This window comes from Zophobas morio, unplaced genomic scaffold (genome assembly GCF_036711695.1).
Source record: "Zophobas morio isolate AGI-343-1 ecotype UQ-CSIRO unplaced genomic scaffold, CSIRO_AGI_Zmor_V1 ptg000027l, whole genome shotgun sequence".
NCBI classification, from domain to species: domain Eukaryota; kingdom Metazoa; phylum Arthropoda; class Insecta; order Coleoptera; family Tenebrionidae; genus Zophobas; species Zophobas morio.
The window spans coordinates 651,858-796,036 of record NW_026972132.1 but is presented as its reverse complement, the minus strand read 5'-3'; the positions used below and the strand labels follow the sequence as shown (position 1 = coordinate 796,036).

The 144,179-nt window shown below is 31.0% G+C and overlaps 1 protein-coding gene across 1 annotated transcript; it reads left to right on the top strand.

Annotated features, from left to right (window-relative positions):
• The first annotated feature begins 73,297 nt into the window (after nt 1-73,297).
• Nucleotides 73,298-130,740, top strand: LOC135136798 (protein gooseberry-like). Its single transcript, XM_064066215.1, has 6 exons — nt 73,298-73,540; nt 81,964-82,136; nt 92,145-92,367; nt 129,425-129,799; nt 129,856-130,191; nt 130,251-130,740. Exons 1-6 carry the CDS (start codon nt 73,480-73,482, stop codon nt 130,511-130,513), a joined length of 1,431 nt encoding a protein of 476 aa, XP_063922285.1. The 5' UTR covers nt 73,298-73,479; the 3' UTR covers nt 130,514-130,740.
• Nucleotides 130,741-144,179: the final 13,439 nt, after the last annotated feature.

Here is a 144,179-nt window from a genome sequence, read left to right as displayed (position 1 = left end):
TCTTCTTCTCTCTTTTAAAAAATATTACTACTATTATTTATTTAAATAAAGTTATTTTGCAAACGTGTCTTAATTTTAGCAACAGTTTCGGTATAACATTTATCTACAGTTGTTTTCCTGAGAGTGCTTTCGTCTGGAATGGTCTTTGAAAAGAAATGAAAAATTGAAAAATAAGAAAGTAAATATTGCAAAAATACAGAACTAAAAATGAAAGAGTAAGGAGTTAAAAAAAAAAAATTGAAAAATCGAAAAACAAAACCGAATCGTTGAAAAATCTAAAAAATCGAAAACTCAGAATATTGGAAAATCGAAAATCGGGGAATGTGAAAAACGAAAAATTAAATTTAAGTAAATATTGCAAAAACCAAAAATTGAAATTCGAAAGATGGAGAAATTGAAAAGCCTGAAATTCAAAAAAATTAAACACATATAACTCGAACATTGAAAGATCGAAATATTGATAAATTGGAAAATCGAGAAATCAAAATCATGGAAGATCGAAAACTTGGAAATCAAAAAATTAAAAATCGAAACATTGGAAAATCGAAAAATTGCAGAATTGAAAAGGACCGAAAAAGTGTAGAAACGAAAAATTGTAATATTGAAAAAGTGCAAATCGAAATGTTAAGAAATGAACAATTGAAAACTTAAGAAAGTAAATATTGCAAAAATACAGAACTGAAAATGAAAGAGTAAGGAGTTGAAAAAAAAAATTGAAAAATCGATAAAACAAAACCGAAACGTTGAAAAATCTAAAAAAATGGAGAAATTGAAAAATTAAATATAAGTATTACAAAAATCAAAAATTGAAATTCGAAATAGCGAAAAGTTGAAAAGTCAAAAATTATAAAAATTGAAAAAAACGAAACATTACAAAATCGAAAAAATGGAGAAATTGGAAAACCTGAAAATCAAAAAAATTAAACACATAACTCAACATTGAAAAATCGAAATATTGATAAATTGGAAAATCGAGAAATCAAAATATTGGAAAATCGAAAACTTGGAAATCAAAAAATTAAAAATCGAAAAATTGGAAAATCGAAAAATTGCAAAATTGAAAAGGAACAAAAAAGTGTAAAATCGAAAAATTGTAATATTGAAAAAGAGCAAATCGAAATGTTAAGAAATGAAAAATTGAAAAATTAAGAAAGTAAATATTGCAGAAACGTGTAACTAAAAAGAAAGAGTAAGGAGTTGAAAAAAAAATTGAAAAATCGAAAAAACAAAACTGAATCGTTGAAAAATCGAAAAAATGGAGAAATTGAAAAATCAAAAAATCGAGAAATTAAAATATTGGAAAATCGAAAATCAGGGAATTCGAAAAACGAAAAATTAAATGTAAATGAATATTGCAAGAACCAAAAATTGAAATTCGAAAGGGCGCAAAGTTGAAAAGTCAAAAATTATAAAAACTGAAAAAAACGAAACATTACAAAATCGAAAAAATGGAGAAATTGAAAAACCTGAAAATCAAAAAAATTAAACACATATGACTCAAACATTAAAAAATCGAAATATTGATAAATTGGAAAATCGAGAAATCAAAATCATGGAAAATCGAAAACTTGGAAATCAAAAAATTAAAAATCAAAAAATTGGAAAATCGAAAAATTGCAAAATCGAAAAATTGCAAAATCGAAGAGGAACAAAAAAGTGTAAAATCGAAAAATTGTAATATTGAAAAAGAGCAAATCGAAATGTTAAGAAATGAAAAATTGAAAAATTAAGAAAGTAAATATTGCAGAAACATGTAACTAAAAACGAAAGAGTAAGGAGTTGAAAAAAAAATTGAAAAATCGAAAAAACAAAACTGAATCGTTGAAAAATCGAAAAAATGGAGAAATTGAAGAATCAAAAAATCGAGAAATTAAAATATTGGAAAATCGGAAATCAGGGAATTCGAAAAACGAAAAATTAAATGTAAATGAATATTGCAAGAACCAAAAATTGAAATTCGAAAGGGCGCAAAGTTGAAAAATCAAAAATTATAGAAATTGAAAATCGAAAAAACAAAACCGAATCGTTGAAAAATCTAAACAATGGAGAAATTGAAAAATCAAAATATTGGAAAATCGAAAATCGGAGAATTCGAAAAACGAAAAATTAAATATAAGTAAATATTGAAAAATCGAAATATTGATAAATTGGAAAATCGAGAAATCAAAATATTGGAAAATCGAAAACTTGGAAATCAAAAAATTAGAAATCGAAAAATTGGAAAATCGAAAAATTGCAAAATTGAAAAGGAACAAAAAAGTGTAAAATCGAATCTCCATTTTTCAGTTTATCGATTCTTGAATTTTCCCATTTTTCAATTTTTAACTTCTCTATCTTTTGATGTTTCGATTTGTTTTAGTTTTTTAATTTTTCTATTTCTCGAATTTAATATTTTCCATTTCTTCAATTTCTCGATTTGCCTTTTTTCTAGTATTCAATTCATCATTTTCCAATTTCCAATTTTTTATTATTCCATTTTTCGGTTTTTAAGATGTTCTATTTTTTTGCAATTTTTTGATATTTTCTTCTTTTTCTCCTTTTTCTTTCGTATTTTTGGAGGAGTTTTGGTGTCCGACTTTTCTGTGATATATATTTGGTTTTTTCGCATTTTTGGTCGCCTTTTATGTATATTATTATTTTTATCAACTTTTTTGTGTCATTTTTATCAATTTTATTTGTCTCCTTTGGGGCTTCTTTTGTGTTTTTTCATCATTTTATCATTTTTTGTGCGTTATTTATCATTTATTGTTTCTATTTGTGGTGTTTCATTTGTCACTTTTTGTGGCGTTTTTGTGTCGATCTTTAAATGTTTCGATTTCTCCATGTTTTAGTTTTTCAATTTTTCGATTTCTGGTTTTTTCATTTCTCAATTTTTTGACATTTCAGTTTTGGAATTTTCCAATTTCTCCGTTCTTGAATTTTTCGATTTTCCAATTTTTTAAATTTTTAAATTAAGGACTTTTCAATTTGTTTATTTTCCGTACTTGATTTACCGAAATTTCGACGTTTGGATTTTTCGATTGTTGTATTTCAAGATTTTTCGATTTCCTTAAATTTTAAATTTTTCAATGTTCAACTTTTCGATTTTGAGCAATTTGGACTTCTCAGTTTTTCGATTTTTCGACTTCTCGATGTTTTAGTTTTTGAATTTTTCGATTTCTCGGTTTTTTGATTTCCCCATTTTTCGAAATTTCAGTTTTGAAATATTTCAATTTTTGGATATTTCAGATTTTCGATTCTTCAATTTTCCGATTTTTCGATTTTTTAAATTTTGGATTATTCTATTACATATTTAATTTTTCCCACTCGATTAATCGAAATTTAGACTTTCATCTTTTGATGTTTCGATTTCTCAATAGTCTTAGTTTTCAATTTTTCAATTTCTCGGATTTGCGCTTTTCCTTCTTGAATTTTCGATTTACATTTTTTCTAGCCTTCAATTTATGATTTTCCAATTTCTCGTTTTTTAATTTTTCGATTTTTAACTTTTTGATTTTAAGTTATTTGAACTTCCCAATTTTTCGATTTTCGACTTCTCTATCTTTTGATGTTTCGATTTGTTGATGTTTCAGTTTTTTAATTTTTCTATTTCTCGAATTTAATATTTTCCATTTCTTCAATTTTGCGATTTGCAATTTTTCTAGTTTTCAATTCATCATTTTCCAATTTCCCTATTTTTAAGCTTTCAATTTTTCATATATTTTTTTTATTCCATTTTTCGGTTTTTTAGACGTTCTATCTTTTTTGCAATTTTTTGATATTTTCTTCTTTTTCTCCTTTTTCTTTCGTGTTTTTGGAGGAGTTTTGGTGTCCGACTTTTCTGTGATATATATTTGGTTTTTTCGCATTTTTGGTCGCCTTTTATGTAGTGGCCATTTTTTGGTACTTCTTTTATTATTATTTTTATCAACTTTTTTGTGTAATTTTTATCAATTTTCTTTCTCTTCTTTGGGGCTTCTTTTGTGTTTTTTCATCATTTTATCATTTTTTGTCCGTTATTTATCATTCATTGTTTCTATTTCTGGTGTTTTATTTGTCACTTTTTGTGGCGTTTCTGTGTCGATCTTTTAATGTTTCGACTTCTCCATGTTTTAGTTTTTCAATGTTTCGATTTCTGGGTTTTTTCATTTCAGTTTTGGAATTTTTTAATTTCTCCATTCTTGAATTTTTCGATTTTTCAATTTTTTGAATTTTTAAATTTAAGATTTTTTTTCCGTACTTCATTTACCGAAATTTCGACGTTTGGATTTTTCGATTGTTGTATTTCAAGATTTTTCGATTTTCTTAAATTTTAAATTTTTCAATGTTCAACTTTTCGATTTTGAGCAATTTAGACTTCTCAGTTTTTCGATTTTTCGACTTCTCGATCTCTTGATGTTTCGACTTCTCGGTTTTTTGATTTTCCCATTTTTCGAAATTTCAGTTTTGAAATATTTCAATTTTTGGATATTTCAGATTTTCGATATTTCAATTTTCCGATTTTTCTATTTTTTAAATTTTGGATTATTCTATTATATATTTAATTTTTCCCACTCGATTTATGGAAATTTAGACGTTCATCTTCTGATGTTTCGATTTCTCAATAGTCTTAGTTTTCAATTTTTCAATTTCTCGGATTTGCGCTTTTCCTTCCTGAATTTTCGATTTACAATTTTTCTAGTCTTTAATTTATGATTTTCCAATTTCTCGCTTTTTAATTATTCGATTTTTAACTTTTTGATTTTAAGTTATTTGAACTTCTCAATTTTTCGATTTTAGACTTCTCTATCTTTTGATGTTTCGGTTTGTTGATGTTTTAGTTTTTTAATTTTTCTATTTCTCGAATTTAATATTTTCCATTTCTTCAATTTTGCGATTTGCAATTTTTCTAGTTTTCAATTCATCATTTTCCAATTTCCCTATTTTTAAGCTTTCAATTTTTCATATTTTTTTATTATTCCATTTTTCGGTTTTTTAGACGTTCTATCTTTTTTGCAATTTTTTGATATTTTCTTCTTTTTCTCCTTTTTCTTTCGTATTTTTGGAGGATTTTTGGTGTCCGACTTTTCTGTGATATATATATTTCGCATTTTTGGTCGCCTTTTATGTATATTATTATTTTTATCAACTTTTTTGTGTCATTTTTATCAATTTTATTTGTCTCCTTTGTGCTCTTTCATCATTTTATCATTTTTTGTCCGTTATTTATCATTTATTGTTTCTATTTGTGGTGTTTTATTTGTCACTTTTTGTGTCGATTTTTTAATATTTCAATTTCTCCATGTTTTAGTTTTTCAATTTTTCGATTTCTGGGTTTTTTCATTTCCCAATTTTTTGACATTTCAGTTTTGGAATTTTTCAATTTCTCCGTTCTTGAATTTTTCGATTTTTCAATTTTTTGAATTTTTAAATTTAGGATTTTTTTTTTCCGTACTTGATTTACCGAAATTTCGACGTTTGGATTTTTCGATTGTTGTATTTCAAGATTTTTCGATTTCCTTAAATTTAAAATTTTTCAATGTTCAACTTTTCGAATTTGACCAATTTAGACTTCTCAGTTTTTCGATTTTTCGACTTCTCGATCTCTTGATGTTTCGACTTCTCGGTTTTTTGATTTCCCCATTTTTCGAAATTTCAGTTTTGGAATTTTTCAATTTTTGGAAATTTCAGATTTTCGATACTTCAATTTTCCGATTTTTCGATTTTCTAAATTTTGGATTATTCTATTACATATTTAATTTTTCCCACTCGATTTATCGAAATTTAGACGTTCATCTTTTGAAGTTTCGATTTCTCAATAGTCTTAGTTTTAAATTTTTCAATTTCTCGGATTTGCTATTTTCCTTCTTGAATTTTCGATTTACAATTTTTGTAGTCTTCAATTTATGATTTTCCAATTTCTCGTTTTTTAATTTTTCGATTTTTAACTTTTTGATTTTAAGTTATTTGAACTTCTCAATTTTTCGATTTTAGACTTCTCTATCTTTTGATGTTTCGGTTTGTTGATGTTTTAGTTTTTTAATTTTTCTATTTCTCGAATTTAATATTTTCCATTTCTTCAATTTTGCGATTTGCAATTTTTCTAGTTTTCAATTCGTCATTTTCCATATTCCCTATTTTTAAGCTTTCAATTTTTCATATTTTTTTATTATTCCATTTTTCGGTTTTTTAGACGTTCTATCTTTTTTGCAATTTTTTGATATTTTCTTCTTTTTCTCCTTTTTCTTTCGTGTTTTTGGAGGAGTTTTGGTGTCCGACTTTTCTGTGATATATATTTGGTTTTTTCGCATTTTTGGTCGCCTTTTATGTAGTGGCCATTTTTTGGTACTTCTTTTATTATTATTTTTATCAACTTTTTTGTGTAATTTTTATCAATTTTATTTCTCTTCTTTGGGGCTTCTTTTGTGTTTTTTCATCATTTTATCATTTTTTGTCCGTTATTTATCATTCATTGTTTCTATTTCTGGTGTTTTATTTGTCACTTTTTGTGCCGTTTTTGTGTCGATCTTTTAATGTTTCGACTTCTCCATGTTTTAGTTTTTCAATGTTTCGATTTCTGGGTTTTTCATTTCAGTTTTGGAATTTTTCAATTTCTCCATTCTTGAATTTTTCGATTTTTCAATTTTTTGAATTTTTAAATTTAAGATTTTTTTTTCCGTACTTCATTTACCGAAATTTCGACGTTTGGATTTTTCGATTGTTGTATTTCAAGATTTTTCGATTTTCTTAAATTTTAAATTTTTCAATGTTCAACTTTTCGATTTTGAGCAATTTAGACTTCTCAGTTTTTCGATTTTTCGACTTCTCGATCTCTTGATGTTTCGACTTCTCGGTTTTTTGATTTCCCCATTTTTCGAAATTTCAGTTTTGAAATATTTCAATTTTTGGATATTTCAGATTTTCGATATTTCAATTTTCCGATTTTTCGATTTTTTAAATTTTGGATTATTCTATTACATATTTAATTTTTCCCACTCGATTTATCGAAATTTAGACGTTCATCTTTTTATGTTTCGATTTCTCAATAGTCTTAGTTTTCAATTTTTCAATTTCTCGGATTTGCGATTTTTCTTCTTGAATTTTCGATTTACAATTTTTCTAGTCTTCAATTTATGATTTTCCAATTTCTCGTTTTTTAATTTTTCGATTTTTAACTTTTTGATTTTAAGTTATTTGGACTTCTCAGTTTTTCGATTTTCGACTTCTCTATCTTTTGATGTTTCGATTTGTTGATGTTTTAGTTTTTTAATTTTTCTATTTCTCGAATTTAATATTTTCCATTTCTTCAATTTTGCGATTTGCAATTTTTCTAGTTTTCAATTCATCATTTTCCAATTTCCCTATTTTTAAGCTTTCAAATTTTCATATTTTTTTATTATTCCATTTTTCGGTTTTTTAGATGTTCTATCTTTTTTGCAATTTTTTGATATTGTCTCCTTTTTCTCCTTTTTCTTTCGTGTTTTTGGAGGAGTTTTGGTGTCCGACTTTTCTGTGATATATATTTGGTTTTTTCGCATTTTTGGTCGCCTTTTATGTAATTGCCATTTTTTGCGGCGTTTTTTGTTACATGTTTTGTGGTATTTCTTTTCTTATTTTTATCAACTTTTTGTGTCATTGTTATCAATTTTATTTGTGTCCTTTGGGGCTTCTTTTGTGTTTTTTCATCGTTTTATCATTTTTTGTCCGTTATTTATCATTTATTGTTTCTATCTGTGGTGTTTTATTTGTCACTTTTTGTGGCGTTTTTGTGTCGATCTTTAAATGTTTCGGTTTCTCCATGTTTTAGTTTTTCAATTTTTCGATTTCTGGTTTTTTCATTTCTCAATTTTTTGACATTTCAGTTTTGGAATTTTCCAATTTCTCCGTTCTTGAATTTTTCGATTTTCCAATTTTTTAAATTTTTAAATTAAGGATTTTTCAATTTGTTTATTTTCCGTACTTGATTTACCGAAATTTCGACGTTTGGATTTTTCGATTGTTGTATTTCAAGATTTTTCGATTTCCTTAAATTTTAAATTTTTCAATGTTCAACTTCTCGATTTTGAGCAATTTGGACTTCTGAGTTTTTCGATTTTTCGACTTCTCGATGTTTTAGTTTTTGAATTTTTCGATTTCTCGGTTTTTTGATTTCCCCATTTTTCGAAATTTCAGTTTTGGAATTTTTCAATTTTTGGATATTTCAGATTTTCGAGTCTTCAATTTTCCGATTTTTCGATTTTTTAAATTTTGGATTATTCTATTACATATTTAATTTTTCCCACTCGATTAATCGAAATTTAGACTTTCATCTTTTGATGTTTCGATTTCTCAGTAGTCTTAGTTTTCAATTTTTCAATTTCTCGGATTTGCGATTTTTCTTCTTGAATTTTCGATTTACAATTTTTCTAGTCTTCAATTTATGATTTTCCAATTTCTCGTTTTTTAATTTTTTTATTTTTAACTTTTTGATTTTAAGTTATTTGGACTTCTCAGTTTTTCGATTTTCGACTTCTCTATCTTTTGATGTTTCGATTTGTTGATGTTTTAGTTTTTTAATTTTTCTATTTCTCGAATTTAATATTTTCCATTTCTTCAATTTTGCGATTTGCAATTTTTCTAGTTTTCAATTCATCATTTTCCAATTTCCCTATTTTTAAGCTTTCAAATTTTCATATTTTTTTATTATTCCATTTTTCGGTTTTTTAGATGTTCTATCTTTTTTGCAATTTTTTGATATTGTCTTCTTTTTCTCCTTTTTCTTTAGTATTTTTGGAGGATTTTTGGTGTCCGACTTTTCTGTGATATATATATTTGGTTTTTTCGCATTTTTGGTCGCCTTTTATGTAATTGCCATTTTTTGTGGCGTTTTTTGTTACATGTTTTGTGGTATTTCTTTTATTATTTTTATCAACTTTTTGTGTCATTGTTATCAATTTTATTTGTGTCCTTTGGGGCTTCTTTTGTGTTTTTTCACCATTTTATCATTTTTTGTCCGTTATTTATCATTCATTGTTTCTATTTGTGGTGTTTTATTTGTCACTTTTTGTGGCGTTTTTGTGTCGATCTTTTAATGTTTCGATTTCTCCATGTTTTAGTTTTTCAATTTTTCGATTTCTGGTTTTTTCATTTCCCAATTTTTTGACACTTCAGTTTTGGAATCTTTCAATTTCTCCATTCTTGAATTTTTCGATTTTCGAATTATTTGAATTTTTAAATTTAGGATTTTTCAATTTTTTTATTTTCCGTACTTGATTTACCGAAATTTCGACGTTTGGATTTTTCGTTTGCTGTATTTCAAGATTTTTCGATTTCCTTAAACTTTAAATTTTTCAATGTACCACTTTTCGATTTTGAGCAATTTGGACTTCTCAGTTTTTCGATTTTTTGACTTCTCGATCTCTTGATGTTTGGACTTCTCGGTTTTTTTATTTTCCCATTTTTCGAAATTTCAGTTTTGGAATTTTTCAAGTTTTGGATATTTCAGATTTCCGATTCTTCAATTTTCCGATTTTTCGATTTTTTAAATTTTGGATCATTCTATTTAATTTTTCCTACTCGATTTATCGAAATTTAGACGTTCATCTTGTGATGTTTCGATTTCTCAATAGTCTTAGTTTTCCATTTTTCAATTTATCGGATTTGCGATTTTCCTTCTTGAATTTTCGATTTACAATTTTTCTAGTCTTCAATTTATGATTTTCCAATTTCTCGTTTTTTATTTTTTCGATTTTTAACTTTTTGATTTTAAGTTATTTGAACTTCTCAATTTTTCTATTTTCGACTTCTCTATCTTTTGATGTTTCGATTTGTTGATGTTTTAGTTTTTAATTTTTCTATTTCTCGAATTTAATATTTTCCATTTCTTCAATTTTGCGATTTGCAATTTTTCTAGTTTTCAATTCATCATTTTCCAATTTCCCTATTTTTAAGCTTCCAATTTTTCGTATTTTTTTATTATTCCATTTTTCGGTTTTTTAGATGTTCTATTTTTTTGCAATTTTTTGATATTTTCTTCTTTTTCTCCTTTTTCTTTCGTGTTTTTGGAGGAGTTTTGGTGTCCGACTTTTCTGTGATATATATTTGGTTTTTTCGCATTTTTGGTCGCCTTTTATGTAGTGGCCATTTTTTGGTACTTCTTTTATTATTATTTTTATCAACTTTTTTGCGTCATTTTTATCAATTTTATTTCTCTTCTTTGGGGCTTCTTTTGTGTTTTTTCATCATTTTATCATTTTTTGTCCGTTATTTATCATTCATTGTTTCTATTTCTGGTGTTTTATTTGTCACTTTTTGTGGCGTTTTTGTGTCGATCTTTTAATGTTTCGACTTCTCCATGTTTTAGTTTTTCAATGTTTCGATTTCTGGGTTTTTTCATTTCAGTTTTGGAATTTTTCAATTTCTCCATTCTTGAATTTTTCGATTTTCCAATTTTTTGAATTTTTAAATTTAAGATTTTTTTTTCCGTACTTCATTTACCGAAATTTCGACGTTTGGATTTTTCGATTGTTGTATTTCAAGATTTTTCGATTTTCTTAAATTTAAAATTTTTCAATGTTCAACTTTTCGATTTTGAGCAATTTAGACTTCTCAGTTTTTCGATTTTTCGACTTCTCGATCTCTTGATGTTTCGACTTCTCGGTTTTTTGATTTCCCCATTTTTCGAAATTTCAGTTTTGAAATATTTCAATTTTTGGATATTTCAGATTTTCGATATTTCAATTTTCCGATTTTTCGATTTTTTAAATTTTGGATTATTCTATGATATATTTAATTTTTCCCACTCGATTTATGGAAATTTAGACGTTCATCTTCTAATGTTTCGATTTCTCAATAGTCTTAGTTTTCAATTTTTCAATTTCTCGGATTTGCGCTTTTCCTTCTTGAATTTTCGATTTACAATTTTTCTAGTCTTTAATTTATGATTTTCCAATTTCTCGCTTTTTAATTATTCGATTTTTAACTTTTTGATTTTAAGTTATTTGAACTTCTCAATTTTTCGATTTTAGACTTCTCTATCTTTTGATGTTTCGGTTTGTTGATGTTTTAGTTTTTTAATTTTTCTATTTCTCGAATTTAATATTTTCCATTTCTTCAATATTGCGATTTGCAATTTTTCTAGTTTTCAATTCATCATTTTCCAATTTCCCTATTTTTAAGCTTTCATATTTCATATTTTTTTATTATTCCATTTTTCGGTTTTTTAGACGTTCTATCTTTTTTGCAATTTTTTGATATTTTCTTCTTTTTCTCCTTTTTCTTTCGTGTTTTTGGAGGAGTTTTGGTGTCCGACTTTTCTGTGATATATATTTGGTTTTTTCGCATTTTTGGTCGCCTTTTATGTAGTGGCCATTTTTGGTACTTCTTTTATTATTATTTTTATCAACTTTTTTGTGTCATTTTTATCAATTTTATTTCTCTTCTTTGGGGCTTCTTTTGTGTTTTTTCATCATTTTATCATTTTTTGTCCGTTATTTATCATTCATTGTTTCTATTTCTGGTGTTTTATTTGTCACTTTTTGTGGCGTTTTTGTGTCGATCTTTTAATGTTTCGACTTCTCCATGTTTTAGTTTTTCAATGTTTCGATTTCTGGGTTTTTTCATTTCAGTTTTGGAATTTTTCAATTTCTCCATTCTTGAATTTTTCGATTTTCCAATTTTTTGAATTTTTAAATTTAAGATTTTTTTTCCGTGCTTCATTTACCGAAATTTCGACGTTTGGATTTTTCGATTGTTGTACTTCAAGATTTTTCGATTTTCTTAAATTTTAAATTTTTCAATGTTCAACTTTTCGATTTTGAGCAATTTAGACTTCTCAGTTTTTCGATTTTTCGACTTCTCGATCTCTTGATGTTTCGACTTCTCGGTTTTTTGATTTCCCCATTTTTCGAAATTTCAGTTTTGAAATATTTCAATTTTTGGATATTTCAGATTTTCGATATTTCGATTTTCCGATTTTTCTATTTTTTAAATTTTGGATTATTCTATTATATATTTAATTTTTCCCACTCGATTTATGGAAATTTAGACGTTCATCTTTTGATGTTTCGATTTCTCAATAGTCTTAGTTTTCAATTTTTCAATTTCTCGGATTTGCGATTTTCCTTCTTGAATTTTCGATTTACAATTTTTGTAGTCTTCCATTTATGATTTTCCAATTTCTCGTTTTTTAATTTTTCGATTTTTAACTTTTTGATTTTAAGTTATTTGAACTTCTCAATTTTTCGGTTTTCGACTTCTCTATCTTTTAATGTTTCGATTTGTTGATGTTTTAGTTTTTTAATTTTTCTATTTCTCGAATTTAATATTTTCCATTTCTTCAATTTTGCGATTTGCAATTTTTCTAGTTTTCAATTCATCATTTTCCAATTTCCCTATTTTTAAGCTTTCAATTTTTCATATTTTTTTATTATTCCATTTTTCGGTTTTTTAGACGTTCTATCTTTTTTGCAATTTTTTGATATTTTCTCCTTTTTCTCCTTTTTCTTTCGTATTTTTGGAGGATTTTTGGTGTTCGACTTTTCTGTGATATATATATATATATATATTTGGTTTTTTCGCATTTTTGGTCGCCTTTTATGTATATTATTATTTTTATGAATTTTTTTGTGTAATTTTTATCAATTTTATTTGTCTCCTTTGTGTTTTTTCATCATTTTATCATTTTTTGTCCGTTATTTATCATTTATTGTTTCTATTTATGATGTTTTATTTGTCACTTTTTGTGTCGATCTTTTAATGTTTCGATTTCTCCATGTTTTAGGTTTTCAATTTTTCGATTTCTGGGTTTTTTCATTTCCCAATTTCTTGACATTTCAGTTTTGAAATTTTTCAATTTCTCCGTTCTTGAATTTTTCGATTCTCCAATTTTTTGAATTTTTAAATTTAGGATTATTCTATTATTTAATTTTTCCTCTCGGTTTATAGAAATTTAGACGTTTTAGATTTTCTATCTTCTTTGGAATTTTTGACATACATGTCATCAATATGGATAATACTAGTCATAGCACAAAAGAAAAGAGAAGGTGGGTGGGCGGTGCTAGTAGCTGCTAACATAACACTGAATTTGGTAAATGAGATACACTCTAAGAAAAGAGAAGGTGGGTGGGCGGGGCTAGTACCTGCTACGATAAGACTGATTTTGGTAAATGACATTTTTATTCAATTTATTAAAAAAAATTCTTAGTAATTACATGGTTAACTTCGAGTATTTATGTTTATACTTCGAAAGAATTTGGCTATAAACACGTACGACCATCAGCGGCCGCATAAAAGTAAATGAAATTTGATTGATTTATTCCCCAGGTCTTTTTGACACTTTTTTTTTTGACATTTCATTGTATTTCCTGAAGTATGGAATGACCTCTGACGCCTCAGAATTCCTGTTCAGAGCCTAACAATTAGCCGATTTTTCTAATTAATTACTCTGCTCTTCAGCTGCGCCTTCCCACGCCGCCGAATTCCCCAAACCCTGAGAAAACAGCCCAAACACGAAAATTAAAAGGTAACCAATTACGAAGAACAAAATTACATCCTCTCGGTTACAAAACTAGCGCGATGAAATCCTGCTATACACCACTGACGGACGAAAAATTTCAAAAGGCGGCTTCTGTGTAAAACGACCCGCGCGTTTTGTTTTTTTTTATTATTATTATTCTTCATTCTTCTTCATTCTAAAGTTGACTCAATGAAAAATGAAGTAGCCGAGCTCGCCACGCAACTCTGGCCCTTATCGGCGAGAATTTTACGGCCAATTGAGGCGTGTGGTCAACCGTCTTAGAAAAAATCCAATTTATTTTTTTGGGGCCTAGTCGGGCCGCGGCCGGCAGGGAGCGGCACGCGCGCGTCCGCCCGGCCCTTGTCGGAACTCCGGCCGCCTTCAAAGGTGCGGTGACTCGGCATGTGCCGCTCGCGCGAGATGGGGGCGTTTTCATACAATGAACATGATATAGCTATATTTTAATTTGATATTTTTTTGGGCTCCCGCCGTATACCCAGTAGCACTTTTAAATTGAAGCGTAAAGGAATTAGTCTATCTTCATATAATATTGCATCTGTGACGTCCTTGGGCCTGGATATATAGTACGCAGCACAAAGTCGTACCAATTCTCTTCTTGTCGAGCCATGACTTGGAATCGAAGCCTCATTGTTTAAAATATTCCGATTTTTTCTGGCGGCGTTCGATGATTCGGAGTTAGAAGAGTGGAAAAAATCGTGCTCGGTAACAATTAATTTCTTCCTGGAAAGTTATTTTTTTATGCAATTCATTTCCGTCTTATTCATTCTGTGTGTCGTTTTTTTGGTATCCCTCGAGTCCTTCCGTGACTAATCCGATTTAATCTAACTTTTTCCCTCGTTTTTAATGATCGAGTTTGGCCGAAATGGAACACTGGGTGTAACGAGGGCATTTGCTTTGTTAATTTGTTAATTGACTTTTTACGTTATTGCTCGCAGTAACAATTGGGGATTGTGAAGTGTCATCTGCATACTTAAAAACGATGACACAAGACTTCGAAGTTTTGAATCATGGTGCCAACGAAGATTAGGTTAACTCGGGTGAATGTTTTGATTATTCTGTTTACTTTTGGCTGGATAATTCACGAAATTATATTAAAAAACGAGGAGTGATCTAAGTAACCGAAACATTTTTCTGGATTTTTTTAAATGTTACTGCCTAACTATAACAAATTTTTCAAAATAGTTCTACTGGATTAAGTAATTTCAACGAATTCCGAAAATTGCGTAAAATGTGCATCAAATTTCGATTAATTCCAAGTAATTATACAATAAATCTAGGTAATTCTGGTGAACTCTTAATAATTCTATTCCTTCACCATCAAATTCACTATTTCCAAAGTAATATTTAAGAGCTCCAAAATTTTAATTTAAAAATGTATTTTACAAGGTTTATAACAAATATGGCAATATTGTATAAAATTTTTCTAAATAGCTCCACTAGATTCATTAATTCCGACGAATTCCGGGTAATTCCATTTCGTTTTGACAAATTTCACTAATTTTGCAATAGTTCTTAAAATTCTGAATAATTCAGTTCACATGTAAGTAATTTCGTAGTAATTTTCTCTACCAACGTAATAAAATGAAAAATGTAGCAATAATTCCGCTTTTGGCTGGATAATTCACGAAATTAAAATAAAAAACGACTAGTGATCTTAATTGTGGTTTTATGCAAAATCAGAAACATTTTTCTGGATTTTTTAAATGTTACTGTCTAACTATTACAGATTTTTCAAAATAGTTTTACTGGATTAAGTAATTTCAACGAATTCCGAAATTTGCGTAAAATGTGCATCAAATTCCGATTAATTTCAACTAATTGTACAATAAATCTAGGTAATTCCGGTGAACTCTTAATAATTCTATTCCTTCACCATCAAATTCACTATTTTCAAAGTAATATTTAAGAGTTCCCAAATTTTAATTTAAAAAATGTATTTTATAAGGTTTATAACAAATATGACAATTTTGTACAAAATTTTTCTAAATAGTTCCACTAGATTCATTAATTCCGACGAATTCCGAGTAATTCCACTTCGTTTTGACAAATTTCACTAATTTTGCAATAGTTCTTAAAATTCTGAATAATTCAGTTCACATGTAAGTAATTTCGTAGTAATTTTCTCTACCAACATAATAAAATGAAAAATGTAGCAATAATTCCGCTTTTGGCTGGATAATTCACGAAATTAAAATAAAAAACGACTAGTGATCTTAATTGTGGTTTTATGCAAAATCAGAAACATTTTTCTGGATTTTTTAAATGCTACTGTCTAACTATTACAGATTTTTCAAAATAGTTCTACTGGATTAAGAAATTTCAACGAATTCCGAAATTTGCGTAAAATGTGCATCAAATTCCGATTAATTTCAACTAATTGTACAATAAATCTAGGTAATTCCGGTGAACTCTTAATAATTCTATTCCTTCACCATCAAATTCACTATTTTCAAATTAATATTTAAGAGCTCCCAAATTTTAATTTAAAAAATGTATTTTATAAGGTTTATAACAAATATGACAATTTTGTACAAAATTTTTCTAAATAGTTCCACTAGATTCATTAATTCCGACGAATTCCGAGTAATTCCACTTCGTTTTGACAAATTTCACTAATTTTGCAATAGTTCTTAAAATTCTGAATAATTCAGTTCACATGTAAGTAATTTCGTAATAATTTTCTCTACCAACGTAATAAAATGAAAAATGTAGCAATAATTCCGCTTTTGGCTGGATAATTCACGAAATTAAAATAAAAAACGACTAGTGATCCTAATTGTGGTTTTATGCAAAATCAGAAACATTTTTCTGGATTTTTTAAATGTTACTGTCTAACTATTACAGATTTTTCAAAATAGTTCTACTGGATTAAGTAATTTCAACGAATTCCGACATTTGCGTAAAATGTGCATCAAATTCCGATTAATTCCAAGTAATTATACAATAAATCTAGGTAATTCCGGTGAACTCTTAATAATTCTATTCCTTCACCATCAAATTCACTATTTCCAAAGTAATATTTAAGAGCTCCAAAATTTTGATTTAAAAAATGTATTTTATAAGGTTTATAACAAATATGGCAATATTGTATAAAATTTTTCTAAATAGTTCCACTAGATTCATTAATTCCGGCGAATTCCGAGTAATTCCATTTCGTTTTGACAAATTTCGCTAATTTTACAATAGTTCTTAAAATTCTGAATAATTCAGTTCACATGTAAGTAATTTCGTAGTAATTTTCTCAACCAACATAATAAAATGAAAAATGTAGCAATAATTCCGCTTTTGGCTGGATAATTCACGAAATTAAAATAAAAAACGACTAGTGATCTTAATTGTGGTTTTATGCAAAATCAGAAACATTTTTCTGGATTTTTTAAATGTTACTGTCTAACTATTACAGATTTTTCAAAATAGTTCTACTGGATTAAGTAATTTCAACGAATTCCGAAAATTGCGTAAAATGTGCATCAAATTCCGATTAATTCCAAGTAATTGGACAATAAATCTAGGTAATTCCGGTGAACTCTTAATAATTATATTCCTTCACCATCAAATTCACTATTTCCAAAGTAATATTTAAGAGCTCCAAAATTTTAATTTAAAAAACGTATTTTAGAAGGTTTATAACAAATATGGCAATATTGTATAAAATTTCTCTAAATAGTTCCACTAGATTCATTAATTCCGGCGAATTCCGAGTAATTCCATTTCGTTTTGACAAATTTCACTAATTTTACAATAGTTCTGAAAATTCTGAATAATTCAGTTCACATGTAAGTAATTTCGCAGTAATTTTCTCAACCAACATAATAAAATGAAAAATGTAGCAATAATTCCGCTTTTGGCTGGATAATTCACGAAATTATAATAAAAAACGACTAGTGATCTTAATTGTGGTTTTATGCAAAATCAGAAACATTTTTCTGGATTTTTTAAATGTTACTGTCTAACTATTACAGATTTTTCAAAATAGTTTTACTGGATTAATTAATTTCATCGAATTCCGAAAATTGCGTAAAATGTGCATCAAATTCCGATTAATTTCAAGTAATTATACAATAAATCTGGGTAATTCCGGTGAACTCTTAATAATTCTATTCCTTCACAATCAAATTCACTATTTTCAAATTAATATTTAAGAGCTCCCAAATTTTAATTTAAAAAATGTATTTTATAAGGTTTATAACAAATATGACAATTTTCTACAAAATTTTTCTAAATAGGTCCACTAGATTCATTAATTCCGACGAATTCCGAGTAATTCCACTTCGTTTTGACAAATTTCACTAATTTTGCAATAGTTCTTAAAATTCTGAATAATTCAGTTCACATGTAAGTAATTTCGTAGTAATTTTCTCTACCAACGTAATAAAATGAAAGATGTAGCAATAATTCCGCTTTTGGCTGGATAATTCACGAAATTAAAATAAAAAACGACTAGTGATCTTAATTGTGGTTTTATGCAAAATCAGAAACATTTTTCTGGATTTTTTAAATGTTACTGTCTAACTATTACAGATTTTTCAAAATAGTTCTACTAGATTAAGTAATTTCAACGAATTCCGGAAATTGCGTAAAATGTGCATCAAATTCCGATTAATTCCAAGTAATTATACAATAAATCTGGGTAATTCCGGTGAACTCTTAATAATTCTATTCCTTCACCATCAAATTCACTATTTCCAAAGTAATATTTAAGAGCTCCAAAATTTTAATTTAAAAAATGTATTTTACAAGGTTTATAACAAATATGGCAATATTGTATAAAAATTTTCTAAATAGTTCCACTAGATTCATTAATTCCGGCGAATTCCGGGTAATTCTATTTCGTTTTGACAAATTTCACTAATTTTACAATAGTTCTTAAAATTCTGAATAATTCAGTTCACATGTAAGTAATTTCGTAGTAATTTTCTCAACCAACATAATAAAATGAAAAATGTAGCAATAATTCCGCTTTTGGCTGGATAATTCACGAAATTAAAATAAAAAACGACTAGTGATCTTAATTGTGGTTTTATGCAAAATCAGAAACATTTTTCTGGATTTTTTAAATGTTACTGTCTAACTATTACAGATTTTTCAAAATAGTTCTACTGGATTAAGTAATTTGAACGAATTCCGACATTTGCGTAAAATGTGCATCAAATTCCGATTAATTCCAAGTAATTATACAATAAATCTAGGTAATTCCGGTGAACTCTTAATAATTCTATTCCTTCACCATCAAATTCACTATTTCCAAAGTAATATTTAAGAGCTCCAAAATTTTAATTTAAAAAATGTATTTTATAAGGTTTATAACAAATATGGCAATATTGTATAAAATTTTTCTAAATAGTTCCACTGGATTCATTAATTCCGGCGAATTCCGAGTAATTCCACTTCGTTTTGACAAATTTCACTAATTTTGCAATAGTTCTTAAAATTCTGAATAATTCAGTTCACATGTAAGTAATTTCGTAGTAATTTTCTCTACCAACGTAATAAAATGAAAAATGCAGCAATAATTCCGCTTTTGGCTGGATAATTCACGAAATTAAAATAAAAAACGACTAGTGATCTTAATTGTGGTTTTATGCAAAATCAGAAACATTTTTCTGGATTTTTTAAATGTTACTGTCTAACTATTACAGATTTTTCAAAATAGTTTTACTGGATTAAGTAATTTCAACGAATTCCGAAAATTGCGTACAATGTGCATTAAATTCCGATTAATTCCAAGTAATTATACAATAAATCTAGGTAATTCCGGTGAACTCTTAATAATTCTATTCCTTCACCATCAAATTCACTATTTCCAAAGTAATATTTAAGAGCTCCAAAATTTTAATTTAAAAAATGTATTTTACAAGGTTTATAACAAATATGGCAATATTGTATAAAATTTTTCTAAATAGCTCCACTAGATTCATTAATTCCGGCGAATTCCGAGTAATTCCATTTCGTTTTGACAAATTTCACTAATTTTACAATAGTTCTTAAAATTCTGAATAATTCAGTTCACATGTAAGTAATTTCGTAGTAATTTTCTCAACCAACATAATAAAATGAAAAATGTAGCAATAATTCCGCTTTTGGCTGGATAATTCACGAAATGAAAATAAAAAACGATTAGTGATCTTAATTGTGGTTTTATGCAAAATCAGAAACATTTTTCTGGATTTTTTAAATATTACTGTCTAACTATAACAAAATTTTCAAAATAGTTCTACTGGATTAAGTAATTTCAACGAATTCCGACATTTGCGTAAACTGTGCATCAAATTCCGATTAATTCCAAGTAATTGTACAATAAATCTAGGTAATTCCGGTGAACTCTTAATAATTCTATTCCTTCACCATCAAATTCACTATTTCCAAAGTAATATTTAAGAGCTCCAAAATTTTAATTTAAAAAACGTATTTTATAAGGTTTATAACAAATATGGCAATATTGTATAAAATTTTTCTAAATAGTTCAACTAGATTCATTAATTCCGGCGAATTCCGAGTAATTCCATTTCGTTTTGACAAATTTCACTAATTTTACAATAGTTCTTAAAATTCTGAATAATTCAGTTCACATGTAAGTAATTTCGTAGCAATTTTCTCAACCAACATAATAAAATGAAAAATGTAGGAATAATTCCGCAATATTCCAAAGAATTCCAGTAATTAAAACTTACGCCAAATGTAATCATTTCAGTAAGCAAATCGGTAATTCGAAAAGTAGTCTTTCTAAATGCACGAAAATAAAGTAGTTAATAGTTTTCAAAATTACATAAAATTTAATTCAAATTCCGATTAATTCTGCAGTGATGCCATTAAATTCCACTAATTCCGGAAAACTCTCAATACTTCCATTTCTTCACAAAGAATTTTTACAGAAATTTTATCACAGAAAATGAGAAACGTGACATTTATTGCCTAGAATTTTTCAAAATAAATCCTATAAATCCAGTAATTCCGACAAATTCCATGTAATTCTGTTTCCTTTTAACAAACCCCACTAATTCTATAGTAGTTATCAACGTCCTTGACAATCCGATAAAAAAGTAAGTAGTTCAGTGACTGTAATTCGCAATGCGGTCCCCAAGTCTGATGATAATTTCATTAACTATAATTAGATAATTTCGAAATTAATTTTAGTAAATATATGGTGGAATGGTAAAGTAAATAGTCTAGATATGCTAACAATTTTCACAACAGCATAAGGTGTAATTCAAATTCCGATTAATTTCACAGTAATTCCACTTAATTCCGGTAATTCCTGTAAGCTCTCAATAGTTCCTCTGCTTCTAAAATGGTGTTTAATTATAACAACATTTTAAAACCAAAGAACAAACAGACAAACTGCAATTTACAATAGAAAAAAGAGAGGGTGGGTGGGCGGGGTTAGTATTTGATAACATAAGACCAATTTTGGCACTTTTGACATTTTCAACTATTTTCGAAAATTAGTTAAAGACATTTTCTTGTAGGTTTCGATATCCAAGAGTCATTTTAGGTTTTGTTTCGTCAGAATTTCTACCGTTTTTTCAAAATCGCCAATTGAAATATAGCAATTTTTACAGTTCCGTCAAAATAGCTCGGAGTAAAATTTTTGTAGATGAAGCAAATTATTAAATTTTGTTCCACAAAATACAATTGTTTTAAGGATGTACTTTCTGTTTTTATGTATTCATAGAAATATTTAAAATTTGTTTATTTGGCACAATAGAGAAGTTAGGACAGGTCAGGTCGCGTTAGGTCGTCAGATCAGGCGCATTGATTAAGAAATAAATTTTATGGCTAATAGTATAACAAAAAAGTTACGTTTAGCGTTTTTTTTACATTTTTTGCATCCTAGATTCTATTAGTTGCCACTTCCACTGATAAGATAAGACTGTTTTTGGCACTTTTGACGTTTTCGACCATTTTTCAACGACTTTGATATTTTCGGGGCATAATAAGAAAATAAAATGAACCCAACGAGAGATAAATAATATTTTATAGAAATCTCATCACAAGAAATAAAAAATGTTGTACATTTTGTCCAAGATTTTTCAAAATTAATTCTAACAAATTCAATAATTCTGCTTTCTTCTAACAAATTCCACTAATTCTCAGATAATTTTCAACATTCTAAATAATTCGGTAAATAGGTAAGAAGTTCAGTAAGTAATTCCTTCAAACAGCGTAACGAAATTGAACATATAACAAGAATTCCGCAGAAAACAGAAAAAATTATTAGCTTTAAAATTTATAACAAAAATAATGATAAAGAAAGACTGAAAAAAAATTAAAAAAATTATAACACCTATAGCAACGTATATGGTTGAAATATTTTGAACCTAATGCTTAAAATTACAAATTTTCTACATGAAAAGTAGAAACTGAATAATTTTAAATGGAAAAAAGGAAAATAAAAATATCTAAAAGTTAAAACATCTAAAATTTACAACAGAAAAATTGCAAATCGAAAAATTGAAAATTAAAAAATTGAAAAAAGAAAAAATCATAAAATCTGAACATTCAAAATCCGAAAAATTGAAAAAAAAAAAGAAAATAAAAACAGCGGAAAATCAAAAATTCGAATCGAAGAACTATGGAAACGAAAAATCGAAACATTGGAAAACTAAAAATCGGGAAACTTAAATATCGAAAAAAATAATGAATCGAAATATTGGAAAGAAAATGAGAAGATGAAAATTAAAAATCGAAAAACTAACAAGTCGAAATAATTAAAAAGTTTTAAAATTCTAAAATCGTAAAATTGAAAAAGTAAAAAACTTTACAAAAATAGGTGTACCTATCTAATTATTTATTATTACATATTTTCTTCATGAAAAGTAGAAACTGAAAAATTTTAAATGGAAAAAAGGAAAATAAAAATATCTAAAAGTTAAAAAATATAAAATTTAAAACCGAAAAATTGAAAATCAAAAATTGAAAAAAGAAAAAATCATAAAATCAGAACATTCAAAATCCGAAAAATTGAAAAAAAATAAAGAAAATAAAAACAGCGGAAAATCAAAAATTCGAATCGAAGAACTAAAGAAACGATAAATCGAAACATCGGAAAACCAAAAATCGGGAAACTTAAATATCGAAAAAAATAATGAATCGAAATATTGGAAAGAAAATGAGAAGATGAAAATTAAAAATCGAAAAACTAACAAATCGAAATAATTAAAAAGTTTTAAAATTCTAAAATTGTAAAATTAAAAAAGTGAAAAACTTCACAAAAATAGGTATACCTATCTCATTATTTATTATTACATATTTTCTTCATGAAAAGTAGAAACTGAAAAATTTTAAATGGAAAAACGGAAAATAAAAATATCTAAAAGTTAAAAAATCTAAAATTTAAAACAGAAAAATTGCAAATCGAAACATTGAAAATCAAAAAATTGAAAAAAGAAAAAATCAAAATCAGAACATTCAAAATCCGAAAATTTGAAAAAAATAAAAAAAATGAAAACAGTGGAAAATAAAAAATTCGAATCGAAGAACTAAAGAAACGAAAAATCGAAACAACGGAAAACTAAAAATCGGGAAACTTAAATATCGAAAAAAATAATGAATGGAAATATTGGAAAGAAAATGAGAAAATGAAAATTAAAAATCGAAAAACTAAGAAATCGAAATAATTAAAAAGTTTTAAAATCCTGAAATCGTAGAATTGAAAAAGTGAAAAACTTTAGAAAAATAGGTATACCTATCTAATTATTTATTATTGCATATTTTCCAGATGAAAAGGAGAAACTGAAAAATTTTCAATGGAAAAACGTAAAATAAAAATATACTACAGTACACGGAGCAACAATCTGCATGATGTAATATTTAAAATGTAAATAAATAAATAAAGCCTGTCCATTTGAACAAGATAAGAATGATTTTGGCAAATGACGTACCTTCTAAGAAAATAGAGGGTGGGTGGGTGGGGCTAGTATTTGATAAGATAAGACTGTTTTGGCACTTTTGTCGTTTTCGACCATTTTTCAACAACTTTGATATTTTCGGAGCATAATAAGAAAATAGAATGAACCCAACGAGAGATAAATAGGTAATATTTTATAGAAATCTCATCACAAGAAATAAAAGATGTTCTTCTAACAAATTCCACTAATTCTCAGATAATTTTCAGCATTCTAAATAATTCGGTAAATAGGTAAGAAGTTCAATAAGTAATTCCTTCAAAGAGCATAACGAAATTGAACATATTATAACAAGAATTCCGCAGAAAACAGAAAAAATCATTAGCTTTAAAATATATAATAAAAATAATGATAAAGAAAGACCGAAAAAAAATTAAAAAATTTATATATGCAATATAGCAACATATATGATTGAAATATGTGGAACCTAATGCTTAAAATGGTGTCCCAAAACTGGCGCTCCCCCCCTGAATCCGACAAAACAAAACCATCGACTATCGTGAGAAAATCCTATCCGTAATTGTGGCAGAGTTTAGAAATTTCGCGGTAAAAAATTTCACGAAACCTACAATGGCGTCGGCGGTTTTTTCGCTCCGTCTCTCTCCCGCGAATATGAAACTCGTATTATCTAAATATTTCATTACGCAACTGCAAATAGAGACCGTAAAACGACGAATTATAAAACCGAGAGATGACAAGTACAAAATTATTGTGAAGTGAAACACAATGCTGTCTATTTTTTCTCCAATCCTCTCAGACTTCCAAATAGAGCGAAAGTTCTCAAACTGTTAAACTAATTTAAATATTCACGCTTGACAAAATTTGACCAAATTGTGAAATTCTCCACGATTTTTCTTAATATCCGTTTAATTCCGATCCGGGTGGGAACTCGCGAAAAAGCGGCGGCTCAACATGTGGACCGCACCTTTGTTCCGGTATGTGCCGAAATCCTCACTTAATTTTCCGGGTAGTCGTCGACAATTAGTCGGCGCGACATTTGTGCCTAATTAAGATAATTAAGGACCTCACACGCTCCGAATCGCGGCCTTTTCGGATCTAAATCCGAGCCGTGACTAATCCGGGACGTTTTCTTATTATAATTATCCTTGTAAGGCGTTTAAATCATCGTTTTCCCGACGATAATGATGCGGCAGATATTGTTTTCCGAGAAACGATATTCCATTATAAAAATGTCTATTTAACGCTCAAGATCCAAACAATGTCGTTAATAAATTCGCATCGTTTAATTGGGAAAATGGGAAATTACACGTAGGTAGATGAACTCGGTAATCTGGCAATTCAATTAGACTGTGATGGATTAATTGCCATATACGGCAGGCCGAGTTACAGTCCGCGTTTTAATTGTGGGACGGTCGATAGGTTTTACGGCCAGGTCCCAAACAGCTGGAAATAAAAACGGGTAATTAGTACCCGACGCCAATGCTATATAGCTTGTTAAAACTGAGTGTGGGACAAGAAACAATGTGACAATGAATGTTCTATCAGAGGTGTCAAATTTAATTTGTTGCTATTCAATTTCAAATGTTCGATGAGTTTACGGCTCGCCTGCGCCTCGGAGATAATTATCCTTAAATAATTTAATGCGCGAAGCGCAAATTGTCCACAAAATTAATTGCTAAATTCTAATCAAGATTGTTATATCCCTTAATTTTATTATTGAATTCTAAATGTTTGCAATAGAGAAGTGGAGTACTTCAGAGAGGTCAATTTTCTTTTCCAATACTTTATTAATAGCTTTTTTAACTTGAATTTTTCAGTTGTTCAATTTTTAGTTTTTTTTTGTTTGTTCAGTTTTTCTGTTTGCAATTTTTCGAGTTTTCAATATTCCAACTTTTTAATTTTTTAATTTTTGGATTTTTCAATTTTTCATTTCTTCAAATTTTTCGTTGCAGTTTTTTGTTTTATTTATTATTACAATTTTTCGTTTTTTAATGTTCCGATTTTATAATTTATTATTTTACAATTTCAATTTTTTCTATTTTTCTATTTATCATATTTTAGATTTGTTAATTTTTCGTTTCTTCAATTTTAAATTTACAATTTTTCTAGTTTTCATTTTGAATATGTAATAATTACAGTTTTAAAAACTTTTCATTTTTTAATTTTAAAACATTTTCATTTATTCCGTTTTTCAGTTTTTCGATTTTTAATGCATGTCTCAATTCCCCGATAGGTACTTAGTTTTTCAATTTTTCGAACCTTCAAAATTTTTCGAATTTACAATTTTGACGATTCTATAATTTTTGATTTTACAATTTTTGGGTATTCCAATTTTTCGATTCATTAGTTTTATTCTGTTTTTAAGTTTCTCGATTTGAAATTTTTTAATATTCCAACATTTTCGACTTAGAATTTTTCCCATTTTTGATTTTTCAGTTTTTCAACTTTGGGAATCAAAAATATGGAAAAATTGTAAAATTGTCAAGTTGAAAAATGATTAATGAAAAGACGAAAAAATATAAAATGAAAACTTTGAAAATCTAAAAAATGGAAATCAAGAATTTGAAAAGTCGATGAAATGAAAAACTAAAAAATCCAAAGAATCAAAATTGAAAAACTAAGAAGTTGAAAGATTGCGAAATCTAAAAAACAAAATTAATTTTCGTTTTTTCATTCCCTTATTTTTTCGAGGTTTCTTTGGGTTTTATAATTTTCGGTTCGATTCTTCAAATTCTCAATCTTTGGATCTCTCGATTATCCGATTTCTTTAATTTTCAGTATTTCGATTTCATAATATTTTGTTTTTTAGATTTTCCACTTCTTCGATTTTTGAGTTTTTCAATTTTTGATCTTTCGATTTTTCAATTTTTTCCAATTTTTGGAGTAAAAAAAAAAGAAAAAATTGAAATACTGTTAAACTGAAAAATCAGAAATGTAAAAATATAAAACGAAAACTTTGAAAATCTGAAAAATGGAATGAAAGAATTTGAAACGAAAAATTAAAAAATTAAAAATTTTAAAACCGGAAAAGTGCAAAATCTAAAAATATATTAAATATCAAAGAAATTAGAAAATCGGATTATTGGAGACAATTTTTAAATATGTATTACAATTTTTCATTTTTTGATTTTTCAGTTTCACAATTTTTAATTTCTCGATTTTTATTTTTCATTTTCTCAATTTTTTATTTCTATTTTCTCGATTTGATATCACAGTTTTCCGTTTTTTCATTTCCTTATTTTTTCAATATTTCTTTCGGTTTTTGTAATTTTCGTTCATTTTTTGGATTTCTCGATTAACCGATTTTCCGATTTCTTTAATTTTTTATATTTCAATTTCACAATATATCGTTTTCAGATTTTCCACTTTTTGGATTTTTCAATTTTTTCCAATTTTTTCCAATTTTTGATTTTTGATTTTTCAACTTTTGGAATAAAAAAAGCAAAAATTGCAAAATTGTAAAACTGAAAAATCAAAAATGAAAACACGAAAAATATAAAGTGAAAATTTTGAAAATCTAACAAATGGAAATCAAGAATTTGAAAAATTAATGAAACGGAAAACTAAAAAATTGAAAAACTTGAAAACCGAAAAAGTGCAAAATCTAAAAAATGAAATACTGAATATCAAACAATTTTTCATGTTCTTGATTTTTATTTTTCTTTTTCCCGATTTTTTAATTTTAATTTTTTCGATTATAAAATCGTATACAAATCACAGTTTCTCGTTTTTCATTTCTTTATTTTTTCAATGTTTTTTTGGTTTTATAATTTTCGGTCATTCGATTCTTCAAATTCTCAACCTTTGGATTTTTAGATTGTTTCTTCATTTTTTCAAGTTCTTCATTTCCAATTTTTAGATTTTTCAAAGTTTTTCGTATATTCATTTTTGATTTTTAAATTCACTTTTACAGATTGCAATTTTTCCATTTTTTGTTTGGAAAAGTTGAAAAATCGAAAGACTAAAAATCGAAAAGAAAAAAATCGGAATAAATTGGAAAATCGAAAAACTAAAAAAACGAAAAATTGCAAAATCGAAATAGTGGAATGTCGAAAAATTGAAAATCGAAGAACTAAAGAAACGAAAAATCGTGACACTGAAAAACAAAAAATCGAAAAAATTAATGGATCGAAAAATTGGAAAGAAGAAAAAACGAATCGAATCGAAAAATTGGAAAACCCAAAAACTGTAAAACGGAAAATTATAGAATCGTCAAAATTGTAAAGTGGAAAACCTGTAACAATGAAAGATCGAAAAAGTGAAGAATTAAATATCGAAAAATTGAAAAATTAAAAATTCAAAAATTAAAAATCCAGTTATAAAATCCAATAATTGAAAAGGGGAAAAACCTAAAAGCGTAAAATTGAAAAAAATAAAAATTTTTAAAAATTAAAATTATTTTTACATATTTAAAATAAAAACTAGAAAAATTGCAAATCAAAAATTGAAAAATCGAAAGATTAAAAATTGTAAACTTAGAAATCGAAAAAGTGCAATATCTAAAAAACGAAATTGTATCAATATCAAAGAAATCGGAAAATTGGATAATAATTGGAGGTAATTTTAGATCTTACAGTTACTCATTTTTTGATTTTTTATTTTCCCAATTTTTTAATTTTCATTTTCTCGATTTTATATCACAGTTTTTCGTTTTGCCATTTAATTATTTTGTCAATGTTTCTTTTGGTTTTATAATTTTCGGTCGGTATCCGATTTTCCGGTTTCTTTAATTTTCTCAATTTTTGAATCTTTTGATTTTTGAAGTTTCAGTTTCTTCAATTTTTAAAGTTCTTGATTTCCAATTTTTAGATTTTTTAAAGTTTTTGAATTTTCAATTTTACAAATTTGCAGTTTTTTAATTTTTTTATTCAAAAAGTTGAAAAATCGAAAAATTAAAAACCGAAAAGCAAAAAAATCGGAAAAAGTTGGAAAATCTAAAAACTAGAAAGAAGAAAAAACGAATCGAAAAAGTGAAAAATTAAATATCGAGAAACTGAAAAATTAAAAATCGAAAGAGTGCGAAATCTAAAAAACAAAATATTGAATATCGAGGAAATTTGAAAATGTGTTAACTGGAAATAACTTTTAGATGTTACAATTTTTCATTTTTTGATTTTTCTTTTCCTCAATTTTTCAAGTTCTTAATTTTTCTTTTTCATTTTCCCGATTTTTAATTTTCGTTTTCTCATTCCCTTATTTTTTCGAGGTTTCTTCGGGTTTTATAATTTTCGGTTCGATTCTTCAAATTCTCAATCTTTGGATCTCTCGATTATCCGATTTTCCGATTTCTTTAATTTTCAGTATTTCGATTTCATATTTTGTTTTTTAGATTTTCCACTTCTTCGATTTTTGAGTTTTTCAATTTTTAATCTTTAGATTTTTCAGTTTTTTCCAATTTTTGGAATAAAAAAAAGAAAAAACTGCAAAACTGTTAAACTGAAAAATCAGAAATGTAAACACGAAAAAATATAAAATGAAAACTTTGAAAATCTAAAAAATGGAAATCAAGAATTTGAAAAATTAATGAAACGAAAAATTAAAAAAATGAAAACTTAAAAACTGGAAAAGTGCAAAATCTAAAAAACGAAATATTAAATATCAAAGAAATTAGAAAATCGGATTATTGGAGACAATTTTTAAATATTACAATTTTTCATTTTTTGATTTTTCAGTTTCACAATTTTTAATTTCTCGATTTTTCAATTTCTCCTTTCTTCAATTTTTCAAGTTCTTGATTTTTATTTTTCATTTTCTCAATTTTTTGTTTCTATTTTCTCGATTTTATATCACAGTTTTCCGTTTTTTCATTTCCTTATTTTTTCAATATTTCTTTCGGTTTTTATAATTTTCGTTCATTTTTTAGATTTCTCGATTCACCGATTTTCCGATTTCTTTAATTTTCAATATTTCAATTTCACAATATATCGTTTTCAGATTTTCCACTTTTTGGATTTTTCAATTTTTTCCAATTTTTGATTTTTGATTCTTCAACTTTTGAAATAAAAAAAGAAAAAATTGCAAAATTGTAAAACTGAAAAATGAAAAATGGAAACACGAAAAAATATAAAGTTAAAACTTTGAAAATCTAAAAAATGGAAATCAAGAATTTGGAAAATTAATGAAACGAAAAACTAAAAAATTGAAAAACTTAAAAACCGAAAAAGTGCAAAATCTAAAAAATTAAACATTGAATATCAAAGAAATCGGAAAATCGGATAATTGGAGATAATTTTTAGATATCACAATTTTTCATTTTTTGATTTTTTAGTTTCACAATTTTGAAGTTTTTGATTTTTATTTTTCATTTTCCCGATTGTTTAATTTTAATTTTTTCCATTATAAAATCGTATACAAATCATAGTTTTTCGTTTTTCATTTCCTTATTTTCTCAATGTTTTTTTTTGGGGTTTTATAATTTACGGTTTTCTTCAAGTTCTCAATTTTTGGATTTTTAGATTATTTCTTCATTTTTTCAAGTTCTTTCAAAGTTTTTCGTTTATTCATTTTTGATTTTTGAACTCAATTTTACAGATTGCAACTTTTCCATTTTTTGCTTGGAAAAGTTGAAAAATCGAAAGACTAAAACCAAAAAGAAAAAAATCGGAATAAATTGTAAAATCGAAAAACTAAAAAAACGAAAAATTGTAAAATCGAAGAACAAAAGAAACGAAAAATCGTGACATTGAAAAACTAAAAATCGAGAAACTTAAAAATCGAAAAATTGGAAAGAAGAAAAACGAATCGAATCGAAAAATTGGAAAACCCAAAAACTGTAAAATCGGAAAATTATAGAAACGTCAAAATTGTATAGTGGAAAAACTGTAACATTGAAAGATCGAAAAATTGAAAAATTAAAAATTCAAAAATTAAAAATCCAGTTTTAAAATCCAATAATTGAAAAATGGGAAAACCTAAAAGCGTAAAATTGAAAAAAATAAAAATTCTAAAAATTAAAATTATTTTTACATATTTAAAATCAAAACTAGAAAAATTGCAAATCAAAAATTGAAAAATCGAAAGATTAAAAATTGAAAAACTTAAAAATCGAAACAGTGCAATATCTAAAAAGCGAAATTGTATTCAATATCGAAGAAATCCTAGAATCGGATAATTGGATTTTTCAGTTTTCAATTTTTAACTTCTCGATTTTTCAGATTTTCGTTTCCTCAATTTTTCAAGTTCTTGATTATTTTTCATTTTCCCAATTTTCTAATTTTCATTTTCTCAATTTTATATCACACTTTTTCGCTTTGCCATTTAATTATTTTGTCAATGTTTCTTTCGGTAATATAATTTTCGGTCATTCGATTGTTCATATTCTCAATCTTTGGATTTCTCGATTATCCGATTTTCCGGTTTCTTTAATTTTTATTATTTCGTTTTTACATTATTCCTTTTTTCGATTTTCCACTTTTTAGATTTTTCAGTTTTTCGATTTTTTATTTTTGAAATTTCAATTTGACAAAGTTGTAATTTTTCCATTTTTTTTATTCGAAAAGTTCGAAAATGGGAGAAAATCAATGAATCGAAGAAAAAACGAATCGAATCGAAAAATTGGAAAATCCTATAACTGAAAAATGGAAAATTCAAAAATCGTAAAATTGAAAAAGTGAAAAAATTCTGAAAATTAAACGATCGAGAAACCGAAAAATTGAAATTGAAAAATGAAAAAATTTTAAAATCGGAACATTGAAAAATCGAAAAACTGTAAAAAAAGAAGATAAAAACCGAAAGAAAAAACTGCAAACCGAAAATTTGAAGAATTAAAAATTGAATGATAAAAGTGAAATATATCCAAAATTGCGAAATCGAATAATTTAGTAGACAAAAAAAAATTGGAAAATTGCAAATCGAAAAATTAATCGAGCCTAAAAATTCAAAAATCGAATAAATGAAAAAGTTTTAAAATCCCATAACTTTGAAATGAAAACTAGAAAAATTGGAAATGAAAAAATGTCAAATTAAAAAAACGAAAAATTAAAAAATCCAAGAACAATCGAAAAATTGAAAAAATTAACAAAACAAAAAACCGAAACGAAAAATAGAAGAAATGCAAATTGAAAAATCGAAGAGTTGCATACTGAAATTGAAAAATCAAAAAACTATAAAATCAGAACATGGAAAAATCGAAAAAGTGAAAAAAGAGAAAATAAAACCCCAAACGAAAAACTGCAAATCGAAAATTTCAAGAAATGAAAAATTAAAGAATCAATAAATTGAAAAATGAAATTGAAAACTCCAGAAATTTTAAATCGAAAAATTAATCGAGCCGAAAACTGAAAAGTCTATATCCAGATATTCGAAACTTCATTCGAATTCCACACGTTAGGGATTATTTTCGGCTGCGCTTCGCACAAATTTTTTACTTAGACCACTCATTAAAACATGACATATAGCGAATCTAAAATAAATCGTTAAAAGCACTCTTCAAGTGAATTAACAATATGTAGCGTTCGAGGCGTGGCCGAGCGTTACAAACTTATTCAAACGTTTGAAACTTAATAATTAAGGGATCCTAAATATAATACCAGGATTATTAACAATTGTGTGCTCCTATGTACCTTATTAACCAAAAACCAACATCGTTGACGAAAACACCGAAGATCAGCGACCATAAAGCGGATCCTTGAGTTACTCGTTACCAATTTTCCCGTTTTTGCGTACAGAGACAGCTCGAGGTGAGAACACAATAAACGAAGTTTGAGTCATCGTTCGAAAACACGGATAGAGAGAGCAAACTGGCTCCGATGACCTTAAAACTTTGGCCAGTTTTCGGCCACTTTGGCCCGCTTTGAAAATCCACACACACACGTCACACAAAGGAAGTAAAACCGAAGTCCCGCGTCCTTTCCAACGCCGCCGTTGCACAACCCAATCAATCAACGTCCTGAAAATCCATAAAGGCGTTCGTAATTTACCCGTTATGGTCGACTGAGATGTCTACTCAATAGCTTGTTTGTCATTTGTTTTCAATTTCCGGTGAATGAACTAATTGTCGGAGTCCTTCCGTTTTTTAGTTTTTATTTTGGCGTTGTGCTTTTTTTCTATTTTTTGCCCTCCCTCCTCTCGATGATTTGCGAAAATCGCGATATGCAATTTTTATTGTTTGTGTGGATGACGGATGTTACGTAACGCTTTTGGTAAAAGTCTACAAGTGCTCGATTAGAATGGGACCGCTGTTGGTATAACACTCAAGGATCCGCGTTGCGACACGTTCTAATCAATGGGAGTTATTAGGGACAGATTGGAGCGGAGCGGTTTGAATAAGGACCACAATGGCCGATGTTTACCAATAGGAGGCGACTTTGTTGGGTGGAAATTGAGACATGAGGCTTGCGAAAATTCACGTAACAAAGCTGGGATGATTGGAATTATTGGACGAAGCGAGGCTTGGAGTTATTTAATAGGAAAAAGCTGAGCGGTTAATGGAAAAGTGTGTTTGTTACGTTAGAGGTGCCGGTAAAAAACTTGGGTACTGGTCGGTTGGCAAAATTGTGGTGAACATTTACACAACGTCGTTTGTTTATTTTCAGCCACTGTGGAATTTTTTCTTTGCTCTGCAAAAAAACTACACGAGTTTACTAACAGTTCTTTGGTTACGCAACGGATTTAAAGTTGTCCCGGCTGCAAAATGTTATAAATCTATATTTGTTGTTATTTTTGCGTTATTGAGGTTCTTGTTTTATCGCCCTTTTGTCCACTTTTTGTTACATTTTATTTTTTGTTTTGACTCACTTTTAGCGGTATTTTTTTCATCTCTTTTCCATTTCATAGGTTTAACAGATTTCAGAGATTTTATAAATTGTATATTTCCTCTAGATACTAAAAATTCTTGAAATTCGATAAATTCGAAAGTTTCAAAAAGTTTCAAAACCTCCAAAGATTCTATATATCCCATAAATTACAAAATTTAACGAGATTCCAAATCGTAAAGATGCTAAAGATTCTAAGTGGTCCAATAAATATTTAAATCTTAAAGATGCTGAGGGTACTAAAGCTTGAAGATATTCTAGAGAGCCTTCAGATTCTGGAGATTCTAAAATGTACAAAATTTCCAAAATTCTAAAAATTCTAAACGTTTCAAACTGTCTAGAGATGCTGAAGAACGTAGAGGTACTGGAAACTTAAGAGTTCTGGAGAATTTAGAAATTCTATGGATTCTAAATACAATAAAATTTCGAAAATTTCGAAAGATTGATTTCAACGCGTTCAGACATTCCAAAGATTCCAAAATTGCCAGATGTTCTAAATCATATAAATTAGGAAAGTATTCAAAAAATATTAAAGATACTAGAGATTCGAGAAATTCTAGACATCCTAGAGATCTGAAGATTGTAGAAATTCTAAAGATTCTAGAACTCCTAGTGATTCTAATATGTCCAAAGTTTCCAAAGATTCGAAAGACTAGAAAAATACCAAGAACTTTAAGCACTCTAGGGACTGTAGAAACTGTAAACCCTAAAAAGACTCTAAACATTCTAAAATAATCAAAAGTTCTAAAAATTCTAAAAGTTTAAAATATTGCAAAAACTCTACAAATTCTACGGGACTCCAAACATTCCAGAGACTGTAGAAATTCTAAAGATTCCTGAACTCGAAATATCCTGAAAACTCTAAGGACTCTGAGTACTATGGGGACTGTAAAAACTGTAAAGACTGTAAAGACGGTAACATTCAAGACTCTTAAATGTAAAAATGCTAAAATTCCTAAAGATCCGTAAAGTTTTAAAAATTCTAAGGATCTTCTAGGTACTAAAACTTCTAAAGATTCAAAAAGTTTAAGGAGATGCCAAATTGTAAAGATGCTAAAGATTATAAATGATCCAACAAATCTTTAAATCTTACAGATCCTGAAGGTACTAAAGTTTCTAGATATCCTAGAAAGTCTTCAGATCCTGGAGATTCTAAAATGTCCAAAATTTTCAAAGATTCTAAAGGTTCTGAAGACTAAAGACATTAAAGACCTTAAGGACCCCAAAGACTCTAAACGTTCTAAAGATTTTAAAAATTCAAAACGATTCAATCTATGTAGAGCACTCGTAAAGTTGATAAAATTCCCTAAGATTACAAAAATCTTTAAAATTCTAGAGATACTCTAGCCAATAAAAATTTTAGGGATGCTGAAGAACATAGAGATGCGGGAAATTTAAAAGTTCTACAGATTCTAGAAATTCTAGGGATTTTAAATGCAAGAAAATTTCGAAAGATTCGAGAGGTTTCAAACATTCCAAAGATTCTAAAATTTACAGATATGCTAAAGATTTTAAAAAGCCTATAAATTAGAAAAAAATTTAAACACACGTATAAAAACGACTGAAACAATCTTAAAGATCCTGAAGATACTAGAAATTCCAGAAATTTTAGATATCTTAAAGATCTGAAGATTCTAGAAATTCTAAAAATTCTAAAATGGCCAAAAATTCGAAAGACTAGAAAAGTACTAAGAACTTTAAGCACTCTGGGCTGTAGAAACTGTAAAGACTGAAAGACTCTGAAGGTTCTAAATAATCAAAAGTTCTAAAATTTCTAAAAATTCTAAAAGTTTCAAATATTGCAAAAATTCTACAAATTGTATAGGAGTCTCAGCGATTGTAGAAATTTTAAAGATTCCTGAACTCCTGGTGATCCTGAAATGTAAAAAATTTCCAAATTTTCCAAAGAGTTGAAATATCCTAAGAACTCGAAGCAGTCTGAGGTCTCTGAATATTATGGGGACTGTAAAAATTGTAAAGACCCTAAAAATTGTAAAAATCCTCTAGGTACTAAAAATTCTAAAGATAATAAAGATTCAAACAGTTCGAAAGATTCAAAGCGTTTTAAAACCCTACAAAATTTCAAAGATTCAAAGGCCTTAGAAATTTCATAAATTAGAAAGCTTAGCGATATTCCACAAATGAAATATTATGCTGATGATGAATCTTTAAAATCTTAAAAATCCCGAAGATATTAGAGATTCCAGAAATTCTAAGACAGCTTAAAGATCTAGACTCTAGAACCTCTGGTAATTCTAAAATGTTCAAAATTTCTAAACAATCGAAAGACTAGAAGATTACTCAGAACTTTAAGCACTCTGGGGACCGTAAAAACTGTAAAGACTGAAAAAACTCTAAAAATTCTAAAGACTCTTAAGTGGAAAAATTCTAAAATTCCTAAAAATCCGCAAAGTTTTAAAAAATCTAAGAACCGTCTAGGTACTAAAAATTGTAAAGATATTAAAGATTCGAAAATTTCGAAATAATCAAAAGTTCTAGAATTTCTAAAAGTTCTAAAAGTTTCAAATATCCCAATAATTCTACAAATTCTACAGGGATTCCATAGATTCTAGAGACTGTAAAAATTCTGAAGATTCCTGAACTCCTGATAATTCTAAAATGTCCAAAATTTCCAAATATTTTAAAGACTCTAAAGACTCTAAGCTTTCTAAAGACTCTAAAAATTCTAAATGTTTCCAAGTCTCTAGCGATTATTAAAATTGTAGCTGTGATAAAATCCCCATAGATTAGAAAAATTTTAAAAATTCTAGAGATTTTCTAGGTAATAAAAATTCTAGAGATGCTGAAGAACATAGAGATACTGGAAATTTAAAGGTTCTAAAGATTCTAGAAATTCTATAGATTCTAAATATAACAAAATTTCGAAAGATTCGACAGTTTGCAAAGCGTCCAAACATTCCAAAAATTCTAAAATTTCCAGATATTGTAAAGATTTTAAAGAACCTATAAATTAGAAAATATTCAAAAAATCTTAAAGATCCTGAAAATATTAGAGATGCTAGATATTCTACGCCTTCTCAAGATCTGAAGATTCTAGAAATTCTAAAGATTCTAGAACTCCTGGTAATTCTAAAATGTCCAAAATTTTCAAAGATTGAAAAGATTAGGAAAATGCAAAAAACTTTAAACACTCTGGCGACTGTAGGAACTTTAAAGACCGAAAAAACCCCAAAAAGATTCTAATGACTTTTAGGATTCTAAATAATCAAAAGTTCTAAAATTTCTAAAAATTCTAGAAGTTTTAAATATTGCAAAAATTCTACTAATTCTAGAGGGATTCCACACATTCCAGAGACTGTAGAAATTCTAAAGATTTCTGAAATTGTAAAGACGCTAAAATTCTAGAATTCCTACATATTCTAAGGAGCCTTCAGATTCTGGAGATTCTAAAATGTCCAATATTTCCAAAGATTGTAAAGCTTCTGAAGACTAAAAACATTAAAGATCTTGAAAACTCTAAAGACTAAACGTTCTAAAGATTCAAAAATTCTAAACGTTTCAAAGTGTCTGGCGATTATTAAAATTGTAAAGGTGATAAAATCCCCAAAGATCAGAAGTCTTAAAAATTCTGGAGATGCTGAAGAACGCAGAGATACTGGAAATTTAAAAGTTCTAAAAATTATAGAAATTTTATGGATTCTAAATATAACAAAATTTCGAAAATTTTGGAAGATTCGACAGGTTTCAAAGTGTTCAAACATGCCAAAAATTTTAAAATTTCCAGAGACTAACGATTTTAAAGACCTTATAAATCAAATGGATTCTAAACATACGCATAAGAAAGATTCAAACAATTTTAAAAATCCTGAAGATTCTAGAAATTGTAAAGATTCTAGAACTCTTGGTGGTTTTAAAATGACCAAAATTTTCAAAGATTCGAAAGACTAGAAGAATACTAAGAACTTTAAGCACACTGGGGACTGTAAAAATAGTAAAGACTAAAAAAAATCTAAAGATTCTGAACACTGTTAGGATTCTAAATAAATAAAAGTTTCAAATATTGCAAAAACTACAAATTCTACAGGAATTCCACACATTCCAAAGACTGTAAAAATTTTAAAGATTCCTGAACTCCTGGTAATTCTAAAATGTCCAAAATTTCCAAAGATTCGAAGGACTCGAAATATCCTAAAAAACTCTGAGCAGTGTGAGGACTCTGAGTGCTATGAGGACTGTAAAAACTGTAAAGACTTTAACGACTGTAAAAATCTTAAAGACTCTTAAGTATTAAAATGCTAAAATTCCTAAAGATCCGTACTAAAAATTCTAAGGATCTTCTATGTACTAAAAATTCTAAAGACTCGAAAAGTTCGAAACATTCAAAGGGTTTCAAATCCATTAAAAAATTGAAAGATTCTAATGACTACAAATATTTTAGGACCTTAAAGATACCGAAGATACTAGAGATTCCAGAAATTCTAGACATCCCAAAGATCTGAAGATTCTAGAAATTCTAATGATTCTAAAATTCCAGAATTTCCAAAAATTCGAAAGACTAGAAAAATACTAAGAACTTTAAGCACTTTAAGAACTGTAGAAAATTTAAAGACTGAAAAGACTAAAAAGATTCTAAATACATTTAGGGTTCTAAAAAATCAAAAGTTCTAAAATTGCTAAAATGTCCAAAATTTCGAAAGATTCGAAAGACTCGAATTCGAGCAGTCTGAGGACTCCGAGTACTATGGGGACTGTAAAAAGTGTAAAGATTCTAAAGACTTTGAAGATTCTAAAGTGTAAAAATGCTAAAATTCCTAGAGATCCGTAAAGTTTTAAAAATTCTAAGAATAATAAAGATTCGAAAAGTTGGAGACTCAAAGGGTTTCAAGACCCTAAAAAATTTCAAAGATTCTAACGATTACCGACCTTAAAAATTACAAAAATTAGAAATTTTAGGGAGATTCCACTTGTAATGATTGCTAAAGATTCTAAGCTTCCAAATATAAAAAATATTAAACAAATCTTAAAAATTCCGAAGATACTAGAAATTCTGGAAATTCTAGACATCCCAAAGATCTGAAGATTCTAGAAATTCTAATGATTCTAAAATTCCAGAATTTCCAAAAATTCGAAAGACTAGAAAAATACTAAGAACTTTAAGCACTTTAAGAACTGTAGAAAATTTAAAGACTGAAAAGACTAAAAAGATTCTAAATACATTTAGGGTTCTAAAAAATCAAAAGTTCTAAAATTGCTAAAATGTCCAAAATTTCGAAAGATTCGAAAGACTCGAATTCGAGCAGTCTGAGGACTCCGAGTACTATGGGGACTGTAAAAAGTGTAAAGATTCTAAAGACTTTGAAGATTCTAAAGTGTAAAAATGCTAAAATTCCTAGAGATCCGTAAAGTTTTAAAAATTCTAAGAATAATAAAGATTCGAAAAGTTGGAGACTCAAAGGGTTTCAAGACCCTAAAAAATTTCAAAGATTCTAATGATTACCGACCATAAAAATTACAAAAATTAGAAATTTTAGGGAGATTCCACTTGTAATGATTGCTAAAGATTCTAAGCTTCCAAATATAAAAAATATTAAACAAATCTTAAAAATTCCGAAGATACTAGAAATTCTAGAAATTCTAGACATTCCAAAGATCTGAAGACTCTAGAAATTCTAAAGGTTCTAAAATTCCAGAATTTCCAAAGATTCGAAAGACTAGAAAAATACTAAGAACTTTAAGCACTTTAAGAACTGTAGAAAATTTAAAGACTGAAAAGACTAAAAAGATTCTAAATACATTTAGGGTTCTAAAAAATCAAAAGTTCTAAAATTGCTAAAATGTACAAAATTTCGAAAGATTCGAAAGACTCGAATTCGAGCAGTCTGAGGACTCCGAGTACTATGGGGACTGTAAAAAGTGTAAAGATTCTAAAGACTTTGAAGATTCTAAAGTGTAAAAATGCTAAAATTCCTAGAGATCCGTAAAGTTTTAAAAATTCTAAGAATAATAAAGATTCGAAAAGTTGGAGACTCAAAGGGTTTCAAGACCCTAAAAAATTTCAAAGATTCTAACGATTACCGACCTTAAAAATTACAAAAATTAGAAATTTTAGGGAGATTCCACTTGTAATGATTGCTAAAGATTCTAAGCTTCCAAATATAAAAAATATTAAACAAACCTTAAAAATTCCGAAGATACTAGAAATTCTAGAAATTCTAGACATCCCAAAGATCTGAAGACTCTAGAAATTCTAAAGGTTCTAAAATTCCAGAATTTCCAAAAATTCGAAAGACTAGAAAAATACTAAGGACTTTAAGCACTTTAGGGTCTGTAGAAAATTTAAAGACTGAAAAGGCTAAAAAGATTCTAAATACACTTAGGGTTCTAAGTAATTAAAAGTACTAAAACTTCTAAAATGTCCAAAATTTCGAAAGATTCGAAAGACTCGAAATATCTTAAGAATTCTGAACAGTTTGAATACTGTAGAGATTCTAAAGACTATAAAAATTGTAAAGTGTAAAAATGCTAAAATTCCTAGAGATCCGTAGTATCTTCTAGGTACTAAAAATTCTAAGAATAATTCGAAAAGTTTGAGATTCAAAGGGTTTCAAGACCCTAAAAAATTTCAAAGATTCTAACGATTACAGACCTTAAAAATCCCAGAAATTAGAAATTTTAGGGAGATTCCACTTGTAATGATTATTAAAGATTCTAAGCTTCCGAATATGAAAAAGATTAAAAAAATCTTATAAATTCCGAAGATACTAGAAATTCTAGAAATTGTAGAGAGCTTCAAAATCTGAAGATTCTAGGAATTCTCAATATTCTTGATATAAAATGTCCAAAATTTCGAAATACTCTAAAAATCCTAAGAACGTAAGCATTCTGAGGACTGAAAAAACTGTAAAGATTCTAAAGGCTAAGGATTCTAGGTAATCAAAAGTTCCAAAATTTTAAACATTCTAAAAATTCAACAAGTTCTGGAGAGATTCCACAGATATCAAGGATTTTTAAAATTGTAAAGAAGAAATATTAAATAAATAGCGAATCTGAAAGATTTATTTTAGAGTCGCTATATTTCATATTGTCATAAGTCACCCAAAGAAAAAATATTGTCTGAGGCGCAGTCGAGATTTGAAAAATATCCCAACATTTAATTTCTGGAACTTTAATTAATGTTCACCAAACGTTAAAAATGGATGGCGTACCTCAGGGATTTATGTTAAATTTTTCATATTTTCCGTTTTCATTAGTGATGTAAAAAACATATATTATTAATTCCTTTGTACTGTCATAAATGCAACTTAAAGAAATAGAAATGAACATATTTACTGAAACGCTTAAACTAATGAGGCAACAAGCGTCACATGATCCAACCATTAATCACAGGCAAAGCTAATTTGTGGTTATTTTCGAAGCCACATTTTTAAAATTACCACATGAACAATAATCCTAGCTACCTTATCTCAAAATCTTATTTTAAATCGTCCTAGATCCACCCGGGAATTGTTGCACTTAAAAGTAGGCAATCTGATTCGTTAATAAAATAAAATAAACGACCTATCGTAAAGGTTAGATTACATCTTTAATGTAGTGAAAATTATGCACTTTATACAATAACCAATAAAGAGAGTTTAAAAAACGTCCGTTCAATAAAAAACGTATAATAATGGAAATGCTCCATACAAAACATTCGTCGTAATTTATTACACACATGTTTACTACCTAATTACGTCTTTTATCTTAATATCACCAATCAGTCAAACAACCACAGAGGTAATAAACATAAACTTCTGTATCACAGCAACTCATGCGTGCTCGTAAATTATAAAGAAATAAATCAGAGGTGCTTTATTAATATTACCGAAACTAAACGAGAAAATAATAATAAAAAAAAAACATATAGTGGTTCTGCGAACCATAATGTCCCTAAATGGCGCATAATTGAGTCGTCACTGTCAACGCAACAAAGCAGAAGTTACTAGGAACAGCATCCTTACAAAAAGTTGCCAAATAATGGGCCCTTTATTACTTTATATGGGTGCAGTAAACCCGGACCTGTCAACATTGTCCCTACTGTATTCCACTAGATCGTTATTTATTACTTTTATTAGCCACCATAAACTTTCCTTGACCACTGTCGAAATCCGATTAGAAAGTTCCGAGCTTATACACGGAAATTAAATTAATTCAGAGTATCTCATGAATGAAATTTGATCAATGAATGATTTTTTTTATATCGGTAGCAGTAACGGTTAGGACGTATGTTAACAGTAATGGTATAATAAGACCCCCGTTGACATTCTAATAAAATATATCGGTTACGAATTCATAGCGAATCGGCGTTGTAGTGGAAACTTCATTGAGACGTCGGTGGCTAGGGGAGTGCGGACAAAGTATATTTTAGTATGAGAAACTATATAGAGTTTATACAATTAAAGTATGGGGAAATTATTTTTTTAAGTGCGACTTTTGCAGTGGTTTTTGATGTTGAATAACACATATTGCGCTAATTGGGGGTGTGCATTTTTTTGCGTCGGTGTGTCCACCTCGGCCCGCCTCCCCTGCCCCGTCGGCGGCATTTTTCGCCCGATCCGGGCTCAAAAATCCGAAATAGAGTTCTCATCAGCTCGTTCCGTGAAAAACATGAAATTCCCACGGCAATCGCTCCGTAAAAAGCGCTGTGCGCTCTTATAAAAATCCGAATAACTCGAATTATTCAAGGTGTTGATTTTATTTACATTGGACAGTTACAGCGCGCAAAAAATTCGTATTTCACTTCTTGAGATTTTTCCGAACGGTTCGCCGGTAACGGTTGGCCTACCAATGACCAAATCAAATTTTTCTCTTACAAAAGAAGAATTTCGCTTAGCATTTTTGTGATTTTATTGCTTTACGGCGTCATAAACGCGACGATTTATTGCCGACGACGGGTTTCTGGAAAGAGCCCGTAAAAGCATCAAGGGCCGTCGTAAAGCCATCATGTGAAAGGACGCGCATTCGCAAGATTGACTGTTTTTTCCGGTCGGGTTGCTCAGCGCGATTTGTAGATGACGTCACGCGTTTCGGCGGGGCGGATTGCGATTATGAAATTGCTCGGGAAAAAATCTTGTTGTTGCGTTCTAACCTTGATGAGTGGCGACCGCAAATATCGAGAGAATTCTCCATTTTAGCAAACACGTCAGTTCCGAGTTGATTATTTTGCTTTTTTCTGCGCTTTTGAGCGATTTGTTTGGTATTGTTGGTTTTTTGTATTTTGAAATGTCTTTATTGTGATGTTTGTTTGTGGTTGTGTGTTTAATCACAGCTGGTTGTTACAAAATCTCTGGGAACTGGAAGCCATTCGCGTCGGGTTAATTAAAAGCGAAAAAGTGAAGGTTCGAAGAAGGTTTGGGGAGTTTTTCTCGATTTTTATTTGGCGTTGTACTGGGTGGAGTTTTACTTGAGCGTGTTTTATGCGTTCGAGGTTGGATTAATGTCAGTTGCGATTGCGATTATTTCAGTTCAATAAAATTCAGGTACGGGCGATAAAGTTGCACACACATTTAAAAACATCGATAATAAAATTTGTCATCCGTTTAATTTTAATGTTGTTGATATCAACTATAAAACTGTTATTAGCGACGTTACTTGCGAGGTTTTTGAAAATCGGATGGGAGTAGACACAAAAAATGTTTTTATTCTAGCAAATGGCAAGCGTTAATAAATAACTAAAGTAATAGAAAATTAATTGCGATAAAAATCAAGGCAGACTCATCAACCACAAATATAGCAGTATGTTGTTATAAAGTGTAAATATGAGTTACTATGAAAAGAAAAGAGTTTACATTATTTAATTGTTCGTGGAGATGATAACGTTTTAAACTTATCGTAAGCATTTTAAAAAGAAAAATACCCCACCCACCCACCCTTTATTTTCTTAGAGACTGTGTGATTTACCACAGTCAGTCTCATCTTAAGAAGAACTAGCCCCGCCCACACACCCTTTATTTTCTTAGAGGATATGTCACTTACCAAAAACAGTCCCATCTTAGCAAGTAATAGCCCTGCCCACCCTCCCTGTTGTTATTCTAACGATTTTATTTAAGTATGTTCATTATGAGATCCAACTTTAATTCAAACTAGATAAAATGAATCGGCGAAATGAAAGCAGGTGGGTGGGCGTGGCTAACAGTCTTTTATAAAATAGTAATAGCCCCGCCTACCCACCCTTTATTTACTTAGAGGGTGTGTCATTTGCCACAGTTAGTCTCATCTTAACAAGGACTAGCCCCGCCCACCCTCCCTGTCCTTATTCTAACGATTTTATTTCTGCTCAATATAAAAACCAACTTTAATTCAAACTAGATAAAATGAAAGCGGGTGGGTGGCCGGGGCTAAGTTTAACTTCTTGCTACAAAGTCTCTTATAGAATAGTAATAGTCCCCCCCCACCCACCCTTTATTTTTTTTAATAGGTATGTGATTTGCCAGTTAGTCTCATCTTAACAAAAACTAGCCCCGCCCACCCACCCTTTATTTTCTTACAGGGTATGTCATTTCCAAAAACAGTCTTATCCTGACGAGTATTAGCCCCGCCCACCCTCCCTGGCCTTATTCTAACGATTTTATTTCGGCTCAGTATAAGAACCAACTTAAATTCAAACTACATAAAATGAATTGGTGAATTAAAAGCGGGTGGGTGGGCGGGGCTAAGTTTAACTTTTTGCTACAGAGTCTCTTATAGAATAGTAATAGCCCCGCCCACCCACCGTTTATTTTTTTACAGGGTATGTGATTTGCCAGTCAGTCTCATCTTAACAAAAACTAGCCCCGCCCACCCACCCTTTATTTTCTTACAGGGTATGTAATTTGCCAAAAACAGTCCTATCCTGACGAGTATTACCCCCACTCATCCTCCCTGTTCTTATTCTAACGATTGTATTTCTGCTCAGTACAAGAACCAACTTTAATTCAAACTACATAAAATGAATTGGTGAATTAAAAGCGGGTGGGTGGGCGGGGCCAACTTTAACTTTTTGCTACAGAGTCTCTTATAGAATAGTAATAGACCCGCCCACCCACCCTTTATTTTCTTACAGGATATGTCATTTACCAAAATCAGTACTATTTTAGCAAGTTCTAGCCCCGCCCACCCTCCCTGTTCTTATTCTAACGATTTTATTTCTGCTCAGTATAAGAACCAACTTTAATTCAAACTAGATTAAATGAATTGGTGAAATGAAAGCGGGTGGGTGGGCGAGGCTAAGTTTAACTTTTTACTCCAGAGTCTCTTATAGAATAGTAATAGCCCCGCCCACCCACCCTTTATTTTTTTTTAGAGGGTATGTGATTTGCCCGCCAGTCTCATCTTCACAAAAACTAGCCCCGCCCACCCACTATTTATTTTCTTACAGGGTATGTCATTTGCCAAAAACAGTCCTATCCTGAAGAGTATTAACCCCGCCCACCCTCCCTGTTCTTATTCTAACGACTTTATTTCTGCTCAGTATAAGATCCAACTTTAATTCAAACTAGATTAAATGAATTGGTGAAATGAAAGCGGGTGGGTGGGCGGGGCAGAGTTTAACTTTTTGCTACAGAGTCTCTTATAGAATAGTAATAGCCCCGCCCACCCACCCTTTATTTTTTTAGAGGGTATGTGATTTGCCGGTCAGTCTCATCTTAACAAAAACTAGCCCCACCCACCCACCCTTTATTTTCTTACAGGATATGTAATTTGCCAAAAACAGTCCTATCCTGACGAGTATTAGCTCCGCCCACCCTCCCTGTCCTTATTCTAACGATTTTATTTCTGCTCAGTAGAAGAACCAACTTTAATTCAAACTAGATAAAATGAATTGGTGAAATGAAAGCGGGTGGGTGGGCGGGGCTAAGTTTAAATTTTTGCTACAGAGTCTCTTATAGAACAGTAATAGCCCCGCCCACTCACCCTTTATTTTTTTAGAGGGTATGTGATTTGCCAGTCAGCCTCATCTTAACAAAAACTAGCCCCGCCCACCCACTCTTTATTTTTTTACAGGTTATGTCATTTGCCAAAAACAGTCCTATCCTGAAGAGTATTAGCCCCGCCCACCCTCCCTGTTCTTATTGTAACGACTTTATTTCTGCTCAGTATAAGAACCAACTTTAATTCACATTAGATAAAATGAATTGGTGAAATGAAAGCGGGTGGGTGGGCGGGGCTAAGTTTAAATTTTTGCTACAGAGTCTCTTATAGAATAGTAATAGCCCCGCCCACCCACCCTTTATTTTTTTAGAGGATATGTGATTTGCCAGTCAGTCTCATCTTAACAGAAACTAGCCCCGCCCACCCACACTTTATTTTCCTATAGGGTATGTCATTTACCGAAAACAGTCCTATCTTGGCAAGTACTAGCCCCGCCCACCCTCCCTGTTGTTATTGTAACGATTTTATTTCTGCTCAGTATAAGAATCAACTTTAATTCAAACTAGATAAAATGAATTGGTGAAATGAAAGTGGGTCGGTGGGTGGGGCTAAGTTTAACTTTTTGCTACAGAGTCTCTTATAGAATAGTAATAGCCCCGCCCACCCACCCTTTATTTTTTAGAGGGTATGTGATTTGCCAGTCAGCCTCATCTTAACAAGAATTAGTACCGCCCACCCACCCTTTGTTTTTTTAGAGGATATGTCATTTACCAAAATCAGTACTATCTTAGCAAGTACTAGTCCTGCCCATCATCCCTGTTCTTATTCAAACGATTTTATTTCTCTTGAGTATAAATCCAACTTTAATTCGAACTAGATAAAATGAATTGGTGAAATGAAAGCGGGTGGGTGGCCGGGATTAATGATATGTTTTTTGGTAGAGTGGGAAGGAATAGAATGTAGGATGTTAAAAAACAAAGAAAACCTCTAATCGTAATAGTTTTGTTATATTATTTGCTATAAAATTTATTGCTTATTTCAGAAGAGAAAAAAATTGGAAAATGTGTGGGTGGGCGGGGCCAAGTTTAAGTTTTTGCTACAGGGTCTTTTATAAACAAGCAATAGCCCCGCCCACCCACCCTTTATTTTCTTTCCAGTCAGTCTCATCTTAAGAAGAACTTTGAAACTTTTTTTTAACATTTCGCCCCATTTTTAAAGAGTTGTGGATTTTTAAAAATTTTGGCCATGGTTCCTGCGGATCCATATAGAAACCGCTGACTTTGAGATTTTTACAAAAAAATTTAGAAAACCCTTCAACGTCAAAATTGACCTATTTTCTTTAAAAAAAAAATGATAAAGCACCATATAATAAATTAAAAAACAAAATGTGTTCTAACATTTGAGCTTGATTATAATTTAGCGAATCCCCTCATCTTCATTTTCGAACCCACTGCAACAAAAAACACATGCAATTTTTGTGTACACAAAAAAAATAATTTCCTAAAAAATTACGAAGAAGAGTTACTGTCGAGCATAATAAGCAAGTTATCTGGTAAAATTTATAAAATACTTAAATGGTAAACTAAAACCATTCCCCTAAAATTAAAAATACATTCTTTCTATTTTATGCAACGAGTTTTAAAATAGATCCATCTTGTTTTGTACTTTTAATTTTGAAATATTTATTTCTATGCCGTGTCTAAATAACAATCTGATCAGGAGTGTGATGTCACAAGCTTTTGTTTCTTTCCGTATGTCGTTTGCGATTTAAAGAGAAACATATTAAAAAGAAAGCAAAATATAAGCCCCGCCCACCCACCCTCGTCACAATTCCGACGAATTTTTCATTCCTTGTCACACCGAGGGGCGGAACGTAATTGCAAAATCCATATTTGCTTACAAAAATTTACCAATATGATAAAGTTTTAAGTCTTTGGTTGTGAAAAGCTCCGCCCACCCGCCTTATCTCAACTGTGATGATTTTTTATGCATACTACGTAGTTTTTCATTTTCATAACAAGAAACTGAAAACGAGTTCAAAATGGTAAAATTTTGTAAGGAAATACGGATTTTGCAATTAAGCTCCGCCCTCTGATTCACGACCAATAAAAAAAATCATCACAATTGAGACAGGGTGGGTGGGCGGGCTTATTTTTTGACTTTTGTTTCTGTCTAAACACCCATTTCATCGTCAGTTTCCCCCATCAACTCACACACTTCTCCGCCGACGGTAACCGCACTCGTCCTCTCTCAAATTAAAAACCCAATTTCCTCCAATAATAATCAATACTGCTAAATTACAACCATCGCTACCACCCATCTGGGAGTCAGACCCAAACCCCAAACAACATACTCTCTGACCGTGTCGCCGCATGTCCGCGTTTCGTCAAAGTCCTAATCTACCCATACCGTGTCCACCAGTGTCCACTAATGGCAATTCGAGCATCCATTTAGCACCCATCATTCCAAATATGGTCCCATCAAAGCGTCACCATTTCTGCGAAAGCGTCATTCTCCTCGCACAAAACCCGTAACAGCATATCGTAAATACATCTTTTCATAAAGTACACAACTGCTGACTACTTGAATTTTTCATTGCTGTCAACAGACACCGTACGGTTACAAATTTCTCGCTCTGCGTGGCTCCAGGCCCGTATTGTTGCGCCGTTTCGACGGGTCGAAATTGCGGCCGTAAAACTGTAAACCCCCCGGGAATGCGCCCCTGATTTGTTGCACAAGGAGACAACGCACTTAGCGGCCTGTTTATTGTTATTAAAGAGCGTATTTTAGGCTCTAAAATAATCTATATTTTTGTAAATTTTCGGCAGAACAATTTTTCTTTTTGTATGTTGGGACATTTTTATACCTAGAGAAGGGTCTCTCAATATCACACGATGGTAAAGGAGAATTATACAAAGTGTTATACAAAGAAAACTAAATGTATTAATTAAAAAAGAGAAGCCCCACCCATCCGTCTCGATCTCAACTGATCAATTTTTCATTCGTTGTCAGACCGAGAGGCGGAGCGTAATTGCAAAATTGATATTTCCCTATACAAATTTACCATTTTAAGCATGTTTTAAGTTTCTTGCTGTGAAAAGACGGCTAAACATATTAAGAAAAAAAGGCAAAATGTAAACCCCACCCATTAATTACAAAATCCTTATATATCTCTACAAGAAATTACCATATAAGACATGCATTTGAGTATCGTGGTATTCAAAGAACACTATGTATATTAAGAAAAATTAATGCCGAAGGTTAAGCCCCAGCCATACTTGCCCTGATCTAAATAGTAATGAAGTTTGTATTCGTTGGCAGACCTAGGGGCGGAGAGTAATTACAAAATCCAGATTTACCATTTTGAATGTGTTTTAATTTTCTAAGAATAAAAAAATCACCATAATTGAGATGGGGTGGGTGGGTGGGGTTCATGTTATGCCTTTTTTTCTTAATAGACACAGTATTCTTTAAACAACACGACACTCAAAAACATGTTTTTCATTTCTTGTAAATGAAAAAGTACTTTGTAGTTAGGGTCCGCCCCCTTGCTTGACAGTGAATAAAAAAATATCATCACATTTGAAATAGGGCGGGTGGGCGGCCCTACATTTTGAAGCACATAGTACGAACATTATCTCTAGATACCTACAATAATGTTCAAAAGTTGTATGCAAAATTTTAGTTCAAATTCGCTGAAAACGTTTGATATTTTTTCTTCCAGTTGTCTACTAGTTAAGGGGGCTAAACTCTTCAATTTGATAGCAGTGAAGGTCATTTGTAAATGTTCTTATGAAACTGCATTATTTTAAAATAGAACGGTAAGAATGCGAGCGCAGCGAGCACGTTCAGGTGTTATTAAAAGTTATTCGTCAGTCTCCCTGAGAAGCTAAATTGGTAATAAAATTTCTTGTAAAGAAATAAGTATTTTGCAGTTAAGCTCCGCCCTCTTGGTTCACGGCGAATAAAAAAATCATCAGAATTGAGATAGGGCGGGTGGGCGGGCTTAGATTTTGCCTTTTTATGTTAATATGTGTAGACTTATTTTCACAACATGAAACTTAAAACATGTTTAAAATGGAAAATTTGTATAAAGAAATATCGTAATTCGAAAGGCGGAGCGTAATTGTAAAATCTTTATTTTTCTACGAGAGATTACCATGTGAGATATGTTCTTAAGTAATCGTGTTATGCAAAAAAAACTAAATGTATTAATAAAAAAAAACCAAAAGAGAAGCCCCACCCATTCCTCTCGATCTCAACCGTGATGAATTTTTCATTCGTTGGCAGACCGAGAGGCGGAGCGTAATTGCAAAATTGATAGATATTTCCCTATACAAATTTACCATTTTAAACATGTTTTAAGTTTCTTGCTGCGAAAAGATGGCTACACATATTAAGAAAAAAAAAGCAAGATGTAAGCCCCGCCCACCCACCCTGTCTCAATTCTGATGATTTTTTTAATGGTCGAGAGGAATTTAATTGCAAAATCCTTATATATCTCTACGAGAAATTACCATATAAGACATGTATTTGAGTATCGTGATATTCAAAGAATACTATGTATATTAAGAAAAAATTAATGCCGAAGGTTAAGCCCCGCCCACCCACCCTGTCTCAATTGTGATGATTTTTTTTTAATGGTCGAGAGGAATTTAATTGCAAAATCCTTATATATCTCTACGAGAAATTACCATATAAGACATGTATTTGAGTATCGTGATATTCAAAGAATACTATGTATATTAAGAAAAAATTAATGCCGAAGGTTAAGCCCCACCCATAGTTGCCCTGATTTAAATAGTAAAGTTTGTATTCGTTGGCAGACCTAGGGGCGGAGCGTAATTGCAAAATCCATGTTTACCATTTTGAACGTGTTTTAAGTGTCTAAGAATAAAAAAATCATCACAATTAAGATGGGCTGGGTGGGCGGGGTTTATATTACTTATGCCTCTTTTCTTAAAAGACACAGTATTCTTTAAACAACACGACACTCAAAAACACTTTTTTCATTTCTTGTAAAGAAATAAGTATTTTGTAGTTAGGATCCGCCCCCTTGGTTGACAGTGAATAAAAAAATATCATCACATTTGAGATAGGGCGGGTGGGCGGGCTTACATTTTGAATCGTATAGTATTATTATCTCTAGATACCTACAATAATGTTAAAAAGTTGTATGCCAAATTTTAGTCAAAATTCGCTGAAAACGTTTGATAATTTTTCTTCCAGTTGTCCACTAGTTAAAGGGGTTAAATTCTTCAATTTCATAGCATTTGTAAACGTTCTTATGAAACCGCATTATTTTAAAAAAGAACGGTAGGAATGCGAGCGCAGCGAGTACGTTCACGTGTTATTAAAAATAATTCGTCAGTCTCCCTGAGAAGCTAATTTAATAATAAAATTTAAGCCCCGCCCACCCGCCCTATCTTAATTGTGATGATTTTTTTTGAGTGTCGTGTTTTTCAAAGAAGACTATGTATATTAAGAAAAAGTTAAAGCCAAAGATTAAGCCCCACCCATACCTGCGCTGATCTAAATGTGTAGTAATGAAGTTTCATTCGTTGCCAGACCTAGGGGCGGAGCCTAATTGCAAAATCGGGCGGGGTTTATATTTTGCCTTTTTTTTTCATAATGCACTTAGTATTCGTTGAACAACACGATACGCGTTTTTAATTTCTTGTAAATAAATAAGTATTTAGCAGTTAAGTTCCGTTCCCTTGGTTCACGGCGAATAAAAAAATCGTCAGAATTGAGACAGGGCGGGTGGGTGGGCTTACATTTTGCCTTTTTGTGTTAATATGTGTAGACTTATTTTCACAACATGAAACTTAAAACATGTTTAAAATGGCCAATTTGTATAAAGAAATATCGTAATCCGAGGGGCGGAGCTTAATTGTAAAATCTTTATTTTTCTACGAGAAATTACCATGCGAAATATGTTCTTAAATAATTGTGTTATGCCAAGAAAACCAAATGTATTAATAAAAAAAAAACAAAAGAAGCCCCACCCATTCGTCTCGATCTCAACCGTGATGAATTTTTCATTTGTTGTCAATAACTGCTAAAATAAGACCGACTTTGGCAAATAAGATACCCTCTAAGAAAAGAGAAGTGGGCGGGGATAGCATGTGTCAAGACTGATTAAGCCCGCCCACCCGCCCCGCATGCATTTCAGTGATACATTTTATCTGCTCTGAATGAAAGATCGATCTTATGGGTGGGTCTAGTACCTGCTAAGATAAGTTTGATTTTAGCAAATGACGTATCCTCTAAGAAATTTAAATTATTATAAGAAAATACACCGCAGGATTCAAAGCACTTTCAAATTCTCTCCAAACACGTATATCTAGAACCTTTTTTAAATTAAAAAAAAAACGGGGTGCCAAAATTAATTCAGAAACAGGTCAGGTCAAAATTTTCCAAAAATAAAACACCAAAGTCCCCCAAAATTGTTTTAAATAATTTACAAAAAAATCTCCATGGGCTCTCAAAATAATAACAGAATCTTAGGAACCCGTATTGTTTTTTTTTAAGTACCTGCATATATAAAATTGTCATGGGGGCCTCTGCTCTCTTTTTTTTTTAATATTAAAGAATCTCGGGGCCCCGACTGTCTTTTTCTTAAGAATATAAAAGAATCTCGGGCCCCCCGACTATCCTTTCTTTGAGAATATAAAAAAAATCTTTGTGTCTTTTTGTGATGACTACAACGGATTCTTGGAGACCTTGACTGTCATTTTTCTAAGAACTTTAAAGAATCTCGATGGCCCCGATTTTTTTCTTTTTTTCGAAAATATACAAGAATCTCGGAGGGCCGACTGCTTTTTTTGTAATATTCAAAAGTCGTGGGGGGCCCGACTAACTTTTTGTAAATCTTGAATACCTAGGTATTCCTTTTTAAACAAAATCTGAGATGCGTAACACATTTTTCAAGTCACGGCTTCGCCTCGTGTTTAAACACAGGACGACTGTACCATTATTCTGATAATCCCAAATCATCGAAAAAATCATTTAAAAAAGTGTCACTTCCTTAATCACTTTTTCAAAATTAGACGCTGTAAATGTTCATTTATTTTTCAACACTCGACTCCGCCTCGGGTAAGAATTACATTCTGGATGTCAACTTTTCTTCAAAATGTACATTACTCAAAATTGATGTGAAAGAATAATCTTGAATATTTCTTATTAGACAAAATCTGAAATCCGTGGCACATATTTTAACTCTCGGCTTCGCCTCGAGTTATATCTTTGCACTGATAATCTAAAATCCTAGAGAAAATTATTAATAAAAGTGTCACTTAATTACTTTTTCAATATTAAATTATAGGTCTAACTTAATTCATTCATTTTAGACATGTTTTAAGTTTCTTGCTGTTGAATTAAGTCTACAAATGTTAAGAAAAAAAGGCAAAATATAAACCCCGCCCACCCGCCCTGTCTAGATTCTGATGATTTTTTTATTGGTCGTAAGCCGAGGGGCGGAGCGTAATTGCAAAATTGATATTTCCCTATACAAATTTACCATTTTAAACATGTTTTAAGTTTCTCGTTGATTACACATATTAGGAAAAAAACGCGTAAGTGAATATAATCAAGTACGTCGGTCGACTCTCTACTTTTACATTTTCTCGACCTTTCATGACCCCTAGAGTACGAAGAAATAGGTCTCCCGTTTCCGTCTGTCTGTCCGTTTGTCTGTCCGTCGGTCTACCGTTCCGGATTTTTATTAGACAGATGATTGTTGCTAAATTTTGTATTTATGTTAGATATATCATGTAGATGGTAAAACGGTAACGAAAATTTGTCTAATCATCCCCACCACTAATGTGATGACGTCACTTCAAAATTGTACATAGTAATTACTAATTGGGTTTTAAATTGTATCAAATACCATAGTTTTACACATGTAGTTTATGACTCCGAATTGACATTTTACCCGAAACGTCCATATTTTTGGAAAAAAAATCAAAACTACGAAACAACATTTTGACATTTAATTTGGAATCTGCAAAACCGAATGCTTTCAAATCGTGCAGACGGTTTACAGCTATGATAAGCATGATAAGTTTTTATTCAAAATATATTTACTTGTCCCCTCCAAAAAATTGATGACGTCACCTCATCATTCCATTTGCATATACAGGGTGACTCAAAAAAATTAATGAATGCGTGAATTTATGTTATTGATTTAATCAGAAACTACAAAACCAAATGCTTTGAAATCTTGGAGATGTTCTAAAGTTATCATAGGCATGGTAAATTTTTGATCAAAATATATTTGCTCATTCCCCCTAAAAAATTGATCACGCCACCCCAAAATTTTTCCGAAAGAATGCTATTATATCTTAAATGTGCATTGTGCGAAGTATGATGAGATGTATGAAAAAAATTACTGACTAAGTCAATTTATTTTATTGATTAAATCAAGAATTGCAAAACTGAATACTTTGAAATCTTGACGTTTTGCAGTTATTGTAAGCATGGTAATTTTTAATGAAAATATATCTGTTTATCAACCCCAAAAAATTGATTACGGCATCTCAAAATTTTGCCGAATAAATTCTGAAAATGTGCAAAATATGAACAGACTTTTAATCATTGCATTCATATTTTTCAGATTTGCTTAAACCGGTGACTCGAAAAAATTAATGAATCAGTCAGTTTATTATTGATCAAATAAAGAACGAGTCGCCCCATTTCCTAGAAAATGTGAGAATACGCTCGTCTTTATAACAATAAAATAATGACAAGGTAAGAATTATAATAATAACATTCAGAATATTTTGTTCAATTGAGGCTCATGAATAATTTTAGTGATCTGTTTTGGGGCGATAAATTCATTCAAATCCAACAAATGTCTACGTGACATTCTTCCAATGTAATGTATTCCCGTTGATATTGTGCTTTAAATAAATTTTTTGCATTCATAACCTTTTTTGATGACCTTGGCGCATTCAACAGCATGCGGGACGTCGAACATCACGCACACATGCGTTTTGCTATGACGTGTAAATTTTTGTAGTAATCAACTTAAATCCTCCACTTTTCTTCTACAACTCCTTTAAATATGGCAAAAGTTGAACCTCAAAGTTACTATTATTGGCAACTTGGCAACGGGAACTTCAACGTCAACAGCAAGTTTATAAACCCCACTTTATAGTTTCAGCATCTTTGGGAAAGATCCGCAGGTACTGTGTGAAGTGATTTTCAACGGTCAAAGACCTGCTGTGTGCTTCAGCCCTACGAAGCTTAACTTCGGGCTGGTAACCCTTCTCGGCACCGTCACTAGAGAAATGGAGATTCTGAACGACACCATAGGTATTCGGTTCAAAAAACGATATTTTAAAAGTACCAAACTTTACCACATTTTATACTAAAGACTGGGAATAATGGTTAGTATTTTTAAAATAAACCCGAAAATAGCTTCTAAATGTCGAAATCTACAAAAAATCCCTTTAAGTGTAACTTTTGAAAATGATCAAAAAAGGTCAAAAATTTCGTAAGAAGTAAGTTTTCAATTATCTTTTTGAAAAAGTTACCTTCTAGACGTCGAAATCGACAAATTTACAAAAAAATGTCTTTGGACACTTTTCGAAAGTGATTGAAAAAGGACTTCAAAATGACAAAAAAGTAGAAAATTTTGTAATATTCAAAAGTTACGCTTTTGGAAAAGTTATCTAAAAATTCACAAAAAATTCTAAGCTATAGATCTCAATGTGCCCATTCGAAAAATATAACGTGTTTACGTTTGTGGTCCTGCAGCAATTTTTGGAGTTATTCGATTTTAGATTCATTTTTTTTTAAGCACAAAAATTGATGTGTTTCATGTGGCCATTCTGGTAAAATGGTAATTTTTTGAAGAAATGAAGCCAAAATAACTTCTAGAGATCTAAATCTGAGGTTCTTAATTTGTTCAATTAAAAATTGATCGAAAGCTAAAAGTAAAATCCGACAAATCCCGCTCCTTAAAAAAAATTATAAAATTTGATTTCACGATTTTCGTTTTGTGATAACCGCTGTAAAGTAAAAACCAGCGGCATAAATAACACCCCCGCAGCCCCTGCTCCGCACGGACAATGTAAAATATATTTAAAGCACACAACTAACGTGATAAAATGTCCTTCAGCACTAGGTAATAGCAACCTGAAGCTCAAGTGTTTATTTATGTTTATACAGCGAAATAATGTCACGCAGAAATTTGTTTGTCTTCTCAAAACAGAGGAGTAAAATTATTAATTAAACCACAATTGGACAAAATGTTCTGAATATTATAATTTTGGTTAACATTTAACAAACTACATGACATTTCTAATATACAAACAAAATTTGATACAAGAGCGAAACGAAGATGATTTTGATTGTAGAGTAGTCAATTATATGTTCTTTTTTAGAGTGGGAATGGGCAGGAATAGAATGTATGCTGTTAATGTTAATGTTTTTCTTATACTATTTGCTATAAAATTTATTTTTCATTTCGGAAGAAAAAAGGGAGAATGGGTGGGTGAGTCTTTTATAAACGAGCAATAGCCCCGCCCACCCACCCTTTATTTTCTTGGAAGGTATGTCATTTGCCAAAATTAGTCTTATCTTAGCAAATACTAGGCCCGCCCACCCGCCCACTACTTTTCTAGAGGGTATGTGATTTGCCAAAATTTGTCTTATCTTAGCAAGTACTAACAAAAAATGAAAATCTGAAAATTGCAAATCGAAAAATGGATGATATAAAAATCTGAAAAATTAAAAATTGAGAACTCGTGAAATTGCTGATCGAAAAATTGCAAAAATTTAAAAATTTTTAAACAATTTATCAAAAACAGTCCTCTCTTAGCGAGTACTAGCCCCTCCCTCCCTTCCTCTTCCTTTAATTCAAACTAGATAAAATGAATCGCTCAAATGAAAACGGGCGGGTGGGCGGGGTTAATTGTATGTTCTTTTGTAGAGTGGGAATGGAAAGGAAAAGAATGTAGACTGTTAAAAACAAAAAAAAGCTCTAATCGTAATATTTTTGTTATACTATTTGCTATAAAATGTATTTCTTATTTCAAAAGAAAAAAAACTGATAGAAGGGGCGGGTGGGCGGGGCTAAGTTTAACTTTTTGCAACAGCGTCTTTTATAAACGAGCAATAGCCCCGCCTACCCAGCCTTTATTTTCTTAGAGGGTATGTCATTTGCCACAGTCAGTTTCACCTTAAGAAGAACTAGTCCCGCCCACCCGCCCTTTATTTTCTCGGAAGGTATGTCATTTGCCAATATTAGTCTTATCTTAGCAAGTACTAACAAAAAATGAAAATCTGAAAATTGCAAATCGAAAAATGGATGAAATAAAAATCTGAAAAATTTAAAATTGAGAACTCGTGAAATTGCTGATCGAAAAATTGCAAAAATTTAAAAATTTTTAAAAAATTTATCAAAAACAGTCCTGTCTTAGCGAGTACTAGACCCTTCCTCTTCCTTTAATTCAAACTAGATAAAATGAATCGCTGAAATGAAAACGAGCGGGTGGGCGGGGTTAATTGTATGTTCTTTTGTAGAGTGGGAATGGGAAGAAAAAGAATGTAGACTGTTAAAAACGAAAAAAAGCTCTAATCCGAATATTTTTGTTAAACTATTTGCTATAAAATGTATTTCTTATTTCAAAAGAAAAAAAACTGATAGAAGGGGCGGGTGGGCGGGGCTAAGTTTAACTTTTTGCAACAGCGTCTTTTATAAACGAGCAATAGCCCCGCCTACCCACCCTTTATTTTCTCGGAAGGTATGTCATTTGCCAATATTAGTCTTATCTTAGCAAGTACTAACAAAAAATGAAAATCTGAAAATTGCAAATCGAAAAATGGATGATATAAAAATCTGAAAAATTAAAAATTGAGAACTCGTGAAATTGCTGATCGAAAAATTGCAAAAATTTAAAAATTTTTAAACAATTTATCAAAAACAGTCCTGTCTTAGCGAGTACTAGACCCTTCCTCTTTCTTTAATTCAAACTAGATAAAATGAATCGCTGAAATGAAAACGGGCGGGTGGGGGGGGTTAATTGTATGTTCTTTTGTAGAGTGGGAATGGGAAGATAAAGATTGTAGACTGTTAAAAACGAAAAAAAGCTCTAATCGTAATATTTTAGTTAAACTATTTGCTATAAAATGTATTTCTTATTTCAAAAGAAAAAAAAACTGATAGAAGGGGCGGGTGGGCGGGGCTAAGTTTAACTTTTTGCAACAGCGTCTTTTATAAACGAGCAATAGCCCCGCCTACCCAGCTTTTATTTTCTTAGAGGGTATGTCATTTGCCGCAGTCAGTTTCACCTTAAGAAGAACTAGTCCCGCCCACCCACCCTTTATTTTCTCGGAAGGTATGTCATTTGCCAATATTAGTCTTATCTTAGCAAGTACTAACAAAAAATGAAAATCTGAAAATTGCAAATCGAAAAATGGATGATATAAAAATCTGAAAAATTAAAAATTGAGAACTCGTGAAATTGCTGATCGAAAAATTGCAAAAATTTAAAAATTTTTAAACAATTTATCAAAAACAGTCCTGTCTTAGCGAGTACTAGACCCTTCCTCTTTCTTTAATTCAAACTAGATAAAATGAATCGCTGAAATGAAAACGGGCGGGTGGGCGGGGTTAATTGTATGTTCTTTTGTAGAGTGGGAATGGGAAGATAAAGATTGTAGACTGTTAAAAACGAAAAAAAGCTCTAATCGTAATATTTTAGTTAAACTATTTGCTATAAAATGTATTTCTTATTTCAAAAGAAAAAAAAACTGATAGAAGGGGCGGGTGGGCGGGGCTAAGTTTAACTTTTTGCAACAGCGTCTTTTATAAACGAGCAATAGCCCCGCCTACCCAGCTTTTATTTTCTTAGAGGGTATGTCATTTGCCGCAGTCAGTTTCACCTTAAGAAGAACTAGTCCCGCCCACCCACCCTTTATTTTCTCGGAAGGTATGTCATTTGCCAATATTAGTCTTATCTTAGCAAGTACTAACAAAAAATGAAAATCTGAAAATTGCAAATCGAAAAATGGATGATATAAAAATCTGAAAAATTAAAAATTGAGAACTCGTGAAATTGCTGATCGAAAAATTGCAAAAATTTAAAAATTTTTAAACAATTTATCAAAAACAGTCCTGTCTTAGCGAGTACTAGACCCTTCCTCTTTCTTTAATTCAAACTAGATAAAATGAATCGCTGAAATGAAAACGGGCGGGTGGGCGGGGTTAATTGTATGTTCTTTTGTAGAGTGGGAATGGGAAGATAAAGATTGTAGACTGTTAAAAACGAAAAAAAGCTCTAATCGTAATATTTTAGTTAAACTATTTGCTATAAAATGTATTTCTTATTTCAAAAGAAAAAAAAACTGATAGAAGGGGCGGGTGGGCGGGGCTAAGTTTAACTTTTTGCAACAGCGTCTTTTATAAACGAGCAATAGCCCCGCCTACCCAGCTTTTATTTTCTTAGAGGGTATGTCATTTGCCGCAGTCAGTTTCACCTTAAGAAGAACTAGTCCCGCCCACCCACCCTTTGTTTTCTCGGAAGGTATGTCATTTGCCAATATTAGTCTTATCTTAGCAAGTACTAACAAAAAATGAAAATCTGAAAATTGCAAATCGAAAAATGGATGAAATAAAAATCTGAAAAATTAAAAATTGAGAACTCGTGAAATTGCTGATCGAAAAATTGCAAAAATTTAAAAATTTTTAAAAATTTATCAAAAACAGTCCTGTCTTAGCGAGTACTAGACCCTTCCTCTTCCTTTAATTCAAACTAGACAAAATGAATCGCTCAAATGAAAACGGGCGGGTGGGCGGGGTTAATTGTATGTTCTTTTGTAGAGTGGGAATGGAAAGGAAAAGAATGTAGACTGTTAAAAACAAAAAAAAGCTCTAATCGTAATATTTTTGTTATACTATTTGCCATAAAATTTATTTCTTATTTCAAAAGAAAAAAAACTGATAGAAGGGGCGGGTGGGCGGGGCTAAGTTTAACTTTTTGCAACAGCGTCTTTTATAAACGAGCAATAGCCCCGCCTACCCAGCCTTTATTTTCTTAGAGGGTATGTCATTTGCCACAGTCAGTTTCACCTTAAGAAGAACTAGTCCCGCCCACCCACCCTTTATTTTCTCGGAAGGTATGTCATTTGCCAATATTAGTCTTATCTTAGCAAGTAGGTACTAACAAAAAATGAAAATCTGAAAATTGCAAATCGAAAAATGGATGAAATAAAAATTTGAAAAATTAAAAATTGAGAACTCGTGAAATTGCTGATCGAAAAATTGCAAAAATTTAAAAATTTTTAAACAATTTATCAAAAACAGTCCTGTCTTAGCGAGTACTAGACCCTTCCTCTTCCTTTAATTCAAACTAGATAAAATGAATCGCTGAAATGAAAACGGGCGGGTGGGCGGGGTTAATTGTATGTTCTTTTGTAGAGTGGGAATGGAAAGGAAAAGAATGTAGACTGTTAAAAACAAAAAAAAGCTCTAATCGTAATATTTTTGTTATACTATTTGCTATAAAATGTATTTCTTATTTCAAAAGAAAAAAAACTGATAGAAGGGGCGGGTGGGCGGGGCTAAGTTTAACTTTTTGCAACAGAGTCTTTTATAAACGAGCAATAGCCCCGGCTACCCAGCCTTTATTTTCTTAGAGGGTATGTCATTTGCCACAGTCAGTTTCACCTTAAGAAGAACTAGTCCCGCCCACCCACCCTTTATTTTCTCGGAAGGTATGTCATTTGCCAATATTAGTCTTATCTTAGCAAGTACTAACAAAAAATGAAAATCTGAAAATTGCAAATCGAAAAATGGATGAAATAAAAATTTGAAAAATTAAAAATTGAGAACTCGTGAAATTGCTGATTGAAAAATTGCAAAAATCTAAAAATTTTTAAACAATTTATCAAAAACAGTCCTGTCTTAGCGAGTACTAGACCCTTCCTCTTCCTTTAATTCAAACTAGATAAAATGAATCGCTCAAATGAAAACGGGTGGGTGGGCGGGGTTAATTGTATGTTTTTTTGTAGAGTGGGAATGGGAAGAAAAAGAATGTAGACTGTTAAAAACGAAAAAAAGCTCTAATCGTAATATTTTTGTTATACTATTTGCTATAAAATGTATTTCTTATTTCAAAAGAAAAAAAACTGATAGAAGGGGCGGGTGGGCGGGGATAAGTTTAACTTTTTGCAGCAGCGTCTTTTATAAACGAGCAATAGCCCCGCCTACCCAGCCTTTATTTTCTTAGAGGGTATGTCATTTGCCGCAGTCAGTTTCACCTTAATAAGAACTAGTCCCGCCCACCCACCCTTTATTTTCTCGGAAGGTATGTCATTTGCCAATATTAGTCTTACCTTAGCAAGTACCTACTAACAAAAAATGAAAATCTGAAAATTGCAAATCGAAAAATGGATGAAATAAAAATTTGAAAAATTAAAAATTGAGAATTCGTGAAATTGCTGATCGAAAAATTGCAAAAATTTAAAAATTTTTAAACAATTTATCAAAAACAGTCCTGTCTTAGCGAGTACTAGCCCCTCCCACCCTTCCTCTTCCTTTAATTCAAACTAGATAAAATGAATCGCTCAAATGAAAACGGGCGGGTGGGCGGGGTTAATTGTATGTTCTTTTGTAGAGTGTGAATGGAAAGGAAAAGAATGTAGACTGTTAAAAACAAAAAAAAGTTCTAATCGTAATATTTTAGTTATACTATTTGCTATAAAATGTATTTCTTATTTCAAAAGAAAAAAAACAGATAGAAGGGGCGGGTGGGCGGGGCTAAGTTTAACTTTTTGCAACAGAGTCTTTTATAAACGAGCAATAGCCCCGCCTACCCAGCCTTTATTTTCTTAGAGGGTATTGGTCATTTGCCACAGTCAGTTTCACCTTAAGAAGAACTAGTCCCGCCCACCCACCCTTTATTTTCTCGGAAGGTATGTCATTTGCCAATATTAGTCTTATCTTAGTAAGTACTAACTAAAAATGAAAATCTGAAAATTGCAAATCGAAAAATGGATGAAATAAAAATTTGAAAAATTAAAAATTGAGAACTCGTGAAATTGCTGATCGAAAAATTGTAAAAATTTAAAAATTTTTAAACAATTTATCAAAAACAGTCCTGTCTTAGCAAGTACTAGACCCTTCCTCTTCCTTTAATTCAAACTAGATAAAATGAATCGCTAAAATGAAAACGGGCGGGTGGGCGGGGTTATTTGTATGTTCTTTTGTAGAGTGGGAATGGGAAGAAAAAGAATGTAGACTGTTAAAAACGAAAAAAAGCTCTAATCGTAATATTTTTGTTATAATATTTGCTATAAAATGTATTTCTTATTTCAAAAGAAAAAAAACTGATAGAAGGGGCGGGTGGGCGGGGCTAAGTTTAACTTTTTGCCACAGCGTCTTTTATAAACGAGCTATAGCCCCGCCTACCCAGCCTTTATTTTCTTAGAGGATATGTCATATGCCGCAGTCAGTTTCACCTTAAGAAGAACTAGTCCCGCCCACCCGCCCTTTATTTTCTCGGAAGGTGTGTCATTTGCCAATATTAGTCTTATCTTAGCAAGTACTAACAAAAAATGAAAATCTGAAAATTGCAAATCGAAAAATGGATGATATAAAAATCTGAAAAATTAAAAATTGAGAACTCGTGAAATTGCTGATCGAAAAATTGCAAACATTTAAAAATTTTTAAACAATTTATCAAAAACAGTCCTGTCTTAGCGAGTACTAGACCCTTCCTCTTCCTTTAATTCAAACTAGATAAAATGAATCGCTCAAATGAAAACGGGCGGGTGGGCGGGGTTAATTGTATGTTCTTTTGTAGAGTGGGAATGGAAAGGAAAAGAATGTAGACTGTTAAAAACAAAAAAAAGCTCTAATCGTAATATTTTTGTTAAACTATTTGCTATAAAATGTATTTCTTATTTCAAAAGAAAAAAAACTGATAGAAGGGGCGGGTGGGCGGGGCTAAGTTTAACTTTTTGCAACAGCGTCTTTTATAAACGAGCAATAGCCCCGCCTACCCAGCCTTTATTTTCTTAGAGGGTATGTCATTTGCCACAGTCATTTTCACCTTAAGAAGAACTAGTCCCGCCCACCCACCCTTTATTTTCTCGGAAGGTATGTCATTTGCCAATATTAGTCTTATCTTAGCAAGTACTAACAAAAAATGAAAATCTGAAAATTACAAATCGAAAAATGGATGATATAAAAATCTGAAAAATTAAAAATTGAGAACTCGTGAAATTGCTGATCGAAAAATTGCAAAAATTTAAAAATTTTTAAACAATTTATCAAAAACAGTCCTGTCTTAGCGAGTACTAGACCCTTCCTCTTCCTTTAATTCAAACTAGATAAAATGAATCGCTGAAATGAAAACGGGCGGGTGGGCGGGGTTAATTGTATGTTCTTTTGTAGAGTGGGAATGGAAAGGAAAAGAATGTAGACTGTTAAAAACAAAAAAAAGCTCTAATCGTAATATTTTTGTTATACTATTTGCTATAAAATGTATTTCTTATTTCAAAAGAAAAAAAACTGATAGAAGGGGCGGGTGGGCGGGGCTAAGTTTAACTTTTTGCAACAGAGTCTTTTATAAACGAGCAATAGCCCCGCCTAGCCAGCCTTTATTTTCTTAGAGGGTATGTCATTTGCCACAGTCAGTTTCACCTTAAGAAGAACTAGTCCCGCCCACCCACCCTTTATTTTCTCGGAAGGTATGTCATTTGCCAATATTAGTCTTATCTTAGCAAGTATTAACAAAAAATGAAAATCTGAAAATTGCAAATCGAAAAATGGATGAAATAAAAATTTGAAAAATTAAAATTGAGAACTCGTGAAATTGCTGATCGAAAAATTGCAAAAATTTAAAAATTTTTAAACAATTTATCAAAAACAGTCCTGTCTTTGCGAGTACTAGACCCTTCCTCTTCCTTTAATTCAAACTAGATAAAATGAATCGCTAAAATGAAAACGGGCGGGTGGGCGGGGTTAATTGTATGTTCTTTTGTAGAGTGGGAATGGGAAGAAAAAGAATGTAGACTGTTAAAAACGAAAAAAAGGTCTAATCGTAATATTTTTGTTAAACTATTTGCTATAAAATGTATTTCTTATTTCAAAAGAAAAAAAAATGATAGAAGGGGCGGGTGGGCGGGGATAAGTTTAACTTTTTGCAACAGCGTCTTTTATAAACGAGCAATAGTCCCGCCTACCCAGCCTTTATTTTCTTAGAGGGTATGTCATTTGCCACAGTCAGTTTCACCTTAAGAAGAATTAGTCCCGCCCACCCGCCCTTTATTTTCTTGGAAGGTATGTTATTTGCCAATATTAATCTTATCTTAGCAAATACTAAGCCCGCCCACCCGCCCCCTATTTTTCTAGAAACTATTTGATTTGCCAAAATCAGTCTTATACCTACTAACAAAAAATGAAAATCTGGAAATTGCAAATCGAAAAATGGATGAAATAAAAATCTGAAAAATTAAAAAAATGGGAAAATATTCCAATATTTTGTTAGGCTTATGAATAATTTAGTCAAGTGTTTTGGGGCGATAAACTCATTCAAATCAAACAAATGTCTACGTGACATTCTTCCGATGTATAAACATAAACACTTTGAAGTAATAGAGTCTATCTGACAATTTGGTACTTTCATATTTTCCCTACATCTAGACAAGTTATAATTAACCAAATGTGAATTACAACATCGAAAATCAAAATAAAATGTAGGTAGTGTTTAATTCAATAAGCGGGAGTCAGAGCAATAAAAAAGTCTGGACCGTCGGTTATTGCAATTCGTAGAAAACATCTTTTAGTTTAGTTTCTGTTTCACTCGCACGTCTACAGGTTGATAAGTGTTATCGCTATTTGTCTTAAATTACGAGTACCATAAATGATTTTCAGTTCAGCCTTCAGTGGCACATCTGTTATTATAAACGGTAGCCGTGATTAAATTGTTTCGTTATTTATTGATTATAAATCACTATTCAAGAATAACAATAATACAATAGTTTTATTATTAGTATTACAATGCATCTATTCAAACTGATTTATGCCTCCTCGTAACAAAAATATTTTATATTTCAAAAATCCCTCCATTGTCTATTATTTAATTGTTTTATTATAATTTTTTACCTGTTTTAAAATCAAGCCAATTAGGAGCGTTTTTCCTCGTTTTTAATTACCCATCACTCCCAAAACAAACACCTCACACCTCGCCTTTTTTCGCCGAAACCTCAATGCTTCATTTAATCTCTACCATCCCGCGTCTTGATTAAATTACAACAGCATGTCTACCATCAATTTTTGTGTAGAAAATCGCTGACTTCGCGTCCGCTAATCGTCGAAAAAAGACGAGCGATCATTAAGACACAGTCTCGGCATAAATTTTTAAATTGGCTTCGTCCTGCCTCCTCACAAAAAATCCCACATAATTTATCTGAAAACGGCCGGTATATAGCCGAAGCGCGGCCCCGCCCGTCGCGAATGCGGCCGATTCGATTGGCCGCACGCCTCCCCCAATGCCCGATCATGAAAGCAACATGTCTTTTATCAAGCGGGCTATTAAACGCTCCACATGGGTGGAAAAGCCGCGGCCGAGGGTCAATAAATGGCTGAGGGCTGGCCGACGAAAAGCGCGTTTTTGGCGCTGGTTTATACAGTGTGAACCAGAACAAAGCTGGTTTTTGGTTCGAACTGAAAGCGATAATTAAATTAGAAACATATACGTAAAGAGTTTGTTATAAATCAGAACGGGAATTGGTTACTCGAGGCTGTAGAAATGGTAAGAAAAGTAATCTATACCAGAATTATAAAAACGCCTACTACGTGCCTACAATCACAGATATTTTGAAGAAATTACAGAAATAGCGTAAATATTTGCACGAAGACTGATTTTGATTATAAAGTGAACAAAAATAAGGGCGTGACGGTTTCGTTCTTCAGAAAAAATAAAATCGTTACGAGAAAATAATAAACCATTTTTTGTAGTCTTACAAGATTAGTTTTTTTTTTTCTGGAATCTGTTACATCATTTCAAGAATATTTTCAGGCCGTTCCGTCGCTATAAATAAAGCAAATTCTCCAACGCTGTTTCAGCAATCTATCAACGATTGATTTTGTGCAAAGTTTGAAGAAAGAAATTGGAATATTTATTATCATTTATTATGATCCTGATGAACTGCAGAATGGATATTTACAGCACGACGGTGCAACAGCTCATGTCATTATTTAATAAAGCCGAAAAAACAAGATTAGAATGCGAGCGCAGCGAGCACGTAAATTAAAAATTTCTTGCCAAAACCACCTTCAAGATTTTCGGTACCACAGAGAAAGACAATCCAAAACTCGTTTTGGGTAAAAGGGTCGGGGGAATTCCGTTAAACGCCGAACAAATTTTATTGCACAGATAAGTACCTGGGTAGGTTTAAAAATAATTAAAATACCCGTTTACAGACCCCGACACAAGTTGTCTCTAGATTTTCTAGCAAGCCCTCCTACAACTTTCTTTTCGAGTTCTGGTTCTCTACAATTTAGTTAGTCTTGGGTTTTCGTAAAGTGAAGTTCAAAAGTGTTTTAAAAATTGTTCATCATTGTGCCATTTTTAAAAATGGCCAAAGTCAAATCGGGGAAAATTGTAAGTATAAATTATTAATGTTGCACAATTCAATGGGAAAACTAAATTAATTTCACAAATTCGCATAATAATATTTATAAATTTTTGAAAAATAAATAAATAAAAAAATGTGTTGTAGATTTCAAGCCAAAAGAAGTTGTTCAACATGATGAACAAAATAAATTTTACCAAAGATACCACGCAAGCTTTAATTTCCTCATTTCATAGTGAAGACCATAAGAAAAATTTTTGCTATGAAGAAATTCAACAACACAACATTGGGCATATTTTTGGAGAGAATCTGTTTACGATGACGTAAGTATTGTGTGATTGCATTGAAACTTAAAATAGGAACATCCTAATTTTTGCAATTTTATTTATTTAGTTATTTTACGTTGTAGTTCTGTTTCCGTTTTTGGTGTTTGTTAGTGTAATTACGTGAGTTATTTTGAAATTTGAAGAAGGCTGGTCAAAATTTGTCTCGTCATCCCCACCAAAAATTTGATGATGTTACCTCAAAATTGTAAGTACATTAGGAACGGCTCACACCATTTTTTTTCCTGAAAATTTTATAACTTTAGTCTTTTCAGTGTGTTTTTGTACTTTCCTCTTTTATTGTCCCATTTTCAGCTCCTATTTTGTTTTTTTTTGCCCTTCTTTGTCCCTTTTTGGTTTCTTTTGCCCTTTGTTGCTCCTCCTTGTCCCTTCCTCTTTTATAATCCCTTTTAACCCGTGTTGTCTTATTGTATAATTACGTTTTTTCCTTTTTTTTCTAGCTTGTTGTTACCGTTTTTGTTGCATATTTTTTCGCACTTTTTTACTTAATTTTGGTCCCTTTTGGCCATTTTTGGTCCCCTTTTGTCCCATCCTGTCCCTTCTTGTCGCTTTCTCCTTTATTGTCCCCTGTGATTCCTATTTTGCCTCTTCATAGTGGCTTTGTTTTATTGCTTTTTTTTGTAGATTTTTTATTGTTCTTTTTATAGGTTTTTGGTCATCTTTTTTGTCTCTTTTGTCTAATTTTATCTTTTTTCTCCTTGGTCGTTCCATCTTATTTTCTTATTTTTTGACATTGTTTTACTGCCTTTTTTTATAGTTCTTCTCTTTTTATTTCATTAAAAAGTATATTTTTTAAAGCATTTTTCTCTCTTGTTGTCATCTCTTTAATTTCTTGATCTAAAATTTGAGTATCGAAAACTCGAGAAAGCGAAAAGTAAAACAATTGAAAAATCGAAAAACTGAAGAATGGAGAAAAAAAATGAAAATTCGAATATCGAAAATCCGATGAATAGATCAAATATTCACAGAGAAATTGGAAAACCGAAAAATCAAAAATTGGAAAATCGAAATGTGAAGAATCGAAATATTGAGAGTCGAGAAGTTAAAAATTCTAAAATTGAGAAATCGCAAAGTTGAAAAATGGAGAAATCTAAATTTAAAACATTCAAATATTGAAAATTAGAAATTTCGAAAATAAAACAGAAAACGGGAAATCGAAACACCAAGAAGTCGAGAAATCGATAAACCGAAAAATCGGAAATCCCTAATATTAAATGTTAAAAAGTTTTGAACATTGAAAAGCCGACAAGTCGAAAAATGGAAAATTCGAAAAATCGACAAATCGAAAAATCGTAGTCGAAAAGTCGAAAAATCGGGAAATCGAAAAGTCGAAAAACCGAAATTTACAAACGCCAAAAATTGAAACATTGAAAAATAAAAAAAATTGAAAGTCGAAATATTGAATCGAAAAATTAAAAAATCGACATACCGAAAAATCGAAAATTCCCAAAACAGAAGGGTTGAAAAAAAATTTAAACCTTGAAAAAATGGGAAATGCGAAAAATAGAAAAATATTTATCGATTTTCGACTAAATTTCGATTTCGATTTTTCGGTTCATCGATTTCTCGACTTCTTGATTTCCCGATTTCTCGGTTTTTCGTTTTCGATTTTTCAAATTTTTTATTTTCGAAATTTCTAATTTTCGACATTTGAATTTTTTAAATTTCGATTGCCCCATTTTTCAACTTTGCGATTTCTCGATTTTAGAATTTTCGACTTTTTACTCTCAGTGACATTTCGACTTTCGAATTGCTGATTTTTCGGTTTCTCGATTTTCGTTTAGAGTTTCGAATTTTCGTTTTTCCGAATTCTCGGATTTTTCTTCAAATTTTTGACATTCGAAGTTTTACTTTGTTCCTTTTCAATCTTAATTTTTTATTTTCGATTACTCTATTTTCCGATATTTCGATTTTACTTTTTTGGTTTTTCAATATTTCAACTTCGATGTTTCTAAATTCTAAATCGAAATCGAAATCGAAAAATCGATTAAACGAAAAACGAAATTTTGAAACGCCAAAAATTTAAACACTTGTTGAAACTCAACAAATTTGAAAGTCGAAAAGCTGTAGAACCGAAAAATTAAAAAACCGAAAAACTAAAAATCACAAAACCCAAATATCATAAAATAAAGAAATCGCAAATAAAAAATCGAGAAATCGAGAAATCGAAAAGGAAACAAACTGAAAATTCGAATATCGAAAATCCGATGAATTCAAAGAAACAAAAATCCGAGAACTGGGAAAACCGAAAATTCAAAAATCTAAAAGTCGCAAATCGCTAAACCGAAAAATCAAAAATTCGAAAATCGAATTTCCGAAGACTCGAAATATAGAAAAAACGAAATATTGAAAGTTGAAAAATCGAAGAGTTAAAAAATGGAAAAATCGAACTTTAAAAAATTCGAATGTACAAAATTAGAAATTTCGAAAACAAAAAATTTGAAAAATCGAAAAGTCGAAAAATCAAGAAATCGGGAAATCGAAACACCAGAAATCGATAAACCGAAAATCGAAAATTCCCAAAATTAAAGTGTTGAAAAAAATTATAAATAGTGAAAAATCGACTATTCAGAAAATCAAAATATCGAAAAATCGAATAGTCGAAAAGTGAAGAAGTCGAAAAATCGGGAAATGGAAAAGTCGAAAAGTCGATTAATCGAAAAACCGAAATTTACAAACATCAAAAACTGAAATATCTAAAAATAAAAAAAAATTAAAGTTTAAAAACTGAATAGAAAAATTAAAAATCTAAAAAATGAAAAATCGTGAAACCGAAATATCGAAAATTAGAAAAATCGAAAAGAAAACAAACTGAAAAATCGAATATCGAAAGTCCGAAGAATTCGAAGAAACGAAAAACCGATAAATCAGAAAACCGAAATTTCATAGATCTAAAAATCGAAAGTCAAGAAATCGAAAAATCAAAAATCAAAATTTCGAAGAATCGAAATATAGAAAAAAACGAAATGCTGAAAGTCGAAAAATCGAAAATTCTAAAATCTAAAAATCGAAAAGTTGAAAAATGGAGACATCAAAATTTAAAAAATTCAAACATCGAAAAAAGTCGAAAAGTTGAAAAAGCGAGAAATCAGGAAATCGAAAAATCAAAAAGTCTAGAAATCGATAAACTGAAAAATCGAAAATTCCCAAAATTAAAATCTTGAAAAAACATTTAAACACTGAAAACCGACAAGACGAAAAATGGAAAATTCGAAAATCGAGAAATGGGAAAATCAAAATATCGAAAAATCGAAAAATCGGTTAATCGAAGAACCGAAATTTACAAACGCCAAAAACTGAAATACTTATTGAAACATCAAAAAGTCGAAAAATTGTAGAATCCAAAAATTAAAAAATTGAAAAAGCGAAAAACCACAAAATCGAAATATCAAAAAATAGAGAAATCGAAAATAAAAAAATGAGGAATCGAAAATGAACAAAACCGGAAATTCGAATACCGAAAATCCGATGAATTCGAAGAAACAAAAATCCGAGAAATCGGGAAACTGAAAATAAAAATTCGAAAATTGAAATTCCGAAGAACCGAAATATGGAAAACACGAAATATTGAAAGTCGAAAAATCGAAAATTCTAAAATCGAAAAGCTGAAAAATGGAAAAATTGAAATTTAAAAAGTTCAAATGTCAAAAATTAGAAATTTCGAAAATAAAAGGTTTGAGAAATCGAAAACCCGAAGAGTCAAAAAGACGAAAAACCGAGAAATCGGAATCAAGAACTCCAGAACTTAATAAACCGGAAAATTAAAATCGAAATATCGGAAAAAAGAGTAACCGAAAATAAAAAATTAAGATTGAAAAGGAAACAAAGTAAAAGTTCGAATGTCAAAAATTTGAAGAAAAATCCGGGAATTCGGAAAACCGAAAATTCGAAAACCTATACGAAAATCGAGAAACCGAAAAATCGGCAATTCGAAAGTCGAAATTTCACTGAGTGTCGAAAAGTCGAAAATTCTAAAATCGAGAAATCGCAAAGTTGAAAAATGGAGCAATCGAAATTTAAAAAATTCAAATGTCGGAAATTAGAAATTTCGAAAATAAAAATTTGAAAAATCGAAAACCAAAAACCGAGAAATCGGGAAATCGAAACATCAAGAAGTCGAGAAATCGATAAACCGAAAAATCGAAAATTTCTAAAATTAAGTGTTAAAAAATTTTGAACATTGAAAAATCGAAAGTCGAAAAAATGGAAAATTAGAAAAATCGAAAAATCGGGAAATAAAATGAATTAGTCGAAAAGTGGAGAAGTCGAAAAATCGGGAAATCGAAAAGGCGAAAAATCGACTAAACGAAAAACGAAATTTTGAAACGCCAAAAATGTAAATACATCAACAAATTTGAAAATCGAAAAGTTGTAGAACCGAAAAATTAAAAAACCGAAAAACTGAATGTCATAAAATAGTGAAATCGCAAATAGAAAATCGAGAAATCGAGAAGGAAACAAACTGATAAATTCGAATAGGTATCGAAAATGCGAAGACTCGAAATATAGAAAAAACGAAATATTGAAAGTCAAAAAATCGAAAATTTGTAAATGGAGAAATCGAAATTTAAAAAATTCGAATGTAGAAAATAGAAATTTCGAAAACAAAAAATTCGAAAAATCGAAAACCCGAAAAGTCGAAAAATCAAGAAATCGGCAAATCGGAACACCAAGAAGGCCAGAAATCGATAAACCGAAAATCGAAAATTCCCAAAATTGAAGTGTTGACAAAAATTCTAAACATTGAAAAACCAACAAGTCGAAACATGGAAAGTTCGGAAAATTGACAATTCGAAAAATCGAATAGTCGAAAAGTGAAGATTTTGAAAAATCGATCAATCGAAAAACCGAAATTTACGAACGACAAAAATTGAAATATTGAAAAACAAAAATTTGAAAGTCGAAAAATCCAAAAATAGAAAAATTTAACGGAAACATTTAACCGAAATATCGGAAAATTGAGAAATTGCAAATAAAAAATCCGATGATTCGAAAAAACGCAAATCCGAGAAATCTGAAAACGGAAAATTGGGAAATCAAAAGATCGAAGATCGAGAAACCGAAAAATCAAAAATTCGAAAATCGAAATTTGAATACTCGAAATATAGAAAAAACGAAATATTGAAAGTCGAAAAATCGAAAATTCTAAAATCGAAAAGTTGAAAAATGAATAAATCGAAATTTAAACAATTCGAATGTAGAGCATTAGAAATTTCGAAAACAAAAAATTTGAAAATCGGAAAATCTTAACACCAAGCTCAGAAATCGATAAACCGAAAATCGAAAATTCGAAATTTACAAACGCCAAAATTTGAAATATTGAAAAATAAAAAAAATTTAAAGACGAAAAATTTAAAAATCAAAACTGAAAAATCGTAAAACCGAAATATCGCAAATTGGAAAAATCGAAAAGAAAACAAACTGAAAATTCGAATATCGAAAATCTGAAGGATTCAAGTATGTAGTAAGAAATAGGAAAACCGAAATTTCAAAAATCCAAAAATCGAAAGTCAATAATTCGAAAAATCAAAAATTCAAAAATCAAAATATCGAAGAATCGCAATATAAAATAAAAAAGTCGAAAACTCGAAAAAAACTAAAATCGAAAAGTTGAAAAATGGAGAAATCAAAATTTTATAAATTCAAGTGTCGAAAATTAGAAATTTGGGAAATACAAAATTTGAAAACTCAAAAGCCGGCAAACTCGAAAAGTTGAAAAAACGAGAAATCAGGAAGTCGAAACATCAAGAAGTCGAGAAAACGTTAAACCGAAAATTCGAAAATTCTCAAAATTGAAAAAAGTTTTAAACACTGAAAACCGACAAGACGAAAAATGGAAAATTCGAAAATCGAGAAATAGGAAAATCAAAATATCGCAAAGTGAAAGTCGAAAAATCGGGAAATCGGAAAGTCCAATAATTAATCGGAAAACCGCAATTTAGAAACGCCAAAAATTTGAATACTTATTGAAAATTTTAAAGTCGAAAAATTGTAGAACCAAAAATAACAAAATTGAAAAAGTGAAAAATCACAAAATCGAAAAGGAAACAAACTGAAAATTCGAATATCGATCCGATGAATTCGAAGGAACGAATATCCGAGAAATCGAAAAACCGAAAACTCGAAAATCTAATCGAAGAAATATAGAAACGCGAAAAATTGAACGTCAAAAAATCGGAAATTCTAAAATCGAAAAATCCAAATGTTGAAAATCGAATTTTAAAAATTCAAGTGTCGAAAATTGGAAATTTTGAATCGAAAACCCGAAGAGTCGAAAAATAAAAAAATTGAGAAATCTAAAAAAATAAAAATCAAAAAACTGAAGAATACCAAGACTGAAATATAATTTAGATTTTTCCAAAAATCTCCAAGTCTAGAATAAACATTCAACACTGATTAAAACCTTAAAACATTTATTTCAGAGATTTCAGAGTATTCGTTTTAGCGGTTTCAAAGCTATTTTTTTGCAAAATATCTGGATATCTAAGATAAAAATTCAATACGGATTCATAAACCACAAATACAGGAGTCCCTTATTTTATCAAATTTAACTAACATTTACTAATGTAAATTTTGTAGATGATGTTATCGTACTGTTGGCTAGCGTTTCACCATATACAGGATAATCCTAATACGCATATAAAATTTGGCAACGATCAGTCCAGTAGTTTCGGAAATTATAGGTCTAATAAAAATTCGGACCGACGACAGGCAGAAAGACAGAAACAGGAGACCTATTTTTTCGTACTCTAGGGGTCATGAAACCTCGAAAAAACATAAAGTAATTTGTCTATTAAATAATTGACCCAAATATGTGTTTATAAAAAAAATCTAAAATATTATAATTTTCAAATATTCATATTTCGGTTTTTCCAAATAGAACACCCTGTATAAGAAAATATGCTTGTAAAGCGAGAGAAGAGAATTTTTAAAAATATATAGGATGTTCAATTCAAAAACAGAACACTTTGTATATCTGAAATTACTTTTAGGTTATTAGAGAAAGTTTCAAATCTAATTTCCATAAACGGGGATTTCCAAATATCGCCTTAATCAATCAACCCATAAGGACAACAGTGCCCCGTACTGACAAATTGGTCCTTAAATTTTTCCAAACCACCCACAACCCAGTAAACAGAGGCGTCGCAACGACTTAAGCCACTTACTTAACCCGTTTAACCCGACTTAACCACAAACCAGCCGCCCCTGACCAAAGGGCGGCACACACAATCAGTTATCTCTCATCAAGATCATCATCAGATATCTCCGGGCGCGAAACATGTCGCTTCTCTACCGACGGCATAGAAAGCGCTTTGCCGAATTACCGGATCGTAGTAGGCGTATCAAATGGGTGGAGCTTCAGCACGAGAACATCATCACTAGAAGTCATAATATTTAGAGTTAGTTCCAAGGAGTAGCTCGCGTAGTTTGCATCACCAGCCGTCATAGACTTAGAAAAACTAGACTGGCATTAGTTCTCTGGTTCGGGAAAATGTTGGAGTGCTCGCGGTGATGGGAAACCCCCGTTCAGTGCTAGCGGCTTTTCCACGAAGAAAATTCTGAGGATTTTTCGGGGCAAGTGCGCGTTTTATTTGTTTAAAGCAATGACTGTTACGGGCAATTTGGGCATTATGCATAGGCACTGCTTTGGATATCCTTTTCAAGGTAGGAGCGAGGGCTTGGGAAATGTGTATCGAGTGCTCGGGAAATTGTGGAAATTGTAGTCGCTGAGGGTGTCTTGGTTCGAAACGGGTTGACGGATATTTGTTTTAAGATCACTGATAAAACACTCTTGTAATTATTGTCAGGTACGTGTTTGTGGTATACAATGTCATACCCGGGGGATTAATACAGAGTCCACTAAAATTTTATCTCATTAATTATTATCTCCATTGTCAAAAACGCGTAAACGATTTTCATTGTTAGTATTGTAATTGCTTAATAAACCCATTTAGAAACAATATTAAAAAAAATTATTACTTAGGTAACAATTTTTGTTTTTGCGTCCGTCGCATTGTTGAATTTTGAACCCGTACTTGAGTACTTATATACTTTTTTATTTTTCTATATTGTGATTATAGTGAGTCTCGGAAAAAGTAAATACCGTTTTTTGGTTTTAGTCGTAGTTCGACCCACTTTTGACCAAGCAATGACCTCAATCTATTCAAAAATCCGCCTTAAAAGATGTCTACTTTTGCCGTCGAATGGTGTTAAAGAGGTACATTTGATTTATTTTGATTGGTCGTTGTTGGTTTTGTGATCGGTATTAGTGTTCTCTATTTTTTAACAATTTTTTGTTGTTTTTATTTATTAAAGGAAACCCGTGTTTCAATTGATAAAATTATTAATTTTAATTATATATTTTTTGATTAGTTTGATATAACATAGAAGGAATAAATTATATAGGATGTCCCGACGGTCTATTCATGGAAATTTACGCATTTATTATAAACTTCGAAAAAATTATTTCTCAAAAAATATTACATTTTATGTGCTTTGCTTCATATCTAAGTAATTTAATTAAAAATTGCCCCTGGTAGTTCTTCAATTAGACCTGTTCTAGGAGAAAATTTGACAGTTTAATACAATTACTTACGAACATATTTCACATGGTAATTTATCGTAAAAAAATAAGGATTTTACAATTAAGCTCCTCCCCTCGGCTAACGACGAATAAAAAAAATCATCACAATTGAGATAGGGTGGGCGGGCGGGGCTTATATTTTGCTTTTTTTTCTAAATATACATGGCCATCTTTTCACAACAAGAAACTTAAAACCTTACACAAATTTTCCATTTTAAACATGTTTTAAATTTCGTGTTGTGAAAAGAAGTCTGCACATATTAAAACAAAAAGGAAAAATGTAAGCCCGCCCACCCGCCCTATCTCTATTGTGATGATTTTTTTAATCATCGTGAGCCAAGAGGGCGGAGCTTAGCTGCAAAATACTTATTTCTTTACAAGAAATTAAATATGTAGTTGTCTTTTCAGAACAAGAAACTTAAAACATATTTATAGTGGAAAAAAAATATCGATTTTGCAATTTAGCCCCATAACTGAAGAAAGAAAGGAAAAAATTTGAAAGTTTTTGACTAATCGATACACTTATTTTTAAAAGGAAACTTAAGTTTTCAATTGATAAAATTATTCATTTTACATGGTCATTTCTTGTAGAGAAATATAAGGATTTTGCAATTAAATTCCGCCCCTTTGGCTCACGACGATTAAAAAAAATCATCACAATTGAGATAGGGCGGGTGGGCGGGGCGCATATTTTGTTTTTTTTTTTTTCTTAAAATATGTAGCTGTCTTTTTAGAACAAGAAACTTAAAACACATTTATAGTGGAAAATTTGTATAAGGAAATATCGATTTTGCAATTAAGCTCCGCCCCATAATTGAAGAAAAAAAGGAAAAAATTTGAAAGTTTTTGACTAATCGATACACTTATTTTTAAAAGGAAACTTACGTTTTCAGTTGATAAAATTATTCATTTTAGATCTATATTTTTTGATGTAGGTATTTTTGATATAAAATAGAAGGAATAAATTATATAGGATGTCCCAATTTAATTTACCCATTTATCACAACCTTTGAAAAAAATATTTCTTGAAAAGAATATCTACGTTTTATCTGCTTTGCTTCATATCTAAATAATTTAATTAAAATTTCCCCTTCTAATTTTTAAATTAAACACATTCTAGGAAAAAATTTGGCAATTTTTGATTAGTCCATATAGACATATTTTTAAAAGAATATCTGAGTTTTTTATTGTATAAAATTATGTGTATATTTTTTGTATATAATCGGAGTAAAAAGATTCTTTGTCAAAAAAAAAGCTATTGATATTTTGCTTGATATGTAGGCAATTTAATTATAATCCTCTCCTCGTAGTTCTTATAATGGCCATATTCTACGAACAAATTTGAAATGTTTGACTAATCGACTTGTTTGGTATATCAAAGAAAACGTACCTTATACAGGGTGTATTAATAGTTTAATTATGGAAAATTACGGATTTATCTTGGACGAAAATTCTTTGTTGAAAGAAGGAAGAAATTTGAACATTTTTGACTAATCGATACACATATTTTTAAAAAGAAATTTAAGTTTTCAATTGATAAAATTGTTCGTTTTAATTATATCTTTTTAGATGTAGGTATTTTTGATATAAAATAAAATGAATAAATTATACAGGATGTCCCAACCGTCTAATCGTGGAAATTTACGCATTTATTACAAACTTTGAAAAAATTATTTCTTGAAAACAATACATTTTAAGTCCTTTGCTTCATATCTAGGTAATTTAAATAAAAATTTCCCGTCGTAATTCTTAAATCAGACGCATTCTAGGAAAAAAATCGACAATTTGTAAATAGTCCATACAGATATATTTTTAAAAGAATATCTGAGTTTTTTATTGTATAAAATTATGTGGATATTTTTTGAATATAATAGGGGTAAAGACTCTTTGTCTAAAAAAAAAAACGTTCTTGGTAGCTTGCTTCAGATGTAGGCAATTTAATTATAACCCTCCCCTCGTAGTTTTTATAAAAGCCATATTCTACATTTAATACACTTAGTTTTCTTGTATAACACGATTACTTAAGAACACATTTCACATGGTAATTTATCGAAAAAAAATAAGGATTTTACAATTAATCTCCGCCCCTATCGGCTTACGACGAATACAAAAAAATCATCAGAATTGAGATAGGGCGGGTGGGCGGGGTTTACCTTTCCCCTGTTTTTCTTAATATACATAGCCATCTTTTCGCAACAAGAAACTTAAAACACGGTGAAAATTGTACATTTTTGCAAGAAAAAATGAATTTCGCAATTATGAGGCGGAGCCTAATTGCAACCTTACACAAGGTCTGCACATATTAAAATAAAAATGCAAACTGTAAGCCCGCCCACCCGCCCTATCTCAATTGTGATGAATTTTTTTATTCGCCGTGAACCAATAGGGCGGAGTTTAACTGCAAAATACTTATTCCTTTACAAGAAATTAAAAATATGTTTTTGAGTGTCGTGTTGTTCAAAGAATACTATGTCTATTAAGAAAAAAAGGCACAATATAAACTCCGCCCACCCACCCGATCTCAATTGTGGTGAATTTTTTTATTTTTAGAAACTTAAAACACGTTCAAAATGGTAAATATGGATTTTGCAATTACGCTCCGCCTCTAGGTCTGCCAACGAATACAAACTTCATTACTATTTAGATCGGGGCAGGTATGGGTGGGGCTTAATCTTCGGCATTAATTTTTTCTTAATGTACATATATAGTACCACGATACTCAAAAACACGTCTTACATGGTCATTTCTTGTAGAGAAATATAAGGATTTTGCAATTAAATTCCGCCCCTTTGGCTCACGACGATTAAAAAAAATCATCACAATTGAGATAGGGCGGGTGGGCGGGGCGCATATTTTGTTTTTTTTTCTTAAAATATGTAGTTGTCTTTTTAGAACAAGAAACTTAAAACATACTTATAGTGGAAAATTTATATAAGGAAATATCGATTTTGCAATTAAGCTCCGCCCCATAATTGAAGAAAGAAAGGAAAAAATTTGATAGTTTTTGACTAATCGATCCACATATTTTTAAAAGGAAACTTAAGTTTTCAATTGATAAAATTATTCATTTTAAATATATATTTTTTGATGTAGGTATTTTTGTTATAAAATAGAAGGAATAAATTATATAGGATGTCCCAATTTAATTTACGCATTTATCACAAGCTTTGAAAAAAATATTCTTGAAAAGAATATCTACGTTTTATCTGCTTTGCTTCATATCTAAATAATTTAATTAAAAATTTCCCCTGGTAATTCTTAAATTAAACACATTCTAGGAAAAAAATTGGCAATTTTTGATTAGTCCATATAGACATATTTTTAAAAGAATATCTGAGTTTTTTATTGTATAAAATTATGTGTATATTTTTTGTATATAATAGGAGTAAATAGATTCTTTGTCAAAAAAAAAGTTATTGGTATTTTGCTTGATATGTAGGCAATTTAATTATAATCCTCCCCTCGTAGTTTTTATAATGGCCATATTCTACGAACAAATTTGAAATGTTTGACTAATCGACTTGTTTGGTATATCAAAGAAAACGTACCTTATACAGGGTGTATTAATAGTTTAATTATGCAAAATTACGGATTTATCTTGGACTTGTTACGAAAATTCTTTGTTGAAAGAAGGAAGAAATTTGAACATTTTTGACTAATCGATACACATATTTTTAAAAAGAAATTTAAGTTTTCAAATGATAAAATTATTCATTTTAATTATATGTTTTTAGATGTAGGTATTTTTGATATAAAATAAAATGAATAAATTATACAGGATGTCCCAACCGTCTAATCGTGGAAATTTACGCATTTATTACAAACTTTGAAAACATTATTTCTTGACAATAATACATTTTATGTCCTTTGCTTCATATCTAGGTAATTTAAATAAAAATTTCCCCTCGTAATTCTTAAATCAGACACATTCTAAGAAAAGATTTGACAATTTTTGATTGGTCCATGCAGAGATATTTTTAAAAGAATATCTGAGTTGTTTATTGTATAAAATTATGTGCATATTTTTTGTATATAATAGGAGTAAAAATTCTTTGTCAAAAAAAAACGTTCTTGGTAGGTTGCTTCATATGTAGGCAATTTAATTATAACCCTCCCCTCGTAGTTTTTATAATGGCCATATTCTACATTTAATACACTTATTAGTTTTCTTTGTATAACACGATTACTTAAGAACACATTTCACAAGGTAATTTATCGTAAAAAATAAGGATTTTACAATTAAGCTCCGCCCCTCGGTTTACGACGAATAAAAAAAAAGCATCAGAATTGCGATAGGGTGGGCGGGCGGGGCTTATATTTTGTCTTTCTTTTTCTCAATATACATAGCCACTTTTTCAGGAAAAATGGATTTCGCAATTATGACGCGGAGCCTAATTTTAAAAATCGATATTACTTCATACAAATTTTCCTTTTTAAACATGTTTTAAATTTCATGTTGAGAAAAGAAGTCTACACATATTAAAACTAAAGGGTAAAATGTAAGCCCGCCCACCCGCCCTGTCTCAATTGTGATAATTTTTTATTCGCCGTGAATCAAGAGAGCGGAGCTTAGCTGCAAAATACTTATTTACTTACAAAAAATTAAAAACGAGTATCGTGTTGTTCAAATGTACCTACTATGCATATTAAGAAAAAAATGGATAATATAGAACCCCGCCCACCCACCCCATCTCAATTGTGATGATTTTTTTTATTCTTAGGTTCTTTTTGTATAAAACTAAGTATATAGTTTTAGTTTATAATAGAAAGGTAAATTATACAGTGTGTACCAGAGGTCTATACATGAAAAATTCCGCATTTACGTGTTAATTGTTTATTTACGGAAAATTACGTGTTTATTTTGGAATATGGTGATAAATATTCCGTGTTGAAAAATAAAAAAAAAACATTTTTGACTAATCGATACGCATATTTAAAAAAAAAGCCTAAGTTTAAAACGATGAAATTTTTAATTTTAATTATTTATTTCTATATGTATTTTTGATAGGAGTAAATTGTACAGGTTATCCCAACGATTTAATCATGGAATTTTCACATTTATTACAAACTTGTGAAAAAATTCTGTGTTGAAAAAAACACGTTTTTTGTCTTTGCTTCATATCGAGGTAATTTAATTAAAAATTTCCCCTCGTAATTCTAAATTAGGCACATCGTAGGAAAAAATTTCACAATTTTTAGTTTTCCATTTATATATTTTTAAAAGAGTACCTGACTTACTTATTGTATAAAACTATGTATATATTTTTAGTATATAATAGAAGTAGTAACTTATACAGGTGTCCCAATTCGCTGTACACGAAAATTTACGCATTTATCACGAACGAGTGAAAAAATTATGTGTAGGAAAAAAAATTATTTGTATTTTGTTTCATATGTAGGCAATTTAATTATAACTCTCCCCTCGTATTTCTTATAGTGGCCATATTCTACGAACAAATTTGAAATTTTTCATTAATTGTTTTAGACAGGAAGGAAACCCGCGTTTTTCATTATAAAAATTATATATTTCTTAGTACATAAGAGGAAGCGTAACTTGTACAGGGTGTGTTAATTGTATCACTACGGAAAATTATGTATTTATCTTGGACTAGTGACAAATATTCTTTCATATTTTTAAAAGGCTACCTAAGTTTTTTATTGTATAAAATTATATGTATATTTTTAGCATATAATGGAAGGAATAAATTATACAGGTGTTCCGAGGCTCTATACACACATTTACCATGGATCAGTGAAAATATTCTTTGTCGGAAAATAAACGTTCTTTGTGCTTTCAATTTAATTATAACCTTCCCCTCGTAGATCTTATAATGACCATATTCTACGAACAAATTTGAAATTTATAACTAATCGAATTACATATTTTTTAAAGGAAACCGGCGATTTTCATTACAAAAAATTAAATTTTTTAGTTTATGAAAGAAACCGTACCTTATACAGGGTATGTTAATAGTTTAATTTTGGAAAATTACGTACTTATCTTGGAATAGTGACGACCAATCTTTGTTGAAATATAAAAAAAATATGGTTTTTATATTTCGTCTCAAAAACAGATTAAGTAGTGTATAACATAACACGATTACTTAAGAACATATTTCACATGGTAAATTTCTCGTAGAAAAATAAGAATTTTACGATTAAGCTCCGCCCCTCGGTGACGACGAATAAAAAAAAATCATCAGAATTGAGATAGGGCGGGTGGGTGGGGCTTATATTTTAAACATGTTTTAAATTTCACGTTGTGAAAAGAAGTCTACACATGTTAAAACTAAAAGGCAAAATGTAAGCCCGCCCACCCACCCTATCTCAATTGTGATTAATGTTTTTATTCGCTGTGAACCAAGAGGGCGGATCCTAACTACAAGATACTTATTTCTTTACAAGAAGTTAAAGACATGTTTATGAGTTTCAAAGAATACTCTGTATATTAAGAAAAAAAGTAACTAATATTCTTTCTTGAAAAATAAACTACAATGGCGTTGTTTGTGCGTTGCTATGTACCTCGGCAGTTTAATTAAAAATCTCCCCTCGTAATTTTTTTATATTGGCTATATTAGAAGAAATTTGAAAATTTTTGACTAATCGATACACATATTTTTAAAAGGAAAGCTAAGTTTTTAATTGATAAAATTATTTGTTTTAATTATACATTTTTAGATGTATTTTTGATATATAATAGAAGAAGTAAATTATACAAGCTGTATCAAGGGTCTAATCATGGAAATTTACGCATTTATTACAAACTTGTGAAAATATTATTTCTTGAAATAAATACGTTTTTTGTGCTTTGCTTCATGTCTAGGCAATTTAATTAAAAATTTCCCCTCGTAATTCTTAATTAAATTGGACACATTTTAGGAAGAATTTTGACAATTTTTTGGTTAGCTATTTAGGTAGGTGTATATTTTTAAAAGGGTATCTGAGTCTCATATTATATAAAACTATGTATATATTTTTAGTATATAATAGAAGACGTAAAATATAGAGGTGTTCCAAAAACCGTTCTTTGTACTTTACTTCATATGGAGATAATTTAATTATAACTCACCCCTCGTAGTTCTCATAGTAACCATATTCTAGGAGCAAATTTGAAATTTTTTATTAATCGTAATTTATACAGGGTGTGTTAATAGTTTAATTGCGGAAAATTACCTTTTTTATAAACTAAAATGGCGTTGTTTGTGCGTTGCTATGTACCTCGGCACTTTAATTAAAAATCTCCCCTCGTAGTTTTTTTATATTGGCTATATTCGAAAAAGAAATTTGAACATTTTTGACTAATCGATACACATATTTTTTATTTCATAAAATTATTTATTTTAATTATATATTTTCATATATAATAGAAAGAGTAAATTATACAGGATGTCTGAAATACTCATTGTCGGAAGATAACACCCCTTAAAATGAAAACACTAAAATTCTAGCCCAATTTCGTCCCCGATTCACCCATGACCCATCTCTGACCGCCCTTTTTCTTCAGGTCAAGGTCGAGTGAACCAACTAGGTGGTGTCTTCATAAACGGGCGCCCTTTGCCGAACCACATAAGACTGAAAATCGTGGAAATGGCGGCGAACGGAATCCGGCCCTGCGTCATTTCCCGGCAGCTGCGGGTGTCCCATGGGTGCGTCAGTAAAATCCTGAACAGATACCAGGTGAGTTGGTAATCGCATACGTGCGTTGGTTAGCTTTTACGGCTTTTTGATTGTTGTTCATGGGTTATGGAAAATGGTTTAATTAAAATCGGAGAATGCTGTCGATCCATTACACTTTTATCGCTACTTAATCATGGGAACATGTAATGAAGTTTCTGTTGTGACTAATATATGGGTCAAATTGTTATCGGAGTCGTAAAAGTGGCACTTGATGATGGAAGTTTTTATGGCACTGATACAGAGAAACGTTTTTCGTTTTGTTCATTTGGGTGCTGTGGTGGTACCGTTATGTTTATTTATTATTCAGTTCGGTTGAATTTGCTACGACTGACTTCTCTTCTGTATGGTTAATTTAATAACGCGATTTTTGAAGCTTCGTACTTGGGTAAATCCGAAATTAATTGATAGCTTTTATACTACAGTAAGTTTAGGTGAATGATTTTTTTCGGTGGGTGACTTCCTACCTGGTTTACGATACACTTGTAAAAATTTGACACTTTCTTCACCCGAATGGAGCAGTTTCACTTTAATGGTTGTGGGTCCTTTTTTTTGGATCATTTCGTGACGATTTGGTTAAGTTTGCTTCCATCTGAAAGACTCCGAATTGGAAAGTTGAAAACTAATAAACTGATACCTTAGAATAAGCTTAGAAAAAATTTGGATATTTTTTTATTAATATACAGGCTGTCCCCATGATCTCGTGTCGCATTTTCCATAAATTGTTAAAAAAATGTAATCCAGGTTACAAGAATTCATCCAGAATTATAATACACCAAATGTGTATTTTTCAGTGAAATACCCTATATATTTACACAAATTTAGATCCGGCATGAAAAAGAAAAGATATTCAAGATATTTGTGCCTTTTTTGTAAAAAACGACAATTTTAAAGATGTCCCAAAATAAATTCTTATTCATTAATTTAGAAAAAACCTACTATGATAAATTTTGATAAATGTGGTATCAAAAGAAAACCTACTTAAAGATAAGCTTCCAGTATTATCAAATACAGGGTGTCCCACTTGAAAAAAGAGATACTGACAATTTTGAAATTTAATAATCTAAATACATTCAAATTCTTTTTCATACTACTTATTGTGAAAAAGCAAGCTAAATCACAAACTTTATACAGGGTGATCAAGAAATTACAGATAAACTAGATGGTACATTGTTAAAAGGCACCGAGGAATTCGAAAAAAAAATTAAGTTGAAGAATTAACCTCACATATATAATATATATAATTTCAGATTACCATCTTTAAATATGGCGGATAAATATAGAAAAAAAATCATAAATAATTTGAGTCCAGTTGTTTTTAAATATCAATTTCATAATAAAGAATTTTTTAGATACTGTCTCTAATTGATATATCTACAGGCTGTCCCAATGATTTCGTGTCGTATTTATGGTGGACTAATAAAAAAAATTAACCCAATCTAGCAGAACTCATTTAGAATTACTTATAATGTAGAATTATTTTCAAATATACGCCAAATATGTATTTTTTAATGGAACACCTATATACATATTTAGATTCCGTATGAAGAAACGGAAAAAATAAGAGATGAATATGTTTTTATTCACTCACTCTTAATATACGTATAAAAGAATTAACAAGGGTCGAACTTATTTATACAGGGTGATTAAATTAGTGCATTGTCATTTTTCTCATGGGACATCCTGTATTTTAAGATATTTTCGAAATTATCTCAAAGTAAACTCAATTCAGTTTAGAAAAAAACCTATTAGTATTAATTTTGATAAAGTTCAGTTCAGTTTTCGAGTTTTCAAATTTAAACGTTACTCAATTTTTATTTTTTCGAATTTTCCATTTTTCTTGATCTTTTGAATTTTTCGTTGCTTTAATTTTACGATTTTCAATTTTCGTTTTGAATTTTTCGATTTGTTCGACTTTTGGATTTATCAAGCTTACGAATTTTGAAGTTTGAAAAATTAAAAATTAAAAAAAAATTGACAGACTTAAAATTTGAAAACTGGAAATCGAAAAATTGTTAAAATCGAAATTGTGAAGTTGAAAAATCGAAAAGTTTTAATTCAAAAACTTGAAAAATGAAGAAACGAAAATCGAAAATTCGAAAAATAATGAAATCCAAAAAGTGAAATCCGGAAAAATTGATAAATCGAAAAACTGAAGAAACAACAAATTGAAAATTAAAAGAAAATCGGGAAACTGAAAAATCGAAACATTTCTAAGTCATAATTTAAAGAAAGGAAAAACTCAAAAAATAAAAAGCGAAAATCGAAAAATTTCAATTGGACAACTTGAAAAACTGGAGAAATGTAAAATGAAAAATCCAGAAAAATAAAAATCATTCCTTTAATTTTACAATTTTGGAAATTTTCGATTTTTCAGTTTTTAGCTTTCTCATTACGACTTTCGAAATTTTCAAGTTTACGAATTTTGAAATATGAAAACTCTAAAATCGAACAATTTTAAAATCGAAAATTGCAAAGTTGAAAAATCGAACAATTTTAATTCAAAAACTAGGAAAATGACGACGCGAAAATCGATAATTCGAAAAAACAATTGATGACCTGAAAAGCGAAAAATTCATAACCTAAAATTTTCAAAAAAGGAAAAATTGAAGTTTCTGAAAATTATAAGATCGAAAAAGTGAAAACCGGAAAAATTGCAAAATCGTAAATTTAAAGGAAAGTTTGAAAAATCATACAATAATAATTGAAAAATCCAAAGGTCGAAAAATTGAAAAAAAGGGAAACATTAAATTTGAAAACTCGGAAACAGAAGAAACGGAAATTGAGAAATTTAAAAATTGAAATAACAAAGTCGTAAATTTGAAAAATCGTACAGTTAATGAAATGAAAAATTAAAAAATTCTAAAATTGAAAAAATCAAAAGTTGAAAAATCGAAAAAATAAGGAAACAAACAACAAATTGAAAACAAAAAAAAGATCGGAAAACTAAAAAATCGAAAAATTTCAAAGTCATAATTTAAAAAAAGAAAAAGTGAAAAATCGAAAAATTTTAATTCGAAAATTTGAAATTCCAAAAAGTAATGAAAATGATGTCTTTAATTTTACGATTTTGCAAATTTTCGATTTTTCAATTTTTAGCTTTTGTATTTTTCAAGTTTCCGAATTTTGAAGTTTTTTTTAAATTTGCGGTTTTTTTCAATTTTGTGAGTTTTTACTTTTTCGAATTTGCAAACGAATTTTTCCATTTTTTGTTTTCACAATTTTTCAAGTTTTCGAATAAAAATGTTTTTCCTTTTTTTAAATTTATGATTTTGGAAGTTTCCGATTTTTCGATTTTTCAGTTTCTTGTTTTTTAATTTTTCGATTGTTCAATTCTTCGGTGTTTTTACTTTCTTTTGAATTATTCGTTGTTTGTTTCTCCAGTTTTTAACTTTCCGATTTTTCAATTTTGTCTTCTCATTTCTTCAAATTTTAAAATTTAATTTAAATCTTTTGAAATTTTCATTGCTCTAAATTTACGAGTCTGAATTTTTGTTTCCAATTTTTCGATTTGTTCGACTTTTGGACTTTCCAACTTTACGAATTTTGAAGTTTGAAAATTGAAAAATCAAAAAAATTTAAATTGCCACTTGAAACTTGAAAAATCAAAAAATTTAAATTCAAAAACTTGAAAAATGAAGAAACGAAAATCTAAATTAAAAAAAAAAACAATTGATAACCTGGAAAATCGAAAAATTGATAAGCTAAAATTTTCAAAAAATTAAAAATTAAAATTTCTAAAAATTATAAAATCGAAAAAGTGAAAACCGGAAAAAAATCTAAAAGTCGAAAAATTGCAACATCGTAAAATTAACGAAACGAAAAATTCAAAAATCAATTTTTAGAAATTTTGATTTTGAGTTTTTTTTTCAAATTTTTTAACCAGTCAATTTTTCGAGTTTTCAAGTTTTCAATTGTTTTTGGATTTTCGATTTTATTTTCTTCATTTTTCATGCTTTTGAATTAAAATTTTTCCATTTTTCAACTTCGCAGTTTTCGATTTCACATTTTTTCGATTTTCGAGTTTTTAAATTTCAACGTCTGTCTGAATATTTTTATTTCCAAAATTCAAAATTCGTAGACTTGAAAAATCGAAAAATCGAAAAATTATAAAATCGAAAAAGTGAAAACCGGAAAAATTGAAACATCGAAAAACTGAGGAAACAACAAATTCAAAATTAAAAAAAATCGGGAAACTGAAAAATCGAAAAATTTCAAAGTCATAATTTACAAAAAGAAAAAACTCAATAATTAATGACAGTGAAAAGTCGAGAAATTTTAATTGGAAAACTTGAAAAACTGAAGAAACGTAAAATGGAAAATCCAAAAAAATTAAAATTGTTTCTTTGATTTTACAATTTGGCAAATTTTCAATTTTTCAGTTTTTAGCTTTCTCAATCTTACGCCTTTTGTATTTTTCAAGTGTCCAGATTTTGAATTTTTTAATTTTTTGAAATTTCTATGTACTTTTTGTTTCCACAGTTTTTCAACTTTTCGAATCAAAATTTTTCATTTTTTAATTTTTGATTTTTCCTTTCTTTAAATTTATGATTTTGAAAGTTTCCGATTTTTCGATTTTTTAGCTTCTTGTTTTTTTAATTTTTTGATTTTTCAATTCTCCGGAGTTTTCAATTTTCGAGTTTTTTTTCTTTCATTTGAATTTTTCACTTTTGATTTCTCCAGTTTTCCAATTTTTTAATTTTCTGTCTTCTTATTTTTCGAATTTTCCATTTTGCACTGTTTTAGTTTTTGAAATTTTAAAATTTAATTTAAATCTTTTGAATTTTTCATTGCTTTAAATTTACGATTCTGAATTTTTGTTTTCAATTTTTCGATTTGTTCGACTTTTGTCTTTTTCAAGTTTACGAATTTTGAAGTTTGAAAATTGAAAAATTAAAAAAATTTAAATTGACTTACTTGAAATTTGAAAACTCGAAAAACGAAAATTAAAAAAAACAATTAACCTTAAAAATCCAATAATTGATTAGCTAAAATTTTCAAAAAATGAAAAATTAAAATTTCTAAAAATTATAAAATGGAAAAAGTGAAAACCGGAAAAAAATCTAAAAAGTCGAAAAATTGCAAAATCGTAAAATTAACGAAGCGAAAAATTAAAAAATCCGAAAATTGAAAAAATCAAGGTTTGAAAAATCGAAAAACTCGGGAAATAAAAAACTGAAAATTAAAAGAAGTGAAAAATTGAAAAATTTTAATTCGAAAACCTTAAAAACTGAAGAAACGGAAAATGGAAAATTCAAAAAATAAAAATCGTTTCTTTAATTTTACGATTTTGCAAATTTTCAATTTATCGATTTTTAGCTTTATCAATCTTAGGACTTTCGTATTTTTCAAGTTTCCGATTTTCGAAGTTTTTTAAATTACTCTCACTCAAGTTTTTACTTTTTCGATTTGCAAAGAAATCTCAATTTTTGTTGTTTTCAAATTTTAGAAATTTTAATTTTTTGAAATTTCCGTTTTTTGTTTTTACAATTTTTCAAGTTTTTGATTCAAAATTTTTCATATTTTGATTTTTGATTTTTCCTTTCTTCAAATTTATGATTTTGAAAGTTTCCGATTTTTCGATTTTTAAAGCTTCTTGTTTTTTAATTTTTCTATTTTTCAATTCTTCGGAAAGAAAAATTCAAAAATCCGATTATTGAAAGAATCAAAAGTTGAAAAATCGAAAAACTGAGGAAACAAAAAATTAAAAACTCCAAAAATTGCAATGTCATAAATTTAAAGAAAAAAAAAGCTCGAAAAATAAAAAGTGAAAAATCGAAACATTTTAATTCGAATTTTAAATTTTTCAATTGTTTGCTATCTCTATCTTACGCCTTTTGTATTTTTCAAGTTCCGGATTTTGAAGTTTTTTTTAAATTTACGATTTTTTATTTTTCAATTTTTCGGGTTTTCACTTTTCCGATTTTGCAAAGAAATCTCAATTTTTCGTTTTTTCAATTTTTAGAAATTTTAAATTTTTGAAATCTCTATGTACTTTTTGTTTCCACAATTTTTTAATTTTTGATTTTTCCTTTCTTTAAATTTATGATTTTGAAAGTTTCCGATTTTTCGATTTTTTAGCTTCTTGTTTTTTTAATTTTTTGATTTTTCAATTCTCCGGAGTTTTCAATTTTCGAGTTTTTTTTCTTTCATTTGAATTTTTCACTTTTGGTTTCTCCAGTTTTCCAATTTTTTAATTTTCTGTCTTCTTATTTTTCGAATTTTCCATTTTGCACTGTTTTAGTTTTTGAAATTTTAAAATTTAATTTAAATCGTTTGAATTTTTCATTGCTTTAAATTTAGGATTCTGAATTTTTGTTTTCAATTTTTCGATTTGTTCGACTTTTGTCTTTTTCAAGTTTACGAATTTTGAAGTTTGAAAATTGAAAAATTAAAAAAATTTAAATTGACTTACTTGAAATTTGAAAACTCGAAAAACGAAAATTAAAAAAAACAATTAACCTTAAAAATCCAATAATTGATTAGCTAAAATTTTCAAAAAATGAAAAATTAAAATTTCTAAAAATTATAAAATGGAAAAAGTGAAAACCGGAAAAAAATCTAAAAAGTCGAAAAATTGCAAAATCGTAAAATTAACGAAGCGAAAAATTAAAAAATCCGAAAATTGAAAAAATCAAGGTTTGAAAAATCGAAAAACTCGGGAAATAAAAAACTGAAAATTAAAAGAAGTGAAAAATTGAAAAATTTTAATTCGAAAACCTTAAAAACTGAAGAAACGGAAAATGGAAAATTCAAAAAATAAAAATCGTTTCTTTAATTTTACGATTTTGCAAATTTTCAATTTATCGATTTTTAGCTTTATCAATCTTAGGACTTTCGTATTTTTCAAGTTTCCGATTTTCGAAGTTTTTTAAATTACTCTCACTCAAGTTTTTACTTTTTCGATTTGCAAAGAAATCTCAATTTTTGTTGTTTTCAAATTTTAGAAATTTTAATTTTTTGAAATTTCCGTTTTTTGTTTTTACAATTTTTCAAGTTTTTGATTCAAAATTTTTCATATTTTGATTTTTGATTTTTCCTTTCTTCAAATTTATGATTTTGAAAGTTTCCGATTTTTCGATTTTTAAAGCTTCTTGTTTTTTAATTTTTCTATTTTTCAATTCTTCGGAAAGAAAAATTCAAAAATCCGATTATTGAAAGAATCAAAAGTTGAAAAATCGAAAAACTGAGGAAACAAAAAATTAAAAACTCCAAAAATTGCAATGTCATAAATTTAAAGAAAAAAAAAGCTCGAAAAATAAAAAGTGAAAAATCGAAACATTTTAATTCGAATTTTAAATTTTTCAATTGTTTGCTATCTCTATCTTACGCCTTTTGTATTTTTCAAGTTCCGGATTTTGAAGTTTTTTTTAAATTTACGATTTTTTATTTTTCAATTTTTCGGGTTTTCACTTTTCCGATTTTGCAAAGAAATCTCAATTTTTCGTTTTTTCAATTTTTAGAAATTTTAAATTTTTGAAATCTCTATGTACTTTTTGTTTCCACAATTTTTTAATTTTTGATTTTTCCTTTCTTTAAATTTATGATTTTGAAAGTTTCCGATTTTTCGATTTTTTAGCTTCTTGTTTTTTTAATTTTTTGATTTTTCAATTCTCCGGAGTTTTCAATTTTCGAGTTTTTTTTCTTTCATTTGAATTTTTCACTTTTGGTTTCTCCAGTTTTCCAATTTTTTAATTTTCTGTCTTCTTATTTTTCGAATTTTCCATTTTGCACTGTTTTAGTTTTTGAAATTTTAAAATTTAATTTAAATCGTTTGAATTTTTCATTGCTTTAAATTTACGATTCTGAATTTTTGTTTTCAATTTTTTGATTTGTTCGACTTTTGTATTTTTCAAGTTTGAAAATTGAAAAATTAAAAAAATTTAAATTGACTTACATGAAATTTGAAAACTCGAAAAACGAAAAAATGCGAAGTTGAAAAATGGAAAAATTTAAATTCAAAAACTTGAAAATCGAAAATTAAAAAAAACAATTAATAACCTTAAAAATCGAATAATTGATTAGCTAAAATTTTCAAAAAATGAAAAATTAAAATTTTTAAAAATTATAAAATGGAAAAAGTGAAAACTGGAAAAAAATCTAAAAATCGAAAAATTGCAAAATCGTAAAACTAACGAAGCTAAAAATTCGAAAATCCGAAAATTGAAAAAATCAAGGGTTGAAAAATCGAAAAACTCGGGAAATAATCGAAAAATTTTAATTCGAAAACTTTAAAAACTGAAGAAACGTAAAATAGAAAATTTAAAAAAATAAAAATCGTTTCTTTAATTTTACGATTTTGCAAATTTTCAATTTTTCGATTTTTAGCTTTATCAATCTTGCAAATGAAATCTCAATTTTTGTTTTTTTTTCAAATTTTAGAAATTTTAATTTTTTGAAATTTCCAGTTTTTGTTCTTCAAATTTATGATTTTGAAAGTTTCCGATTTTTCGATTTTTAAATCTTCTTGTTTATTAATTTTTTTGTTTTTCAATTCTTCGAAACGAAAAATTAAAAAATCCGATAACTGAAAGAATCGAAAGTTGGAAAATCGAAAAACTGATGAAACAACAAATTGAAAACTCAAAAAAATCGAGAAATTAAGAATCGAAAAATTTCAAAGTCAAAATTTAAAGAAACAAAAAACTCAAAAAAATAAAAATCGAAAAATTTTAATTCGAAAAGTTGAAAATCCCAGAAATATAAAAATCTTGTCTTTAATTTTACGACTTTGCAAATTTTCGGTTTTTCAATTTTTAGCTTCCTCAATCTTACTACTTTTGCATTTTTCAAGTTACCGATTTTGCAAAGAAATCTGAAGTTTTGGCTTTTTTAAATTTTAGAAATTTTAATTTTTTGTTTCCACAATTTTTCAAATTTTTGAATCAAAATATTCCTATTTTTCATTTTTCCTTTCTTTAAAATGTGGTTTTAAAAGTGTCTGTGTTTTAGATTTTTCAGCTTGTTTTTTAATTTTTCGATTTTTCAATTCTTCGGTGTATTCAATCATCGAGTTTTTTTACCTTCTTTTGAATTTTTCATTTTTCTTTTACGATTTTCACTTGATTTTTCAATTAGCCAATTGTTTAATTTTCCGTCTTCTCGTCTTTAGAATCTTTCAATTTTTCTTAAAAGAAAAATACTTAAGGATAAGTTATAAATACAGGATGTCCCATTTGAAAACATAAGAGAAACTGACAATTCTGAATTTTATTCCCCCTGTATAAATAAATATACCTACTCTTAATATTTTTTTAATTTTCATATTGTGAAAAAACAAGGTAAATTACAGACTTCATATATAATTTCAGATTTTATATTAATAATTCAAAATACTTATTTAAATTTCGTTATTTCATCATTCCACAAGGGTTTTATTTACCAAATTATCAAAAAAGACGTAAGGTGTTTAATTTCAGTCCAGTCTTCATTATCCGCAAATATTTCAACGTCATAAATGATAAATGAGACATCCTGTATTTCATAAAATCTTCGAAATTGCCTTAATGCAAACTTCAATTCAGTTTGGGAAATTTTTAAGTAAAACATTTTTTTTTTATAAAAATATAACAAACCTTTGTGTCTGATAGTAATTTTCACCCTTTTTAAAGAAGAACTTAAATTTATTAAAATATATAGGGTGTTTAATAAAATGCAACAAAAATAACAAACATACACAACATTCACATAAAACACTCTGTAGTCGAAACTTGGCTGAAACGACCCAACACGTACGCTTTCAAAATCTCCCGAATTTCCAAAATATGTGGCGAAAAATTTCAAGATGACGTCAGCAATTAATTGAACCCCAGTTTCGACCCCACAAACAGACTCCTTCAACCACATTCCCCACAATCGCCCGCGAAACCCAGCATTCCCGACGCTCACCCAGCGCCCATAAACCATCATCCTTACGCCTCTGCTCGATTTGACTCGAGCACGGCGTTGTTGAAACCCGACCATCCGTGCCACAATCTCACGAAACATTAAAACGTCGTTCTATTTTTACAGGAAACAGGATCCATAAGGCCAGGTGTGATTGGCGGCTCGAAGCCCCGCGTCGCGACGCCGGAAGTGGAGAGCCGGATCGAGCAGTACAAGCGGGAAAATCCGTCGATTTTCAGCTGGGAAATCAGGGACAGGCTAGTCAAGGAGGGGATCTGTGACAGGAGCACCGCGCCCAGCGTGTCGGCGATCTCCAGGCTGCTGAGGGGCAAGGGGGCGGAGTGCGACGGTAGGGATTTTTTTTTAATTTCTTTTAAAAATTATAAAAATATATATAAATGTGTATTCACCCCCACTGAGGATTTGTTGACGTCATGTCAAAAATTGCTGAGTAACGACGAGTACTAATTTTAGTAAAATTTTGTCAATCAAACTAATTTCTACGTGACATTCTTCCGAAACATAAACACTTTCAAGTTCGGGCAATTTGGTACTCTACACCTCTGTTATTATAAACGGCAGACGTGATTACATTGTTTCGTTATTTTATTGATTATAAATCAAGTTTCAAGAATAACAATAATACCTACAATACTTTTATTATTAGTAGGTATTACAATGCGTCTATTCAATCTGATATATGCATCCTTGCAAAAATGTGGATGACGTCAACACAAAATTTTGTAATAGAAAAACTCACTCGTAACAAACGGTTCCAATTTTTTTTTTGTTTACTATAGTAGCGATTTTAATTTATCGCCTGGCTAGCATAGAACAAAAGTAAGGAACTTTGTATGCTCTTACTTCATCAGTCAAATCGAAGTACTCATGCATGAAAGTGCAAACTATTAAGGTCACATCGATACATTTTTGCCACCTTCAAGCCATCAACGCCACAAAGCAAACCAAATAACGTTACTTTGTCGAGTCCAGTTGCTTATTTTTGCGTTGGCCGCCATAAAACGTTCCATAAAGTCTAAATTTACTGTATGTACCTGAACCCTTTGCGGACTCCGATATCCTCCTTCCTGGTAACTCAGGTAGAAGGCGTTGATCATGGTGCGTTCTAGATTCTAGAACACGTCTTCGGCTCGCCGAAAAATTAAAAATTGTTAGTTTGAAATGGCGCTAAAATAAAATTGTGCTAGATGTTTGTGGTAATTTTAACAATATTATTTCAATTCCGGGCTCGGGTTAGAATCCAAGCGCTTAATTGGATTTTGTTTTACGAGCAATAAAACAGGCACCTGAACTGCAAACAACACAATGTTTTACAGCAGCTTGTGCTGAGTGAAAACTAGAAGCTGCGTTTGTTGAAGGCATAAAACGCGACTATGATAACACCGGAAATTAAAGAGAGAAAAACACAATTAAGGCGCATTTTTTAGTCGACTGACGAGGTCGACGAATTGCGTTTCTTTAAAAAATTATAAAATTAGATTGTGCGATTTTCGATTAACATCCCCACAACACCTGCGTCTTTAAATATGGATATTTAAAGCAGATAAGTAAAGGGAAAAATGTAGACATTCTCAATTTCTCAGTATATGCTTTAATTTTTCGATCAGCAATTTCACGAGTTCTCAATTTTTGGGTTTCGCGGATGATTGTGGGGAATGTGGTTGAAGGAGGACTGTTTGTGGGGTCGAAACTGGGGTTCAATGAATTGTGGGGTGTTTTATGTGAATATTGTGTATATTTGTTATTTTTGTTGCATTTTATTAAACACCCTGTATATTTTTTATGATTTAATACAGGATGTCCCGTTTATGACGTTGAAATATTTTATGGATTGAAATTAAACAGCCTTTTTTATTAACTTCATAAGGGTTTTTTTTGATAATTTGGTAAATATATAATCTTTGTGGAATGATGATGGAGATCTGAAATTATATATGAAGTTTCTCTTATTTTTTTCAAATGGAACACCCTGTATTTGATAATATTGCGAGCTTATCTTTAAGTATTTTTCTTTTAACAAAAATTGAACAATTGAAAAAATTGGGAAGTTGAAAACATCAAAAGTGGAAAAATCAAAGAACTGGACAAACAAAAAATGAAAAACTCAAAAGAAAGTACAAAACTTCAAAATTGAATACACCGAAGAATTGAAAAATCGAAAAATTAAAAAACGAGAAGCTGAACAGTCGAAAGATCGGAAACTTGCAAAATCATAAATTTAAAGAAAGGAAAAATCAAAAATTAAAAATCGACAAATTTTGATTCGAAAACTTGAAAAATTGTAGAAACAAAAAATTGAAAAAACAAAAATTGAGATTTCTTCGCAAAATCGAAAAGTGAAAACTCGAAAAATTGAAAAGTACAAAAGCCGCAAGATTGAGGAAGCTAAAAAATGAAAATTGAAAAATCCAAAATTTGCTAAATCGTAAAATTAAAGACACGATTTTAATTTTTTTGAATTTTGCAAAGAAATCTCAATTTTTCGTTTTTTCAAATTTTAGAAAATTAAATTATTCGAATTTCCATTTATTGTTTCCACAATTTTTCAAGTTTTTGAACCAAAATTTATCGGTTTATAATTTTTGATTTTTCCTTTCTTTAAATTTATGATTTTGAAAGTTTCTAATTTTTCGATTTTTCGGCTCTTGTTTTTTAATTTTTCTATTTTTCAATTCTTCAGTTTTCAATTTTTGAGTTTTTTTACTTTCTTTTGAACTTTTCGTTTTTGGTTTCTCCAAATCGTGAAATTAACGAAACGAAAAATTCAAAAATCCGTAAATTGAAAATCAAAAGTTGAAAAATCAAAAAAACTGAGGCAACAACAAATTGAGAATTCAAATAAAAAATCGGCAAATTGAAAAATGGAAAAATTTCACAGTCATAAATTTAAAGAAAGAAAAACCCGAAAAATAGAAAGTGAAAGATCGAAAAATTTTTATTCGAAAAAACTTGAATATTCCAAAAAAAAATAAAAATCGTTCCTTTAATTTTACGATTTTGCAAAATATAGATTATTCAATTTTTAGCTTACTCAATGTTACAACTTTTGGATTTTTCAATTTTGCGAGCTCTCATTTTTCCGATTTTGCAAAGAAATCCCAATTTTTCGTTTTCTCAAATTTCAGAAATTATAATTTTTTGAATTTTCCATTGTTTATTTTCACAATTTTTCAAGTTTTCGAATCAAAATTTTTCTATTATTAACTTTTGATTTTTCCTTTCTTTAAATTCGATTTTTCGTATTGTTTTTTCATTTTTCCATTTTTGAAGTTTGAAAATGAAAAATTAAAAAAATTTAAATTGACTTACTTGACATTTGAAAACACGAAAACCGAAAAAATGCGAAAGTGATTGTGGGGAACGTGGTTGAAGCAGGACTGTTTCTGGGGTCGAAACTGGGGTTCAATGAATTGAAATTTTTCGCTACGTATTTTGAAAATTCGATAGATTTTGAAAGCGAAGGTGTTGGGTCGTTTCAGCCAAGGTTTGGAATACAGGGTGTTTTATGTGAATGTTGTGTATATTTGTTATTTTTGTTGCATTTTATTAAACACCCTGTATATTTTTTTATAATTTAATACAGGATGTCCCGTTTATGACGTTGAAATATTTTATGGATTGAAATTAAACAGCCTTTTTTATTAACTTCATAGGCGTCTTTTTTGATAATTTGGTAAATATATAATCTTTGTGGAATAATGATGGAGATCTGAAATTATACATGAAGTTTCTCTTATTTTTTTCAAATGGAACACCCTGTATTTGATAATATTGCGAGCTCATCTTTAAGTATTTTTCTTTTAACAAAAATTGAACAATTGAAAAAATTGGGAAGTTGAAAACATCAAAAGTGGAAAAATCAAAGAACTGGACAAACAAAAAATGAAAAACTCAAGAAAGTACAAAACTTCGAAATTGAATACACCGAAGAATTGAAAAATCGAAAAATTAAAAAACGAGAAGCTGAAAAGTCGAAAGATCGGAAACTTGCAAAATCATAAATTTAAAGAAAGGAAAAATCAAAAATTAAAAATCGACAAATTTTGATTCGAAAACTTGAAAAATTGTAGAAACAAAAAATTGAAAAAACCAAAAATTGAGATTTCTTCGCAAAATCGAAAAGTGAAAACTCGAAAAATTGAAAAGTACAAAAGCCGCAAGATTGAGGAAGCTAAAAAATGAAAAATGAAAAATCCAAAATTTGCAAATCGTAAAATTAAAGACACCATTTTAATTTTTTTGAATTTTGAATTTTCTATTTCCCAAGTTTTTCGATTTTTCAACGTTTTATTTTTTCAATTTTCGGATTTTTGAATTTTTCGTTTCGTTAATTTTATGATTTAATTGCAATTTTTGGACTTTTGGATTTTTTCCCGATTTTCACTTTTTCTTTCGATTTTATAATTTTTCGAAATTTTAATTTTCCATTTCTGAAAGTTTAGCTTATCAATTTTTCCATTTTTCAGATTATCAATTGTTTGCTTTATTTGTCCAGTTTTTGAAGTTTTTTCAATTTTTCGGATTTTCACTTTTTCGATGTTGCAAAGAAATCTCAATTTTTATTCAAATTTCCCTTTTTTGTTTCCACAATTTTTCAAGTTTTCGGACCAAAATTTGTCGATTTTCAATTTTTGATTTTTCCTTTCTTTGAATTTATGATTTTGAAAGTTTCTGATTTTTAGATTTTTCAGCTTCTAGTTTTTTAATTTTTCTATTTTTCAATTCTTCGGAGTTTTTTACTTTTTTTTGAATTTTTCATATTTTGTTCCTACAGTTTTTCCATTTTTTCAACTTCCCAATTTTTTAATTTTCTATCTTCTCATTATTCGAATTTTCCATTTAGCGGTGTTATAGTTTTTCAAATTTTAAAATTTAATTTGAATCTTTTGAATTATTCGTTGCTTTAAATTTACGATTTTGAAGTTTTGTTTTCAATTTTTGGATTTGTTCGACTTTCGAATTTTTCAGGTTTATGAATTTTGAAGTTTGTAAAATGAAAAATTAAAAAATTTAAATTGACGGAGTGAGTTGAAATTAGAAAACTCGAAAATCGAAAAATTGCGAAGTTGAAAAATCCAAAATTTTGTATTCAAAAACTTGAAAAATGAGGAAATGAAAATCGAAAATTCGAAAAATAATGAAATCGAAAAAGTGCAATCCGGAAAAATTGAAAAATCGAAAAACTGAAGAAACAACAAATTGAAAATTAAAAAAAAATCTGGAAACTGAAAAATCGAAAAATTTTAAAGTCATAATTTAAACAAACGAAAAACTTGGGAATAATGGTTGGAATTTTTAAAATAAAGCCGAAAATAACTCCTAAATGTCGAAATCTACAAAAAAATCCCTTTAAGTAATTTTTCAAATTGATCAAACAAGGTCAAAAATTTCGTAAGAAGTGAGTTTTCAATTATCTTTTTGAAAAAGTTACCTTCTAGAGGTCGAAATCGATAAATTTACAAAAAATGTCTTTGGATAATTTTCGAAAGTGATTGAAAAAGGACTTCAAAATAACAAAAAGTCGAAAATTTTGTAATATTGAAAACTTACGTTTTTGGAAAAGTTACCCAAAAATTCACAAAAAATTCTAAGATCTCAATATGCTCATTCGAAAAATATAACGTGCTTACTTTTGTGGTCCCGAAGCAATTTTTGGAGATATTCAATTTTAGATTCATTTTTTTTTTTAAGCATAAAAATTGCCGTATTTCTTTTGGCGATTCTGCTAAAATCGTAATTTTTGTAGAAATGAAGCCAAAATATCTTCTAGAGATCTAAATCTGAGGTTCTTAATTTGATCAATTAAAAATTGGCTATAAGTATAATAAAATCACGCAGAGAGAATCGGTGGGTGGGCGGGGCTAAGTTTAAATTTTTGCTACAGAGTTCTTTTTAAGGTGAAACCGACTGTGGCAAAGCAGATACCTTCGAAGAAAATAAAGGTCGGGTAGGCGGGGCTATTGCCCGCTTATAAAATACTCTGTAGCAAAAAGTTAAACTTAGCCCCGCCCACCCGCCCCTTCTATCAGTTTTTTTTCTTTTGAAATAAGAAATACATTTTATAGGAAATAGTATAACAAAAATATTACGATTAGAGCTTTTTTTCGTTTTTAACAGTCTACATTCTTTTCCTTCCCATTCCCACTCTACCAAAGAACATGGAATTAACCCCGCCCACCCGCCCGTTTTCATTTCAGAGATTCACTTTATCTAATTTGAATTAAAGGAACAAGGAGGGTGGGAGGGACTAGTACTCGCTAAGGCTGGACTGTTTTTGATAAATTGTTTAAAAATTTTTAGATTTTTGCATTTTTTCGATCAGCAATTTCACGAGTTCTCAATTTTCAATTTTTCAGATTTTTATTTCATCCATTTTTCGTATTGCAATTTTCAGATTTTCATTGTTGTTAGTATAAAACTGATTTTGGCAAATCACATAGTTTCTAGAAAAATAGGGGCGGGTGGGCGGGCCTAGTGTTTGCTAAGGTAAGACTAATTTTGGCAAATCACATTGCCTCTAGAAAAATAGCGGGCGGGTGGGCGGGCTTAGTATTTGCTAAGATAAGACTAATTTTGGCAAATCACGTACCTTCCGAGAAAATAAAGGGTGGGTGGGCGGGACTAGTTCTTCTTAAGGTGAAACTGACTGTGGCAAATCACATACCCTCGAAGAAAATAAAGGCTGGGTAGGCGGGGCTATTGCTCGTTTATAAAAGACTCTGTTGCAAAAAGTTAAACTTAGCCCCGCCCACCCGCCCCTTCTATCAGTTTTTTTCTTCTGAAATAAGAAATATATTTTATAGCAAATAGTATAACACAAATATTACGATTAGAGCTTTTTTTCTTTTTTCACAGCCTACATTCTATTCCTTCCCATTCCCACTCTACAAAAGAACACATAATTAAACCGCCCACCCGCCCGTTTTCATTTCAGCGTTTCATTTTATCTAGTTTGAATTAAAGGAACAGGGTGGGTGGGAGGGGCTTGTACCTACTTGTTAAGATAGGACTGTTTTTGATAAATTGTTTAAATTTTTTAGAGTTTTGCAATTTTTCGATCAGTAATTTCACGAGTTCTGAATTTTTAGTTTTTCAGATTTTTATTTCATCCATTTTTCGATTTGCAATTTTCAGTTTTTCATTTTTTGTTAGTACTTGCTAAGATAAGAGTGATTTTGGCAAATCACATATTTTCTAGTAAAATAGGGGGCGGGTGGGCGGGCCTAGTATTTGCTAAGATAAGACTAATTTTGGCAAATGACATACCTTCCAAGAAAACAAAGGGTGGGTGGGCGGCACTAGTTTTTCTTAAGGTGAAACTGACTGTGGCAAATGACATACATTCAAAGAAAATCAATGCGGGGTGGGCGGGGCTATTGCTCGTTTATATACGACTCCGTAGCAAAAAGTTAAACTTAGATCCTGCCTACCCGCCCCTTCTATCAGTTTTTTTTTGTCTGAAATAAGAAATGCATTTTATAGCAAATAGTATAACAAAAATATTACGATTAGAGCTTTTTATCTTTTTTAACAGCCCACTTTCTATTTCTTCCCATTCCCACTCTACAAAAGAACATATAATTAACCCCGCCCACCCGCCCGTTTTCGTTTCAGCGATTCATTTTATCTAGTTTGAATTAAAGGAACAGGGAGGGTGGGAGGGGCTACTTGCTAAGATAGGACTGTTTTTGGTAAATTGTTTAAAATTTTTTAGATTTTTGCAATTTTTCGATCAGCAATTTCACGAGTTCTCAATTTTTAATTTTTCGGATTTTTATTTCATCCATTTTTCGATTTGCAATTTTCAGTTTTTCATTTTTTGTTAGTACTTGTTAAGATAAGACTCATTTTGGCAAATCGCATAGCTTCTAGAAAAATAGGGGGGTGGGTGGGCGGGCCTAGTATTTGCTAAGATAAGATTAATTTTAGCAAATGACATACCATCCAAGAAACTAAAGGGTGGGTGGGCGGGGCTAGTTCTTTTTAAGGTGAAACTGTAGCAAAATGTTAACTTAGCCCCGCCCCCCCCGCCCCTTCTATCAATTCTTTTTCTTCTGAAATAAGAATTACATTTTATAGCAAATAGTATAACAGAAATATTACGATTAGAGCTGTTTTCTTTTTTAACAGCCTACATTCTATTCCTTCCCATTCCCACTCTACAAAAGAACATATAATTAAGCTTGCCCACCCGCCCGTTTTCATTTTAGCGATTCATTTTATCTAATTTGAATTAAAGCAACAGGGAGGGTGGGAGGGGCTAGTACTTGCTAAGATAGGACTGTTTTTGATGAATTTGTTTAAAAATTTTTAGATTTTTGCAATTTTTCTATCAGCAGTTTCAGGAGTTCTCAATTTTTAATTTTTCAGATTTTTGTTTCATCTATTTTTGGATTTGCAATTTTCAGTTTTTCATTTTTTGTTAGTACTTGCTAAGATAAGACTGATTTTGGCAAATCACATAGCTTCTAGAAAAATAGGGGGCGGGTGGGCGGGTCTAGTGTTTGCTAAGATAAGACTGGTTTTGGCAAATGACATACCTTCCAAGAAAATAAAGGGTGGGTGGGCGGGACTAGTTCTTCTTAAGGTGAAACTGACTGTGGCAAATGACATACCCTCGAAGAAAATAAAGGCAGGGTAGGCGGGGCTCGTTTATAAAAGACTCTGTAGCAAAAAGTTAAACTTAGCCCCGCCCACCCGCCCCTTCTATCAGTTTTTTTCTTCTGAAATAAGAAATACATTTTATAGCAAATAGTATAACAAAAATATTACGATTAGAGCTTTTTTTAACAGCCTACATTCTGTTCCTTCCCATTCCCACTCTACAAAAGAACATATAATTAACCCCGCCCACCCGCCCGTTTTCATTTCAACGATTTATTTTACTTAGTTTGAATTAAAGGAACAGGGAGGGTGGGAGGGTTTAGTACTTGCTAAGAGAGAACTGTTTTTGATAAATTGTTTGAAAATTTTTAGATTTTTGCAATTTTTCGATCAGCAATTTCACGAGTTCTCAATTTTGAATTTTTCAGATTTTTATTATCCATTTTTAGATTTGCAATTTTGAGTTTTTCATTTTTTGTTAGTATTTGCTGAGATAAGACTGATTTAGGTAAATCATATAGCTTCTAGAAGAATAGGGGGCGGGTGGGCGGTCCTAGTATTTGCTAAGTTAAGACTAATTTTGGAAAATGACATACCTTCCAAGAAAATAAAGGGTGGGTGGGCGGAGCTATTGCTCGTTTATAAAAGACTATAGCAAAAAGTTAAACTTAGCCCCGCCCACCCACCCATTATCTCTTTTGTTTTTCTTCTGAAATGAGAAATAAATTTTATAGCAAATAGTACAACAAAAACATGAACAGCATACATTCTATTCCTGCCCATTCCCACTCTAAACGAGAACATATAATTAACTACTCTACGATCAAAATCATCTTCGTTTAACTCTTATATCAAATTTTGTTTATATATTCGAAATACCATGTAGTTGGTTAAATGTTGACCAAAATTATAATATTCAGAACATTTTGTCCGATGGTGGTTTAATTAATAATTTTACTCCTCTCTTTTGGGAAGACAAACTCATTCAAATCGGACAAATTTCTGCGTGACATTATTTCGATGTATAAACATAAATAAACACTTGAGCTTCAGATTGCTACTACCTAGTGCTGAAAGACATTTTATCCCGTTAGGTATGTGGTCACAAAACGAAAATCGTGAAATCAAATACCTATTATAATTTTTTTAAAGAGCGGGATTTGTCGGATTTTACTTTTAGCCTTCGGCCAATTTTTAATCGATCAAATTAAGAACCTCAGATTTAGATCTCTGGAAGATATTTTGGTTTCATTTCTACAAAAAATTACCATTTTACCATCGCCAAATAAAATACAGCAATTTTAATGCTTTTAAAAAAAATAAATCTAAAATCGAATATCTCCAAAAATTGCTCTGGGACCACAAAAGTAAACACGTTATATTTTTCGAATGAGCATATTGAGATCTTAAAATTTTTTGTGAATTTTTGGGTAACTTTTCCAAAAGCGTAAGTTTTCAATATTACAAAATTTTCGACTTTTTTGTCATTTTGAAGCCCTGTTTCAATCACTTTCGAAAAGTATCCCAAAGACATTTTTTTGTAAATTTGTCGATTTCGACCTCTAGAAGGTAACTTTTTCAATAAGATAATTGAAAACTTACTTCTTACGAAATTTTTGACCTTTTTTGATCATTTTCAAAAATCAAAAATCATTTAGAAGCTATTTTCGGCATTATTTTAAAAATTCCAACCATTATTCCCTACCTTCAGTATAAAATATGGTAAAGTTTAGTATTTTTAAAATATCGTTTTTTGAGCCGAATACCTATGCTGTCGTTCAGAATCTTCATTTCTCTAGTGACGGTGCCGAGAAGGGTTACCAACCCGAAGTTAAGCTTCGGGGGGCTGAAGCACACAGCAGGTCTTTGACCGTTGCAAATCACTTGACACAGTACCTGCGGACCTTTTCCAAATATACTGAAACCATAAAGTGGGATTTATAAACTTGCTGTTGACGTTGAAGTTCCCGTTGCCAAGTTGCCAATAATAGTAACTTTGAGGTTCCATTTTTCCATTTTTAAAGGAGTTGTAGGAGAAAAGTGGAGGATTATAATTGATTACTATAAAAATTTACACGTCATAGCAAAACGTATCTGTGCGTGATGTTCGACGCCCCGCATGCTGTTGAATGGGCCAAGGTCATCAAAAAAGGTTATGAGTGCAAAAAATGTATTTCCAGCACATTATTAACGGGAATACATTACATCGGAAGAATGTCACGCAGACATTTGTTTGATTTGAATGAGTTTATCCCCCCAAAACAGATGACTAAAATTATTCATAAGCCTCCATTGAACAAAATATTCTAAATGCTATTATTATAATTCTTACCTTATCATTATTTTATTGTTATAAAGACGAGCGTATTCTCACATTTTCCAGAAAATGAGGTGGCTCGTTCTTAATTTGATCAATAATAAATTGACTGATTCATTAATTTTTTCGAGTCACCGGTTTAAGCAAATCTAAAAAATATGAATGCAATGATTAAAAGTCTGTTCATATTTTGTACATTTGCGAAAGATTCGGCAAAATTTTGAGATGCCATAATCAATTTTTTGGGGTTGATAAACAGATACATTTTCACTAAAAGTTACCATGCTTACAATAACTCCAAAACGTCAAGATTTCAAAGTATTCAGTTTAGCAATTCCTGATTTAATCAATAAAATAAATTGACTCAGTCAGTAATTTTTTTCACACACCCCGTATAAACAAATGTAAAAAATATTTATGCAGTGATAAATCACAATTATAGACTCATCACACTTCGCACATTTAAGATAGCACTTTTTCGGAAAAATTTTGGAGTGGCGTGATCAATTTTTTAGGGAGGGGGGATGAACAAATGTAGTTTGATCAAAAATTTACCATGCCTATGATAACTTTAAAACATCTCCAAGATTTCAAAGCATTCGGTTTTGTAGTTCCTGATTAAATCAATAAAATATATTCACGCATTCATGAATTTTTTTGAGGCACCCTGTATATGCAAATCCAAAAAAAATAGTTTTAAGGTGACGTCATCAATTTTTTGGAGGGGACAAGTAAATATATTTTGAATAAAAACTTATCATGATTATCATAACTGTAAACCATCTGCAAGATTTCGAAGCATTCGGTTTTGTAGATTCCAAATTAAATGTCAATATGTTGTTTCCTAATTTTGATTTTTTTCCCAAAAATCTGTACGTTTTGGCTAAAATCTCAATTCGGAGTCATAAACTACATGTGTAAGACCATGTTATTTGATACAGTTTAAAACTCATTTACTATGTACAATTTTGAACTGACGTCATCACATTAGTGGTGGGGATGATTAGACAAATTTTGTTAGCGTTTTACCATCTACATGATATACCTAGTATAAATACAAAATTTGAAAACAATCTGCCCAGTATTTTCGGAGATTATCTGTCTAATAAAAATCCGGGACGGCAGACAGACAGACGGACAGACAGACGGAAACGGGAGACCTATTTCTTCGTCCTCTAGGGGTCATGATAGGTCGACAAAACGCAAAAGTAGAGAGTCGACCGACGTACTTGATTATAATACTTCCTTCGCTTACGCGTTTTTTTCCTAATATGTGTAATCAACAAGAAACTTAAAAAATGTTTAAAATGGTAAATTTGTGTAGGGAAATATCAATTCTACAATTACGTTCCGCCCCTCGGCTTACGACCAATAAAAAAATCATCAAAATCGAGACAGGGCGGGTGGGCGGGGTTTATATTTTGCCTTTTTACTTCCCGAGCGTAAGCAAAGGAAGTATTGTAATCGAGTCCGTCGGCCGACTCTCTACTTTTACGTTTTCTCGATCTTTCATGACCCCTAGAAGACGAAGAAATAGGTCTCCCATTTCCGTCTGTCTGTCCGTCTGTCCGTCTGTCCGTCTGTCCGTCCGTCTGTCCGTCTGTCCGTCTGTCCGTCCGTCTGTCCGTCTGTCCGTCTGTCCGTCCGTCTGTCCGTCTGTCCGTCCGTCTGTCCGTCTGTTGTCCCGGATTTTTATTAGACAGATAATCTCCGAAAGTACTCGACCGATTGTTGTGAAATTTTGTACTTATATTAAGAATATCATGTAGATGGTAAAACGCTAACCAAAATTTGTCTAATCATCCCCACCACTAATGCGATGACGTCACTTCAAAATTGTACATAGTAAATGGGTTTTCAATTGTATAAAATAACATAGTCCTACACATGTAGTTTACAACTCCGAATCGACTTTTCACCCGAAACGTCCAGATTTTTGGAAAAAAAAAACATTTTGAAATTTAATTTTTAATCTGCTAACCAGAATGCTTTGAAATGTTGCAGATGTTTTAAGGCTATAAAGAGCATCATAAATCTTTAGTCAAAAAATATTTGCTTATCCCCTCCAAAAACTTGATGACGTCAGCTCAAAAGTTTGTGGAATAAATCATATCTAAAATGTACAAAATATGATGAGTCTGTACTTGTGATCTATCACTCCATTCATATTTTTTGGATTTGCATATACAGGGTGACTCAAAAAAATTAATGAATGCGTAAATTTATTTTACTGATTTACTCAGAAACTACAAAACCGAATGCTTTGAAATCTTGCAGATGTTTTAAGGTTCTAAAGAGCATAATAAATGTTTAGTCAAAATATATTTGCTTATCCCCTTCAAAAAATTGATGACGTCAGCTCGAAAGTTTGCCGAATAAATCCTATCTAAACTGTAAAAATATGATGAGTCTGTACTTGTAATTTATCACTCCATTCATATTTTTTGGATTTGCATATACAGGGTGACTCAAAAAAATTAATGAATGCGTAAATATATTTTATTGATTTAATCAGGAACTACAAAACCGAATGCTCTGAAATCTTGCAGATGTTTTAAGGTCATAAAGAGCATAATAAATGTCTAGTCAAAATATATTTGCTTATCCCCTCCAAAAACTTGATGACGTCAGCTCGAAAGTTTGCCGAATAAATCATATCTAAAATGTACAAAATATGGTGAGTCTGTACTTGTCATTTATCACTCCATTTATATTTTTTGGATTTGCATATACAGAGTGACTCAAAAAAATTAATGAATGCGTAAATATATTTTATTGATTTAATCAGGAACTACAAAACCGAATTCTTTGAAATCCACTGCGAAAAAAAAAACATAATAGGCATGCAGTCGTCACGTTTCCGACAGCGAGGGAAGTACTGTCTAAACTCTTTAGACCAATTTTTTTCTTAATATACATAGTTTTCTTTGAACAACACGATACTCAAAAACATCTTTTTTATTTCTTGTAGCGAAATAAGGATTTTGAAATTAAGTTCCTGCCTTTGGCTCACGACGAATAAATAAATCATCAGAATTGAGAGAGGGCGGGTGGGCGGGGCTACATTTTGCCTGTTTTTCTTAATATTTCTAGACTTAATTCGACAACATGTTATTAGATACAATTTAAAACCCATTTACTATGTACAATTTTGAAGTGACGTCATCACATTAGTGGTGGGGATGATTAGAAAAATTTTGGTTAGCGTTTTGCCTTCTACATGATATACATACCTAATATAAATACAAAATTTGACAACAATCGGCCCGGCAAACAGACGGACAGACAGACGGAAACAGGAGACCTATTTCTTCGTCCTCTAGGGGTCATGATAGGTCGAGAAAACGCAAAAGTAGAAAGTCGGCCGATTACAACCCATTGCTTACGCTCGGGAAGTAAAAAGGGCAAAAATTTACCATTTTAAATGTGTTTTAAATTTCTAAGAATAAAAAGAAATCATCACAATTGAAATGGGGTATGTGGGCGGGGCTTATATTTAGTATTTTTTTCTTAATGTACATATTATTCTTTGAACAACTCGATACTCAAAAACATGTTTTTAATTTCTTGTAAAGAAATAAGTGTTTTGCAGTTATGCTCCGCCCCCTTGGTTCACGGTGCATAAAAAAAATCATCACAATTGAGACAGGGCGGGTGGGCGGGCTTATATTTTGCCTTTTGTTTTAATATGTGTTGACTTCTTTTCACAATGAAACTTAAAACATGTTTAAAATAGAAAATTCGTATAAGGAAATATAGATTTTGTAATTAGGCTCCGCCCCATAATCGCAAAATCCATATTTCCTTGCAAAAATGTACCAATTTTACCATGTTTTAGTTTCTTGTTATAAAAAGATGGCATTGTATATTAAGATAAAAAAGGCAAAATATAAGCCCCGCCCACCCGCCCGATCTCAATTCTGATGATTTTTTTATTTGTCGTAAGTAGAGAGGGCGGAGCTTAATTGCAAAATCCTTATTTTTGTACGAGAAATTAAAACATGTTTTTGAGTTTCGTGTTGTTCAAAGAATACTAGGTGGGTATATTAATAAAAAAATAAAGCCAAAAATTAGGACCCACCCATATCCGCCCCGATCTCAATTCTCAGTTGTGATGACTTTTTCATTCGTTGTCAGATCGAGGGGCGGGGTTTAATGCAAGATCGATAATTGTCTACAAGAATTTACCATTTGAAACAATTTTCAAGTTTCTTGTTCTGAAAAGACGACTACGTATATTAAGAAAAAGCCAAAATATGAGCCCCGCCCACCCACCCTATCTCAATTGAACAACACGATACTCAAAATTATTATCCAAATATTATCAATTTCGACCCTTAGAAGTAATTTCCGGCTCCATTTCTCCCAAAATTCTTACCTTTTTGAATATGAAATACAAGACTTTTTAAGATATTAAAAAATTTGAGTACAAAATCGCATATTACCGAAAATTGCTCGCCCCGAGATCATAAACACGCTATATTTTTCGAATCAGCACATTGAAATCTACATTTCAGAATTTTTTGTAGATTTTTGGGTAACTCTTCCAAGAGGGTGAGTTTTCAATATTACGATATTTTTGACTTTTTTGTCATTTTCGAAAATTATTTGAAGAGATTTTTTTGTAGATTTCGGAATTCAGAAGCTACTTATTTTTGGCTTCACTTCAAAAATTCGGCATAAAACATATAGCACATATACTATATTTTTCGAATGAATACGTCGAGATACATATCTTAAAATTTTTGCGGTCTTTAGAGCAACTTTTTCAAAAGCTCAACTTCATTTTGAAATTTTTCGTCTTTCAGAACTTTCCAAAATTATCTAAAGGCATTTTTGTAGATTCCTACCTCTAGAGGTTATTTTCGGTTTCATTTCTTCGAAAATTACTCTCCAGGATTATTTTATGTATCTATAATATGTATACCGAAAATCTTTCTCCAGAATTATAAACACGCTATATTTTTCGAATTTCCCAAAAGCTCAATTTCTCAAAATCCCCTTTTGAAAATTTCGACTTTTTTGTCCACTTTCGTAAACTACGTGAAGAAATTTCTTTGTAGATCACTAACTCCAGAATTAAATTTTGCCACAATTGCCAAAATGAAATGTGACAAAAATTCTGAGATACCTAAACATTTTAAAAATTGCGAATTTTTCAAAAACATTAGAAATTAGAAAAATGCACAGTTAATTTGATAATAATTTGAGGCTTGATTGAGGCTTTAAAATGCACCTAATTTCGCGATGACGCCCTCTTATAGTAAAGTCATAAAAAAAGTGAATGTTTGGTTGCCTGATTTACAAAAAGTGCGCTATTTAATTTTGCTTTGATCAACAATAGCTGACTAAAAAGTGATAATTGACCAAAAAAACCTAAATAACTTTTTCGAATGCAATATCAGCTGTTTCTGACGGCAAAATACGCCACAGTGTGGTCTAAAAAAGCCCCACAACAATACCAATCCCATTATTTCAATTCCATCACAATGAAATAAGGCATCTAGAACGCTCGTTGCGAGCAAAACAGCCAAGAGAAATCGTTCAATCAAAATAGGCAGTTGTGAACAACGTGTGGTACAACCGCAGTCAATAAAATTTCATCACGTAAAATTCCCAATCGAAGAAAAATTAATGAAGCATTTTTTCATTCCTCGCCATCATCGCCGCAATTATTCCAATATAAAAATAATGTCACGCCATCTTGTATGCTTTCGGCCATTTTAAATATCTGTCATACCCAGTAGCCACTACCGTATCACACAATTATTCACAGTCGACCAACTCTAACGATCGCGACAAACAATAAATAGAGGATATTAAAATAAAACGGTCGACTGGGTTCCGTCGACAATCGGAATAAAACCGAACGTAGGTGGTCCCGGATTTTTCCGATTTTCCCCAAACTCCCCTACGAGCCGTTCGTAATTAACCGGCGAACACCAATTAAACTAAAACTAACAGATCATTATGTTAATAAAACACTTGCGCCACGCTTAGCTGGATTACTTAATGCCGACTTTAATTAACGTTATTATTACGTTTACAAACAAATTGAATCTGTAATTACACGTTTGCCCTTGAAGCGGCCAACCCGACGCAACTAGGGGATGTTTTTTTATTTTTGTGTTTTATTACCGTTCCGTACCTTTTCTAATTATCGCGTAATGGTAATACCAAGTGTTTCCGACGCAGAAAAAACAACGGATCGGGTTTCAGAGGCGGCACGACTGAAAGACCGTTTCTTAATAGATATCCGATGACGTAACAAATTGTTGAAGGGGATTTTTTTCGAAACATCCAATCATTTCTGATGTCGGCAAACTTCTCACCTTTGCGCCACGATTTCGTGTGGTTTTTTTCTATTTTTAACAAGATTTCTGTTAGCTTTTTTCGGGAGGGAAGACAGATGTTTTGAGTGAAAGATCAAGGAAAAGGGGATTTTTGGGTTTGTTCGGTGGGATTTCTTATTATTACAAAGAGAAGCGGCGAGGTATTTCCATTTTCAATTTCTTTTAATTATGGTTTACTGTTACGCCGATTCATTTGATGTATTTAAACGGAAATGAGAATCGGCTGGTGACAGTTGAGCACTAGAGCGATGAATGGAAATAAGGTGGTTTTGGAGGTGACCATATTTATCAAAGATTTTTTTCATTCCTATTGATAATATGCCTAAAGCCACATTTATGACAGTGAAAGTATTCTCAGAATTTCGCTAGTTTTTTTCAAATCTAAACTGAGCTACACAACATTTAGAATTTTCGAAAATATGAAACTTCAGAATTTTATAAATTTTGATGTGATTTAGAATTTAGAATTTTTGAAAGCAGGAATTTTAGATTTATCGTCAACAAAGTCAACTATGAATTTTCAAAAATTTTGTCGACGAATATTTCAGTAAATCAGTATTTTTATTTTGATTTAATATTAAACGAGAATTTAGAATTTCGAAAACAGAATTTTTGGAATTATCTTCGACAAAATCAAACAAGATTTAAGAAGTTAAGGTTTTGATAAGGATTTAAACATTCCCTGGTTCTCATAAGAATCTAGAATTTTCGAAAATAAAACGTTCAGATTTTCTTATTTTCGCAATTTTGGAAACGAGAATTTCAGCAAAAATTTTAGATTTACCTTCAATAAAATCAGCTATGATTTTTCAATTTTCAGGATTTTGTCAACAAGAACTTAATCAAATTACGATTTAAATATTTAATTATCGCAAAAATTTAGAACTTTCGAAAATATAAACTTTAGATTTACCTTCAACAAAATCGACTAAGATTTTCAGATTTCAGGAATTTGTCACGAATGTTTCAGCAAATTGGAATTCTGGTTTATAGTCGAATTCGAAGTTCTCAGGGAAATTTAGAATTTTCGAAAAGTGAATTTTTAGATTTATCTTCAACAAAATCAACCAAGATTGTCAAATTATAACATTTTGTTAAAAAGAATTTGAGCAAGTTCTCACGAAAATTTAGAATTTTCGAAAACAAAAATTTTAGATTTACTTTCCAGGAATCAACGAAGATTTTTAATCGGATTTCGGAATTTTATAAACTAGAATTTCAACGAATTAAGATTTTATGTGATTTAAACATTTAGTTCTCATGAGAATTTAGAATTTTTGAAAACAGAAATTTTAGACTTATTTTTAGCAAAATCAACTATGCTTTTTCAAATTTCAGAATTCTATCGACGAGAATTTAATCAAATTATACGTAACTTTGTTGCGATTTAAATATTTAATTATCATTATGAACCGAAGATGAAGAGGTGCAGGAAATATACCATGAATACGGAGAGTGATGAAGACTTTGAGGAAAAATAGGATCTACAGCAGGCAAAACTGCAAGTGCAACAATATTTGTAAAAATAAGATCAAGAAAAACGTTTCTGCCATTGGGAAATAAATTAACTTGTTTAAGATTCAGAAATGCTGAAGTTGAGTTAATAACGTCATAATATTCATGTTTACTAGTCGATGAATCAAAAAGAATATCATTACCATTCCAGACGAGATGTGGTAAATTAAAATCACCGGCGATGACATAAGATGAATCAGGAAAACGCTCAAAAATTAATTCCAGGTCACTACAATAATCCTCGAAAATACTAAGAGGAGACGCAGGAGGAATATACACACCCCCAACAATCAAATCTAAATCATTATATTTTAAATGAACAAAAATGCTTTCCACAGAAATACTACAAAGAACAGTATGAACACAAAAATCATTCCTGATCGCAATCAACACACCACCACCACGATGTTTACCCGTATAATCAACATTGCGATCAGCACGAAAAATGCTATAATTATTTAAACCCAGTTCTTCGTTGGAAATACTGCTGCAAAGCCAGGATTCCGAAATAATAATAATATCGTAAACACTAGAATTAACCATTAACGAAAATTCCTTTAATTTTGACCTAAGGCCACCAACATTCTGATAGTAAAAGTTTATTACTTTTTTGAAAAACTATTGCGAGATGAACTTGTTTTGGTAATATAAGCTTGATTGTTTTTGTATTTTAAAGTTACGTCCTTCTCACCTTTAGAAACCCTGTCCTTAAATTCACGGCGAATATCATTATTAAAATCACGCTGAAGTTTAGTTAAATCAGGACGAAAGAATTTATCACGATTAGGGTTATTTTTGTTTGAGCGGAGAATGTCTTTAGCCAGATTCTCATTTTCACAAACTATTCTCAAAGGACGAACAGTGTTAGACTTAGGAGGACCAATGCGAATAACTTTTTGAGGATGAGAAATGAAACCCAACGGGGATAAAATAGACATAACCTGTTGCAAATCGTCCGCAACCCTTTGTGCAATCGATGTAGAAGAAGATTCAGGTAAATTAAACAATAGTACATTAGAACTCCGTCTTTTACGCTCCTCAATTTCGGCCACAATCACATTAAGATCAGATGAATTGTTATTAGGCATTGTATTAGACGTCTTAAACGCTGCCCATTCCTCCTGAATTAGTCGTACATTATCCTCAACGGTTGTTAATCTGTCATTGATAGCTTTGAAGTGATTTTCAATAGTTTGTTTAATGTCCTGTTGCACCACACTTAGTTGTTTTATAATGATTTCCTCAATTTTTTCAATTGAGATTATGTTACTAGAAGGCGAGCATTTAGGACAAATCCAAGAAGATTTGTCGTTTATTATTTCAGCTATTTCAGACTCACTCAGTTTTAAACATTTAATATGTGCATGTTTTTTGCATGTACCACATTTTGTAGAAGGAGTCGTAGGGGTGATAGCATTCTCACAAATTAAACATAGAACTGCCATATTAATAGGATAACAAGGAAACAATTCTTCACACCAACGCGGTCCGTCGTGGTGACTGACAGTACTTGACAAACAGACTAGACCAGGGAAGGTAAAACAAAAGAGACAGAGGATACAGCTATATTGTAGCAAAAAGCTAAAGCTAATTAATCAATAAAACCAAGATAACGTTATCACGTGAAAGGGCAAAAAATGCAGAAGCCACGTACAAAATAGAGAAACCCCTTAACTTACGCAATCAAAAGGCGACAACAGTGACACAGGGCGTATATAATCCTAATTTCCAGACACTGTCCAAAATTCAAGAAAAAACAAGGCACTTTAACCACTAAAAATTAATTAAAGAGAGAGTGTCGGTCTTATCACTGCTAATACGCTCTAACCTCTTATGTGAACAACTGTATGCTGCGTATATATCTAACGTTAATGTTAGTATTTTTAATAATCCCAAATTTTTCTGGAAATTTGTTCGTGACAAAAAGAAGAGTGACAGCAGTATTCCTGCTGAAATGACACTTGATCAGCACTCTGTAAAAGGTGGGGATGAAGTGGCTAATCTTTTTGCACAATATTTTTCTTCTGTTTACGCAGTTGATGACTTGAGGAATTTTGCTTGTTGTTTTGATTCATCGTCTCAAGTGAATGATTCTGGCTTATATATTAGTTTATCAGATGTTTTTAACCATATTTCCTTTTTGAAGTCATCTTGTAATCCTGGCCCTGATGGTGTTCCCAGCATTGTTCTAAAAAACTGTAAATTCTCTCTTTGCTTACCTTTATTTATCTTATTTCAAACGTCACTCAGTGAAGGCGTCTTTCCTCAATTATGGAAGAACAGTTATGTAATTCCCATCTTCAAATCTGGACAACGTAACAACGTGGACAATTATAGAGGGGTCTGCAACCAATCTGCAATTCCCAAATTACTTGATGCTATTGTATCCATTCAGCTCCGATGGGCATCTGCATCTATTATCTCAAGTAGTCAGCATGGTTTTTTCTCTAACAGGTCAACATTGTCTAACCTTCTTGAATACAAATCATTTTTAAATGAAGCATTTGCCAATCGATCGCAAGTAGATTCTGTTTATACAGATTTTTCAAAAGCTTTTGATCGGGTTAATCATCGATTGCTAATTGTAAAGCTACATAAGTTAGGTTTTAGAGAAGGTACGATTAAATGGCTATCTTCTTTTCTGGTTGACAGAAAACAACAGGTACGAATTTATAATTATATTTCGGCCCCTTTTTGCGTATCTTCTGGTGTTCCACAAGGTACACATTGTGGACCCATTCTTTTTTTGTTATTTATTAATGACTTAACTTGCAGTTTCCATTTTTCAAATTATTTACTGTATGCAGATGACCTGAAACTATTTAAAACTATACGGTCCATTCAAGACGCTAAACAACTTCAATTGGACTTAGTTGCATTATTTAACTGGTGTCAAAATAACTGTCTTCATTTAAACATTAAGAAATGCTATGTAATATCATTTTATAAAACCAAATCGCATATCAGTTTTGATTACCAATTAGACAATGTCTCCGTCTCACGAGTTTTAGAAATAAAAGATTTGGGGGTGATTTTTGATACGACCCTTACATTTAAGAGCCATTATAACCATATTTACAATAAAGCCATGAGTATGTGGGGTTTCATTTGGCGTCATTGTAAAGATCTGTCTCCATTGGCCCTAAAATCTCTCTACTGCTCTCTTGTTCGATCGCATTTTGATTATTGCTCTTCTGTTTGGTTTCCTTTTTATAAAATCGACTATGAGAGACTTGAAAGAGTACAAAATAAATTTCTTCGAACTGTGGAATTTAAAATGGGTCATTCTCATATTAAGGGTGACTACCGATGGATTATGGATAAGTGTCAAATTCACTCTCTTATTATCCGTTGGAAAATTTCTGATGCCTGTGTTCTTCATGACATTATTAATGGACATATTGACAATCCAAGTCTGTTGAACAGATTGTCTTTTCTTATCCCTGCAGTTGACAGTCGTACAACAAGAAGTCGAAACATATTTAGAATATCAACATCAACAACACTTTTGGCTCAAAATCATCCGTTAAGAAGAATGATGGAAGAAGCTAATGAATATTCCTGCCGCATTCGAATCTCAATCTTTGATTCTAGTAGGCTGAAATTTAAAAATGATGTGTCGGTTTATTATTATTATAATATGTAATCTTATTTAGTTTAATTTTCAACTTTTTATTTGTTTAATTTGTATTAATATTGTACTGTATCGTGGAATCAAGAAACACTGTTTTTTTTTTCCTTTATTTGTAAAGTGGAGTTATATTCCGTAAATAAATTATTATTATTATTATTATTATCATGAGAATTTAAAATTTTCGAAAATAGAAACTTCAGAATTTCAGCAAATTAAGATTTTGATGCGATTTAGAATTTAGTATTTTTGAAAGCAGCAATTTTAGATTTACCGTCAACAAAGTCAGCTATGAATTTTCAAGTTTCAGAATTTTATCCAGGAATATTTCAGAAAATCTGTATTTCGATTTGTGATTTAATATTTAACGAGAATTTAGAATTTCGAAAACAGATTTTTTGGAATTATCTTCTACAAAATCAAATAAGGTTTGACAAGTTAATATTTTGTATAAGGATTTAAACATTTAATTTTCACATGAATCTGGCATTTTCGAAAACAAAAGTTCTAGATTTACTTATTTTCGAAATTTTGGAAACGAGAATTTCAGCAAATTAAGACTTTGATGTGATTTAAATATTTAGTTCTAATGAGAATTTAGAATTTTTGAAAACAGAAATTTTAGATTTGCCTGCAATAAAATTTACTGGTTTTTGAAATTTCAGAATTTTGTAAATGGGAACTTCTTCAAATTACAACTTTTTATGATTTAAATATTCAATTTTCAGAAGAATCTAGAATTTTTCAAAATTGAAATTATAGATTTACCTTCAATAGAACCAACTAAAATTATCAGATTTTAGGATTTTATCACGAATATTTCAGCAAATTTGGATTGAGCATTTTGTTCTCACGGGAATTTAGAATTTTCGAAAACAGAAATTTTAGAATTATCTTCGACAAAATCAACCAAGATTTTTAAATTATAAAATTTGTCAATACGAATTTCGATTTTGATAAGAATTTAAACACTTAATTCTCAGGAGAATTTTGTATTTTTCTAAAATAAAAAAATTAGATTTACCTTCCATACAATCAACCAAGATTTTTAATCAAATTTCGGAATTTTATAAACGAGAATTTCAGCAAATTAAGATCTTGATCTGATTTAAAAATTTAGTTCTAATGAGATTCTAGAATTTTTTAAAATAGAAATTTTAGATTTACCTTCAATAAAATTCAAACTTCAGAATTTTGTCAACAAAAACTTCTTCAAATTACAATTTTGTTACGATTTAAATATTTAATTATAAAAAGAAATTAGGATTTTCGAATATAGGAACTTTTGATTCACTTTCAACAAAATCAACTAAGATTTTCAGATTTCAGAATTAATTCACGAATATTTCAGCAAATTCGAACTCTGATTTGTAATTGAATATTTTGTTCTCACGGGAATTTAGAATTTTCGAAAATAAAATTGTTAGAATTATCGTGAACAAAATAAGCCAAGATTTTCAAATTATCAAGTTTTGTCGACAAGAATTTCGATTTTGATAAGGATTTCAACATTTAGTTCTCACTAGAATTTAGATTTCGAAATAAATATTTTAGATTTACCTTCCATTCAATCAACCAAGATTTTTAATCAAATTTTGGAATTTTATAAACGAGAATTTCAGCAAAGTAAGATCTTGATCTGATTTAAACATTTAGTTCGCATGAGATTCTAGAATTTTTTAAAATAGAAATTTTAGATTTACCTTCAATAAAATTCAAACTTCAGAATTTTGTCAACAAAAACTTCTTCAAATTACAACTTTGTTACGATTTAAATATTTAATTGTAAAAGAAATTAGAATTTTCGAAAATAGGAACTTTTGGTTTACCTTCAACAAAATCAACTAAGATTTTCAGATTTCAGAATTTATTCACGACTATTTCAGCAAATTCGGACTCTGATTTGTAATTGAATATTTTGTTTTCACGGGAATTTAGAATTTTCGAAAATAGAATTATTAGAATTATCGTGAACAAAGTAAACCAGGATTTTCAAATTATAAAGTTTTGTCAACAAGTATTTCGATTTTGATAAGGATTTAAACATTTAGTTCTCACTAGAATTTAGATTTCGAAATAAATATTTTAGATTTACCTTCCATACAATCAACCAAGATTTTTAATCAAATTTCGGAATTTTATAAACGAGAATTTCAGCAAATTAAGATCTTGATCTGATTTAAAAATTTAGTTCTAATGAGATTCTAGAATTTTTTAAAACAGAAATTTTAGGTTCACTTTCAATAAAATTCAAACTTCAGAATTTTGTCAACAAAAACTTCTTCAAATTACAACTTTGTTACGATTTAAATATTTAATTATAAAAAGAAATTAGAACTTTCGAAAATAGGAACTTTTGATTTACCTTCAACAAAATCAACTAAGATTTTCAGACTTCAGAATTTATTCACGAATGTTTCAGCAAATTCGGACTCTGATTTGTAATCGAATATTTTGTTCTCACGGGAATGTAGAATTTTCGAAAATAGAATTGTTAGAATTATCGTGAACCAAGTAGACCAAGATTTTCAAATTATAAAGTTTTGTCGACAAGAATTTCGATTTTGATAAGAATTTAAACACTTAATTCTCAGGAGAATTTAGTATTTTTCTAAAATAAAAAAATTAGATTTACCTTCCATACAATCAACCAAGATTTTTAATCAAACTTCGGAATTTTATAAACGAGAATTTCAGCAAATTAAGATCTTGATCTGATTTAAAAATTTAGTTCTAATGAGATTCTAGAAATTTTTAAAACAGAAATTTTAGATTTACCTTCAATAAAATTCAAACTTCAGAATTTTGTCAACATAAACTTCTTCAAATTACAATTTTGTTACGATTTAAATATTTAATTGTAAAAAGAGATTAGGATTTTCGAAAATAGAAACTTTTGATTTACTTTCAACAAAATCAACTACGATTTTCAGATTTCAGAATTTATTCACGAATATTTCAGCAAATTCGGACTCTGATTTCTAATTGAATATTTTGTTCTCGCAGGAATTTAGAATTTTCGAAAATAGAATTGTTAGAATTATCATGAACAAAAAAATTTCGATTTTGATAAGGATTTAAACATTTAGTTCTCACTAGAATTTAGATTTCGAAATAAATATTTTAGATTTACCTTCCATACAATCAACCAAGATTTTTAATCAAATTTCGGAATTTTATAAACGAGAATTTCAGCAAATTAAGATCTTGATCTGATTTAAAAATTTAGTTCTAATGAGATTCTAGAATTTTTTAAAATAGAAATTTTAGATTTACCTTCAATAAAATTCAAACTTCAGAATTTTGTCAACAAAAACTTCTTCAAATTAAAACTTTGTTACCATTTAAATATTCAATTGTAAAAAGAAATTAGAATTTTCGAAAATAGGAACTTTTGATTTACTTTCAACAAAATCAACTAAGATTTTCAGATTTCAGAATTTATTCACGAATATTTCAGCAAATTCGGACTCTGATTTGTAATTGAATATTTTGTTCTCACGGAAATTTAGAATTTTCGAAAATAGAATTGTTAGAATTATCGTGAACAAAGTAGACCAAGATTTTCAAATTATAAAGTTTTGTCAACAAGAATTTTGATTTTGATAAGGATTTAAACATTTAGTTCTCACTGGAATTTAGATTTCGAAATAAATATTTTAGATTTACCTTCCATACAATCAACCAAGATCTTTAATCAAATTTCGGAATTGTATAACCGAGAATTTCAGCAAATTAAGATCTTGATCTGATTTAAAAATTTAGTTCTAATGAGAATCTAGAATTTTTTGAAATAGAAGTTTTAGATTTACCTTCAATAAAATTCAAACTTCAGAATTTTGTCAACAAAAACTTCTTCAAATTACAATTTTGTTACGATTTAAATATTTAATTGTAAAAAGAAATTAGGATTTTCGAAAATAGGAACTTTTGATTTACTTTCAACAAAATCAACTAAGATTTTCAGATTTCAGAATTAATTCACGAATATTTCAGCAAATTCGGACTCTGATTTGTAATTGAATATTTTGTTCTCACAGGACTTTAGAATTTTCGAAAATAGAACTGTTAGAATTATCATGAACAAAGTAGACCAAGATTATCAAATTATGAAGTTTTGTCAACAAGAATTTTGATTTTGATAAGGATTTAAACATTTAGTTCTCACTAGAATTTAGATTTCGAAACAAATATTTTAGATTTACCTTCCATACAATCAACCAAGATTTTTAATCAAATTTCGTAATTTTGTAAACAAGAATTTCAGCAAATTAAGATCTTGATCTGATTTAAACATTTAGTTCGCATGAGATTCTAGAATTTTTTAAAATAGAAATTTTAGATTCACCTTCAATAAGATTCAAACTTCAGAATTTTGTCAACAAAAACTTCTTCAAATTACAACTTTGTTACGATTCAAATATTCAATTGTAAAAAGAAATTAGGATTTGTGAAAATAGCAACTTTTGATTTACCTTCAACAAAATCGACTAAGATTTTCAGATTTCAGAATTTATTCACGAATATTTCAGCAAATTCGGACTCTGATTTGTAATTGAATATTTTGTTCTCACGGGAGTTTAGAATTTTCGAAAATAGAATTGTTAGAATTATCGTGAACAAAGTAGACCGAGATTTTCAAATTATAAAGTTTTGTCAACAAGAATTTTGATTTTGATAAGGATTTAAACATTTAGTTCTCACTAGAATTTAGATTTCGAAATAAATATTTTAGATTTACCTTCCATACAATCAACCAAGATTTTTAATCAAATTTCGGAATTTTATAAACGAGAATTTCAGCAAATTAAGATCTTGATCTGATTTAAAAATTTAGTTCTAATGAGAATCTAGAATTTTATAAAAAAGTATAAAAAATTGTCTGTGTTCAACGTGTTTCCGGTGCAAGGAAAGTTCATTCTAAATATCTTTACACCATTTTTCCCCCGTCGTTTCGCTTCTTGCCGTATTGCCCTAAGCACGACGGACTAAATTAACCCAAAAAATTAATCACCGAATCTCTGCCAGAGAATAAACCCGACTCCCATCATTATCCAGCACTCACACATAATTACCCGAATAATTCAAATTTCTCGTACAATAGCTCCGAAAATAATTAATGCAAATAAAGGTCGTATCCCTCCAAAGGTCAAACGCTCCGAAGCCGCCACCTTCGACCACCTTTAGACAAAACGCGACCGGAAGCGTCCCAATTCATTTTTTTTCCACCACATGACACGAAAATTGGGCGTCATTGTCGTCGGATTAGTTACACCAAAACCAAAATTGCCAGTTATCATTATTCCTGTGACATTCCCACTATTAATAATAATTATTTTCGGGATGCATTTCGACCGCGTTATAAATGAGGGGAATCTCATGCACCCATTCCGCCGAATTTTTCGAAACCATTTTCGAGGCGAGAAGAAGATTTATGGGTTTTTTGGTGCGCTGGCGTCGGCATGTGTTTTGTCTACAGGTGGTCCTTATTCCATTGTTGTCATTATTAAGCCCGAAACACTGGTTCACCTAATTTGGGGAAAAAATAATGAGATTTTTTCGGGGATAATTTGCGTTGTTTTTGCGCTTCCATTAAATTTAGTATTACTTAGATAATTGTTGAGTTCTTGCTCCCTTGGTGAGGAATTTGCGTCGGAAGCAATGTGTACAGTTTTTAATTATTTCGATATTGATTTTGATGAGGTTGTAAATTGTAACGAAATCGATTTGTACACCTGTAAGAAAACAATGATTCTAAATTTAGTCTTTGGTATAAAAGCCAGCGACTGGAAAAGTTATATTGTGGCTGTTTGAATTGAACGCGGCCGTCGTCAGGGCGGCTCGGCCTCTGAAGATTGAGTAGCTTGTTTGTTCGAGGTTTTGTGAACTCTACGTTGTCCAAAGTACTCCTAAAGTTTCGATTTTGACTCTAACCGGCGGCGTTTTAAGTGCCATTTGCTTATTAATATTCTTATTGGTTCGTAAGTGCGTATTTATTGTCGTGTAAAATTGCGTTTAGTACGTACTGCTACTATTACTGCTACTATTAATTTGTTTTTATGCCACCATTTATGACTTCTGCGGGCTTTAACAATGCATTTACAAATCGAATGAAGTTTTATGTTTATTTTATGAATTTAATGAGTAGAGAATCCCATAATCACAGAGTCTGTGTTTACAGTAATTTATACCAGATCATCCGGAAACTATAAAAGATACGTGAATTACTCCACTGCCAATATTAATGTAACATTAACACAGTGACTGTTTTCCTCTGATAACGCTCTAGAATTGTTCCACTCTTTACGATTACGAACTATTTAATTCAGCGCTCAAGCCGAAGTTTTTAATAAGTTTGTGTCACATCACTCAATACAATGGTGTCGTAAATCAGAGATTTATAACTTGCTGGAACAACTTGTGGCATTACGTTTTCTTTATTGCATCAAAATGTAATTGGTCCTGGAGTTTGACCTTTCCGGCAAAAAGCAAAAATTTTCGTTTTCGAAAATTTTACTTTTTGTGACGACTAAATCTTAAATCGTAATTTGATTTTCGTTTAATTTTCAAATATCGTGGTCGATTTTATTCAAGGTAAATCTAAAATTCCAATTTTAAAACTTTTTCAATTGTCATGAGAATGTTTAAATCACAGCAAAATCTTAGTTTTTTGAAATTGTGGTTCCCGAAATTCCGAAATCGAAATAAAAATCGTGCTTGATTGGATGGAAGGCACGTTTAACATTTTTGTTTTTTGAAAATTCTAAATTCCGATGAGAAATTTTCACTTCGTTGTCAAAATTTTAACTTACTGAAATTTTTGTTAAGAAAATTTTTTGAAAATTCTAAATTCTAGTGAGAACTAAATTTTCAAATCGTTGTCAAAACTTGCATTCGCTGAAATTCTCGTCAACAAAATGTTATAGTTTGAAAATGTTAGTTGATTTTGTTGAAGCTAAATGTAAAAATTCTGTCTTCGAAAATTTTGGATATATAATTTTCAATATAAATCAGAATTCCAATTTTTGTCTTCTGTTTTAAGTCCTTTGAAATAATCTCCGGGAGCTCTTGTGTCTAGTTTTTGAAGTACATAATTTGAAAGAATCTCGGGGGTTCCTTGTGCCTATTTTTTAAAGTAGCTGAAGTAGTTTGAAAAGGTCTCCGAGATTCCTTTTGATTTGTTTTTGAAGTGGTTTGGTTTTTTCTGAAGTAATTTGGAAGAACCTTGGAAACCACTAAAAATCTCCGGGACTCCAATTGTTTAGTTTTTGAAGTAGTTTAAAAGAATCTCCAGGACTCCTTTTTTTTTAAGTAGTTTGAAAGAGTATGGGGAACCAACTGTGTCCAGTTTTTGAAGTGGTTTGAAAGAATCTCGGGGAGCTCTTATGCTTGGTTTTTGAAGTAGTTGGAAAAAATCTGTGTGACCCCTTTTGTTTTGTCTTTGAAGTACATAGCTCGAAAGAATCTCGGGGCTTTCTTATATCTGGTTTTTGAAATGGTTTGAAAAAATCTCAAGGACCTCTTTTGTTTTGTGTTTGAAGTAGTCTGAAAGAATCTCCTGGACTCCATATGTCCAGTTTCTGAAATGGTTTGAAAGAATCTCCGGGATTCTTTTTAATTTGTTCTTGAAGTAGTCTGAAAGAGTCCTTCGGGTCCCCTGAAATAGTCTGAAAGAATCTCGGGGACCACCAAGAATCTCCGGGACTCCTTTTGTTTTATTTTTAAAGTAGTTTGAAAGAATCCAGGACACATTTTGATTTGTTTTCGAAGTAGTTGGGGACAACGTGTGTCCGGTTTCTGAAGTGGTTTGAAAAGATCTCCGAGGTTCCTTTTGATTGGTTTTTGAAGTAGTTTCAAAGAATTTAGGGGACCCCTGAAGTAATTTGGAAAAACCTCGGGAACCACTAAAAATCTCCAGGACCCCATTTGTTTAGTTTTTGAAGTAGTTTAAAAGAATCTCCAGGACTCCTTTTTTTTAAGTAGTTTGAAAAAGTATGGGGAACCAACTGTGTCCGGTTTTTGAAGTGGTTTGAAAGAATCTCGGGAAGCTCTTATGCTTGTTTTTTGAAGTAGTTGGAAAGAATCTCTGTGACCCCTTTTGTTTTGTCTTTGAAGTACATAGCTCGAAAGAATCTAGGGGCTTTCTTATATCTGGTTTTTGAAATGGTTTGAATAAATCTCAAGAACCTCTTTTGTTTTGTTTTTCAAGTAAGAATCCCCTGGACTCCTTATGTTCGGTTTCTGAAATGGTGTGAAAGAATCTTCGAAATTCTTTTTAATTTGTTTTTGAAGTAGTCTGAAAGAGTCCTTCGGGTCCCCTGAAATAGTCTGAAAGAATCTCGGGGACCACCAAGAATCTCCGGGATCCCTTTTGTTTTATTTTTAAAGTAGTTTGAAAGAATCCAGGACACCTTTTGATTTGTTTTCGAAGTAGTTGGGGACAACTTGTGTATGGTTTTCGTAGTGGTTTGCCAAGATCTTCGAGATTCCTTTTGATTTGTTTTTGAAGTAGTTTGAAAGAATTTGGGGGACCCCTGAAGTAATTTAGAAGAACCTCGGGAACCACTAAAAATCTCCGGGACCCCATTTGTTTAGTTTTTGAAGTAGTTTAAAAGAATCTCCAGGACTCCTTTTTTTTTTAAGTAGTTTGAAAGAGTATGGGGAACCAACTGTGTCCGGTTTTTGAAGTGGTTTGAAAGAATCTCGGGGAGCTCTTATGCTTGGTTTTTGAAGTAGTTGGAAAGAATCTCTGTGACCCCTTTTGTTTTGTCTTTGAAGTACATAGCTCGAAAGAATCTCGGGGCTTTCTTATATCTGGTTTTTGAAATGGTTTGAATAAATCTCAAGGACCTCTTTTGTTTTGTTTTTCAAGTAAGAATCCCCTGGACTCCTTATGTCCGGTTTCTGAAATGGTGTGAAAGAATCTTCGGAATTCTTTTTAATTTGTTTTTGAAGTAGTCTGAAAGAATCCTTCGGGTACCCTGAAATAGTCTGAAAGAATCTCGGGGGCCACCATGAATCTCCGGGACCTCTTTTGTTTTATTTTTAAAGTAGATTAAAAGAATCCAGGACACCTTTTGATTTGTTTTCGAAGTAGTTGGGGACAACTTGTGTATGGTTTTCGTAGTGGTTTGCCAAGATCTTCGAGATTCCTTTTGATTTGTTTTTGAAGTAGTTTGAAAGAATTTGGGGGACCCCTGAAGTAATTTAGAAGAACCTCGGGAACCACTAAAAATCTCCGGGACCCCATTTGTTTAGTTTTGGAAGTAGTTTAAAAGAATCTCCAGGACTCCTTTTTTTTTAAGTAGTTTGAAAGAGTATGGGGAACCAACTGTGTCCGGTTTTTGAAGTGGTTTGAAAGAATCTCGGGAAGCTCTTATGCTTGGTTTTTGAAGTAGTTGGAAAGAATCTCTGTGACCCCTTTCGTTTTGTCTTTGAAGTACATAGCTCGAAAGAATCTCGGGGCTTTCTTATATCTGGTTTTTGAAATGGTTTGAAAAAATTTCGAGGACCTCTTTTGTTTTGTATTTGAAGTAGTCTGAAAGAGTCCCCTGGACTCCTTATGTCCGGTTTCTGAAATGGTGTGAAAGAATCTTCGGAATTCTTTTTAATTTGTTTTTGAAGTAGTCTGAAAGAGTCCTTCGGATCCCCTGAAATAGTCTGAAAGAATCTCGGGGACCACCAAGAATCTCCGGGACTCCTTTTGTTTTATTTTTAAAGTAGTTTGAAAGAATCCAGGACACATTTTGATTTGTTTTCGAAGTAGTTGGGGACAACTTGTGTCCGGTTTCTGACGTGGTTTGAAAAGATCTCCGAGGTTCCTTTTGATTTGTTTTTGAAGTAGTTTCAAAGAATTTAGGGGACCCCTGAAGTAATTTGGAAAAACCTCGGGAACCACTAAAAATCTCCAGGACCCCATTTGTTTAGTTTTTGAAGTAGTTTAAAAGAATCTCCAGGACTCCTTTTTTTTTTAAGTAGTTTGAAAGAGTATGGGGAACCAACTGTGTCCAGTTTTTGAAGTGGTTTGAAAGAATCTCGGGGAGCTCTTATGCTTGGTTTTTGAAGTAGTTGGAAAAAATCTGTGTGACCCCTTTTGTTTTGTCTTTGAAGTACATAGCTCGAAAGAATCTCGGGGCTTTCTTATATCTGGTTTTTGAAATGGTTTGAAAAAATCTCAAGGACCTCTTTTGTTTTGTTTTTCAAGTAAGAATCCCCTGGACTCCTTATGTCCGGTTTCTGAAATGGTGTGAAAGAATCTTCGGAATTCTTTTTAATTTGTTTTTGAAGTAGTCTGAAAGAGTCCTTCGGGTTCTCTGAAATAGTCTGAAAGAATCTCGGGGACCACCAAGAATCTCCGGGACCTCTTTTGTTTTGTTTTTAAAGTAGTTTGAAAGAATCCAGGACAACTTTTGATTTGTTTTCGAAGTAGTTGCGGACAACTTGTGTCCGGTTTCTGAAGTGGTTTGAAAAGATCGAGTTTCCTTTTGATTTGTTTTTGAAGTAGTTTGAAGAAATTTGGGGGACCCCTGAAGTAATTTAGAAGAACCTCGGGGACCCCTAAAAATCTCCGGGATCCCATTTGTTTAGTTTTGGAAGTAGTTTAAAAGAATCTCCAGGACTCCTTTTTTTTTAAGTAGTTTGAAAGAGTATGGGGAACCAACTGTGTCCGGTTTTTGAAGTGGTTTGAAAGAATCTCGGGGAGCTCTTATGCTTGGTTTTTAAGTAGTTGGAAAGAATCTCTGTGACCCCTTTTGTTTTGTCTTTGAAGTACATAGCTCGAAAGAATCTCGGGGCTTTCTTATATCTGGTTTTTGAAATGGTTTGAATAAATCTCAAGAACCTCTTTTGTTTTGTTTTTCAAGTAAGAATCCCCTGGACTCCTTATGTCCGGTTTCTGAAATGGTGTGAAAGAATCTTCGGAATTCTTTTTAATTTGTTTTTGAAGTAGTCTGAAAGAGTCCTTCGGGTCCCCTGAAATAGTCTGAAAGAATCTCGGGGACCACCAAGAATCTCCGGGACCTCTTTTGTTTTATTTTCAAAGTAGTTTGAAAGAATCCAGGACACCTTTTGATTTGTTTTCGAAGTAGTTGGGGACAACTTGTGTCCGGGGTCTGAAGTGGTTTTTTCCTTTTGATTTGTTTTTGAAGTAGTTTGAAAGAATTTAGAGAACCCCTGAAGTAATTTTGAAGAACCTCGGGGATCTCAAATAATCTCCGGGACCCCTTGCATTTGGTGTTTGAACTGGTTTGAAAGAATCTCGGGGCTCTCTTATATCTGGTTCTTGAAATATTTTGAAAGACTCTCGACGACCACTTTTGTTTTGTTTTTGAAGTGGTCTGAAAGAATTCTTCGGGTCCCCAGACATAGTTTGAAAAAATCTCGGGGACCACCAAGAATCTCCTGGACCCCTTGTGTTTTATTTTTGAAGTGGTTTGAAAGAATCTCGGACACCTTTTTTGTTTGTTTTTGAAGTGGTTTTAAAGAATCTCGGGAACCATTGTGTCCGGTTTTTGAAGTAGTTTGAAAGAATCTTTGGGATCCCTTTTGTTTTGTTTTTGAAGTAGTCTGAAAGAATCTTGGGGACTCTTTCTGTTCGGTTTCTGAAATGCTTTAAAAGAATCTCCGTGATTCCTCCTGATTTATTTTTGAAGGAGTCTAAAAGAATCCTTGGGGAGCCCTGAATTAGTTCCAAAAAATTTCGAGGATCTCAAAGAATCTCCGGGATCCCTTTTTTTGGTTTTTGGAGTGGTTTGAAAGAATCTCGGGGACCCTTGTGTTTTGATTTTGAGCAGTTTGAAAGAATCTCGGGGCTCTCTTATATCTGGTTTTTGAAATAGTTTGAAAGACTCTCGACGACCTCTTTTGTTTTGTTTTTGAAGTAGTCTGAAAGAATCCTTCGGGTCCCCTGAAATAGTTTGAAAGAATCTCGGGGAGCACCAAAATTCTCCGAGACCCCTTTTGTTTTATTTTTGAAGTGGTTTGAAAGAATCTCGGACACTTTTTTTGTTTGTTTTTGAAGTAGTTTAAAAGAATCTCGGGAACCATTGTGCCCGGTTTTTGAAGTAGTTTGAAAGAATCTTTGGGATCCCTTTTGTTTTGGTTTTTAAGTAGTCTGAAAGAATCTTGGGGACTCCTCTGTTCGGTTTCTGAAATGGTTTAAAAGAATCTCCGTGATCCCTCCTGATTTATTTTTGAAGGAGTCTAAAAGAATCCTTGGGGAGCCCTGAATTAGTTCCAAAAAATTTCGAAAATCTCAAAGAATCTCCGGGATCCCTTTTGTTTGGTTTTTGGAGTGGTTTGAAAGAATCTCGGGGACCCTTGTGTTTTGATTTTGAGCAGTTTGAAAGAATCTCGAGGATTCCTTGCATTTGGTGTTTGAAGGGGTTTGAAAGAATCTCGGGGCTCTCTAATATCTGGTTTTTGAAATAATTTGAAAGACTCTCGACGACCTCTTTTGTTTTGTTTTTGAAGTAGTCTGAAAGAATCTTTCGGGTCCCCTGAAATAGTTTGAAAGAATCTCGGGGAGCACCAAAATTCTCCGGGACCCCTTTTGTTTTATTTTTGAAGTGGTTTGAAAGAATCTCGGACACTTTTTTTGTTTGTTTTTGAAGTAGTTTAAAAGAATCTCGGGAACCATTGTGCCCGGTTTTTGAAGTAGTTTGAAAGAATCTTTGGGATCCCTTTTGTTTTGGTTTTGAAGTAGTCTGAAAGAATCTTGGGGACTCCTTCTGTTCGGTTTCTGAAATGGTTTAAAAGAATCTCCGTGATTCCTTCTGATTTATTTTTGAAGGAGTCTAAAATAATCCTTGGGGAGCCCTGAATTAGTTCCAAAAAATTTCGAAAATCTCAAAGAATCTCCGGGATCCCTTTTGTTTGGTTTTTGGAGTGGTTTGAAAGAATCTCGGGGACCCTAGTGTTTTGATTTTGAGCAGTTCGAAAGAATCTCGAGGATTCCTTGCATTTGGTGTTTGAAGGGGTTTGAAAGAATCTCGGGGCTCTCTAATATCTGGTTTTTGAAATAGTTTGAAAGACTCTCGACGACCTCTTTTGTTTTGTTTTTGAAGTAGTCTGAAAGAATCCTTCGGGTCCCCTGAAGTAGTTTGAAAGAATCTCGGGGAGCACCAAAAATCTCCGGGACCCCTTTTGTTTTATTTTTGAAATGGTTTGAAAGAATCTCGGACACTTTTTTTGTTTGTTTTTGAAGTAGTTTAAAAGAATCTCGGGAACCATTGTGCCCGGTTTTTGAAGTAGTTTGAAAGAATCTTTGGGATCCCTTTTGTTTTGGTTTTGAAGTAGTCTGAAAGAATCTTGGGGACTCCTTCTGTTCGGTTTCTGAAATGGTTTAAAAGAATCTCCGTGATTCCTCCTGATTTATTTTTGAATAAGTCTAAAAGAATCCTTGGGGAGCCCTGAATTAGTTCCAAAAAATTTCGAAAATCTCAAAGAATCTCCGGGATCCCTTTTGTTTGGTTTTTGGAGTGGTTTGAAAGAATCTCGGAGACCGTTGTGTTTTGATTTTGAGCAGTTTGAAAGAATCTCGAGGATTCCTTGCATTTGGTGTTTGAAGGGGTTTGAAAGAATCTCGGGGCTCTCTAATATCTGGTTTTTGAAATAGTTTGAAAGACTCTCGACGACCTCTTTTGTTTTGTTTTTGAAGTAGTCTGAAAGAATCCTTCGGGTCCCCTGAAGTAGTTTGAAAGAATCTCGGGGAGCACCAAAAATCTCCGGGACCCCTTTTGTTTTATTTTTGAAATGGTTTGAAAGAATCTCGGACACTTTTTTTGTTTGTTTTTGAAGTAGTTTAAAAGAATCTCGGGAACCATTGTGCCCGGTTTTTGAAGTAGTTTGAAAGAATCTTTGGGATCCCTTTTGTTTTGGTTTTTAAGTAGTCTGAAAGAATCTTGGGGACTCCTTCTGTTCGGTTTCTGAAATGGTTTAAAAAAATCTCCGTGATTCCTTCCGATTTATTTTTGAAGTAGTCTTAGAGAATCCTTGTGGAGCCTTGAAGTAGTTTTAAAAAATCTCGTGGATCTCAAACAACCTCTGGGACCCCTTTTGTTTTGTTTTTGAAGTAGTTTGAAACAATATCGGCGACCCTTTATGTCTGGTTTTTGAAGTGGTTTGAAAGAATCTCGGGGGCCCTGGTGTTCTGTTTTTGAAGTAGTTTGAAAGAATCTCGGGGACTTTTTTTTGTTTTAGGAGTAATTTGAAAGAATCTCCGTGACCGCTTTTGTATTTTCTTTGAAGTAATTCGAAACAATCCCAGGGATCCCTTGTACCTGGTTTTTTAAGCGGTTTGAAATAATCTCTAGAGTTATTGCGCCTGGTTTTTAAAATAGTTTGAAAGAATCTTAGGTATCCGGTTTCTGAAATGGTTGGAAAGAATCTCCGAAATTCTTGCTGAGACTGGCGTAGAGACAACCAGCAACATCAAAATTTTTGTCGCACCTTCCCAATATTAAATAGCATGTCTGTTTTTTTAGAATTCGAAAACATTTTAAAGCAAACGAAAATTGAAAATATTTGGCTAACAGAAATAATTTGTCATAATTTTGGTTTTGATCATTGCTATCTATGCGTTCATTATTATTTAAAAATAAAAATTAATCAAAGCTGTTTAGAAACGTAAAATGGGTTGCCTATGCTGAAATATTCAGGCGTGAACAGATAAAATGAACACCTGTATAAAATGTATATTTATCCGAAGAAAGAGCATTGAATTTTATTCAGATTCTTAAAAAATCTATCACTCAGTTAATCGCCTTAAACCAGTGGCGCGCAACAATTTTTGAGTAAAATTTCAACGATTTTTGTTATGAACTTGCGTTGTTTATTGCGTATTGATTTTATTCCACTCTTTCTACATCTCCGCGCTTGTTTGGTTGCCTATATGCTTCGCGTTCTCCCGCCATCTTGCGGCATTTTCACTCACACAAGTTGTAATATAAAATTATAAATATTTCAGACAAATCCACCGACAACGAAGCCGTCTCCGACTGCGAGAGCGAGCCCGGGATCCCCCTCAAGCGCAAACAGCGCCGCTCCCGCACCACCTTCACCGCCCACCAGCTCGACGAGCTCGAAAAGGCCTTCGAACGTACCCAGTACCCCGACATCTACACCCGCGAGGAGCTCGCCCAAAGAACCAAACTAACCGAAGCCCGAATCCAGGTCTGGTTCAGCAACCGGCGGGCCCGCCTCCGCAAACAAATCACGTCGGCGGCGACGCCCCTGGTCCGCAGCTACGTGACGGTGCCGAACGCCGCCGACCGCTACCCCCCTCTGGGCCAACCCATGAACGAAGACGCCTTCAATTCGGTCGCCACGCCGACGCCGACAGGTGAATCCCCCATTTGTGGCGCCATTTTCGTTACTAATTTTTCGTTGGGTTGGTAGTCATGACGGAGCTGTACCCCAGCCCCGTCCCGGGACATTCCACGCCGCCGAATCTGCCGCTGGCGCACAACATCGCCCATAACCCATATCCGTCCCATCCGATCTACCAGTCGTCGAATATCATGCAGATTCCGCAGACGATGGCGCCACCGACCACTCTGTCCAATATTCAACCCAGCTCACCGCTGAGTAACATCCAGAACTTAAGTCAGAGCGGGATGACCAGTTACAACAAGGATAATAATGATAACAACGTTTCGAACTCGAATGGGAGTCAGCATCAGGGATACGCCACCAACACGACGGGAATGGTCACCATTTTAGGACCCAACAGCGGTAATTTTACAATTCCATCTGTTCGGTGAACGCACTATACTTTTTTTGTAACTTTGTAGGCAACAGCAACAGCAACGAGACACCCTGTGCTACGGAAAACTCCACCCCCAACAACCTCCAGTGGGGGATGCCCCCATCGCAAATAACCAGGAACCCCAGCCCCAGCCAGAACATCCCCACGAGTCTGGGCCAAATCGGGCAACCCTTGAGCCAAAGTTTCAGTGCTTTTGGACAGAACAGTATTGACAATTCGGGACTGCACTATTCCACGCACAATTCGCCCAAAAGTTTCGGACACCAACCATACTACGGGTGGTTCTGATCCGCGGTGATTTTCTAAAGTGTATACCAAAAATTGTGAATTTACTCTGATCGTGTTTGTTTGGTGTACGTTTTTGTTTTATTTTTTTTTGCACTGTGTTGACGGGCAATCGGGAATCGACCAAATGGTTTGCGACGAAATGAATCACATAATCCACCGTAAATTATTTAATTTTAAGTAATATATGGAGTTTACTTTTTAGGTTATTTTTCATGTTATGTTATTATGTTCGCATTTCTTTGTATTATATTGTGAATAAATTTTAACTCGAACTTTGCGTATTTGTACACGTGTGCAACTCCTCCAGGATAACAAAATAAACCGGGATTATAATTTTGACACGATGACGACTGGGTGGGTGGGTGGGGTAGACATTTGAGAGATTTTGGAGATTCTAGAAAATCTAGATGTCTAGAGTTCTAGGGATTATAGGCATCTAGGGTTTCTAGGTATTCTAGGGAGGCAAAAGGTTTCACAGCATCTAGAGATTCTAGAAATTTCAGAGATTCCAGAGATTCAAGCGAGTGAAAAGACTAAAGAGATTCAAGAGATTTCAGTGATTTAAGAAATTCAAGAGATTCAAGATTTTCCAGAGAATCACGAGATTCCAGAAAGTCGAGAGAATCCAGATTCTACAAATTACAGAGATTCCAGAGGTTAAAGAAATTCTAAAGATTCTAGGGCTTCTGTAGTTTCTAGAGATTTTAATTGTTTTAAGCATTCTAGGGATTCGAAAATTCTAGAGTTTATAGGGCTCCTAAGTATTCCGAAGATTGAAAAAATTTCGAAGACTCCGAACGTTCCGAAGATTCTGAAGATTCTAAACATTTCGGATATTCTAAAAATTCAAAAGTCTGAAGGTTCTCAAAATTTTGAAGATTCAGAAAACTTTTAAAATTTTGGAAATTTTATAGATTAAACGGATTCTAGACATTCTAGAGATTTCGGAGATTCTAGAAAATCTAGATGTTCTAGTGTCTTAGGGATTTTAGGGATGGTGGGGATCTTGGGTTTCTAGGTATTCTAGGGAGGCCAAAGGTTTCACAGCTTCTAGAGATTCTAGAAATTTCAGAGATTCCAGAGATTCAAGCGAGTGAAGAGACTCAAGATATTCAAGAAACTTAAGAGACTCAAGAGATTTCAGTGATTTAAGAAATTCAAGAGATTCAAAATATTTCAGAGAATCACGAGATTTCAGAAAGTCGAGAGAATCCAGATTCTACAAATTCCAGAGATTCCAGAGGTTAAAGAAATTCTAAAGATTCTAGAAATTCTGTTGTTTCTAGAGATTTTAATTGTTTTGTTTTTAGCATTCTAAGGATTCGAAAATTCTAAAGTTTATAAAGATCCTAAATATTCCGAAGTTTCAAAAAATTTCGATGACTCCGAACGTTCCGAAGACTGAACATTATAAACATTTCGGATATTCTAAAAATTCAAAAGTCTGAAGGTTCTAAAAATTTTGAAAATTCAGAAAACTTTTAAAATTTTGGGGATTTTATAGATTATACAAATTCTAGACATTTTGGAGATTTCGGAGATTCTAGAAATTCTAGATGTTCTACATAGTGTTCTGGGGATTTTAGGGATTATAGGGATCTAGGGTTTCTAGGTGTTCTAGGAAGCCCAAAGATTTCACAGCTCCTAGAGATTCTAGAAATTCCAGAGATTCCAGAGATTCAAGCGAGTGAAGAGACTAAAGAGATTCAAGAAACTTAAGAGACTCAAGAGATTTCAGTGATTTAAGAAATTCAAGAGATTCAAGATATTCCAGAGAATCACGAGATTCCAGAAAGTCGAGAGAATCCAGATTCTACAAATTCAAGAAATTCCAGAGGTTAAAGAAATTCTAAAGATTCTAGAGATTCTGTGGTTTCTAGAGGGTTTAATTGTTTTAAGCATTCTGAGGATTCGAAAATTCTGAAGTTTATACAGATCCTAAGTATTCCGAAGATTCCAAAAATTTCGAAGAATCCGAACGTTCCGAAGATTCTGAAGATTCTAAACATTTCGAATATTCTAAAAATTCATAAGTCTGAAGATTCTCAAAATTTTGGAGATTCAGAAAACTTTTAAAATTTTGGAAATTTTATAGATTATATAGATTCTAGACATTCTAGAGATTTCGGAGGTTCTAGAAATTCTAGTGTCCTAGGGATTTTAGGGATGGTAGGGATCTAGGGTTTCTAGGTTTTCTAGGGAGACCAAAGATTTCACAGCTTCTAGAGATTCTAGAAATTTCAGAGATTCCAGAGATTCAAGCGAGTGAAGAGACTCAAAAGATTCAAGAAATTGAGAGACTCAAGAGATTTCAGTGAGTTAAGAAATTCGAGAGATTCAAGATATTCCAGAGAATCACGAGATTAAAGAAAGTCGAGAGAATCCAGATTCTACAAATTACAGAGATTCCAGAGGTTAAAGAAATTCTAAAGATTCTAGGGATTCTGTAGTTTCTAGAGATTTTAATTGTTTTAAGCATTCTAGGGATTCGAAAATTCTAGAGTTTATAGGGCTCCTAAGTATTCCGAAGATTCCAAAAATTTCGAAGACTCCGAACGTTCCGCAGATTGTGAAGACTCTAAACATTTCGGATGTTCTTAAAATTCCAAGGTCTGAAGGTTCACAAAATTTTGAAGATTTAGAAAACTTTTAAAATTTTGGAGATTTTATAGGTTGTACAGATTCTAGACATTCTAGAGATTTCGGAGATTCTAGATGTTCTAGTGTACTAGGGATTTTAAGGATGGTAGGGATCTGGGGGTCTAGGTTTTCTAGGGAGACCAAAGATTTTACAGCTTCTAGAGATTCTAGAAATTCCAGAGATTCCAGAGATTCAAGCGAGTGACGAGACTCAAGAGATTCAACAAACTTAAGAGACTCAAGAGATTTCAGTGATTTAAGAAATTCAAGAGATTCAAGATATTCCAGAGAATCAGGAGATTCCAGAAAGTCGAGAGAATCCAGATTCTACAAATTACAAGATTCCAGAGGTTAAAGAAATTCTAAAGATTCTAGAGATTCTGTAGTTTCTAAAGATTTTAATTGTTTTAAGCATTCTAAGGATTCGAAAATTCAAAAGTTTATAAAGATCCTAAGTATTCCGAAGATTCCAAAAATTTCGAAGACTCCGAACATTCCGAAGATTCTGAAAATTCTAAACATTTCGGATATTCTAAAAGTTCAAAAGTCTGAAGGTTCTCAAAATTTTGAAAATTCAGAAAACTTTTAAAATTTTGGAGATTTTATAGATTATACAGATTCTAGACATTTTGGAGATTTCCGAGATTCTATAAATTCTAAATGTTCTAGTGTCCCAGGGGATTTTAGGGATTATAGGGACCTAGGGTTTCTAGGTTTTCTAGGGAGACCAAAGATTTCACAGCTTCTAGAGATTCTAGAAATTTCAGAGATTCCAGAGATTCAAGCGAGTGAAGAGACTCAAGAGATTCAAGAAACTTAAGAGACTCAAAAGATTTCAGTGATTTAAGAAATTCAAGAGATTCAAGATATTCCAGAGAATCACGAGATTTCAGAAAGTCGAGAGAATCCGGATTCTACAATTTCCAGAGATTCCTGAGGTTAAAGAAATTCTAAATATTCTAGAGATTCCGTAGTTTCTAGAGATTTTAATTGTTTTAAGCATTCTAAGAATTCGAAAATTCTAAAATTTATAAAGATCCTAAGCATTTCGAAGATTCCAAAAATTTCGAAGACTCCGAACGTTCCGAACATTCTGAAGATTCTAAACATTTCTGATATTCTAAGAATTCAAAAGTCTGAAGGTTCTCAAAATTTCGAAGTTTCAGAAAACTTTTAAAATTTTGGAGATTTTATAGATTATACAGATTCTAGACATTTTGGAGATTTCGGAGGTTCCAGAGATTCTAGATGTTCTAGTGTCCTAGGGAATTTAGGGATGGTAGGGATCTAGGCTTTCTAGGTATTCTAGGGAAACCAAAGATTTCACAGCTTCTAGAGATTCCACAAATTCCAGAGATTCAAGCGAGTGAAGAGACTCAAGAGATTCAAGAAACTTAAGAGACTCAAGAGCTTTCAGTGATTTAAGAAATTCAAGAGATTCAAGATATTCCAGAGAATCACGAGATTCCAGAAAGTCGAGAGGATCCAGATTCTACAAATTCCAGAGATTCCAATGGTTAAAGAAATTCTAAAGATTCTATAGATTCTGTAGTTTCTAGAGATTTTAATTGTTTTAAGCATTCTGAGGATTCGAAAATTCTGAAGTTTATACAGATCCTAAGTATTCCGAAGATTCCAAAAATTTCGAAGAATCCGAACGTTCCGAAGATTCTGAAGATTCTAAACATTTCGGAAATTCCAAAAATTCAAAAGTCTGAAGGTTCTCAAAATTTTGAAGATTCAGAAAACTTTTAAAATTTTGGAGATTTTATAGATTATACAGATTGCAGACATTCTAGAGATCTTGGAGATTCTAGATATTCTAGATGTTCTGGTGTCCTAGGGATTTTAGGGATGGTAGGGATCTAGAGTTTCTAGGTATTCTAGGAAGGCCAAAGATTTCACAGCTTCTAGAGATTCTAGAAATTTTAGATATTCCAGAGATTCAAGCGAGTGAAGAGACTCAAGAGATTCAAGAAACTTAAGAGGCTCAAGAGATTTCAGTGATTTAAGAAATTCAAGCGATTCAAGATATTTCCGAGAATCACGAGATTCCAGAAAGTCGAGAGAATTCAGATTCTAGAAATTCCAGAGATTCCATAGGTTAAAGAAATTCTAAAGGTACTAGAGATTCTGTAGTGTCTAGAGCTTTTAATTATTTTAAGCATTCTAAGGATTCGAAAATTCTAAAGTTTATAAAGATCCTAAGTATTCCGAAGATTCCGAAAATTTCGAAGAATCCGAACGTTCCGAAGATTCTGAAGATTCTAAACATTTCGGAATTTCCAAAAATTCAAAAGTCTGAAGGTTCTCAAAATTTTGAAGATTCAGAAAACTTTTAAAATTTTGGAGATTTTATAGATTATACAGATTGTAGACATTCTAGAGATCTTGGAGATTCTAGATGTTCTGGTGTCCTAGGGATTTTAGGGATGGTAGGGATCTAGAGTTTCTAGGTATTTTAGGAAGGCCAAAGATTTCACAGCTTCTAGAGATTCTAGAAATTTTAGATATTCCAGAGATTCAAGCGAGTGAAGAGACTCAAGAGATTCAAGAAACTTAAGAGGCTCAAGAGATTTCAGTGATTTAAGAAATTCAAGCGATTCAAGATATTTCCGAGAATCACGAGATTCCAGAAAGTCGAGAGAATTCAGATTCTAGAAATTCCAGAGATTCCATAGGTTAAAGAAATTCTAAAGGTACTAGAGATTCTATAGTGTCTAGAGCTTTTAATTATTTTAAGCATTCTAAGGATTCGAAAATTCTAAAGTTTATAAAGATCCTAAGTATTCCGAAGATTCCGAAAATTTCGAAGAATCCGAACGTTCCGAAGATTCTGAAGATTCTAAACATTTCGGAATTTCCAAAAATTCAAAAGTCTGAAGGTTCTCAAAATTTTGAAGATTCAGAAAACTTTTAAAATTTTGGAGATTTTATAGATTATACAGATTGTAGACATTCTAGAGATCTTGGAGATTCTAGATGTTCTGGTGTCCTAGGGATTTTAGGAATGGTAGGGATCTAGAGTTTCTAGGTATTTTAGGAAGGCCAAAGATTTCACAGCTTCTAGAGATTCTAGAAATTTTAGATATTCCAGAGATTCAAGCGAGTGAAGAGACTCAAGAGATTCAAGAAACTTAAGAGACTCAAGAGATTTCAGTGATTTAAGAAATTCAAGCGATTCAAGATATTTCCGAGAATCACGAGATTCCAGAAAGTCGAGAGAATTCAGATTCTAGAAATTCCGGAGATTCCATAGGTTAAAGAAATTCTAAAGATTCTAGAGATTCTGTAGTTTCTAGAGATTTTAATTGTTTTAAGCATTCTAAGGATTCGAAAATTCTAAAGTTTATAAAGATCCTAAGTATTCCGAAGATTCCAAAAATTTCGAAGACTCCGAACGTTCCGAAGATTCTGAAAATTCTAAACATTTCGGATATTCTAAAAATTCAAAAGTCTGAAGATTTTCAAAATTTTGAAGATTTGGAAAACTTTTAAAATTTTGGAGATTTTGTTGATAATACAGATTTTAGACATTCTAGAGATTTCGGAGATTCTAGAGATTCTAGACGTTCTTGTGTCCTAGGGATTTTAGGGATGGTAGGGATCTACGATTTCTAGGTATTCTAGAGAGGCCAAAGATTTCACAGCTTCTAGAGATTCTAGAAATTTCAAAGAGTGGAGGGGCCCAAGAGATTCAAAATATTCCAGAAAATCGCGAGTTTCCAGAAAGTCGAAAGAATTATATTTAAATATTATTTGATTATGTCGTGAAAATGTATAGCTTTGATCGACCAACTTCAATCTTTTCGAAAATTTCCCCAAAATTTAAACTTTGTCGTGGATTTTTCGTAAAAATATCCATTTTCTTCCGAGCTCACAGCAATAACACAACACACTTTCCCTAATATTTGTTAATAATAAATTAGAAATTCTCGAAATTGCTTCACTTTTACGCCAAAAGGACGCGACGATCTTGTCGCCATCAAACAGAAATTAAAGCTGAACACAAAGGACCGAAAAACGTGACCTTTGGACAGGTAGCTCACGTGACAGTGACGTCATCGCACGTCACGATGAGATTGCAAAAATCATTTTTCATATTTTGGCGGGGAAATTAAGACATTTTCAGGTTTAACTTAACAATATTTAATCAAATTGCTTTGTTTTTAATACCATCGTGTTTTTAGTAAACCATTTTCGGTTTGATTATCTCATATTAATAGTTACTTACCATATTTGAACATTATAAATAATATTAATTATGTCTAAAATTCATTTAATTATATCGTGAAGATGTATAGTTTTGAGCGATCAACTTCAACCGTTACGAAATTTTTTCCAAAATTTAAACATTGTCCAGTAAACAAATCACGGAACTTGATAAATTAAAACTGAGGTCGTACTTCCCCGTTCACAGTACTAAGACAACACATTTTCGCTAATATTTATTAATAATAAATTAGAAATTCGCGAAAATAAGTCTACACTTAAGCCAAAATATTTTGCCTTTTTTTCTTGTTCGTAATCTTTTCGCAACAGAAAACTTAAAACGTGTTTAAAACAAGAAATATGGATTTTGTAATTACGCTCCGCCCCTCAGTCTGGCAACGAATGGAAAATTCATCACGATTAAGAACTGAGATCGGGGTGGAGCTTATCTTTTTTTATTGTTTTTTTTTTTTAGTTAATACTATAGTTTTCTCTGAGCAACGCCGTCACTGAAGAACATGTTTCACATGGCAAGCAATTCTTGTAGAAACCTAATATGTTAAATGTCACTTTTCATTAGGGATATTTGCATATACGACATTGGCTGCCAACCCAATTACTAGATTACATGGCCTACCTTTATCTAAAAACATCAGAACGGCGCATACGAAAACGACAGAATGCGGAATTAAAAGACAGATTTAACGTTAACTTTATCAACTACGGTAATGAATAGCCTATTGTTTGAAATTCCCCTTATCAAGAAACTTGTTTGATTGTTATAGTAAGTGTGGTTAAAGTCAGACACACGACGTAAAGTTCCATTTAATCAATTCCATAACAAGTTATTGACGTTTACAGGCTAAATTATGCGCAACGTCTCACTTACATAGTTATTTTTAGAAATTTTTTGACAACATCCTAAATTTTTTTCTTTGCATTTTGAACTTAATTTTCAATTAAAAGTGAGGACAGAAGTTCGTTGAATTATCGAGTCCATGTCCATTCAGTGCGTGATTCTTCTCCTGGTGGATGAATACAGAGCAATTTATAATTCATTATAAAATATAACTCAACTAAATTACCTTGGGCTTTAACTGTACACCCCATAATTAAGGACGAGGTCAGGAGAGAAGCTAGCAAAAACTAGAAAAAAAATATATGTAATTGTACTTAAAGCAGAGTAGAATTCAGATAGCACCTTGCACAATTGTTTCAACATTGTGTACAACTGACTAAAAATGAAATTAGGTTAGTCGTCTTCAAGGTTGAAGGGAAAAATTTGCAATTATAATAATTGCACATACATAAAATTGTACGGTCGTAATAAACACCGGGTGTCTGAAAAATGGCGGATTAATACTTCGCCACGTTCGTAACAATCAACTGGCAAGTCTGGGAAAAATAAATTTCGATCTCCCAGCTTTATTTATAAACAACGACGTCACAGCAAAACGCATCTGTGCGTCATGTTCGACGTCCCGCATGCTGTTAAATGCGCCAAGGTCATCAAAAAAGGTTATGAGTGCAAAAAATGTATTTACAGCACATTATCAACGGGAATACATTACATCGGAAGAATGTCACGTAGACATTTGTTTGATTTGAATGAGTTTATCGCCCCAAAACAGATGACTAAAATTATTCATAAGCCTCCATTGAACAAAATATTCTGAATGTTATTATTATAATTCTGACCTTATCATTATTTTATTGTCACAAAGACGAGCGTATTTTCACATTTTCCAAAAAATGGGGTGGCTCGTTCTTAATTTGATCGATAATAAATTGACTGATTCATTAATTGTTTGAGTCACCTGTTTAAGCAAATCTAAAAAATATGTAATCAGTTTTTTAACACTTAAAACACAGTTTAAAACAGTCAAAATCTCTAGAATCTTCAGAATCTTAGAATCTTTAGAATTTTTTTAACATCTGGTATCGCTGGATTCTCTGGAATTTCTAGAATCCGGATTCTCTCGACTTTCTGGAATCTCGTGATTCTCTGGAATTTATTGAATCTATTAAATCACTGAAATCTCTTGACTCACTTCTGTCTCTGAAAATTCTGGAATCTCTAGAAGCTGTCAAATCTTTGGCCTACCTAGAATACCTAAAATCCCTAGGACACTAGAACATGTAGAATCTCTAGAATGTTTAGAATCCGTATAATCTATAAAATCTCCAAAATTTTAAAAGTTTTCTGAATTTTCAAAATTTTGAGAACCTTCAGACTTACGAATTTTTAGAATATCTGAAATGTTTAGAATCTTCAGAATCTTCGGAACGTTCGGAGTGTTCGAAATTTTTGGAATCTTCGGAATACTTAGGATCTTTATAAACTTTAGAATTTTCGAATCCTTAGAATGCCTAAAACTATTAAAATCTCTAGAAACTATAGAATCTCTAGAATCTTTAGAATTTCTTTAACAACTTCTGGGGTCTCTGGAATTTATAGAATCTGCAATCTCCCGACTTTCTGAAAACTCGTGATTCTCTGGAATATCTTGAATCTCTTGAATTTCTTAAATCACTGAAATCTCTTGAGTCTCTGACGTTTCTTGAATCTCTTGAGTCTCTTCACTCGCTTGAATCTCTGGAATCTCTGAAATTTCTAGATCTCTAGATGCTGTGAAATCTTTGGTCTCCCTAGAATACCTAGAAACCCTAGCTCCCTACCATCCCTAAAATCCCTAGGACACTAGAACATCTAGAATCTCTAGAATCTGCGAAATCTCTAGAATGTCTAGAATATATATAATCTATAAAATCTCCAAAATTTTAAAAGTTTTCTGAATCTTCAAAATTTTGAGAGTCTTTAGACTTTTGAATTTTTAGAATATCCGAAATGTTTAGAATCTTCAGAATCTTCGGAGGATTCGTAGTCTTCGAAATTTTTGGAATCTTCAGAATACTTAGGATCTTTATAAACTTTAGAATTTTCGAATCCTTAGAATGCTTAAAACAATTAAAATCTCTAGAAACTACAGACACTCTAGAATCTTTAGAATTTCTTTAACCTCTGGAATCTCTGTAACTTGTAGAATCTGGATTCTCTCGACTTTCTGGAATCTCGTGATTCTCTGGAATATCTTAAATCTCTTGAATTTCTTAAATCACTGAAATCTCCTTAGTCTCTTAAGTTTCTTGAATCTCTTGAGTCTTTTCACTCGCGTGAATTTGTGGAATCTCTGAAATTTCTAGAATCTGTGAAATCTTTGGTCTCCCTTGGATACTTAGAAATTTTAGACCCCTACCATCCCTAAAATTCCTAGGACACTAGAACATCTAGAATATCCGAAATCTCTAGATTGTCTAGGATCTGTATAATCTATAAAATCTCCAAAATTTTAAAAGTTTTCTGAATCTTCAAAATGTTGAGAGTCTTCAGATTTTTGAATTTTTGGATTATCCGAAATGTTTAGAATCTTCAGAATCTTCGGAACGTTCGGAGCTTTCGAAATTTTTGGAATCTTCGGAATGCTTAGGATCTTTATAAACTTTAGAATTTTCGAATCCTTAGAATGCTTAAAACTATTAAAATCTCTAGAAACTACAAAATCTCTAGAATCTTTAGAATTTCTTTAACTTCTGGAATTTCTGGAATTTGTAGAATCTTGATTCTCTCGACTTTCTGGAATCTCGTGATTCTCCGGAATATCTTGAATCTCTTGAATTTCTTAAATCACTGAAATCTCTTGAGTCTCTTAAGTTTCTTGAATACCTTGAGCCTCTTCACTGCTTGAATCTCTGGAATCTCGGAAATTTCTAGAATCTCTAGAAGCTGTGAAATCTTTGGTCTCCCAAGAATACCTAGAAACCCTAGATCGCTAAAATCCCTAGGACACTAGAACGTCTAGAATCTCTAGAATCTCCGAAATCTCCAGAATGTCTAGAATCTGTATAATCTATAAAATCTCCAAAATTTTAAAAGTTTTCTGAATCTTCAAAATTTTGAGAACCTTCAGACTTATGAATTTTTAGAATATCCGAAATGTTTAGAATCTTCAGAATCTTCGGAACGTTCGGAGTTTTCGAAATTTTTGGAACCTTCGGAATACTTAGGATCTTTATAAACTTTAGAATTTTCGAATCCTTAGAATGCTTAAAACTATTAAAATCTCTAGAAACTACAGAATCTCTAGAATCTTTAGAATTTCTTTAACCTCTGGAATCTCTGGAATTTGTAGAATCTGGATTCTCTCGACTTTCTGGAATCTCGTGATTCTCCGGAATATCTTGAATCTCTTGAGTCTCTTCACTCGCTTGAATGTTTGGAATCTCTGAAATTTCTAGAATCTCTAGAAGCTGTGAAATCCTTTGGTCTCCCTAGAATACCTAGAAACCCTAGATCCCAACCATCCCTAAAATTCCTAGGACACTAGAACGTCTAGAACCTCTAGAACCTCCAAAATCTCTAGAATGTCTAGAATCTGTATAATCTATAAAATCTCCAAAATTTTAAAAGTTTTCTGAATCTTTAAAATTATGAGAACCTTCAGACTTATGAATTTTTAGAATATCCGAAATGTGTAGAATCTTCAGAATCTTCGGAACGATCGGAGCCTTCGAAATTTTTGGAAACTTCGGAATACTTAGGATCTTTATAAACTTTAGAATTTTCGAATCCTTAGAATGCTTAAAACTATTAAAATCTCTAGAAACTACAGAATCTCTAGAATCTTTAGAATTTCTTTAACCTCCGGAAATTCTGGAATTTATAGAATTTGGATTCACTCGATTTTCTGGAATCTCGTGATTCTCTGGAATATCTTGAATCTCTTGAATTTCTTAAATCACTGAAATCTCTTGAGTCTCTTAAGTTTCTTGAATCTCTTGAGTCTGTTCACTCGCTTGAATCTCTGGAATCTCTGAAATTTCTAGAATCTTTAGAAGCTGTGAAATCTTTGGTCTCCCTAGAATACCTAGAAAGCCTAGATCCCTACAATCCCTAAAATCCCTAGGACACTAGAACATCGAGAATCTCTAGAACCTCCGAAATCTCTAGAATGTCTAGAATCTGTATAATCTATAAAATCTCCAAAATTTTGAAAGTCTTCTGAATCTTCAAAATTTTGAGAACCTTTAGACTTTTGAATTTTTAAAATATCCGAAATGTTTAGAATCTTCAGAATCTTCGGAACGTTCGGAGTCTTCGAAATTTTTGGAATCTTCGGAATACTTAGGATCTTTATAAACTTTAGAATTTTCGAATCCTTAGAATGCCTAAAACTATTAGAATCTCTAGAAACTATAGAATCTCTAGAATCTTTAGAATTTCTTTAACAACCTCTGGGGTCTCTGGAATTTATAGAATCTGCAATCTCTCGACTTTCTGAAACCTCGTGATTCTCTGGAATATCTTGAATCTCTTGAATTTCTTAAATCACTGAAATCTCTTGAGTCTCTGACGTTTCTTGAATCTCTTGAGTCTCTTCACTCGTTTGAATCTCTGGAATCTCTGAAATTTCTAGATCTCTAGAAGCTGTGAAATCTTTGGTCTCCCTAGAATACCTAAAAACTCTATATCCCTACCATCCCTAAAATCCCTAGGACACCACAACATCTAGAATTTCTAGGGCCTCCGAAATCTCTAGAATGTCTAGAATCTATATAATCTATAAAATCTCCAAAATTTTAAAAGTTTTCTGAATCTGCAAAATTTTGAGAACCTTCAGACTTTTGAATTTTTAGAATATCCGAAATGTTTAGAATCTTCAGCATCTTCGGAACGTTCGGAGTCTTCGAAATTTTTGGAATCTTCGAAATGCTTAGGATCTTTATAAACTTTAGAATTTTCGAATCCTTAGAAATGCTTAAAACTATTCAAATCTCTAGAAACTACAAAATCTCTAGAATCTTTAAAATTTCTTTAACAACTTCTGGAATTTCTGGAATTTATAGAATCTGGATTCTCCCGACTTTCTAAAATCTCGTGATTCTCTGGAATATCTTGAATCTCTTGAATTTCTTAAATCACTGAAATCTCTTGAGTCTCTGACGTTTCTCGAATATCTTGAGTCTTTTCACTCGCTTGAATCTCTAGAATCTCTGAAATTTCTAGATCTCTAGAAGCTGTGAAATCTTTGGTCTCCCTAGAATACCTAGAAACCCTAGATCCCTACCATCCCTAAAATCCCTAGGACACTAGAACATCTAGAATATCTAGAATCTCCGAAATCTCTAGAATGTCTAGAATCTGTATAATCTATAAAATCTCCAGAATTTTAAGTTTTCTGAATTTTCAAAATTTTGACGACCTTCAGACTTTTGAATTTTTAGAATATCCGAAATCTTTAGAATCTTCAGAATCTTCGGAGGATTCGGAGTCTTCGAAATTTTTGGAATCTTCCGAATACTTAGGATCTTTATAAACTTTAGAATTTTCGAATCCTTAGAATGCTTAAAACTATTAAAATCTCTAGAAACTATAGAATCTCTAGAATTTCTTTAACCATTGGAATCTATGGAATTTGTAGAATCTGGATTCTCTCGACTTTCTGGAATCTCGTGATTCTCTGGAATATCTTGAATCTCTTGAATTTCTTAAATCACTGAAATCTCTTGAGTGTCTTAAGTTTCTTGAATCTCTTGAGTCTCTTCACTCGCTTGAATCTCTAGGAGCTGTGAAATCTTTGGTCTCCCTAAAATACCTAGAAACCCTAGATCCCTACCATCCCTAAAATCCCTAGGACGCTAGAACATCTAGAATTTCTAGAACCTCCGAAATCTCTAGAATGTCGAGAATCTGTATAATCTATAAAATCTCCAGAATTTTAAGTTTTCTGAATCTTCAAAATTTTGAGAACCTTCA

Excerpts from the sequence above, each read along its gene's own strand:
- LOC135136798 (XM_064066215.1), top strand. The coding sequence starts at position 73,480 with ATGACTGTTACGGGCAATTTGGGCATTATGCATAGGCACTGCTTTGGA. Across the intron at positions 82,137-92,144 it reads AAATCCTGAACAGATACCAG|GAAACAGGATCCATAAGGCC; the intron begins GTGAGTTGGTAA and ends CTATTTTTACAG. Across the intron at positions 129,800-129,855 it reads CGCCACGCCGACGCCGACAG|TCATGACGGAGCTGTACCCC; the intron begins GTGAATCCCCCA and ends TTGGGTTGGTAG.